At 36.8% G+C, this 109862-nt stretch overlaps 1 protein-coding gene across 1 annotated transcript; it reads right to left on the bottom strand.

Moving 5' to 3' along the window:
- Positions 1 to 11467: 11467 nt before the first annotated feature.
- Positions 11468 to 71586, bottom strand: Wasl (WASP like actin nucleation promoting factor). The gene is made up of 11 exons (XM_074064157.1): positions 71327 to 71586; positions 39371 to 39505; positions 37055 to 37141; positions 36588 to 36684; positions 33529 to 33552; positions 29499 to 29667; positions 28425 to 28467; positions 27280 to 27433; positions 21917 to 22437; positions 18663 to 18771; positions 11468 to 15186 (listed from the first exon to the last, which is right to left on the bottom strand). Exons 1-11 carry the CDS (start codon positions 71438 to 71440, stop codon positions 15125 to 15127), a joined length of 1515 nt encoding a protein of 504 aa, XP_073920258.1. The 5' UTR covers positions 71441 to 71586; the 3' UTR covers positions 11468 to 15124.
- Positions 71587 to 109862: the final 38276 nt, after the last annotated feature.

The following is a 109862-nucleotide window of genomic DNA, read 5'->3' as shown; positions in this document are numbered from 1 at the left end:
TTCAAAACCAGTATTTCCAAAGGGGATAGGAGGTTTTGTTTTGTTTTGTTTTTTACAATATATGTATGGCCTTTTGTTTTTTACAAACATAGCATTGATCATGAAGAAAAATCAGAATATCAGAGCAAAAGGACATAAAGAATCCTCATGATCCTACCACATAGACCAATTACTGAAAACCCCTTACTATATCTTAAAAATCCTTCTTAATGCACATTGGAACACATATATAATTTTTTGTACAGAAAGGGAAGATAACTATATACCATCACACAAGCCAAAACTTCTAAGAAATCTCAACTATTGTTGGATATTTAGATTTTGACTATTCCTTTGGTGTTGGGTATTTCATCCAATCCAGCTCATCCTTTACTATTTGAGTCTTCTAACCTTTAACCTGTCCAAAAGCCCTTAGTAAAAATTAATGGCTGAAATAAATCACAGCCAAAAAGTTGTCTCCCAGAAACACAAGGAGTTGTAAGGCATCATTGTGGTACACCAAAAATGGGAAATGGGTCTCAGTCAGTGGTCATGTTTACCCAGTTTCTCTGAAATTATATGCCTGTCTGAACCACAGATGTGTATTTCAAGAAGCTGGTAAAATTTTCTATGACTAAAAAAAAAAGGGTGGCATGGGCTAAGAATAAAGGAACTGGTCCTGAGAGTGTAAGGTAAAGAATGTAGACTCAACTACAAAAGCCAAGAGGAGCCTCAGAGGATTGTAAGAGGCATGATGTTTACATAGGTTTTAAAACTATTACTTGTGTGACCCAGAGAACGATGAATTTGATCTAGTGGGGCCCAGGCTGTTGGCAGGAAGGCCAGTTAGGAGCCCATTGTAATGATGTAGGAACGAAGTTATGCAGACTTGAACTGTGTAGGTGTATACAGGTCAGGACAGATAGAACAGAGACTAAGAAAACATAAACTCTACAGGGTTTAGGTACTAGTTACATGGAGAAGGCAGGGGGCAACAGAAGAGAAGAATCTACGTTGACTCCTGCATTCCCAGTTGTGCCATGTGGGTAGCCCAAAATACCACAAAATAGAATAGGGAACACAGCAAGGGCAGGCATTGCAGGAGGAAGATGGGTTCGGTTAAAAATACATTGTCTGAGGTGCCTGTCTATTTGAACATGTGGGACTAGAGTTGGGGGTTGGGTGGGATTTATGCTGGAAGTAATCATGGAGATCATGTGGTGTGGGTGGCATTTAAAGGTAGAGGTTTTGATGAAGTCACCCAGGGAGAGTATGGAGAACACAGAGACTGACCAGAGAGGATGGAAGAAATCAGAGAAAATCCATGATGCAAAGCAGAGAGCTGAACTAAATAAAGAAGGAGCAATCAGCTGCATAAAATGACTCAGGGAGTCCTACAGCTTTGAAGGGTTCCCTTGAACTGTTGACCTTGGTGAGAACTAGTTCATATGACAGTGGACATAGAAATCAGATTGTAGAGGTAGAGTGGGATTATAAATCAAGAAGAGGAGCAATGTGGGGAAAAATGAGTATGCTGCTCTGGTATAGTCAGAGGATCCTAAACTCTCAGGATAAAGAAGGCTCATTTTCCTGATATGTCATTTCTACTTGATATGAGAAAACAAATCACACACACACACAAACACACACACAGATTCATGGACTGCACGATGATGTTTTGGTCAATGAAAAGACATACATATGATGGTGATCTCATTAGATTGTATCTCCTAGTGATGTCATAGCTGTCATCATTACATAAGTACAAGCTACGATGTTCACACAAGAATGAAATTGCCCAACATCAAAGTTCATAGAACAAATTATTCCCCTTAAGATTTGCATGACCATATTTTATTTGCCTATTTATCTAAGATAGATAGTGTATACCCATAGTCCTCTGCAAGATTCCTGAAAATTCCTAGATGGAGGGGGTGGGGTCTGGAAGCTTCTCTGCTCATGGTTTTCTGTGACTATACTCTAAGCATGCATCTTGCAAAACTAGGATTCTTGCCTGAATTTCAAGCTACATTGACCCCATCAGACCTCTTTCTTGATTTCTTTAGACTTAATATTGCATGGAAATTTGGCCTCAAATTGAACATGGTATACCTGTTATTAAAAATCCTCTGGCTAACTCACTACTAGAGATTTTTTCTGAGTGGCTATCTTATCTCACACAACAGTCTGCATTTTCTGACTAGTTTGTCATTTCCTTCCTACTCTCTTCTCCTAATTCTGCTTCATTACCACCCTCTTAAAGTTTCCTTGGGAATTCTGATTCTTTTCATTCTGCTGTGCACAACAAATTTAGCTCTCTTCTATCCTCCTCCTAAAGGCAGCTCTGGCTCTATCTTTGCATATCCAAATTGGGCAATGTGGTCAGCAGATCAAAAGACCCTCTTATTTAGCAGGAGCTACCTAGAATTTTCTCCTCCTTGGAAAATGCTACATCTCCTCTTTAACCACATAAAAACCCTTGGTGAGTCACTCACAATTTGCTACCTTTTGCTTCCTAACTGACTTCATTGTGTTTGCCCTTGTCTTCAACATGCCAGAGTGGTGTTTTCTAAAATGCAATTCTAATCATGTCCTTCATCTGCTTAAAATTAATCAGTGGTCATCTTTGTTATTTCTCGATCTCATTTTCCATCACTGGTATTCATGTACCCCAAGCCTAAGCCATACCAAGCAGTTCGCAGTTCACTGAACAGAATGCTTGTTTTTGGCACACACCTTTTTGCATACTCTGTTCAGAAGCCTTTTCCTACTCTTTAGATCTGGTTAGCACCTACTCATATCTTTCATTCTTGACCCAAGGAGATGGGGGAAAAGCCATTCTTTAAAAAGTCTGTTTCTGAGAAACTAAAGCAGATACCTTAAAAGCAACTGAGGCCAACAGGAGAAGGGGACCAGGAACTAGAGGAAGGTTAGATCAAAAAGAATTAACCTAGAAGGTAACAAACATGCACAGGAAATTAATGTGAGTCAATTCCCTGTATAGCTATCCTTATCTCAACTAGCAAAAACCCATGTTCCTTCCTATTATTACTTATACTCTCTTCAACAAAATTAGAGATAAGAGCAAAATAGTTTCAGCTGGGTAGCGAGGGGGCGGGGGGGGGGAGAGGGAGGGGGTGAGGTGGGTGGTAAGGGAGGGGATGGGAGCAGGGGGGAGAAATGACCCAAGCATTGTATGCACATATGAATAATAAAAAAATAAATAATTAAAATTCAAAAGAAAAAATTGGAAAAAAAATAATAAAAAGTCTGTTTCTCTTTATAATTCCCACCCTGGACAAATTCACAAACTCTACCTGACTCTCCAATCCTAACTCCAGCACAAATCCCACTCCCAGGATTTCAGACCTATAAACACCTTCAAACGCACAGGCCCTTCAGACACAATAAATTTAACAATGAATTCATTTCCTTCTCTTAAAATCTGCTCCTGCTGTATTCCACAGTTTTGCATATAATCCATTGCACATTAATTCAATTCCTCCTTTTCTCACTGGGCAGTTTGCTGTCTTTTACACAAATTGAACATTGACAAGTTCTCACACAGCACTTGCCACATGAACATTTTAAGGTTATTAGCCATGTCTGATTTTGTTAGTGTCTCAAGGTCAAATACATTCAATAAATGCTTATTGAATAAATGAATGACTCCTAGGGAAAGATACTTTGTTCACATGTACTTCTCATATTATACAATGCTTGGTAGAAAATGCCTCTTGTTCATTCAAGAAGCATGACACTCAGGACTTGCTCCTCAAACACCATTCTGGCTTCTCACTTCCATTTTCCAGTTCATAATTACCTTTTCTCCATCTCCTTGTATCAACAAACTACTCATCTTATAAGGTTCATTTGTGTGGAATTTGTCCTATTTTCCCCTCTGATATTTTGTTATCCCTTATTCAAATTTCTCTTAGTATCATTTTGCTTTGCATTATACTATTTATATATGTCTTAATCTTCCTAGTACCCTATAGGATTGATATCCTGGAGAGCAGGTATTATATCTTTCTTATTTCTGTGCCCTTTTTTGGGTGGTACTGGAGTTTAAACTCAGGGCCTCATACTTGCTAGGCAGGTGCTCTACCACTTGAACCACTCTGCCAACCTATCTTTGTGCCTTATAAACAGTAAGGACTCAGTACACACATTTGAATAGATGGATATAATTAGCCATTCAACAACAATAAACAGACATCATAATAGAATCTTTCATCACTTCTTCCAGAGTGGCCAACAGTGGTATGGGATCCTTTTCCTTCTTCATATAATGACTAGATATTACATGACCAGTGTTACTCAGCTATGAAGAATGCTCCAATCAGTCACCCATTTTGGAAATGCATGAGAGAGAGATTATTTTGACAACCATATAATTAGATGACATGTTGACATATTAAAGTGTGTCCAAGCCTAGAGAAAGATGTTATGCATTTTTTATCCTTATATTCTTTAATGTGTAGTATCACTGGACTCTGTAGTAACATGTTAAGCTCCTCAACAAAGTGAACTAATCAGAATTGATGTATGTTGGAACTTCTAACTCCTGAAGAATACTGACATCTGTAGATCAATTCATGGATCTGTTGTGACTAAGCTTGACCAGAAATGCCCTGGAGTCAGAGACTAAACAGCCCATTTGGAGGGCCACTTATGGGGCAATATCCAGTCACCAAGAAAAATTCTTGTCTAGCCCAGGCAATCATTATCACCTGGCCATTGTCATAATGCCAGTGCTGGAAGTGGGTGGGTATGTGGGACATGTAGCCATGGAGTTCAGAGTTAAGAAGTGACCCAGACTTTAGCAATGGGGCTTAGGGACACTTGAGTGCCATCCCTAAAGGGGCAGGTCAAGGCAAGCCACACATAAGATCTGAGCTAGAAGGCAGGCAAAAAGCTAAGGGAGTAGTTTAGATGGGATGGGTGGAATCCAAGGACAAAACAAGAGGCCAGAACACTGGTCTCATTTGGGTAACTCAAGAGCAAACTGCCTAGAGCTCTTTATAGCGACATGGATCCTCACAGTGGAGGTTCATGATAGAGAATGATGCAATAGGAAAGACAAATATCAAAGTGTTGACATGGGCAACAAATGCTAGCTAGTTTTTTAGGTAACTAGCTAGCATTTGTTGCCCTTAACGCAGAGAAACTAAAGCAGATACCTTAAAAGCAACTGAGGCCAATAGGAAAAGGGGACCAGGTACTAGAGAAAAGGTTAGATCAAAAAGAATTAACCTAGAAGGTAACACCCACACACAGGAAATCAATGTGAGTCAATGCCCTGTATAGCTATCCTTATCTCAACCAGCAAAAACCCTTGTCCCTTCCTGTTATTGCTTATACTCTCTCTACAACAAAATTAGAAATAAGGGCAAAATAGTTTCTGCTGGGTACTGAGGGAGAGGGAGAGAGAGGGGGTGGAGTGGGTGGTAAGGGAGGGGGTGGGGGCAGGGGGGAGAAATGACCCAAGCCTTGTATGCACATATGAATAATAAAAGAAAAAATAAATTAAAAAAAAAGTGTTGACATGTATAAAAACTGAAAACAAATCAGTTGTGTCGAGTTTGGTTTTAATTAAATCACAAATATTTATTTTGAATTTAAAAAAAAACTAATGTAGGTCAAAAAGGATCATGGATGAGAAATGAGGTTATAGGATTGGTCCCAGAGCCCAGGACCTACATGTGGTAGCTAAGGGACTCCAGGGAGTGTGTGTCACTAGGGAGCAGCCAATGTGAGCATTTCACTGTTTGTACACGTTAGGGCCAAAGTTCTAAGAACATGTGCATCCTCACTATGACCCTCCTCTCTCAAAGACTCCACCTTTTGTGTGTGGTCCAGGGCAGTAGCCAGGCTACAGTCATGAGTAGCAGTGTAGGGGAGGTCAGAAAATGGAAGTGTTGTTCCCAATAGAAACCATCCTGAGGGAAAATTATCATCTTTAAAACCCCATCTCTCAAGTTCATTAGACAAATGTGCACCCCAAAGTAAGGTTTTATTTTGACATTTGCTATTTTGCACTAATTTTCAGACAAGTAATTATTTGTTCCAGACTGAAACACTATATAATTAACCATATAGTCTGCAGTTTGTAAGCAACATAACTTTTTGGAGTCATATTATTTAGATGTTTTTAAAAAATTAGGCATGTAATTGAAAAGTACACCAATATCCTCTCACTAAAGTACTGTGGTCAGTGTCACAAATGCTAAACTTCTCTTTTCCTGACAGAAACCTCAGATAATCTATTACTTGTTTTTCCATAAAAATAACAAAGACACTCCAGGTTACAATTTCTTAAGTTGTCTTTTGACAATTTATCATGGAACAATTTTCCTTCAAACTGGGATGGGTGACACTATGAACCCAGATTAAAATAACAATACATCCATGTGAACATATAACCAATAAACAGCAGCCCAAAAAGACCCTTACATGAAGGCAAAAATTGGAAAAAAGCCTTTATTTTTTAAAAATTACATTTAAGGGGAAAGAGAGGGAAAATGCATTTACTTATATCTGTCTATGACTGTCTTTCTAGGAGTTACACTTCACTCTTCTGCAGCTTTTGCTTATCTCTAGTTGGGAGCTGTACATAATATGCAGGAGACCTGAAGACTGCAGAAAATACTACATTCAAGAGAAGCAAGGTAAAACTCACCAACATTTTATTTATTTTTCTCTAAATGCTGCCAAGAATTTTTGGTGACTCTTTGCAGACACACTTAGAAAAAGGAACTACGACCAGCTAGAATTTGGGAAGGATTTTAATCCTTTCTTTACAGATGCTGTTACTAATATCAGTTGCCTTTAAGTAAATGCAAACTTTTAAAAAACAGAAGCACAAAAAAACCCAAAAGTAAACACAAATAAAACAAATTCAAGTAGTTTTTGACATCTATAAATTAAAAATCACTATTGCTTGAAACAAACAAATGAATCTAAACCTCTATATAAAAAGTGTCACAGAGTTGCTAAGGCATATGAAACAAATGGGAAATGCTTAAGAAGACATACTGGCAGAGATGACTTTAAATTCACAAAGATGACTCTGAGGTAATTCCAAATAAATTATGTAATCATTTTTTAAGCATTTATGATTACTCAAACATACCAGTTAACTAATCTATTATTTCAAATGGAAAAAAAATGTTTTAATGGTTGGTAACTCCATCAGTGGAGCTCAGAAGTGAGGCTTGGGGATGAGCAAACCACAGAGAAATTATTTTTGAAAAACATAAATGACAATTATCAACACATTCTATTTAAAAAATCTGGGCTGTCTGAATCTCAGAACTTGCCTTCGCTTGCCTTCATGGTTGCTTGTTTAGCTGCATGACCATAATGTATTTTTGCTTTGAAAACTGAGTATGACAGCATCTTCCTTTGGGTCTTTGTGCATAAGCGGAGATATCCCAAGCCTTTTTTACCTTTAATGAAAAGATATTGAAGTAACACACTTCTTTCTTACCCGGATCATCACTGATGTCTAATATTCACTTGGTAGATAAGAGTATCATAGTGGTTAAGGGTTTGTATTAATGCAGACTTGTTTGAGACTCACTTCTATCAAAATTTACTAGCTACTTAGCTTTGTGCAAATTATTTTTCTCTAAGTTTTAGTGGCCTTGGCTGAAAAACTGGGGTATCTCGCTAATATAAACATCTAATACTGTGCTCATATAAACATCAAAACTTACTGTTTCAATGATTTTCCTCAAAGTAAAACCTCTCAGTGATGAAATGAGTGGAAGTGGGTTGAGCAGTCATAGAACTTTTAGAAACTCTAGTAAACAGCTTCATCAGTGTTGTCAAAAAATAATCGGATCTGAAATGAGGTTGACAGCCACATTTCAGTACCTCTACAGAGAGGAGACAGGGTCAGGACATGCCACCCTGAGGCACCAAGCAGCAATCTACACTGGGAATTTAAAACTAAGAAACTGAGTGGGCCCCCCAGGAAGTGACTAGAAAAACTATGGACTGATAATTGTATTGCCACTAGAGAGCAGGACCAGAACACACCTTGTGATTCGACAGGTTTAGCAGCACCTCAGGCCTTGGTTCACATACTGGCTGCTGTGGATTGTCCTCTAACAATCCATGTATCTAAGGCCTGGTCCCCAGGGTGGTGCCATTGGGAGGAACTGGGGAGCTTTAGGGGGAGGAGCCCTGTGGGAGGTACTGAGGCCACAGGGCATGACTGCAGGGGACTGACTGTGGGACAGAATGTCATTCTCTGCTTCCTGGCCATACTTGCTCCACCACAGGCTCTCCATTATTACTATCCAGCTTTCCTACCACACATCCCAAACTAAAAGGTTTGCTTGATCATGGACTGGAACCTCCAAAACTGTGAGCCCAAATAAAGCTTTTCTAAGTTATCTCAGGTATTTTGATACAGTAACGTGAGACTAATACTCCAGTATATCCCTGTTTATTGTCACCAATGCATGCCTTTCTGCCATTTTTTTATAATTGGTAGTGAGCTACTTTCTATTCTAAACCTGACAGTATCAAGGTGTTTAATAAATTACAAAAACCTACTAAGATGATGGCAGGTTAAAAAAAAAATCAATATTCCTCAGTAGTATTATGTGGTCATATGAAGTTTCCCTTTGACCTGGATCTTAGAGATACATTACTGCATGGAATGAGAGGTTTATTCTGAGGTTAACATTTTGAATTTATAGAAAAAATAATCATCTTAAATGGCTTGCTTTATTGTAGGACATTAGAATAGCAACACTTGCATTCAAACATACTTATCTTTTGGTTTTGAAAATAGACATGGGAATTTTTTGAAGATTCAGGGATATGATAAAGGAGAACATTTCCTTACATTCTGGTTCCTTTTGCCTTTTTTCACCAGTTCCCATTAGTACGTAAGAAATTTATATACTTGAATGCTTTCTGGGCAAAACTCTCAAAAATATTCTTTTGCAGTTTTTACAAGGCCCATCCCAACCCTCAATTTTGTGGAAAATCCTATGAACATGAACATAGTTTTAAGAAGTTGAAAGAACTCCCAAACTTCATTATAATACTAAGCAGTTCATGTATGTGGTCACTACTTGCAAACTTAACTTACCATATATCACAAATCAAGGCCAAGACACAAACATAATGCTAAATTTAACACACCACAACCTTTGGCAAATATTCATAGCAAAGCTCAAAATTCTTTAAAAAGAAAAAAAGAAAAAGAGGGAAAAAAACCCCTTACATTAGAATGGTCTGGTATAGATTAAGCTTTAGCTGGTAATACAACCAAGAAAGTTGGCCTTTTTACATTCACATCTTTGCTCAACAGACAAGCAAAAAGGAGGTATTTATTATTTTGTTTCTATCTGATTTCCATCCCTCAAAACATAGAATCAAGTAAACTTCTCATTTTTCCTTGCTGAGCACTCTCTGTCACCAGTATTTAAAAAAAAAAAATGCTTACAAATACAAATTCTTCTCAGTTCTCTAAGGGAAATTCTAGATTCTCATCCTAGCTTAAAAACAAAACAAAAACACCAACAGGGTCTTGTAGGTCAGAAGCTGATTGATTCAGGAGCTTTTTAATTTACCTTATAGACAACTACAGATTGGGGACTTTATCGGCTTTTCTGCTACCCTATAGTCAAGTGGACATGGTAATAACGCCTTTTCCTTTCACCTAATTTCTTCAACACTTCATTGCAAACACTACAAATAGTAGATACACATTGTGTTTTCCTGCCCTTCCAATAAGGTTGGAGAACATGTAACCAAATTAGAATCCTTCCCTCTCACCAACAATGCAACTGCGAAGTTGGATTTAAGTGTTCACTTTGTCCTTGTCTCCTTGGAAGAACTCCCGGGCTTTAAATTGATGGCACAGCTGCTGATTAGAAATTATTAAGAAAGATTATTCTCAAAGTAGTTTTTGTCATATAAGTTGATTTTGTAAAGGCTTGCAAAAATATTTACCTCTTAGTGAAAATGCCTATTCACATCCAGAAAGAAACTAATGAAATAATTTGGTTGTACAATCAAAAATTCAACCTCATTTCAACCCAGTACAAAATGACAGAAGTATCGGGTGGTGACCAAATGCTTAGGCAATGTAGGATGACCTCCACTATCACATGCTTCAGTCAGACTCCTTAGAGCAAGCCAGCTTTTCTGGGCAGTTAGGCATAGGATGCTGGTAGCTTCTCTGAACACTCAGGTGGTATGTGAGAAAGGATGAGATCTGTAGCCATAAATCTTCCAGAAACAAACCAAATATGTGGTTTATTCTTTTCTTCTTTTATTGTTCTGCTTGGTGGGGGTACACTGTGGCATTTACAAAGGTTCTTACAATGTATCAAATATGTAATACTTGGTTTGTTCTTAAGAAAAACACAAAGAGAAAACAAGGATACACTTACAGTGCTTTGAAAGAACAACTGAACTAATAGATCAGGCTTCTATGAGACCCTAATAACTAAGCTCAGGCAAGCCCCACACCCACTTTAGATGTGGTACCTCATCTGTGAAGTGAGAAGAGAGCTTCATGGTGGCCACATGCCTATGTCTATTCTCATATAACCCAATGGTCTCCAAAATGTCTTTCAGTTGTGAAACATTTTAGTTCATATAATGTTAAGTGCAGGTGGGGCCTATTTGCACTGTATTTCTTAGTGTCTATGTATAATTAGTTAATAACAGTTGTTTAAATATGGTGATAGTCTTGCTTTAAAATTCCTTAGAATTAGGACAAGACGAAAGTACTTATACATCTAACACTTAACTAAGATACTAAGTTTAGGACAGGCTAACCAACTCATGGTCAGGCTTCATAATATAATTTGGTACTGTTTAAACGTACATCTTCTTAAATAGAAAATTAAAAGAAATCCTAAGACGAGCTGTTTTTGTTTTGTTCATATTGAGGGAATTGAACTCAGAGCCTAGTACTTGCAACTTGAGCCATGCCTCCCATTTTTTGCTTTGTTTTTCAGTTATGGTTCACACTATCTTAGTCCAGACTAGCCTCAAAACACGAGTTTCCCAAGTAGCTGGGACTATGTATGTGCCACCACACCTAGATTGTTTTTGAGATTAAAGGGAAGGGGGAGTGTTTGACTAATTTTTGCCCAAGCTGGCCTCAACAAGTGATCTTCTTATCTCTGCCTCCAGGAAACAGGGATTACATGTATGTACCACCACGCCATATTTTTGTGGCTGCTAAGAAATTTAGCTGCTAAGAATTTACTATAAATTCCCCAACACATAAATATCTGACTAAACTGAAAATCTATAAATTACTTGGCTTTTTTTTACTCAATTTGTCTATCTTGGTGGTGATATAGTTAGCCAGTTTATTAATTGTATGGAATAAAAATACTGCATCAATAGTGTAATTATTGATCAGGGAATAAAGAAATTTAGGGGCCACTTCAAATTTACTATAAATTCCCCAACACATAAATATCTGACTAAACTCAAAATCTCCTATAAATTACTTGGGTTTTTTTACTCAATTTGTCTATCTTGGTGGTGATAGTTAGCCAGTTTATTAATTGTATGGAATAAAATACTGCATCAACAGTGTAATTATTGATCAGTATATAATCATGGCAGTTGCATTTGGACGTAGGCTCCTCCTAGCAATATTACATACAGAAGTAAAGGGGCAGGAGTCTTAGCATTAGTTCCAAAGTATAATCTACATTATATTCATAACAGGTAGGTTAACACCTTTCCTCAGTGGTTTCCTTAAAAAGAAAAAAATAATTAAAAAGCTATGAATAAATGACCAAGAGATGTGAGTGGAGTGTCAGTAAAATGAATGTGCAAAGTAAAAACTCCCAACTTTCCACAAAGGGTTTTCTGTTGTACCATAAATAGGCCTTGTCCCTCCACTTGTCCTTCAGGAGCTCAGTTCTAAGGCTGAGTCATTTCAGGAATCTCTCTGTTGATTAGATAAATATGATGTGACAGGACAATTCTGAGGTATAATTCTCTTAAAAAGTTCTCTTAGAGGCTTAATATATTCTTAAGCGATCACATTTGTACAACAGCTTTTTAACAGAACATACTGTTTTTGAAATGTTTGTTAAATTTGGCTAACGCTCTTAAAGGCATTCTGTAGCATCCTACACTCTGGATTCCATAACTCAATTTAATCTCCAGACACCCACTTGTGCGAGGGTCAGTGGAACAAGAAATTCTATTATCAAAAATGGAGTTTCCTGTTTAAAATAAGCACCATCTTCCATACTGTTTTTAAAAGGGTATTTATGTCTCACACTGTGTGGCATTTAATGAAACTACCAGTAAACTTCAGTTATCATTCTAATCTGGAAAACTTTAACATTGTTTGCATGTGAAAGGGTTTCAAAGAGTTTGACTTTATAATGTGAGTGCTCTGTGTACCAGGCAGGAGAGGCTTCCAAGGGTGCTGCAGAGCAGCTGTCACGTTTCCCAACAGAACAGGGTGTGACATTCTTGTGCTCCCCGTGTTTATTTAGTGGTACATTCTAACTCTCAGAGCATGTAGTCTGTTGAAAACCTCAACCATTATCATTCACTGTTGTGTACTCTGTTATATTCTAGTTTAAACTTTTTAACTTATTTCAATCTTTCAATAAACAAAGAAAAGCACACTATTTTATACTATTTGGATCAAATTAATTTTATTATGCTCCATGATGAATTGCCACCAGTGCAACATCCTATTCACTATACAGTTCAAAAAAATTTCACATACTAAACAAAATTTCAGTTGATAAATGGAAATGAATGATTGAAAATCTTTATGAATCTCATACATACAATATGTGGCTAGCTGAAATTGTCTATCACATAGCATTTAGATATAAAAGGCCTCATGCTAGTTTGTTAAATGCAAAGGCTACCAGATAATCATTTAGCTGGGATATACATGGGAGGCTTTCAGACACTCACAGGTGTAGTGTCTGCCCACAGTGCAAGACGGTGGAGGACTGAAACATGCAACCTCACATCTTACTTAGTAAAGAGGATTTAGTCTTCATGCCTGGACTGAACCTCACAGCTATTGTATTCTAACCAATAGTAATTTAGACTTTGTGCAGTAACAACAGTCTTTTTATTTAAGAAAAAAAAAATTCAATTACCTTTGGCAAATTATGCACCCATCTTACATACTGTGTTTCCAACTGAAAGAAGAAATATCCTGTCCTCAGAGAAGTTCCTGGTAAATACCAAAGTCAGCTGGAAAATCCTAAACTTCTTGGCCAAAAGTTAAGTAAATTGGTATTACTTTATAAAGACATTTTAAGGAAATTTTAAATGTTTTTTAAAATGTCAAAAAGAGTCCAATATAACTTACTTAATTATTGCTTCCTACTTGCTATTTGCACAAATTTCTAATTTTATTGGTTAGTAGCTGTCCAGCCTCATCCATACCAGACTCACTGAGCAAAAGCCACAATAAAAATGACAGTAAGCAGAAAACAATTTCTAGCAGCAAAGAGCACTGTTTTTACAGGAAACAAAAAACCAGAATCTTTCCCATGTGCTTAAATTACTCTTGCAAGGAAGGTAACATTCTTTGAATAACTTAAGTATTTTACTGCACCATTTGCTGCTTTCAGCAACTAAACCTTTTAAATTATTTTTTATGATACCTAGATGCATGATCCCTAGAGATTATGTGATAAACTGGTTAAAATTCAAGCCACATCTTGCAGGACCAGCCTGTCAAGATCATGCCAACACTAGATTTTGGTTGGTACAATTCTAGATAGCATAATTTTTAGTTGGATATCATGACTGTAATAATGAAATACATTTGGAACTACATTCTGCATACGACTCAATGTGAGAAAAATACTTCTGTATTTAATCAGACAATTTTCTACCTAAAATCTAAAATAGGTAGGTATGATTAATTAGCACTAAATATGAAAGAACCACCTTTTGGCAGGTTAGTGTATTGCAGAAGGCAAGGAAACCCTAATTTTAACACACCATGTAGTATGCATAACAAATGTGCAGGTTGTAAGATTAAAAAAAAAAAATCTATCAAATCAGTTATGTATTCCATAACATGGGGACCACTGATCTTTCAAGAACCCTTAACCTGGTATTTGACAAGAAAATAAAAATTCACAAATTACCAAAATGAAAATATAGAGCATGTTAGGTTTAGCATTACAGTGCATAGCATTGCCAATGAATTTGCTTTTTATGGTTGGACTCTCTGAATACTTTAATTCACACAAATGGCAAAATAAAAGCACTTAATTCCACATCATTAAATAATATTCTGGTAGTATTTTTAATCAAATATTGGAGTAACCATAATGGTTCATAAAGCAATAAACTATCCTCCAACCCTTTAAAATTCCAACTTAAATAACTTTTCAGAATAATACCAAAAATAGTTTTGAAGCTTTTGCCAAAAAGAGCCTGCCACATTTGCTACAGCATAAAAATAACTTCATTCGGTTACAGGTATGTGAGGGCGCTTTTATGATTCCAGCCTGCAAACACCACTGCTATGCCAATGACAAGCATATCACTATAAATAAGTGTGTTACTGTTTTTCTCCATTAGGATCTCTGTAGTGATTTTATGCAGAGCATATTGCTAAAATTTTGAAAAATTGCATCAGTGTGTCTAGAGAACTGTGCAATGTATCAGCTTCAACATTCATCTGTAGCATTATATTCAAAACAAAGGGGCTAAAGAAACTAAGGTTTACATTACTTGAAAAAGAATGTAGTGCTATACTAGGTTTTAATAAGAAAATTTAGGTACAGAAAAAGTAGGGTATGAAAATAGTGTTTTCCTTCTGGCATTATAACTAAATTACAATAAGGTTTTTGTCAGTCTCACATATAATATTTTAACTCCCTTGTTGATGGAATGAAAAATATTCACAAATCAAGTGAGCATTCTGGTGTAAACTTGCACACAGTAACAGGGAGTAGCTTTGTAGAAGATTATGACAAACCTTTACAGATTAAATGAGGTATTGCACAGATTAATTAAAAAAAAGCAAAAAGGCAACAAAAATATACAGCAAATTGGTAGAACATTTACATGATAATTTTACAGAATCCATAGACAGAAAGTAGTGTTTAGTATTTCACCTTAAAAATATATATATATAATATATAGATCAGTCTTCCCATTCATCATCATCCTCAAAATCTTCATCATCATCCTCTTCATCATCTTCATCTAGAAGAAAATCACAACAAACAATTAAAAAACATTATCAGTTAGACAACACTACTTACTAATTCTTGGGTGACTTCTCCAATTATTTGACTCCTGAAACAAATCATTTAATTCTTAGAGAAATCTAATTACTAAAATAGCTTAAAATAAATCTAATCAAACACACCTAAAGAGAGATGGTGAGTGAAGATTAGAATGGGAGTTCCAAGATTTGGATTCTAGCTCCTTAGTATTTATGCAACAAATTTCAACTCACATGTTTCTTAACATGTAAAATTAAATTCGAGTTGACCTTTCTGAATTTCAGACTTGCATATTATAAATTTGCTACCTTCCTGTACTCTTCACATAAATTCTCAAACTGAAAACTTCTGAAGTTTTTTTCTCCTTTCCCAACCTTCCTTTCTACCTCCAATTACTGGTACCATCATTCTCTCAGGTAATTAGGCCAAAAATGTAGATATTATTGATTCCTCTTTTTATTTTTTCACTATCCAATCACGTCTGTTCCTTTCCACCACTTCCACTGCAATACTATTTTTTATACCACCATAGTATCTTGCTTTGATTATTGCAACTCTACAGTCCATTTTCCTCAGAGCAGATGGAGTGATATTATTTCTTAAATTTAAATGTATGGGTCAACCACTGCTTTCTGAATGAAACCTGATGTGACCTCACCCTCAAAGACCCTACATAATTTGCCCACCTACTATTCTCACCCTTCACCAAGCCTTTATCATAATGCCCTCTCCTTTGATTCACGGTTTCTAGAAAGGTAGAATCCTTTCTGTCCCTCAGCCATGTCAAGCTTATAAGCTTATCCTTGTTTTAGAGCTTCTGAAGTAGCACTTTCTTCTGTCTGGCTGAGTCTTCATTTAGGTCCTGCTCAAAATCCACCTCTACAGAAGTCTTTACTGACCATCCCATGTAACCCTTCTCCACAATCAGTAACTAACTATACCATTTTACTTTTTGCATAACTCTTTTATTGTCTACAGATGCATGGTCTTCACACTGGAATACAAGCTCCATGAAAGCAGGGACTCTGTCTGCCTTATTTGTCACTGGACCCTCAACACCAAAACAGTGCTGCCCAGAAATTGTTCAGTAAGTACTTGCTGAATGAATAAATGTTTCAGTGTCATCAAATTCTGTAAGCACGTTATACTCTATCAACTTTCTGTAGTTCCAACATATCTCATAAAATCCATGAAGGCCAACCTTGTAAAGTGAACCAATACCAAAGTACTTGTACTTGATAATAACAGGCAGTAAGAACTGAGTATATGACATCATACATGTGGACTAGGTGGACAGAACACAGAACAATGTTTTTCTTCTATTTTTCCCTCTATAAAACAAAATTTTTAAAAGCATTCTATAGAAAAGTACCTGAGATTCAGGATTAGAACTTGGAAATTAACAAAGTCAGAAGAGAGAAGCAAAGGTATCTATCTTCTCTTGGCTCAAACTAAATTATTTCTGGGGTTTGAACTCAGGGTCTTGAGCTTGCTGGGTAGGCACTCTATGACTTGAACTATTTCTCTAATCCTTGCTTTAGTAATTTTCGGATAGGATCTTTGCTCTTATGTATGGGCTGACCTGGACCACAGTGCTCATATTTAATAGGTTTCCTGCATAGCTGGGATGACTGCTATGCACCATCACACCCAGCTTTTTATTGGCAGAGATGGTATCTTACAAGTTGTCTGTCCAGGCTGGCTTTGAACCATGAACCTCCCCATCTCTTCAGCAGCTACACAGCAGGTGTGAGCCACTGCACCCAACTAATTATAATTTTTAAGAATTTAATTAAGTCTGATGGTCAGCTCTAAATGTTACAGAATTTATTTGGAAAGGAGTTGAACTGGCTTTATGTTACCTTCTGATTTACTTTTTTAGCAAGGAAAATAATTTACCACTCAAAACTTTTGTTGATGTGCTTCAAAATTTTACCTTACTGGCATTTACAGACTGATAAAAGATAGAAATTTACTAGCTAGCCACTCCTCTATAGTGGAAAGGAGGGAGCAGCTAAGAATCCTATCATCAGGTACTACCACAGAAATAATGGTTAGGTAAGTATGCTACACATTCATTATACCTGCCATGCTATATATGAGAACACATAATAGCCATATTATATGTCCTTATTTACAGCAAGACTATTATATAATTGTCTTTAAAAAAAAAAAAACACGTAATAGGAAACTATTTAGCAGAACAGAGTAAATGCTTTATTGTAGTCACGTATTTCATATAAACCTTCCATTTCCCTCATTTGGCCAGAATTTGGACCATTTATTTATCTCTTTGACACTGGCAGTTATCGAAATTCTTACATCATAAGTCCTTCACTCCTCTTTTTTTTTTTTTCCAGTGATGCCCACCTTCAAAATACAACTAACCATTTTCCCTGGCACATATGGTTCAAGCCTTTATTATCTCTTGCTTGGATCACTGACACTCCTCTACTAAACACCTCTGATGGCTTTCCGTCACATTCAGAATAAAAGCCAATCATTTTCGAGGCCTTAGTAATGGCCTCCTATTTCATTCCTTTCTCCAGCCATACTGACCTTTTTATTCCTCCGAGGTACTTTGCACTTGTTGTTCTTTCCAACATACTATTCCCAGTATTCTACATGTTTCCTACATGATTCCTTCTTGTTGTTTTTCAAATATAAATCAATGAGGCTTATCATTCCATTCCAAAATGAATCTCCCTCTCACAGCTTGTAACTACCTATTATCTCACTTTTTTACTGAAGTTTTGTCCTTATTACCTACCACCATTTAACATACTATTTTTTTCTAATTAATTTTATCACGTAATTAATTTTATCTCTCACTATAATGTAGAATGGTTATTACTCCATGAAGGCTGAGATCTTTAGTAAACCTCAATCACTTCAATCAGCCAGATTCATATTCTTGCTTGTTTAAAAGAACATTTAGCATTTACATAGTGGTGTGTATATTTAAAACAATCTCAGAATACAGACTGGTTTATTCAAATAAACCTCTTACAAAATGACAAAAAGTTTGAAGAATATTCTTTAGTAGGTTCCAGAACCAGTGGAAATTACCTAATTTCTCAGCTATAACCATTATAAATTAAGATAAACCTCCTGAATTTCTTGTGTCATCATAGTATCACATAAATAAGATCCAGAAATCTCAAGCTTTGTTTAGAGATGACTTGCTAGAGATTCTATTAGGATTTTCCAGTCTAGGAAACAAAAGTAATATTTTTCCAAAGGTGTTCTTCCAGTTTATGGTTATGGGTATAATGTCCCAGCATCCATTAAATTTCACATGGATTGGTCACAGGGAAAACCTTGTTAAATACACCCTACACCGCCATTAGTAAGTTACTGAGTAAGCAGGGAGAAAGGTAACAAAAACAGACATAAAAATAAAAAGAAAAATAGCACAATAAATAGCCGTTATTTTACACACATGGAAAATACCTGAAGAATGAATGGCTTTGCTCCTTTTCTGCATCACTTCCATCAATGCACCCACAATTCCTGAAGTGGGGGCAGGTGTGGGTGGTGTGGACTCTTGGCCATCAGACACCTTGGAGAAGAAAATTAGCAAATTTCTATTATAAATCCTTAGCAAAGAATCTTTGTCTCCAGAATGCCTTATTTTCTTAGAATCAGGTCTTAAACTGAAAAGGCAAACAAGGAAATATGTAACCTTCTACAAGATTAACCATATTAAAAAGAAACGCACTGCTGTCTTTAAAGAATTATTCAAGAAATATTTCCTTTCCTTTGTAATGAGAAAGCCATCAATACATTTACAAAACAATTTAGATGGCAAGCCTTCTCCTGAATAATAATTGCTCTTGCAGATGGGCTACTTATGTTCATTCCAGCACATAAAATCTTAGATGATAAAACTAACTACTCTAAGATGAAATACTTCCACCTCTTCCAAACTATCTTCAGCGAAAAAAAAAACCAAAACCCAAAGACTTTCATTAACATTTGTTCCAGAACAATAGTTCATACAAAATTATCCCTGCTTCCAACATTCAAATGTTCAGAAGCAAAAAATTCAATTTAGAAAGTTTGCCGCTAAGTACACTTTGACTAAAATGGCACTTGTTTTTACATATCCATTTAGTTAATTTTGTCTCTGGGTTAACATTACCCATATAAATATAAAGGTATAATATTGGTATAATTAAAGATGTGATACCATAGCTATAGGAAATAATCAAACAAGTTTTTAAATATATGTATTTTTTGAAATTCTAAACCATTTCCCAAATAAAAATTATGAAGACAAACTTTAAAGAAAATAGCTTCAGGGCTTTGTATTTTTGCATGAGGTTCTCAAAGAAATACAACAGTAGTCAGGATTATCTTCAAACAATCTGATCGCACAAAGCAGAGAGCACAAAGAAGGAGCACAGCACTGTCACCAAACATATTTGTTTTAGTACTTACTTGGACAAGGTGCTATTTGAGGGACATAGATATGGAATTTAAAGTATATGAAAGTGAGTACTTATAGACCTCCTGCTATCCCTTAGTTAAATCTGCAGCTTCATTTTAGTCATATTCATCTCTGAATAAGCTGATGATATACACAGAAAATTTAAAGTAAGAGTCAGAGAAATTTTCAGACCACATGTGTAACATGGCAATAATTTCCTGATTATGTACTCTATTGTAATACCCTGAATACAATAAAAAGGAAAACAACCTGGCACGCCTATAATCCTAGCTACTTAGGAGGCAGAGATCAGGAGGATCGCAGTTTGAAGCCAGCCTGGGCAAATAGTTCTTGAGACCTTATCTCGAAAAAACCCATCTCTCTCTAGAGACAACCAATAAGTTGCTTATTTTAAGGGAAGAGAGAGGGTTCTAATGGGAAGTGGTGAGTAGGACAGTAAACTAAACTGTGGGCTAAGGTCTAAACTGTTGTCTTTTTCAACAACTTGAAAGCTAACAATGATTTTTACATTTTTTTAAAGTGGCAGAAAGACAATTAAAAGAAGAATATTTTGTAATACGAATATTCTATTAAATTCAAATTTCAGTGTCCAAAAACAAAACTTCATACAACACCATAATGCCCATTAATTTACGTATTGTCTATGGCTGCATTTGTGGTACAACAGAGTTGAACAGCTGTAATAAGAGCCCAACATAAGCTTAAATATTTACTATGTGATCCTTTATGGAACAAGTTTGTCAACTTTTATGAAATTAAATGATCTAAAAGATTTAATTAATCACCTTGTCCAATTCAAAGAATCCAAAATTATCTTGCCATCACTGTCAAAATTCTATTAGAACTCTTCTCTAAAGTTTTCTCTGATGTTTTTACTACTTTAAATTTGGGGATATGGAAATTTTAGAGAATGACTTAGTTTTCATAAGGTTACTGGCTTGAACTTGGATTCAAGCGGGGCTATTTTTAATTTCCCATAGTTTAATAAGGATTTTTCTTTTACTTTTTTTTTTTTGACAGTAGTTGGCACACAGTGAATGATCAATAAATATTTGTTAAGGTAAGCAGTCAAACTGGATTCTTAATTGTAATGTTCTATGGCTGAAAGAAATCTGATTAATACTAGACTTCAGGAGTTTTATTAAGCCAATTTTGTTTTTCTTTCTTTTACCGTTTTTACATTTACTTACATGTGTATACATTGTTTGGGTCACTTCCACCTTCCTCCTGCCCTTCCCTAAGTAGACTTTATTTAAAAGTAAGATCTAGTCAAGCATTAGTGGCTCAAGCCTGTAATCCTAGTTACAGGGGAGGCTGAGATGGGGAAGATCATAGTTCAAGGTCAGCCCAGGCAAATAGTTTGCAAGATCCCATCTCCAAAATAACTACAGCAAAATGAATTGGAAGTGGAAGTGTGGCTCAAGTGGTAGAGCACCTACTTTGCAAGCAAGAAGCCCTGAGTTCAAATTACAGTCCCATTAAAAGGAAAAAAAAAAAAAGAAAAAAAGGTCTAGAGCAATTGTGAATGAACATACTATATAAAAATTTTTTCATATTAAGTTCTAGAAAAGGCAAACCTATGGCAATCAAATCAGTGATTACTTGAAGATGAACAAACTGGGAAGAGACATAAGGTAACTTTCTGGAGTGACAGAATGTTCTGTCTAGAATGTTCTAGATTTTGATATAAAAGTGAGTTACAGTTATAGGCATTTATCAAAACTGAACTAATGGCAAGGTGCAGTGTTCACATCTATAATCCCAGCTACTTGGGAGGTAGAGATAGTGGGATTGTAGTTCAAGGCTAGACCAGGCAAAAAAGTTAGCAAAACCCTAACTCGAAGAACAAGCTGGGCATGGTGGCTTATACTTTTAATTCCAACTAGTTGGGAAGTAAAGGTAGAAGGATTGTGGTCTGAGGCTGGTCTGGGTAAAAAAGCGAGGCCCTATCTGAAAACTAATTAAGGCAAAAAGGGCTGGGGGCATGGCTTAAGTGGTAGAATGCCTGCCTAGAAAGTGTGTGGCCCTGAGTTCAAAACACCAACATCACAAAAAAAGAAAGAAACCCAAAACAATGAACTAAAATCTTGTGCATGTCACTTTAAAGATACTGAAAAATCCATAGGAATAAAAAACTGAATATAAATAGTGTAAGGAAAGATAAAAGAATAAATTTAAAAGGTGTCTTTCATATAAATTACTTCAAAACTCCATTGTGATAAATGATCTAAGATGAAAAGGACACATTACTTACTGACTTTAGTTGAATACCCTGTCGTATCTGGTCTAAAAGTGCATCCCTTCCAGAGCAGGACGCCGGCCGGCTGTTCTGTTCCACTTTTTTGAGCTGAGCACCCTCTCTGATTTGATCTAAAAGAGCTGCTTTGTTTCCTGCAGGAGTTGGAACTTGATGGTCCCCATCAGAAGAGAGGCCAGGGGGAGGTGGTGGTCCAGGTGGAGGTGGAGGTGGGGGTGGTGGGGGTGGTGCCACTGACCCTGTCCCTGACAGAGGTGGAGGTGGTGGTGGAGGCCCTGAAGGTGCAGAAGAGGGAAGGGCTGGAGGTGGAGGAGGGTACATCCTATTTGGCGGAGGTGGGGGGGCACCCACACCTGGCCTGGAAGGAGGCGGTGGAGGTGGTGCAGCTGTGGGGGCTCTGGAGGGTGGTGGGGGAGGAGCACCTCTTCCTCTGGCAGGAGGAGGAGGAGGGCCTGAGCTGTGCGGAGGGGGAGGAGGTGGTGGAGGCCCTCCCCTAGATGGCGGTGGAGGTGGTGGTGCTGAAATAAGAGAGAAAAAAAAAGTATGTTTTTTTCTTTTCCTCCATAAACATACTAACAAGGCAATTCATTTTAAAATGTATGAAACCAAAATAACACCAAGAAAAAAAGGTTTCATGCTTGCATTTTATTTTACATCATATCTTAGCACAAAGGTTCTCTTATGAATTTATTCTGAAAGACTCAGCTGAAAGATCATCTTCAGGTTGTTTTCTGAAAAATATTCACTAAAACAGAATTTAAACTTACAGAAATTATTTCCAGTTTTGTAGGTAGACGGCATAGTTTCCTACATTTTATAAAACAAAAACAAAACAAAAAAAACCCACCTCACCTTAAAAGGAATAAAATGGTATCATCTGATTTCATTTGGGACTACCATGAGGATCATGGTACACAAATTTGCAATCATATATAATTATAAACATTGAATGAAGCATGCAGAAAGATCACAACTCACACAGATATTGTCTCCTGGTATATAAACTATTCAAGGAAAAAATGCATAGTTGAAAGCAGCAGAGTTACCCTACAGATATGATGCCTGCAGGGCATCACACTGGGGCATGTCTATGGTTTACACTCACGTATATTACAGGTCTGGCTGTTAAAGCTAAGGTTTACCCAGTTTTCTAACTGGACCCAAAGCAAGGATAAAATTAAACTTTGCTAAAAGCAGAGTCCTTTTCTAACACATTTTCAATTGATGGACAAATAAGGGACAAAATGGCATATATGTATTATGTACACTCCTGGAATAAGACAATACATCAAACCCTTCAGGCAGGTACAAAATTTCATTTTAATCAGTTTTAGATCTCTCTGGTGGTACTGGGCGTCACAGTTGCTAGGCGGTGCTTTACCACTTGAGCCATACTGCCAGCCCTTTCTGTTTTTGGGTTATTTTTGAGATGGGATCCACTTTACGCCTGTGCTGGCCTGGACCATGATCCTATTTATGGTTTCCATGTAGTTGGGATGACAGGTGCTTTTCTGAGATGGGGTCTTGTGAACTTTTTGTACAGCTGGACTCAAACCACTATCCTCATGATCTCTGCCTCCTGAGTAGCAAGGATTATAGGCTTGAGCCATCATGCCCAGCTTTAGGTTTATATTTCAAATAGCAATAATAGTTACACAGACTGCCATTTTTATGATTGCAAATCTGTTTTTCAAGAGGAAAAGGACCCAGACTTTCATTACATGAGATACTGAATAATCAATTATTTCTTCTGGTTTCACCAAGAACTTTGGAGTAAAGTGCTTTTGAATTTACAGTAAGTCCATTTACTGGGGTAATTCAGGTTCCTGCTAACACTCACTCAAGAAGACCCTAAAATCATTGCCCAGAGAGCCTTAACTTAAAATGAACAAATTACCAGCTGCACCCCAATCTAAGTGTAGCATAAATTCACTACTTCTATTTTCTTGAAAGTGACAACAAACTTCCCTAAATTTTCTTAAAAGAAAACATCCACTACCAACTTCCAATTTAGTCTATATTTTATCTACATAAAAAGCAAAATATGCAAAAAAAACCATGCTATGTTCCCAGGTAAAAATGTGAAAGAATGAAAACAGGATAGAAAAGATCAGATGTATACTGTTAATTAGATTTACATACATAAAAAATGCCAGTGACACCACTGACCGGTATGAGAAACTCTGATAAAATTTTCCAAACTCTCAAGAGTCACCACAGACACCAGAATCAGAATGGCGATAGTATTTTTTACAAAGCAAGCATGAAATAATATTTACAACAAATGAAAACTGTTACTGTCCAAAGTTTAATCTAGAAGATTAAATCTTACAGAAATAAAACCTTGGCACACTAGAAGGCTGACATACTTAAAAATAAGCATTATTTCAGATCAGTATTAAGAACACGAGTAGAGTGCTGGGCATAGTGGTAACATGTCTATAATCTCAGCACTCAGAACAATGCAAAGAATCATGAGCTTGAGGTCAGTCTGAACTACAAAGAAAGACCTTGTTTTGAAAAACCTAAAAGCACTAGTAGCTAACTCTCTAAACAGCTATAGGAATTATAAGCAGAAATTATAAAATAACGTAACTTAAAAAAATACAGTATTATAGGATTCAGAAAACATTAAAGAACTGATCTCATCCACTCTCATCAAGATAAAACAAACAGAAAAATTTTACCTAATACAAATTTAAACTTTCGGGAATACTGGCAAGACCCTGAGTGGGCTTTTATAAAATTTTGTGTTTTTGTTAGTGTTTCCTCCCTGACCCAAGTTTATATGAAAACGTAAATTTGTTTTGTACAGGTTATTGAAAAAAATGTAAGTATAAAAAGCAATCATAAAATAATAACTATAATTAGCAGTGATTAAAAAGTAGAAGTACTGTGAGCAAGAGAATTTCAATAAATTAAACTCTAGACAATTTATTAAGCACTGACTCATACAGAAAAAAAATTTTTTATTTTATTTTATTTTTTATTTACAGCATCTATATACCCAAACCATGAGTTTGAGTGCAGGACCAAAAACCTCATTGCATGTTATCTTTGGAGTCAGGACATATGAGTGCTAACTCTTCTAAAAAGTCAACCCAGCACTGCATGCATAATTTAGAGCACAGACTCGAAACAATATTCCGTATACATACCACTCCACTGTGATGGACCTATAGAACGATGATGAGTTAATGAACTTTAAACAATTTCACATGCACAAAAAGGTATGTGGGAAATCACAAGGCTATTTGTTTTTATAAATCTGATTATATGACTTTACAAAATAAATGTCAAGACGTGATTCAGTAGGTTTTATACAGCATATTTTCTAGATGCCTCCTTTTCTATTTTATTTTTTCCATACTTTTGAATACTTTTATTATGTGTTCTCTGCCTACAAAAGATTTTAATAAATTATTAGTCTGCTATTTTATTTTTCCTTTCAAAAAAATCTGTCTTACATAAAATCATTCTTTGTTGTCTTATCAGACTCACGCTGAAAGTTAGGTTTCTGAATGTAATACAATTTTTTTACCCTTATACTCTGTTCCCAAAGCAAGTTTTCCAATCAGAAAAAGTTATTTTTCTGATTTTGGAGTTATTCAATCATTGAAAGAGCTTGCCTAATTCAGTGCATTTAAAGCAAGGTAAAACAAAGTAATAATAAAGTTTAAAAAAAAAAAAACCTCAACCCACTTTTGGTTACAGATATTAAGGTAAAAAGGCAACAGTATGGATGGTGCAATAATGTCAACAGTAACTTGTAAATTCAAAGACCCTGAGTGTCACTAGTATTATGGTATAATGGGTGGTAAGAGCAGAGAAAAGGAGCATGGAGGAACACTGTTATTAAGGTTCTCCAGGACCTCCACATCTGCAGATTAAAGTGACTGTGACTGGTTCAAGAGCATTTAAAAACAGTGCTGTGCCAAGATGTGTTTTTAAAAATCCACGGAATTTTAAAAGGAATTTGTGTGCAAAATAAAATAAATTAGCATCATGCAACAGTAATATAACCTTATACTTGTTTATGTATCTGTTTCCATAGCAGACTGTTAGTCTTCAAGGGCACAAGCCATATCTAAATATTTTGAGATCAGTGCTGCAATAATAATGCTTACTGAATATATGAATGAATGAATCACAATCAATCAGCAGTAGTGAAAAAGACAAAGATAAGTCAAATATCTACTTTAAAATGACAATCAAATTAAGAATACTTTGTGTGGTGCTTTTGCTCTGCTATACTGTTATGAATATTTAAAAAATAAGAAGAACATCAGTCCCAAATGAATAATATGCAGAGATGACTAATGGACTGAAAAAAATTTTTGTCTGCTAATTTTATCTTTTTAAATAAATTTTTTATTAGGAAATATTCATTATGCAGGGGGATTCATAGTAACAATTCCAATTAGATTTATATTGTACACTATTTACATTACCCCCCCATCTCTTCCCCTCAGCCCCCTCCCACCCCACTTAAAACATTTGCAAAAGTTCACTTAGTTCTGTTTCATATAGGTATTTGAAGTCCATCAACCATATACCATCACTTTAATTCTCCTTCCTTCACCCTCCACCTTCCAACTAGTACCACTCCCAACACACACACTTTGCCTATTTTTCAATGCTGGAGGCATTACAGACTGAAAAATTTAGGAGTCACTTTATTGTCATAATTATGAAGACACAACTAAATCACAAGGTACTTTAAATGAAATATCAAATCTTAAAAGGCTGCAAATCATTTGTGCTTTCATCCCAAAGCAAATTTTATGCTTTATCCAAAAATAAGTTTGCATTTCAAAATTAATAAAAACTAGTAAAGGTGTACATTATTTATATTGTGAAAATGCTTATATTACCAATTATACAGTTGTTATATTTAAATTACTATTTCTGAGTTATAATGAAAATGACTTGGTTTCTAGGATTAAGTGGAATATGTAGGGAACTAAAACTTTTTGTTCTAAAACAGACTAGATGGAAGATTTAAAATGAATTTTCATGAATTTAATATAAAACTTTTTAAAACAATGAAAGCAATAAATAAAATCAAGTTTTTTAAGTTATACCAAAATAATTATAGACAGAGCATGCTGCACCAAGTGAGTTCTCCATATGTTCAAGCATTCTGCATAGGTTAGGAATTGAATGAATGCATGTAGGTGTCTGCCATGCAAATGATCTTAGGGATGGGTATAACTCAGTGGTAGAAGGCTTGCCTAGAATCCACAAGGTCCTCGGTTCTATCCCCAGTATCATGAAATAAATAAGTAAAAATAAACAATAAAGGAAAAATTTGAAAAAACCAAAACATAAGCAAAATGTCTGAACAGAATAAAAGTTACCTTGCCTTCGCAGTTCATTTTTAACAGCTTCAACACCTCCTGTTTTTTCAATAAAGTCATATATAACTTTTGATGTTTCTCTGTCTTTAAGTTGGGCCTCTGAGATTCCACACATATCAAAAAGATTCTTCAATTCTGGATCCAAATTATTTAGCTATAACAGATAAAATAACTAGTTATAAAAATCTGTTCCAATCATGATAGCATCTAATACTCATATGTGTTCTTATGAAATTAAGTTTCTAAACTTTTTAAATGGTTACATTATTTAAATGCAAGCACTAAATTTTCTTATAAAAAGCCTGAACAGACCAAAGAGAGATTTTCTATTTTATCTCATCTCTTCCTCCCATCTTCAAAGAGAGAACCTTATTTAGACTTCTATTAACCTATTCATATCTCAGGTATCTCCTATGTTTATTCTACTTTGCTTAAATAAGATTTAGTTGTAATCATGAATGAATGCACACACAAAAAAAAATCAATTCAAAAATTTGAGGGCAAGTCTATTACTCCAAGTGTCTTGTATATCAGCCAACAGAAAGATGTATACAATATGCTTTATTATAATATAACCAAAAGGATTGTTAATGCCAATCACAAATATATTTGTCCTCAAAATAATTATCCAAACCCTGGTTAAGTCAGCAGTTTCACTTACCTTACTCTCAGAGTATCCTAAAATAGTGAACAATTAAAGTACCAAAAAATAATAATAGGCAAGTATGATATATTTGGTGTACTGTAAGAACTCTGTAAATGCCACAATGTACCCCACACAGCACAACAATAGAAAAATAATAACAATAGGAAGAGAAACTCTAGATAATACTACACACCTAGATATTCAGAAATTGACTATACTACTTTTAATTAAATTATTACTTAGCAAAAATAATTTTCTTCTTTTGGCTTTCAAAGCATGAGAGATCATTGACTACATACAGTCAAAGAATACAAAACCTTGTCTTTAAAATGACAGAATAATACTATGGTCTTAAACTTCAAATATGCATAAATATAAGCACATTCATATACACTCTAGGATCCCCAAAATGAGTAATAAAAAAAAAAAATGTAAAGATAAGCCATTAAATTCCTCCATACTTTGGGTAATAATGAACATAACATGAAAATATACTTACATCAAAGCCTGTATTTGGATCCCAACCAACATGTCCAATGTGCCTAAAGTACAGAGTAGAAAATAATAGAATAATAATATCCATTTGGGGCATTTAAAAAAACATAGTATGCATAAAACCCAGTTTATCCTTTAAGATTTGGACCTGAATAGTTCTCGTAACACATTGTGAGAAAACATATATATAGATAAGGGGTAAGGAGACCAGAATTCTAGCACTAGACCTGCTACTAACTGAATCTCAACATTTTTTGCACAATCTCTCTAAACATCTAGCTCTTTTAACTGTCAAGTTAGGAGAAGAATACTAGGTGTTATTTTGAAGAGGACAGGAGCTTTACAATAAGATAATGAAATAATGCATATGAAAAAATTTAAAATATATGAATCCCACAGGCTTTTGTTTTTTGCCTCTAGACAATGCCTGTATACAATTTCCAAATATTATTTTTATATTCAAAAATTATTTTAATAAACAATTTTATCTAATTTTTCTTTTCTAATGGAAGGAAACCGTAAGATTTACAGAACAAGCTGGGCATGACTGCACACACTTATGATTCCAGCGGTAGGAAGCTGAGGAAGGAGGATCGAGAGTTTGGTGCTAGCCTCAGCTACACAGCAAGACCCTCTCTCAAAAAACCAAGATTTATAGAACATCCACTGAGCAACTGCCTTAAAAAACAAAACAAAAACTCCACCAAAATCTATAGCCTTTTAAAAAGTGATAAATGTATACATGCATTTCCAAAAAGAAAGTAAAATTTTCTAAAAAATCAAAAATCAAGGACAGCAATGAATAAATTAAAAGTGAAAATAAGGAGCTGGATGGAGGCATGTGGCTCAAGTGGTAGCGCTCCTACCTAGCAAGCACACAGCCCTGAGTTTAAATCTCAGTAACCCCAAAAAAAGATAAGGCCACATGCAAAGGCACATGCCTGAAATCCTACCTACTTGGGAGGATGAAGCAGGAAGATAGGAAGTTAAGAGGCCAACCTGGGTAATATAGCAAGACCAGTCTCCAAAAACAAAAACAAAACCAGGTAAAGACTTAAGTACAAGAGAACTGTCTTACTGGAAATTGCTTGGTGTTCCAATATCTGCCTTGGTTAATCTCTTCTTTTTAGCTTTTCCTTTCTTCTTTTCTTTGGTATGGGAGATATTATTGACTTGTGGACCATAAAATCTATTTGTTGTAATTTCTGGATTTTTTATGTCAACTGTAGCCATGGGTAGATTAGGACCTAAAAATAAGGCCAAAATGGTGTGAAAGGGATGAAAGGGATTATAATTTAAGAAAACAATTACTGACAATCATAACTTATGATTTAAATGCTGTCTTTTAAAAGTCACTTCATTATTATAAATTTTAATTTAAGCCTACAAATTCATGTTTTATAAAGTAGTATCTAAATTTCTAAAGACTACAATAAATTTTAAATACCTTAGTGCAGAGGCATTATTTCAAATCAAACTTTTATTTCTATAACATTAAATCTCATGAAGCATATAAATGTCTATACAATTAATTAATCTCATCCCTTGAATTTTGACTATAATAGCCTCTAACACAACACAGTGCTTATTGATAAAATGGTGCATTACAACACATAGCAACAAGGATAAAGAACTGTCTGCTTTGTTTTGACTTTAACAAAGCAATCTAGTCTTATCTCTTTGTTTCAACTTTATTAGTCCATGAATCAGAAAGTACTTACAAAAATATTACTACCATTTTTTCCAAAACTGCTAGATTTAAGTCCACTAATATATTCTTCATAAGTATATATACAGAGTTATACAATTAAAAAACTTAGTATGGAAAAATTCTTAAAATACTCTTCTGCAAGGATCAATGGTACAAATATCTTGGACACCTTCAAATATTATCAACAGCATTTTCAGGAGTGACATTAAATGATGTAGCATACAACTTGACTTATAATTTCCCCAAACATTCTTGATCTTAAAGGCATGAAAGTCTCAATGCAATATATTCAATTACAATTTTCTTAGAAATTGAACTAATGATCAATACATGTTTATTAAACATTCCATTTTAATATGTAATTCTCTGACAAAACCTCCTCCCAGACCAAGTTCCTCAGATTACATTAATGACAAGTTTCAAAATGTATATGAAATACAATCACCACTTATTTATAGGTAAGGAGTTTTAACACAGGAAGTTGAGACTGCCATCTAGAAAGGCTTGCTTGCCAAGGTGCTCCTTACTTGGCATCTGGCCCACTCTTCCTTAATAGGGTGGGTGTACTGTGCCTAAACTGTGAGCAGAATACCTGCTTTCTTTGTGGGAGTCTGGATCATGGTATGCTGGGCAGAAGATACCTATGCAAAAACCCTGGGCACTGAATCTCAAGAAGCAAAGGTTAGTTGAGCAGTATAGGATGACCTGAAAGTTTGATGGATAGCAGATAAAGATGCAGATTTTTAAAACTGTTCATGTATCAGATTTCAGCATTTGCTGTAATTCTACAAAATATAGAACTTATTCAGACCACCCAAAGTTTGAGGTTTAGAGGGGTGAAATGAGGACACACTTGTATCTAGGGACCTCTTTTTACTTTTCTTTCTTCTGTTTCTGCTCTTTCTCTTTTTACAGCTTTACCAATCATTATCAGCAACATTACAATAAGATGCTACAAATTATTATTTATTCTCTGACCATTATATTTAATAGAACTTAATAATTATCACAGTTCAGTGTTCTTTTTATTCATGTCATCTTTCATGAAATAGGTATTCAAAGAGCAACTAAAAGCAATGACCACTTGCCATTAAAAAATAAAAACAAAAAACTACTCATAGTTTTTAAGAAGAAACAACAAAAATATTTTATGCTGCTTTAGCTTATATAAAAGCAATCAACTATCCTACGAATGCCCAAAGTGGTAAAATTGGGCAAAATTAAGTTTAATAGTTAAAATTATTCAAATTAGTACAATCTTTTCTAAAAAATAAGTGAACATCCTCATAAGCTGATTCATAGCTCACTAGCAAAGGTAACTTGGCTGTCAAGAATGAAGAGAAACAAAATACAAGTGGTATGTGGAATGAACAATAATGTAAATCATACTGTAGTCAGACTGTGTCTCTTCCTCCAAAACTAAAAATGGATATATTCTTATGCATTTTCCAAGCAATTATAAAGGCCTTTCATGATCTCTGTAGTCTTTACAGATCAATTAACTTACTTAAATAGGTCACATATATATTATACATAGGTTATATAAGTTTAAAATAGTTCTAAAGCCTATTTATGTGTTCCAAAAGTGACACAGTAGGAAAAAGATAACTCATATAAGGCAGAGTCACCTTAAACTTTAGACAAGATCTGGTACTAGAGATATTCAAGTCATTTATAGCAAAGCTGCATTTAATTATTCCATTTATGAAATTAAACATTCTAAGATGATATTCTTAAATAATGGAGGGGACTTTCTTTTTAAAAACTATAGTCAAATGATAAATTAGGACAACAGTTATAGGAAAAGGTTTTAAAATACTCCTGTGAACAGCAGACATTTCTAGTTAATTTTATATATATTTTTAAATTTTACATTTACTTACATGTGTATATACTGTTTTGTCCCCCTCCCCTGCCAATACAGGCAGAACCTGTTCAACCCTCTTGTTCTTTGATTCTAGTTAATTTAAATCTAAAACAACAAATTCAAGTTTTGCTTTAATTACACTAAAAGCACAGAACTCTGAACAAGGTGAGTTGAGACCTCTGACCTCAAGTTGCCATAGAAGTGAGAACAAATCATTGAAAAACATGTAAGCTAAAATGTCAGACTGATCAATAAAGAAACTAGAATTAGTGAAGAAACAAAACTGCATTTTATGAATATATGTAACTTGTACATAAAGTGTCTTTTTAATAGTTCAATTTGAAAAGGTCTGGTAAACTGAAATCTAAATGAGGATCTGAGATAAGGTAACTGCATGGATACTGCAGACATGGGTACGGTGCCCACTGCCATCTAGTGGTGGTGACCCACATGCAGTAAAATAGTAAAGTCTCAAAAACAGTGGTCTCCACAGAGGTAGGGCAAGACTTGCTGGAGAGCAAGAGCAAGAAAAAAGTATTAAAACTTCTATTAATACTTATTTACTTCATTATTTATTATGTATGTAATACTGACTTTATATATTTTTATAAATAGGAAGTATAAAAATATTGGCCATTGTACTTTGCACTTTAATACTATCTAAAAAAAAAAAAAACTACTTATTTAAAGAAAAGTCTGGGACCACTACATCAAAGGATTAAAACTATAAAACTAAAGATTTGAAACCAAATGCAAAGGCTCTTGCATTAGAGCAGAGCAGACAGCAGGATGTAAGAGCCTGGTGACCTGTGGACTGTCTAATGCTCCAGGCTCCCCACGTCAAGATCCTTAGCAAGGATCAACATCATGAGCTGCAAAAACATTTCAAGATGGATGAGTACTCTGACTAAGAGGCTCGAGTGGGAGGAGCACTACATTCAGTGTGCTTCTGAATGACCAGGCCGCACATCCTCAGTTGGAACTTGAGGTGAGTCTCTAATGCTCTAATGCAGCAGGGAAGGTAAAGCATGAGACACCCAACCAATGTGTACCTTATAGTGAACATCTGAAAGTCATTCCACTGCTATGTGCAGCTACAATTAGTTCTAAACACACCTTCATTTTAAAGGGGGCGTCACATAACCTAACAGGTGTTAAGTATCTTCAAGTAAGAAAAAAAATAAATGTTCAAGGAAGAAATGAACAAATACACTAGATAAACCTTAATACCTATAGGAAAGATTTTTAAGACAAAGTGTATGGTTTCAAAACTTGACCAGTTTGTGAGTACAGAATTAAGTACTAGTCACCTTTACCCTATGTATTTTTCCTTCAAGTGAGGAAAATCAAAACAAGGAACAGTATGTTTCCTAAGTCTCACCTGTCATTCACTAATTTAAAATACGAACACAAGAAACCATAGTATTTGATCACAGCTACTAAATACCAGGTATTAATGTATGGTACACGCTTTTATAAGAATTAAACTGTAATTTAAAATCTGTTTAGTCAATAATTATAAAATCTTACCATTTGGGGGGTCTCGTCTTTTCTCTGTTAGAAAATAAATTAGAATATTATTAGACCTGTACAGAATACAGCATTAACATAAAAAATTAATTTACTTAAACTCTACCTTACTGCTAAGTTGGTATGCAGATGGTTAAGGAAGGTCTTTCTGAAGAACTGACATTTAAGCACATATCTACACATAAAGTGAGGAAGGGCCTGTTTCAAAGGCCTAGGTCAAGGATTACAGATTTTATTCTGTACATTACAGGAAGCTCTCAGGGCAAGTGACATGATCTACTCTATGTTTAAAAGTTTATTCTGATTACTGTGTGGAAAAGAGATAGCAGCAGGGAGACTATCTAAGGAACTAGGATGGTAGTCCAGATGACATGAATGTGACTTAGATTAGGCTAATAGCAGCAGAGTGGCTAGAAATGATCAGATGTAGAACATACTTAGGATTATGTGGGACCATGGTGAACCTAAGTGACAAGGTGGAGCAGATGCCTTTTACTGAGACAGCAAAGAGGAGCAGACCAGTAGGATCGGGTCTTCTGAGTAGAGGGGAGAGGGTTTGGGATTCCAATAAGGGACACAGATCATGCTCAGACACATTAAGTCTGAAGGCTATTCTCACATCTATCTTGAGATAGTCTGACGGTCAGAAGAGAGGTAAGTGTTAAAAGACAGAATTTTGGGAATCATTAGTGTATCAAGCTCTGCAACAGACTAGAAAAATACTGAAAAGCTACAGCCAATTAAGGAGGAGAAAAAAATCAGAATCAATTCTTTGCAGTAATACTTTTACATGGCAGGTTTACTCAGAGGAATACATTATTTTAACTTTAAAAAAGTTCAAAGGGCTGTGATGAGTGTGGCTCAAGTGTACAGCACCTGCCTAGCACGCACAAGGCCCTAAGTTCAAACCCCAGTACCACTCAAAAAGAAAAAGGAAAAAAAATGAAAGTGGTTGAAGAACTTTAAACAAATAAACTTACCAGATTTTCTAATAAAATTAGAAATTTTAAGAGAAAATTAGAAATTATAAGAGAAATACCCATAAATAACTAATGTAATAATTAGTTTCTAAATAACCAAAAATCAATAGGAGTTAATTGGTGGAAAATTTAAAAATCCTAGTAATGGGAAATATAAATTTATGGCTCCATCTAGTGATCTGAGGACTTTCTGAAACTAAGTAAACAAGTTCCTCCCTGTGTCAATACCCAATTTTTAAGGAGATGTTACATATATAGAGAAAATATTTCTTAAGTTGGTGGGTGACACAACATAGAAATAAACTGAGATAAATAAAAAAGTTCAGAGAGTAAACTCTAAGGAACAATTACTTATAGGACATAATGCTCTTTTAAGAGCCATTCATGTGAAAAAGAGGGAGATTTGTTTGAACAAAACATAACGTTAACTAATGTTGTGAAGCATCTGTGAGAAACATTAACAGAACAGTGTTTATTCAAAATTTAGGGATGCTTTAGTAGGAAAGGACTAAGCAGACTACATTTGAAGTATTAAGCTTCAATCTTAACACAGTATTTTGACAAACACTGATGGATGCAGAGCACAGTACTCAGAATGATTATAGTTTATAAACTATTATCAGAGGAATATTTCAAGACACTGTTAGACTAAAGAAGAGAAAGCATTTAAGAGACTGTAGTAGGGGGCTCCAAGCTATACCAAGGAAAAGAAAATAGACTCATCGCCACACAAATTGGAGCATGTGTGCCTAACATAAAAAAAGGTGAAGATGGAGTCTGACTCAGCATGAAGAGCTACCCAACAATGACTCCCTAATCACAATTTTTTTTTTTTTAAAGAATACACACCAGACAGCCCCTTGCCTAGCACCACAGAATGGTACTAAAAAATACACACTGAAATGTGATTTCTAAGTTGAGGTTTCTGTATCATAGCATTAAATACTTTCTGGCATCAACTGATACTGTTCTTGGCCCCCAAAAGCAGTAAAATGCATCAAGTCCCTAATAATTCTATTCATGCATCGCAAGTAGAATAAAATAAGATGGCAATAAAGTGAGGCAACAACCTGGTTCACTTTGTTTCCATTTTTACCTTACCTCCCTCTTGGAACCCGCTAAACAATAAAGATGTATGAGATGGAACCTGTGCTTTGCCACTGCTATTTACAGATCCAGTGTCTTCCTCTGTCTTGGTTTATTATCTCTTATCAGTAAAAAGACTGAATACAATGGTCTTCAAACTGGGGTAAAGTGTACCTCTGGAAGTACAGAAAATCTTTTCAAAAAGTTTAAGGGTAGGGCAAGTTTTGAGGGATACGTTGCCAGTCTCCCATGAGACCCTCCTAAAACTGACTGCTTAAGATGATGATCTTGGAGAGGTTCACCTTTCCTAATAATCTCTACTTTACAGAGCAAGATCAAGTACATTTGTCAAACTATAGCTCTATGCCAATAAACTTTCAAATTCTACACTATCCTGAATCATTTTCTAATTGTTTTATGTATGTGCAGTTATTTCATGTACTACAATAAGTTCCTTATAGTTTTACAATATACATGAGGGTCAAAAAAGAGATAAGGTCATGTTTATAGACATTGCTTGCATATGTGCCTATTTGTTTCTAAGCTTGCCTAAAGTATTTGTTTACAAAGGATAAAGTCATTTAAGAAATTTTAGTCACAAACAATGCCAATGATAAAGGAAATTTAAGAATCAGTATACACGCAATTTTATCAACAAAGATGGTTACTGGAATAAGTTCTTCAGTAAGCTGAAAAAATAGGTTCTCAATACAAATATTATTTCTTTTGAGGTAAGGATCACCAAACATTTTTTGGAAAGGACTAGATAGTAAATATTTTAGGCTTTGAGGGTCATATGGTCTCTGTTGTTAACTATTCAATCATGTTGTGGCAAAAAAGTAGCTACAGATAATATATAAATCAATGAAGAGAGCTGGGCTTCAAAAACATTTTATATACAATCACAGCCAATGAACCACATCTGTCCCATTAGCTGGAGTTTGCTGGCCTATTTTATGCACAAAAAGGAAAAAGGGAGGAGAGGGAGGTTACCAGACTTCCTTTGTCGCCGGCCCAACAGGTCTGTAACTGCTTTTCGGAATTTTTTTGCTTCCTCTTCATTGGCAAAATTAAGAGCAACTTGACAAGTCTGAAATATTTTCATCAAAAGAGAAACAACAAAATGCATGAATTTAGCAATGTGTAACAAAAATTATGATGACCAATACGAGTACATTTCTAAAGGAGAAAAGGCTGACTTTCCTAACAGACAAGAAAATATTTCATGATCTGAATAACTTAAGGAGGCAAAAAACATGGAGAAGGTAAAGCAGAAGATTACTATTAGAAAAGTTACCTAATAATAGAAACATGAATAATAAACCAAATACTTTATCTTCAGCCAAAAATCAAATAGTAAGCTGGGTTTGACCTTTCAATGTGGCTCTATAAATAAATTTGGAATAGAAAAGGTAATCAATGAAAAAGTAAACACAGCAATAAAGGAAAATATGACTTACATCTCCAGCAAATGTATGAAAATATCCTCTAGGACTATTATATACAAAGTTATTGTATAGCTCTTGTTCCCACAATAGTTTCCCATCCTAGAAGAAAAAAAATTCAAATAAGAGCTAATAAAAAATCTCAAGGAATAAAACAAAACAGATGACTCATATTAAGAGAACTGTTTATATTAACACAAATTATTATACCAGATATATTATATATATGTAATTATACAATATCACATAATTTAATCATGATTTAATAGCTAAACGGTAAACACTGGATAATGTTTCTTTCATAAAGCCTATGTAGCAAGTGAGCTTAATTCAGTAGACTAATGTAATTTCATTGGTTTAGCATCTCCAAGTACAGTTACTTGGCCAAATACATAACTGGGGTAATTACTAAATTATCAGTGTTACATAGGAGTAGGATATGCACTGATTATCAATGCATATATCCATCAGTAACATTCAGGCTATGTAGTATCAAACATTGAAGGAATATTTCATGCTTTTTTCCCACGGATGTGGGAGGACTGAGTATCTTCCCCTTACTGCTCATTAACAACTTTCAAATTCTTAATTTTTCCAGAGTGACCTCCTAATTAGATACTTGGTAAGTACTATCAGTCATGCTGCAGAAAGAGACTAATGACTAAAATGCCTCAAAAGGTTAAACTACAGAAAAGTCATATACATGAGTGCCATTATCTATAGCCATAGTATAAGAAATATATTTAATCTTTGTATTAAAGGTGGCTAATTATGAGTGGTCAGCAATGGTTATGTTCAACTGGAACTAAGTGGTTAGGGAAACATAATCATTGCCTTATCCTGAAATGCAAGATTTTACCTAAACCACAAATTTAAGCTATGCAAAATACACTATACGTACATTATGGCTATTACAATGTAATTCCTTTATTTCTAATGGAGCAGAGTGTTATTCTATTTCTAAATGGTGCTTCTCACATTAAGGAATTTAAAGGTTTCTTTCAAAATATGGATGTGTTCCCCATCTCCCAGAACTACTACCATAGTAAAGCCACTGTTAGTAATATAAGCATGCCACACCTCTCAGTTGTCTTAGGGTAGGCGGAAGGAAATTAAGAAGCACCAATTTAGAAAATAAAATAACTTAGATATCATTTAATCTCAATGAAACACTTTGTAACAGGCCCACAGTTATCCCATTTTACAAATAAAGAAGTTGCAACCCACGTAAAAATGGTTGACTATGACCTATCAGATCCCATTAGTGCCAAGTTCAATGCCAGTTTTCATTTTTTGTAATTAATTTCTGATTACACTTATTGCCACACATAAAATGTTAACCATGGAAGCCTACCTACAAAAAGATTTTAAAAGATATAATGGAGACTTCACATTAGCAAAATGATAATTACTTTTATGGCAACTATAAGAGATGAATATTTTACAAAGGGCATCCAATCTCTAACAAGGTGGATTTATAACTGAGCAAGGGACATGAAGCTATAAAAATCTAAAGAGCACAACAAAAAAATGGATAGAAAATACACTTTTGGGGGCAGGGGGGAGAAATAAACCAAGCCTTGTATGCACATATGAATAATAAAAGAAAAGTGAAAAAAAAAAAAAAAAAGAAAATATACTTTTATAGATAATCTACGTTTTAAACCTGGGCTAAAGTAAATAATGGTACAAAGTTAAAATATTCTTTTGCTGTTCCTTGAAAGGACTAATATATGCTACTCTATATAGGCAAGATGGATAGAAAAGTATTAGTAAGAAAAGAGAATGTGGGGAACATTTAAATCAAAAGGCATAATTAAATATATTTCTTTAGTGAATAATAGCAGAGAAGAGATAAGATACAGAACTACATTCTAAGACATTCTATGGATATTTAAAACCCAGGCTCATACTGAACTTGATATATATTGTCAAGCATACTCATGAAAAGTTTAATTTACAAGTTAAGTACAATAACTAACTGATAAAACAATAATTATAACACTATAGAAAAAGTTATCCAGAACTTATGAACAGTTTATTTCAGAAATTTTCTATTTAATATTTTGCAATCATGGCTGACCACAGATAACAAAAACCACAGAAAGCAAAACTGGAGTAGGTAAGAGGAGACTACAGTATTCTTGTTTGGGCGTAGTATATATTCTCATATGATACCAATATCCATACTTCAATATCCAAAACCAAGCTTCACTTTTCTGATACTCATTTTAAATATGACACACAGGATAAACACATATTAAATTATAAATGAGGTAGAAAACCTAACCACCTGTAGTTTAGAATGAAAGCACAAAAAAAAAAACTCACCTTAATGTCAAATATTCTTAAAAAATAAGATCTCTGTGGATTGTCCTTAACAAGACAAGCAACACCACTGCATTTCTTTGACCACATACAGTTCCGATCTGCTGCATATAACTGTACCACCGCAGAAGACATAGTCTGCAAAACACAGTTTATAACCATCAGCTTCAAAATAACTCTCAGATGTCCTTTGCCCATGCTAAATCTGAACTGCAATTTTTAGAGACACCAAACAGGACCACCCACCTAAGCTACTCCTGAACTACTGGATCCCAGAAACAGAAAATAATAATTTATTGGTATTTTAAGCCGCTACTTTTTGAAATAACAAATAACAATTATATAATAATAACTATTGAAAACATTCATTGATGCTTATAATGTGTCAGGAAATATGCTAAGCACCTATAAATATAACCCCATTTAATTGTTATTGCTATGACAACCTCACTTTATACTCGAGAAACAACTGGATAAATAATTTGCCCGATATCACACAGTAAGTGCTAGAGTTGAAATTCCAATCCAGGCAATTTGTGACTTTAGACCTTGTATTTTTATTCCTTACATTATACTGTACTCCTATAAAGTGAACATTTTAGCAATGCAGTAGTTGTATTAGTAAAAGATGACTTCTAGCTGGGTGCTAGTGGCTCATGCCTATAATCCTAGCTACTCAGGAGTCAGAAATCAGGAGAATCATGGTTTAAAGCCAGCCCAGGCAAACAGAGACCCTATCTCCAAAAAACCCATCACAAAAAAGAGCTGGTGGAGTGGTTCAAGGTGTAAAAAAAGTTAACTTCTATAAGTACTTTATAGAGTAGGAACTAAGTCAAACTTGAAAGCAAGGTTGGTGGATAGTAATGATTAGTGCTACATGCTTTAAACATTATCAAGATAGATTATATCTCCTTTTAAAAAGATGATAAAAATGTGGAAAAAAGATCTCGCTCAAGTGAATACATGGTTCAAAAACCATGTAAGGATATTACAAACAATTTGAGTGACTATGTCTTGATTTTCCCCAAATAATACCTAACAGAGCCCCTCTAGACATATGAGACAAAAGCTTACTCAATGCACAGACATTTGGGCTTAAAGGTCTTTCAGGGTATTTTTAGCTACCTTCTTTCATGAGTACCAGGAAATAACAGAAACTGTCATTTTATTCTGAATTAAGTTTCCTTTATATTATAATCTAAAATTCAACTATTCAATCTGCTTCTGTAAAAGTGATATGCACATACTGATATAGCACTTAAAAATCATCTGAACACAATAATCATAGTTTCTGGTCCAGTAATCTCATTCCCAATCTAAAATTTAAGGAAATAATTTAGAAAACAAATATTTATTTTTAAATACAAATATTCACTTGAATACATATTGTTTTTAAAATAAAAACAATTTAATAAAAAATGTGAGCTGATTAAGTAATTATGGTACTTTCGTTCAAAAAATTTGAGCATTGTGATAAAAATAGAATATATTAAGATTTGGAGACATACTTTTTTGGGTGTACTTAACTATGCCTGGGAACGGTCCTCTGTTCCATGTGGTAAGAAGATTCCTCTGAAATATTATATACATCTTTAATAATAGCCAAATCAGAAATGTACGATCAGTATACTGTTAGGAATCAAAAATTCATAAAGATTTCCAAGATAACAGTTCTCAATGCTATATTTTAATTCTTACAAACGTCATCCTTGAACTTTACATATGGTCATCAGAAGAACACAAAGCAGCAGAAAAACTGCCATAAGAAGAGTTACTAAAAATTATGACATCACTGGATACTAAAGAATGTGGGTAAACATTGGCCTGTTTACCTATGCTGTTTCGTAATTGTACAACTGCCAGATGATATCTCCATAGGCTTTCTGCCTCTAAACACTTACCACTGAAAATTTCAGGAAAAAAAGAAAAGGATATTATTCAAAGGCACCCAACACCAGACTCAATAATTCAAAAATCACATGAGAAATTTTGTATTATAATGAAAAATCCTATAAATCACAGCCCTTTTAGTATGTTGCCATCAAAATGAATTTATTCCTAAAAAGAAAAGCAATTAAGAAACTAGATACTAAGACAAAGACCTAAAAATTTCCCTACTTTTAATTTTTAACCAGAGATCAAGAAGTATCATCTTTCCAATTTTGCTATAGTCAAAAACTCCATTATCAAAATTCCCTTACCAACAGATCATATTATTTACACTCTAAAACGTCATCTGGATGTATATGTGAATGCAAAATAACAAAAATGAAAAACTAAAAATCAACATCTAACATTCATATAACTTAAAGCAAAAATTTTAAATATCTGCTCAAGAAATAAAGACTTACTTAACTGTTCTGTAATTTTCCACACAGACATGGTTTGGCATTACAAACCTTATTCTAATAAACTCAACTATGCACAAGCAATTTTCAGAAAAGGATTTTCAAAAAATTCCTACCATCTTTTTATTGTCTACTTCATTCCTTACCTTAAACTGGCAAAGTTTGAAAATGACATATCAAAGTACCTCCTTGTACAACCTTTCTTGATTATTTCAGAATAACTATGTAAGTGCAAAATCAGCTTCCACATACAACATTTAATATATAAATGCTAATAATGTAAGAGAGTAACTATTCCTTAAACTCTAGATTGACAGTGGCTTAATTAAGTTTTTATAAACATTCCTTCCATTCCTTTAAAGTAATTACAGCTAATGAATGCCATTACTTTTTGGCTTTCATAATCAAGAAGATATTAATGAAAAACAACCTAAGGACAAGTTCATCAAAAGGAAAACCAATTTGTAATTAATAGCCCAATAATGTTAAGCTTAAAATCTGTTAATTAGGTGAAAAAGTACTGCTGCAACTTTTATAGAACTAGAACCTGCCCTATCTTACGCATTCCAGAAATTTCAGTACTGAGGAACTGCAATAATATATTCATTCTCAGAATTTTCAGTGTCAATGGCAAAAAATAAGAGATGTATTCTGGGAAGTGAATATTCTTCCACTGTCCTTCTGCAGAGAACTTTCACCCATCTTGGGTTACTTTGCACCAACCAAGAAGTATTTCCCTGATTCTGTGGGCTAAAATGATTGCTTTTTCATGTTTCCCCAGTACTTTTTTGTGTATTTATGTTACTCTGTTATGCCACTGCTCTTATCGCAAAAATGCAGTGATATTCTGTATTGTTTTACTCATTAAAGAGACTATATAATTATCTTAAGCATCAGAAATAGCTTTGCAAGACTAAACTTTCCAACTACACTTTGTCCATAATAGAACAAATATTTGTTTAATTAAAAACTGTTCTGATTTTGATAATGATGTTATGATTGTGAATAAGAGAAAGACTTTGATTTTCAGATATACATCTTTAAGTATTTAAAGAGGTATTATGTTTGTAGCTTACTCTCAAGTTACTCAAAAAAAATCTAGTATATATATATCTATATGTAGGGAGAGAGGAAACCAAGGAAAAGTGTATTAACATTTGGGAAATCTGGATGAAGGATATATAGAAATTCTTTGCATTATATTTTAGCTTTTCTGTAAGTATGAAGTGACTCATAAAGATGTAGGCCTCTTAACCTTCTTTCACATGACAGTTTTGACTGATCCATTACTACTCTCTACATAGACCAGCCACTGATCAAATGACCTAAAACTAAGAAAACAAGTGTTCTCCTAGTTCTCCAATTCCTTCTATACATACATCAACTGTGTAAAAAGGAGTTCCATCTGAAGACTTAACCCTCAAATATTCAGCACATCTACGGTTTAAATTCCTTTCACATTTTCAGAACAACCATGTTAAATAACATGTCCAAAGGATTAGGAAGATAGGTGTTTCTTTGATTATACAATCAGCTAATAACCACTAATGGACTAGAAAATACAACTGCTTACAGCAAATATTGAGATAATATCACTCTGAATAATTACCTAATTACTATCTTAATTATAAAATATATAGTGTTGCTAAAGGAAAGACAGCAAATATTCAGTAAATATCCAAATAAACTGAGTGTGGAAAAAAAATCTTATGAATGAATAAAAATCAGTCTTTTCTATGCTTACATTGGCCTACGCCAATAGTCAATTTTTTTTTTTTTTTTTGGGTGCATGTATGTGGTCGCACTGGGGTTGAACTCGGCTTACACCCTGAGCCACTCCACCAGCCCTTATTTGTGATGGGATTTTTTGAGATAGGGTCTCTCAAAACTATTTGCCAGGGCTGGTTTCGATCCTCTTTATCTCTGCTTCCTGAGTAGCTAGGATTATAGGTGTGAAGCACTGGCACCCAGCTTACTCTAATTTTTTTATGTACCTATGTAGGTATCTGTCTATGAATGTTTAGCACCAAATGTTTAAAAACTAATCTGGGAAAAACCCTTCTTACAAGTTTTCTCATTATTTAGAGGCTGGGCTTAAAATATATTCCTAGCTCTGGTGACATATTCAAATGAAAAAACCTATGATTACCCAAATGTGAAATTTAAGTCTATACAGTGTTAAGAAGCAGCACAGAACTAAAGAAATATAAAGAATTGAATTATATTTTTATAATTACTTAATTATGCTATGATCTCAAAGAACAATTTCCAAATAAATAACAAAGGACTGGCTGTGAATAAGCAACTCCTGAGGAGTATCAGGAAAAGGAAGCACAAAATTTTATTCACTTAGGAAAGGACGAATCTCATTACCTGGTAATTTCTACAATGACAAAAACCAGAAAAGAGAAAACAAAACAAAACAAAACAAAAACCGGTAGAGATTAAAAATTAATACAGCAAAGAGAAGACTTCACAAGAAATAGCTAATTTTTAAAAAAGAAGAAAAGAAAAGCTAGCTAGAGGAATAGAGGAGGACAAAAGCAAAAAGTAACAAACAGAATCCAACAGTGAAGAAAATGGATCCAGATAAAACAGCTGCTGTTTTAGGTACCAGAAACAATGAGTCTTTTAGGTCTTAGCAGCTATTTATTGTGCCAGAAATATTTGTTCACCAGTGTTATTGAGTACACTATGTGTAAGGGATGGTGATAAAGAAGGATGAGGGCAAGACTTAAATGGGGTTGAGTACACAAATGAATTAGGCAGGCATGGTCTTTGTGAAACATGCAGTCTAATGGGACAGGCATTAACAACTTTTACAAAAGCTATAAAAGTCCAGTATGCAAGGAAAATGCAAAACCTAAATATCACAGAAAGGCTCTCCTAAAGTAGTATTTTACCAAAGGATGAAAAAGGATGAGTAGAGAAAAAAGTGTTAAGAGGGAAGTTTAAAGGAAACAGTGTTCTAAGTAGGCACATCAACAAAGACATTACCATAGGAAAACACTAAGGGAGTTCTGGGAACTTTGTGGGATTATAGATTAAAAAGAAAAATACTATAGATTTACCAGTAAAGTAATATCAAACACAGCTCAACTCTGTGATTTAGAGAAATAATCAGCCATATACAGCCTGGTAGCCTTAACTAGAGATATGAAACAGAGATAAAATCATTCCTGTAATGGTCCTTGATGCTTCTCAACATTCAAGTTCTTATACATCCTGACTCTGAATTTTCATGTGATTTGCTTTGATCAAAAGGACATAAGTAATTTAAGTAGACATTTGGAAAGTACTTAAACTCTGTGGCCTTTTAGAACTGCTGCCCTAAAAAACAGGATGCAAGGTCACATGAAGAGTAAGTTGCAGTCCATTCCACCTGTTCTTTCTCAGTCAGGCCCTCACTAGAACTGCCTCTAGTAGCACTAGCCACTAGAGTGAACTGCCAGCAGGCAGTTCACAGTCATTAGAAATAAGTGATACAGCTCTAGGTTACAAAGTTGTAAGGTAGTCTGTTTGCAACAACAGGTGACAGGGGATTGTCACCTAATGTACAAAAACCTAACACCTATAACAGACTGTTCCAGGTTTTTCCTTATTTCTGGTTATAATGGACATGTATTTAAATTTGGCAGTAAAGCTACCAACATTTCAAATTACAAATGACACAAGGTTTAGACTTCACTTTCATTTACCAGCACATAATTTTGGTGCGGGAAACCAGTCCCTTTATTGACAAGTTATACTAAACAGGTATATGGTAAGTAGTCTAGGTTCACTTACTAAGTCACTTGCAACCACACACCCATCTTATCTGGAACCTATGATTTAAATTCATACATCTTAAAAACTGTAAATTACTAGAGATAGCAGACTTTTAGGATTACCTGCAGACAATCAAAATCAGTGTGTTTTCCTGAATTTTCTACTTAAACTATAGTCATAACGGTGAGCTCACTACAGAGTATGTCGTATCTGCCCAAATGTGTGAGGACACTGCGTTATAAGGACAGATGTGTAGTTTGCTCTCTTCTGCCTCTCTCTTTCCTGAAGCTTAAGTGAAACTGCCTAAAAGGAATTTTTCTTGTTTCTCTTTGTCTCCTCTTCCCTGTTTCTCTTTCAAAGTCAGTTGTATTATAGTAAAACCTGAAGTTTGAGTTTGGATTTTCAGGGAATCGAGATGGAAAGAAGGTGCCCTATGATTTCCACTTCAGCTTGCCAAAGCTTAACTTTCCAGCTAAGACTCAAGTCCTGATAACAAGGAAAAGAAAGGTAAAAATAACACATCACTACTACCACTCTCTTGAGCATTTGCCCTGGGAACAATTTGGGATTAAAAGGTGGTGGGTGCTGTAATATTTGACTACTCCATAATTCTATAGCCAGAAAGCACATGATATAATTTCATCATAAAATCTTATCAGACATACAATCTAATCTCTTCATTTTACAGATGAGGTCAATTTATTTGTCAAATGATACATAGTGTATCGCTTTAGATTAATTTCCCCTATCAACTGATAATTTTATAGTTATTCAGTGATTTGCTAAACTTTCTAATTTGTTAACATTTTGGCCCTGCCTCATCTAAATGCTCTCTAAAAACCACATATCTTTAGTAACATTTTATTCTTTTTGGTGCCTTCATTTGGTTGTTTCTTACCTTATTCTGATGGGGAGGGGAAGAATGAAATGGGGCTGGGTGGTGCTAGTAGTAGAAAGCAGAGGATTGCTGGTGCTTTAGATAAAGGATCTTAACAAAAAGGAAAAAAAGTCCAAATAGACCTATGTTGTGTGCCACAGAAGTGGACTTATTAGGAAATCAATTAAGTTTCAGGGTCCCTTACTTGGAAAAGCCCCTTACAAGACTTGGCTTTTTCTCCTTTTGGACCACTGGAGGTAGCTACAACCAGAGCCTCAGACCTAGAAGCTCCTCTCCAGATATCCCTGAGGGTGGTCATAATACTTCCTTTCACCAAGGATGCCTATGCCTTACCTCTACATATGCCCAGCTCCTAGCTACTAACCTGTCCTGGACCACATGATGCATCCTAAAACCTAATTTTTAACCCCAAAAGGAGCATGAATGCTGCTCCTACAGGGTATGGCACACTCTGATTAAACTTCATGGGCACTCTGGGGTAGAGGCAGTGGTGTAACCAACACAGATCTAGAGTTATTCCAGGGCAAAAAGCACACTTAACCAAGTGAATTAAGTTATATATGTGCCATTACCAGTTAATGTTTTTTTTTTAATGCCCTTCATCTTTACAACTATTGATAAAAAAATAAATTTTGAACATGTATGTTAGGAGACTTTTTCTATGAAAGGTCAGAGAGTTAATACAGGTTTTGTGAGCCATATGGTCTCTCTCACCTTAGGCATTCTTCTAGTGCCTCAAAGCAGCCATAGATAATATAAAAATGCCTATGTTGCAATAAAATTTAATTTACAGTACTGAACAGGCTGGATTTGGCCTAGATAGTTATTTGCTATGTGTTGTACAAGAGGAAAGATTCTTCTTATACTAAATATAAACTTGTCAATAAGAAAGTAATCCATGAATATGTGGTCAAAAAAATAGGTAGGAAAAAAGTACCAAATAGGTATATCAGACAGTTAATAAGAACAGTAATAAATTGTAAAAATAAGCTACTTTTTCCTGAATTTTGTGATTTTACAATATTTATTTTACTTGTTACAATCTTTTCTTGTGCTAAATAAACATTCACTCTTCAATTTAATTTTGTATTCTTTTACTTATGGAGACACCCTCCAAATTATATAAGCTTCAGGCCACAAAAAACTTGGATCAGCTCTACTTAGAGTGAGAAAATGATACAATCAAAGCAACAGAATTTTATATCTGAAGAAATTAAACTATCCAATATATCCAATTTGCCAAAGCATACTTAATGAAATAAACTTTTACATATCAATTATTTACTTAAGAAAACTGAGGGCAAACAATTTCAAAAGATCAGGAAATAAGATAGACAACAAATACCAATGGGTATGTGTTCAGGGAGGAGATCCTTCTGTACTCTAAGGTAACATTCCTAACTGATGGTTATACAGCATTTGCTTAAATGCTTGCTCTTATTGGGGGGCTTACAACTTGAGGGGAAAAACTATCTTGTAGCAGTAAGATTTTTAGTATTTCATTTACGTATTTTAATTAGCACCTCAGCTAGAAAATTTTTTTTGGCAATACGGGGGCTTGACCTCAAGGTCTTGCATTTGCTAGGCAGGAACTCTGTATCATTTGGACCACACCGCCAGCTAGAAAATTCTTAATATTGAACCTAAATCTGTTGTTTTGCAAATTCTCACCCATAGGCAGTATTTTCTTTATTCACTTATCTGTTGAGCATTTGCAGTATGATAGGCACAGCTACTATAGCTACAAGGTAAAACTACAGGTATATATATTGCCTTCTTGAATTGCAGCATACCTCTTATTCCTATGCAGTGGCAGTAACATTTTCACTTCCACAAAGATGTATTTCCAACAGTCCTACTTCTCAGGTCATCTCTTTTCAGCTACAATTTATTTTGATCATTCCTCATCTACCTGGTTATCAGTCTAGTCATCCTTATTTTGTTTTGATTTGTTTTCTAAATAAAGCAGGAGGGTTTATTGAGATAGAAAAGTAGCAAGGAGTTCAGCTTCCAAGGGTCCCAAGAGAGGGTGCCAGAGAAGTCACCAGGTCTGAGGTTTTCCTCCAGGGCATTGCTCAATCTCTATGCTAACTAGGTGTGCTAGTCACCCTTATTAAAAGAAGTAGATTTTTACAAGTGGTCTGAGCAATGCAGAGTATTAGCAAAGTGATGTGGGAAAAAAAATTGTTTCCAGTCCTAAAAAGAAATGCATGTGCAACCTGTTCTCATCTATCACACTATATGCTAATGGCACAAGAGAGTATAGCAGAAGTCACTCCTTTCTCATATCCTGATCCTCCATACCAAAATATATGTTACGAAAAGTGAAACACCCTTCCCACCTGTAGTCTGGGATGGAGGTCCATTTATTGAGCTGCTGCAGTAACTTGGGTACCTTCATTACAGCAGATTATGTATCTGTTCACTTAAGTCTTCTCACCTCCTTGAACATGGGGTCCTATTTCATTTCTGTATTCACCTAGCACAATGCCAGACACATGGCATGCAAATATATGATGTGAAAAGAAAAAGAAAAGTGGGCTGGAGATGTAGCTTAGTCCATTATGAGGATAAGAAACATGTGTGTCTAAGAAGATACTTTAGACAGCTTCAATCATCAGAAATCAAGAAGCATAAGCACTTACTCTTCACTGAACCTTGCCAGGAAGATTTTCTTCAAAATAGTCAATAGACTGGTTAAGTACATCATTTAAACAATATAAATGGTTAAACATTTTTCTGTGAATAGAAAATACTAAGAAATGAGATATAGAATCAAAAAGTCAGTAAGAAGCAAACATGCTGAGAAAACTAAAATAATTTCATTTGGAATAAAACAGGAAAAATTATGGTTACTGATGTAGCCAGTACAAGAGTTTTCACACTAGGAGGCATAGATACCAGTAACAGTTATCCTGGAAGGAAGCCAAATTGACTGGTTCCTCAAGAGTAGATCTGTTATAAATCATCTGTAGACTTTCAAAAGATAGGCACAGGCAAGCATATTCAAATACTGCTCATGTGGAATAGCAAGAAATCTACAAAGCAATAAGTTTGTGATAATTAGAGATGAGAAATATCACATAATCAAAGATACTATAATATGAAATTATACAAAGTGAGCTCTAATAGGTCAGCAAAATAACCCTTAAAGTCAAGTCTTACCATGGTCAAAAAATTCAGAAGCTACAGCAGGATAAGACAATTTGTATCCAACAATAAAAATGATCTTTGGAGCATGAAAATATTATGTAGTAAAATATATACTATCCACATGTTTATATAGACAACCAAGTTTATTATGTAAGAGTTGAGTTCAGTAAAGCAATTTAATACAGAGTAAAGAGGCAACACATTTAAGAAAGACTTCTATCAAAATAATTAAGGATTTTAAATCTTACACTTACTAATTCAAGTCTTCCAAACCTTAAAATTATCCCAAATTACTCAGATAACTGGAATTTTCTAGATCATCAAGAAAAACACCCACTAAGCTCATTAAATAAGCCACAGTTTGGCCATACAATACAGCTGCTTAAAATAAATAAAGGAAAGGTTCCATAAAGAAGATAAAGATGCAAAGGATATATTAAGTGAAAAAAAAAACAAGTCCTAAAATGAAGGGTAGAGTATGCTAGAATTCATACACAAAAGCAGGAACCTCAACAATTTACTTGCATTTGCCTAAGCAAGCACAGAACTGTCTGAAAAGACAAAACTAATAACCATTGCTACCTAGTGGTTTTGTATGTGTACATGTGTTTTGTAAGGGAAGGAATGAACAGAAGAGAAGCTTTTTCCTTTTTTTATGTGTGTGTATATATCTTACTTTTACACCATGTGAATATCTTAGCTTTTCAAAAATTAAATATCTGAAAAAAATACACACAAAAGAAAGAAAAAGATCTATTCAAGACACATTATGATGTCAGTCTGGAAAAAGAAAAGATCATTTTTCTGACCTGGAAACTGTAACCTACAAAGAATTTGGAGTAGCTTTTAAGCCTTTTCCTTAAAAATTAAAAATGAACATTGTTCAGTAACATCCTAAGGTGCCTAAAAAGGATTAAAGTAATAAAAATCAAACTTTAGCTATTAAAGGGAGATAGCCTATGCATACAATGAAGGCCAAAGTTGGTGGTGATTTCACAAACTTTCTCTTTGAGCCTTTGAACTCTTGAACATGGTTAGTCATGATAAGCAAATAAACTGGCTCTGTATTTTATAGTTGTCATTCTATATTCTGCACCTCTATAATTATCCTAGTGTTTAAAGGTATTCACAGTGATGTATCTATATATTATATGTATATAAGCACATTTAATTTGCTTGACTTACGTATGTATAGTAAGATGGGAGAAGGACATACAAAGGGAAGGTTAATCTCAGAGCAAATAAACAAAATACAAGAATCTAAAAGCACAGGTTTAATATAAAGGCTTTTTTTCTTTCTTAAGTAACAGTTTAAACTGAACATTACATCTAACTAGACTTTAAGTACAACATTTGAGACTCTTCCATACATTATGCATAAGAATTAGCAAAAAAAGGGGCATGACCCCTTTTGAAGTTTTGTTTTTAAGGTTTACATTTTATTTACAATTTAAAAGGCTTAAAACTGAAGTGTAAAGCATTAATAATAAGCTAGTCATTAATTTGCATAATAAATTATTCAATAAACTAGGTTTCATGCTTCCTCAGAAAGCTTAATACTGCCAGTTTCAAAAGACAACCTTAATTCAAAATGCATGAATTAATATTTCTAACTCTGGTCATCATTACTGAAATTCAATGAACGTGAAAAATTAGGCTGCTCAGCTGCAATATGCATGAAGGAGGAAGAAAAGCACTACATCAGAATAAAAGGTGGATTGTGGGGTTCTTTTCTTATTTTAAAGAACCTTTACCAGTAACACATTAAGAATGTAGAGGAAAAGGGGAAGAATGTGAAGATTTTATGTACACCAGTCTATAAAATTACATTATATAGTGTAGAAGTAAAAACAGCAAGCTGATGATTTTCTATTTAAATTACCTGTATTTTTAAATGTGTAAGATATTTGAGATCTGTATCACTTTGAGTCAGACCTTTTACAAAGTTACTGTTGACTACTATATTGGACAGTATCATACACTTGTAATACAGCTACTTAACTTGGGAGGTGGGGGTAGAAGGCTACAGATCTGAGGCCAGCCTGGGCAAAAGTAAAAGACACTACCTGAAAAAGTGGTAGAAAGCACTTGCCTAGCAAGTCTGAGGCCCAGAGTTCAAACCGCAGTACCACCAAACAAACAACAAATTATGACATAAGCTCCAAAATAAAAGGAATAAAACGTCTCTTGGAGGAATGAAAATTGAGCCCTGAAAAAAGGACAAGCTGAGGGCAGAGAAGCACAGATATTCCCAGGGAAGAATAGTGTGATGCCTAAAAGCTCCAGACATATTCCATTAATTAAGCTATGTAAGCAATTAATTAACTACCCTATCCTTGTTTTCTCAACTATCAAATAGGAATAGTAATACAAATTTCATTTAGCCAATACATGTAAATGCTCAAACAGATCCTTTGTCACAGCTATCAGGATCAAATGAAATAATACAAATACATATCATGTGTTTAGAAAATTGGCAGCCCTGGAAGAGCTTCTCCTGGCCTACTCACAATTTCTACTCGGGTGAGCAAAAGGACCCCAAGCCAGCTGATTGTCACTCCTGTCTCATTCCCAATATTAAATGTTAAGAGACTCATTGCCTCTCTCAAGGTACATGCACCTGTGCTAAATATGATCAATTAGTCAGATCTTCTCCCAAAAATTTAGAATTCTAGTACCCATGGGTTGGAGGAAGAAAACTATAAAGTTGAGAGAGAAGTTCCATGGACTTCTGCAGTTTTTCTCAGAGCTTTCCAATCTCCTGCTTTTCCTGAAGTTTTATTGTTCAATTCTGTTTTGAACTCAGTAAGAACATTCATAGTCAATAAATTCCTCTTCTATTAAGCCAGCCAAAACTAGTTTCTTTTATTTGCACAAAAAGACCTTAACTACAATACACTTCTTAATATATTCTTATACCTTTGAACTCTTAATGGAAATCAACAAGAAATGACACACTTTTTATATCCAACTATATAAAGGAAATCTAAAATTTACACCTTGCTTTTGCATGAAGTATTTTAACAGCCCATAAGATGACACTTTGACTCTTATTTTATCTTCCTTTGTGAATTATCCTTACCTAACACCTTTTAATATATATAAATATATACACACACACACATATTCATGTTCAAAATGTAACAGGTTCTGATAAAATGTAACAGATTCTGATAAAGTAAAATTTAGCTGGGTATGGTGGCACACACTTGTAATCCCAACACTTGGGAGGTTGAAGCAGGAGGATGGTGAGTTTGAGGCCAGCCTAACCAACCTGAGAAAGCCTATCTCATAAAGTGAAATAAAGGAACAGAGGTTTCAACTTTTCATCAAGGATAAAAGCTCTTCGTTAGTCTGAGGCAATCAACACTCACTCATCTCTTGCTATTAAACCAATACATATCAGAGATAGCACGCAAATAATCTCCAGCCACCCCCACCCCGCCACATACCAAACTTCTTGTCTTAGCATATGGTTTTCACTCTGCAGGAATACTGTATTGGAAACTTCAAAAAACCAGATTTGTAGTTCAAATATCACACTCTTGACCAAGAAGCAATGCTTCTTCCCTTCTATATTCTTATAATTTATCCTTTGTATACAAAGGACTTGTCACTGATTCCCCTATGGAGTCATCTTCACCAGTATACTGATTCCCTTAGCCCCTAATATATTATTTTATATGCATTTTACATTCATTCAAAGGGGTGTCTTTCTTAAAATCATATTAATTATGGAGAAATCTGTGGCACTAAATTATTTTTAGCAAATGACAATTTTCTTCTTGGCACTTAATTTAAGTCAATATGACATGGTAAAAAACTTACATTAATGCATCTCCATTCCTAATATTTTAAATGCCACAAACCACAGGAATTTATTTCCACAGTTCCACTGTGGAACTGTGGAATTTTGTTCCACAGTTTGAGAACAAAAAAAGCAAACCAAAGTAAACATACATCTTAAAAAGAATAATGTACTTTCTACTAGTTTTCAAAGCACATTAAGTCCAATAAATCAAATAAATACAGAAACAGTAGATAAATTTCAGTACATTTGGTTAACTAAGCAATTTTGTGGTTTTCTAGTCAGTCTTAGCAATAAAGTGTTTCATTTTTTTTTCATATTGCTATGGTGTGTACACAGTATATAAATGCAATGTCCTCATGAACTGCTCAATAAATATTACATTCCCACCACTACTGTGCTAAGAAAACATTAAGGGCTTTAAAATTCAAGGTGCTAATCATTAAAGGAAGGGAATAATTTGAAAACTGTAACAATATACAAAGATAACTAAAATGTGTAATTTTACACAGAATTTACACCTACAAAATATTCCTATTTTAGTTCACATTAGAGTAGTATTTCTAAAAAGGAAAACTAAACCACTTTCTTGAAATATACCTTTTTTTCAACAGAATCTCAAATAAAAGTAGTAGTATCAGCTTTAAGAAGAATGCTATCGGGCACATCACTTGAAATTCCCTTACTTAAATATCAACTCTAGAAGGAACTAACATCATGAACAAGGAAATTAAAACAGACATAATTATCACAAGAAGTAGTACCTGATGGAATTGGGATTTAGACTCAAATATGCCTCACTGCAGAGTTCATGCTGCTCAGACAAGTTCTGTTTCAATGCAAAAAAAATTTAAATTTAATGTCTTACCAGCTTCTAAATGGGAGAGATGGGATTTCAATTCCTTCTCTAAACTATAATTTTTAACCGAACACTAAATATGTAACAATTTGTAATAGCTTATTTTGGTCACTGGAATGAAAGATAAACAGATGAGTGCATTAAAGTACCATAATTTCAGTTATGTATTATCTAGAAATCTGAAGATATTTTTAAAGGTCCTATAAAGCCAACATCAACCCTGTTAACAGAAATTGTTAACAAAAATATTACAAGAAAACAAAATTTCAGACCAATAGCCCTCATAAATATGGGTATAAAAAAACCAAAATATTAACAAGCAAAATACAACAATTCATAAAACAATAATAATAATCATGATCGTGGGGTTTAACTCAGGAATGCAAGGATGGCTTAACATTTTAAAAATCAGAATACTTCATCACATTAACAAGAGAAAATAACAAAGAATAAAATCATATCATTTCAATAAACACAGAAAAATCATGTGACAACTGACGAATGGATTAAGAAAATGTGGTATCTATACACAATGGAATTTTATGCAGCCATGAAGAAGAACGAAATGTTATCATTCGCTGGTAAATGGATGGAATTGGAGAACATCATTCTGAGTGAGGTTAGCCTGGCTCAAAAAACCAAAAATCGTATGTTCTCCCTCATATGTGGACATTAGATCAAGGGCAAACACAACAAGGGGATTGGACTATGAGCACATGATAAAAGCGAGAGCACACAAGGGAGGGATGAGGATAGGTAAGACACCTAAAAAACTAGCTAGCATTTGTTGCCCTTAACGCAGAGAAACTAAAGCAGATACCTTAAAGCAACTGAGGCCAATAGGAAAAGGGGAACAGGTACTAGAGAAAAGGTTAGATCAAAAAGAATTAACCTAGAAGGTAACACCCACGCACAGGAAATCAATGTGAGTCAATGCCCTGTACAGCTATCCTATCTCAACCAGCAAAAACCCTTGTTCCTTCCTATTATTGCTTATACTCTCTCTACAACAAAATTAGAAATAAGGGCAAAATAGTTTCTGCTGGGTATTGAGGGGGGGGGAGAGGGAGGGGGCGGAGTGGGTGGTAAGGGAGGGGGTGGGGGCAGGGGGGAGAAATGAACCAATCCTTGTATGCACATATGAATAATAAAAGAAAAATGAAAAAAAAAAATCATGTGACAAAATTCTATGCACATTCATGATTAAAGCTCTCAGCAAACTAGACACAGAAGAGAACTTCACTTCCTCAATACAATAAAGGACATTTTTGAAGAGCCTTGCCTTCTCCCTTAGTAACAAAATGAAAGATAGGATAGCTATTCCTACTAGTAGAATTCAATACTGTCTTAGAAGTCCAAGACAGGGAAACAAGGCAAGAACAATAAATTAAGTGCATAAACATAAGAAGCAAGGACAAATGCATTATTTACAGAAGGCATGGTGATATGCATAAAAATTCAGAATCCACAAAAAAACTATTAGAGAGAATTACTGAACTTAGCAAGGCTGCTTAACAATTAAAAATAAATGTTTAAAGTATCACAATCACAAAGAAAAATAAATACATATAAATAAGCAAATATTAAAACATTATGTTCATGGGTTGGAAAACTCAATATTGCTACAAAAGCTATTCTGCCCAAAATGATCCACAGATAAGCAAGATAACAATCAAACATCAGCAGGCTTTTGGGAAAAGCTTGAAAAACTCATTTTAAAATGTAGACAGAAATTAGATAGACATAGAATAGTCAAAGCAATCTTAAACAAAGTTAGATCACCATACCTAATTTTAAGATTTAGCTTAATTCTCCAACAATCAAATCAATAAAATCAATAATATGTTGGCATAAGGACTAAAACAATTAATGGGACAAGTCAGACTCTAGAAATAGATCCAAACTTACATGTTCAACTATCTAAAGAAAAGGCTCCAAGTCAATTCAATGATAAAAGTCTTTTTAAACAGATAGTGCTATATTAAACTGGTCACTGGGAAACAACGAACTTGCATAGAAAAAAAATATTATCCATTCTGCACTCCATATAAAATGATTTCAAACTGAATCATAAACCTAAACAGAGGTTCTAGAAGGAGAAGACTGTCACTGTGACTTTGGTGTAGGTCAAGATTTCTTAGAATTCAAACAGAATTTTCTATAAAAGTAAAAAAATAGCCCTTATCAAAATTAAAACTACCAGTCTATCACAGCATCATTAAAAAAAATAATTAGGCAGAGTCTTTACTCTCTTTCCTATGTGGGGAAGAAGAAATGTTTCTCCCTCAACCCCATTTTCCTCTACTTTATCCTGCTGTACTAAAACAAATCTTTGCTAAAACTTAAAAAAACTAGAAGGCCAGGACCCCAACCCCCGAAAAAAAAAGAGAGACTGAGTACACAGCTCAAATGGCAGAGAACTTGCATGAGGTCCTGGGTTCAATCCCCAGAACATTAAAAAAAATAGGCAAGAAAATATTAGAAGTACACATTGCCAATGATATTCTTATATTTAGAATCGCAAGGCATTCCTACTAATTATTAAATAGCAAGCAACTGATTAAATAAATGAGCAAAAGACCTAAAAAGCCCACATAAAATAAAAAATATACAAGTGATCAGTAAACACATAAAAGGACGTTCAATATCATTTGTCATCAAGGAAGTACAAACAAAAATCACACTGAGGAAGCATTCCACATCCTCTGGAAGACCAAAATCAAAAAGACTGACCATTCTAAATGTTGTAGAAAATACAGAGCAACTGGAACTTTTATATATTGTGGGTGGAAGTTCAAAAAAGGTACAGCCTCTTATTTTTTTTGTGGCAGTGGGGTTTGAACTCGGTCTCATGCTTGCTAGGCAGGTACTCTTACCATTTGAGTCATTCTGCCAGTCCTGGTATATAATATATATGTATGTATCCTTGAAAATGTAATTCTTTTTCTAGGTATTTACAGAAATTAAAATCACATGCCCCTACACAAACCTGTACATTTACAGAGGCCTATTCTTAACAGCCAAAAACTGTAAAAATCTCAACTTAAAACAAAACAGGTAGGCACAGAGGCACACACCTGCATTCCCAGTCCTCCAGAGGCTGAAGCAGGAGGATCCTGACTTTGAGGCTAGCCTACAATACATAGTGAAACCTTGTCTCTAGAACAAAAAAACTGGATACAACACAAATTATCAATAGGAGAATGAATAAACATATTGTGGTATATTCATCAAAGGAATACTACTGACCAAAAAATGAAAAAATCTACATAGTAGCAATGACAGAAATCAGAAAACAATTACCAAAAATGAGTGGAAGATAGGAAGAGACAAGCATTAGAAAGGAACTGACTAAGCTGGGTACGGTGAAATAGGTTTGTAGTTCTACCTACTTGGAAGATTGAATCAGAGGATCTCGAGTCCAGTAGTCAGGACCAGCCTGGACAACACAGTGAGACACCAAAAAATAAAACAAATGATTGGACAGGAAAACGAAAGTATTATTTAAGATGTGAGACATATTTACAATATATCACTTGTCAAACAACATTTAAGGTATGTGTATTAAATATCTCAATGTGAACCATCAAACACCAAATGACTTCACTTGTCTGACACAATCTTGTTTCAAGGTATCTAAATAAATAAGCAAGAAAGCTTCTATTAATAATAAATATTAACAAAACCTTGCTATTTCCTTTTTTATTAGAAAAAACATAATACCTCACTGTACAAGAAAAATACATAAACTTGATTGTAAAGTACATTGTTATATTCATTTTTGTTTGTTCATTTTAAATTTGAGATGTCTCTAAGAATACTCTGAAAAACCATCTCCAGCATTCAGAAAAATCACATCTTAAAAAATTTTTGAACTTCTTAATGGAATAAATATAAAAAAAATACTGCTACTTATATTTGCTTAATGTTAATTGGGATTTAGGCATTTTCAAGAACTACAAGGAAAGTGAGGTGTGGTGGTTCACACCTGTAATCTCAGTTACTTGGGGGGTGGACACCAGGAGAATCACAGTTTGATACCAACCAGGGCAAAAAGTTATCAAGACCCCATCTCAATAAGTAGGGCATGATAGCATGCACCTGTCATTGCAACCTCATACCCCAGCTATGTATGAGGCCATAGGTATGAGGATCACCACCCATGGTAAAAAGCAGACCCTATATGAAAATTAACTTAGGCAATAAAGGACTGGAGGTGTGGCTCAAGTGGTATAGCAACTGCCTAACAAGCAAGAGGCCAAAACTACAAAGATTATGTTAGATTATTGCTGTCTAAAAGGTACAAACTATTGAATAGTATAATTTGGCAATGCAAAACTCAAATTTAAAATGTGTTTGCCCTTTAACTGAGAAAACCTATGTTCTGGAAATTATCATTGTAAAATAACAGATCAAGTCTGCCAGTGGGTATAGTGGTACACAACCGTAATCCCAAAACTTGGGAGGCTGAGGCAAAAGAATCAGGAGTTGGAGGCCAGCATGGACTATATGGTGAGTTCCAGGCCAGCATGGGTCACATAGCAAGAATCTGACAAAAAAAGTCTGTGAAGATGGATTGGCTATGAGTGTGTGAACAACAAAAAACATATCCATCCCTAGGGAATGGTAAATCCCTATTATATGCATGCATTGGTAACAGTATACTGACATGAAATAATCCATAAAAAATTAATATCTGTGCCTTTATAATAATATCTCTGTGTATATGCTGAGAGTACACACGTGGGTGGTCATCATTTAACATATTATGCAAAACATAATCTGGAAAGATTTGGACAAAAATAAATGATTACTACTTTTATAATTATTTTACTCTGTGAACTTCAGAGTACATTATTTTGTAGAAATATAATAAAAGCCAATTAAGCAATTTTAAATTTTTTAGTATCACTCTGTAAATAGTGAGTGAAATGTATTTTAATAAATTTTAATTAAATGTATACACAAAAATACTATCATCTTAACATGCAATCCATCATCAAAATAATGAAATATTAATGCATTATTTTTTGTACCCAGTCTTCTTTAATAGCTTTATTTAATCCAAAAATACTGTCATTTAAAATGTGTGATCATTATAAACAGGTTATTTGGATTTAAAATTCTTTTGTTCTATACTAAGTACTTAAAATCCCATGCATAATTTTACATTTACAGCACATCTCAATTCAGATTAGCCACATCTTAAATGTTCAAAAGCCACAAGTGGCTAGTGGCTAATTCATGCTGGACAGTATAGCCTATAATAACCAATTTTTAAAAACAATACATATCATCTGTGGTTGATAAATCACAAGAAGAGACAGTCACTATATGCTTCCTAATAAAAGACTAGCACCTTATACAGTAAGCTACCCCGAGAAAAGAATGGGATCAAGCCTTTGATTCAATTACCAGTTTAGAGAAAATACAGAGGAAAAAGGAGTATGTTAAATGGCACATCAAGGATGCAATCAACAAAATTCAGGTCGCAAGAAAGTTTTAGAAAACAAGTAAACGAAGAGTAGTCTTAAAAATGAGATGGAGAAAGAATCCATGAAGTACAAAGTAAAATTTTAAGGATTTATCAATGAATTCCAAAGTTGTACTCTTTATTTAAATCTTGATTAGAGCTAGTTAACAATTTTTTACATTTATCAGATAACTGAAAACTTGAATTATTTGATAATAATTAAATTTTTTTATTAATTTTTGGGCATAATACTTTCGTAGTTTTTTTTTTTTAAGAGGTATTTTCACTAACAAGCATCTCAATTTGAATTAACCACATTTCTGTTGTTCAATAGCTCCACATGGCTAGTGGCTACAAAGTACTGTAATAAACAATGAAAGACTAAATCTTTAACAAAGATCACTAAGTTTTTAATGAGAAAGAAGTTATTTCATAAATAAGTCACTTTACTACTATCAGAGACTTTTCTGAAATCTCACAGCTGTGTATTACATAATTTTTTTGGATTACTTCAAACTGTTTCCTAGCATTCTGTGGAAGAGTCTTGTTTTTAGAAATGAACAGGTTGGTCTGAGCTTATGGAATAAAGAGATGTGACAAAACAAAAATCAGCTTTTTAAAACTGATTTTGTTTTTAAATGAGTTTTCTGGTATGTATGTGGCTGTATGAATGAAACCACTTTCAATTTCCACATATTCTAACAGTGGACTTCTAACAGTTAAATTCAGTAGTTCCTGATTAGGTATATACTATGAGCATTATTTTGGGCCCCCTTCATATGAGATTATTATCACAGAGTATATTTAATCAGAGAAAGCTCTGCAAATTTTCCTGGGCCTTTCTCAAAAACAGGAAAAATATCATAATCATTCAGTGTATAAGTACAGACTTCAAGAAATTAAGAATCATCTAATGTACTTCCAATAAGCCTAAGAATTCCCACAAAGTTTCTTCTCTCATGGAGGAAAAAGTGAGTATAATATAAGAAGTACATTGAACCTGTTTTCAGAAACAGGCAAACAAAAAAGTAAGAGTAAAATACTGAAAGTATTAAAAGAAAAAAAAACCATCAACTTATAACTCTATATCCAGCAAAATTATCTTTTAAAGGTAAAAAAGAAATAATTTCTCAAACACAAATTGAGGGAATTTGTTACCAGTAAACCTATCTTGCCAGAAATGTTAAAAGTTCTTCAGAGTAGGAAAATGATATAGGTCAAAAATTCAAATGTGCACAAAGGATGCTGTTAGACAAGGAACAAATGATGGTAAATATAATATTTTATTTTTCTTATTTTTTACTTGATCTAAAACAGGTAACAATTTGATTAATACAGCTTTTGAGTAAGTAAATTAATGACAGCAATATTACATGAGATGGTAAGAGGAAATTGGCAATACTCTAAGGTACCTCTGCTACCCATGAAGCAGGTATTTATTGAAACTGGACTGAAATTAGTTGTACATGTACTGCAACTATATGTAGCTTGCAGTAGGTTCTTTTTGAGAAAAGACTCAGGAAGGTGTCAGAAGCTTTTAATCACTTTGATGAAATATACCCTGAATGATCACAATCTCATATTAATTAATTAATTCTCACAGTATGTACCAATCAGTAACCACTGAGTTTAACCATCAGAAATCAGCTATCGGTATACATAGAAATCAGAGAATTGATTTCTATGCATATACCCACACATCCACCAGAAAACTCATTGTAGTGCTACATTTTAAGTTGATTATATATAGGGCAACCATGAAGAAATTTTTAAATATAATTACTAGGCTAAGAGAATACAGACAATAGAATCATATAAAATGCTCAATTGAAATTAAAGAAAGCAGAAAGAGGAAAAAAACAGAAAAAGGATAATTAACAGAAAAGTCGCAACTACAGCTAACATTAATCCAACTATATCAATAATCAACTTACATGTAAATAGTCTTAATATACTAAGTAAAAGGGACTGGAAGAACTGATTTTTTTTAAAAAAAGACCTAATATAAATTATCTACAAGATACCCATTTTGATACACAGATAAACTAAATGCAAAGAAACAGTAACATTAATTCAAAGTAGAGTAGCTATATTAATATCAAGCAAAGCATGCTTCAAAACAAGAAAAACAAAGAATCTGAATAGCCCTGTAACTGGCTTCACTGATGAATTCTACTTAACATTTAAGAAATAAATGACAGAAATGCTGTACAATCACTTCCAGAAACATAAACAGAAGAAAAGCATCAAAACTAATCTATGAGGACAGCATGTTAACCCTCAAACCAAAGACCTAACGAGAGAAAATTACACACTAATTTCTCATAACACAGATGCAGAAACTCTCTACAAAGTATAAGCAAATTAAATTGAGCAATATAAAAAAAAGTATATAGTACTACCAACTGGAATTTACTCCAGGTATGCAAGGCTGGTTCAACCATCAAAACCAATCAATGCAATCCATCAAGGGCAAAAGAAAAATGATCATATGGATACATGCAGAAAAAGCATTTGAAAATATGCAACACTCATCAGGGTTTTAGCTCAATGTTAAGAATAGCTACCTAGCATGCATGATGCCCTAGGTTTGATCTGCAACTCCAACCCCCAAACAAAAAACCCTATTACTAATACCATATTGAATGGGGAAAAGCTAGGTGTTTTCTCCCCTGATACTGGGAACAAAGCAAGAATGTTCCCTCTCCCCACTAACCTTTAACATCACTCTTTAAGTCCTAGACAATGCAAATAAATAGAAAAATGTAAGGTACAGATTAGGAAGGAATGAAAATGTCTTTGGTCACAGATAACATAACCTTCAATGAAGACAGTTCTAAATAATCAAAGAAAAAATAATTTCCAGGAGCTAATAAGCAATTACAGCAATGCTATAAGACACAAAGTTAATAGAAAGTAAGTCAAATTATCTTCCTAAGTACTAGCAATGAACTGGAATTTCAAATTAAGAAAGAAGGTAGTGAGGGGGAGAGAGAGGGAAGAAGGGAGATCTAGGGATAAATCTGACAAATATGTGTAAGATCTCTGTGGCTAAAATGTTTCAGTGAAAGAAATCAAGAGATGTACATACAGAAATACTTTATGTTCATGAATGAGACAACTCAATACTGTTAAGATGTCGATTTTTTTTCTCAAATGGATCTACAGATTCAAAATCCTTGTTAAGTAGCTGGGCAGGGTGGCAAGTGCCTGCCTACCAAGCATGAGGTCCTGAGTTCAAACCCTAATACCAAAAAAAAAAATCCTAGTAACTTATTAAGTTAGCATCATCAAATTGATTCTAAAGTTTATACAGAAAAAAAAAATCCAGAATCTGTAAGGCAATACTAAAGAACAAGGACAATGTCAGAAGACTGGTACTTCCTTACCTCAAGATTTACAATAAAACCACAGTTTTAAAGACAGTGTCATCCACTCTTGGGGATATACCCAAAAGACTGTTACTCCAGAGGCACCTGCACATCCATGTTTATTGCGGCACTATTCACAATAGCCAAGTTATGGAAACAGCCAAGATATCCCACCACTGACGAATGGATTAAGAAAATGTGGTTATCTATACACAATGGAATTTTATGCAGCCATGAAGAAGAACGAAATGTTATCATTCGCTGGTAAATGGATGGAATTGGAGAACATCATTCTGAGTGAGGTTAGCCTGGCTCAAAAAACCAAAAATCGTATGTTCTCCCTCATATGTGGACATTAGATCAAGGGCAAACACAACAAGGGGATTGGACTATGAGCACATGATAAAAGCGAGAGCACACAAGGGAGGGATGAGGATAGGTAAGACACCTAAAAAACTAGCTAGCATTTGTTGCCCTTAACGCAGAGAAACTAAAGCAGACACCTCAAAGCAACTGAGGCCAATAGGAAAAGGGGAACAGGTACTAGAGAAAAGGTTACATCAAAAAGAATTAACCTAGAAGGTAACACGCACGCACAGGAAATCAATGTGAGTCAATGCCCTGTATAGCTATCCTTATCTCAACCAGCAAAAACTCTTGTTCCTTCCTATTATTGCTTATACTCTCTCTACAACAAGATTAGAAATAAGGGCAAAATAGTTTCTGCTGGGTATTGGGGGGGGGAGGGGGCGGAGTGGGTGGTAAGGGAGGGGGTGGGGGCAGTGGGGAGAAATGAACCAATCCTTGTATGCACGTATGAATAATAAAAGAAAAATGAAAAAAAAAAAGTGTCATACTGTCAAGAGAACAAATAAAAAGACCAATGGAAAAAAACAGAAAGCCCAGGAGAAAACTGATCCAAATAGTCAACTGATTACTAAGGAGCAAAGACAAAACAGACAAAAGACAATCTTATCAACATATGGTGAAAAACTATACATCCTGTTGGACCTACCACTCACTAGGCAGACACTCTGCCAACTTGAACCATGCCCCCAACTGTTTTGTGCTTTAGTTATTTTTAAATCTGAGGCAGGCCTCAAATTGTGATCCTCTCCCTTACAAGCCTCCAGCATTACTGGGATTACAACTCTGTACCACCACATCTAGACTGTTGGTTGACATGGGGGTCTTGTTAACTTTCTGTATGGGTTGGCCTCAATCCTCCTGATCACCACCTCCCAAGTAGCTGGGATTAAAACTTGAGCTACCATACCCAGCCTTGACAATTCTTGAATCAAGAATCTGAGAGAATCATTAATACCTATTAAGTAAACTCAATCCTTAGACTAGAAGTTCAAAGTCTTACAAAATCCGGAATCAACTTACCCTGCAAATGTATGGCCCATTATCTCCTCAAGAAAATGCTATTCTCAATTCTAGCCAAGGTAGTCTTTTCAATATTTCCTAACACTCCATGCACATTTTCTACTTCTAAGCTTTTGCTTCAATGTTTTTCCTATACCTGAATTAAGTTGCTTCATTGCTTCTGACCTAAATTCTAGACTACTGGTCTAATACTCAAGTCCCAAATGATGTATCAAAACTCACAATAGCATATCTATCTGCCCTCTATTATTCAAATTTCTAACATACATTGGCTTACAGTATGCATCTTTTCTTGCTCATGTTTTTTTGTCCTTCCTAGTGCACAATAATCAACAGAGGGGCCTGGATCATGCATACCACTTATTGTACTCCACAAATCTGAGGAAGTGTTTTGTACTTAATAGGTACTCAATACTTGATGGCATTTCATTGATAATGATAAGTCATTTAGCTTCCTTACCAGTTTTATGAACTGCATAGGAATCAGCCAGCTCCTTTACTAACATGAAAATTTCTTACGTATTTATGTATCCTCTGATACATTCACAACAACAAAAGGAATTCACCATTACTTTTGTTACTGAGAACATAGCATTGGCAATTTTTAAGATTCTGAAGCAGATCTGATAACCAATTTCATTTCTAAATAGTCTTAGCTTCTTAAAATCTAAGATAAAAGATTAACTTTTTAATAAAACTTGAAAAACAGTTCATTGTTCTAATGTTACAATGTGGGTAATTTTGAATGTCTTAGCCAAACCTGCTTTGTATTTCCAATGAGACTTTATTTCCAGACTTGACTGTTTGACATTATCCACAGGTACCATTTTTACATTAAGTAAAAGATAAGCTCTTTTTTAAAAGCATAGTTTAAACAAAATCCCTAACACTGATCACAGTAGAAAGAAAAACAGATGCTCATCAAAACGTAGCAGACCTATGGGTGGGGATACAGTTCAGAGGTTCAAAACTCCTCAAACAGACTTACTTAAACTGCTCCTTAACACTTTAATTTGTACTATTAATTTATAATTTTTATTGTATTAATACTATACTTGACTGACTTCTAACAAAGATGTTAGAATTGATTTACCTAACTGAAGGCAATTATAATGAAGAGTTCTAATTTACTCTAAAATCTCCTTGTACTGACTAGTACTAATACTGACTTTTACAAACTCCGAGAATACTTTATAGGTGTCAAGCACTCTTAAATGCTTTACATAATTATTGCACTATTCTTTGAAATTGTTTCCTCAGCCCATTTTACAAAAACAGATACTAAAGCTCACACTGTAAGCCTTAGAAATATGCCTTATTACAAAGCTAAGAATGATCAGAAACAGCATTTATAACCCAGCCCCGAGGGGTTCTTTTGAATTTCTTCCAGTGCTTATAGACCATACACCCATTTGTGTACACCTATTTCCTCTATACTAGACAAAGGTGTCTTTCATTTTTGTACATTCCATTTCAGTAAATTTTAGCCTTTTTTTCCTCCTTATCACTCAAGCCCTAATTTCATTCACACTATCATCAAAAAAATGATCTCTCTAAGCACTTCTTTCCCTCTACACCTACTTAATAATTACTACCCAAATATCTGATTAAAAACAAAGTAATTGTTAGACAGCTACTACAACCATCTATATTAGCTCAGTAGCAGAATTAAACCACTTTATTCTCCTAACAAATGAAGTCTGAATTCTAGATACATTTGCGTTAGAAACTGAAGGTTTTTACAATTTCATCAAGCAATGAGAAATGCAGAAGAGGTTCCTAAGGAATAAAAAAAATTGTTCAACTAATAAGTATTCACTCATCTGTGATTTTTACAAAATCAAATGAAATTATCAAGGCATAAGACCCATCTCCCAGAACTGTATATAAAGTGAAGTAGCAAACAAAATTTAACTAAAGAATAACAAGTGGTGAGGAATTAAAGAAATGGAGGTTAAAGTTGGTTAATAAAAATGGCCTCTGATGTATCGCTAAATCTTGAAAAAAACAAAATCAGGTAAATATGGCAGGGAAAACTAATGTGCAGTGACATTATCAATGTCACTTATGAATTATGCATGCATTCAGATTAGATAGCTGTAGAGGACTAGGTGTTAACTTATTCAGGACCACACATACGAAAACTCCACTTGGCAAAATTGCACATACTCTTTACATAAAATAAGTGTCATACTACCTGAAAGTCAACAGAACTAACTATAAACCAAGACTTATGAATCTTGTTTGTGAACTTTAATTACTCTCATATAAGAAAATACTACAATAAATGCATCAGAGCTACTAACTATATGTAAAAATTCATAACATATTTCTATGTTACATATAGCTTTAAAGGAAACCCCAATTTCCACAAAATCTGCTTTTTAAGAGACTGTACCAAAACAATATTTACTTAATACTCACCACCTCCAATCCAGAGTCATTAACATCCAGGCATATTTCTAGCAAATGAGATATGTATGTTTCTGTATACTCTTCTGCTGGTGTTTGTAATGCCTGGCTTCACTGCAATTCTTTTATCTCACCTTCTATGTCTAAGTGGGACTAAGTTCTGTCCTAAGTCTTTTTATTTATACTTGAACTTCTACCAAAACTGCTTTAATTCAGGCCCTCATCATATTTCACATGGACTTCTATAAACACCTAGATCTGCTCTGTCTCCACTCTCACAATTCTCAACTCACCTCCTATACTAACTCAACTAATTCACTGAAATACATTATAAACTGGGAACTGGTGGCTCACAACTGTAATCCTAGCTACTGAAGAGGCTGGGATTGGGAGGATCACAGTTTTAAGTCATTTCAACAAACAGCTAGTCACAACAATGAACCACCTGTCATCCCAAGCTATGGGAGGCTAAGATTTGGAGGATCATGGTTCCAGTTCAGCCTGGAAAGAAGTTTTCAAGACCCCCCCACCATTTCAATGGAAAAAAACTGGATGTGGAGGCAGTGCATGCCTGTTATCCCAGTTATGGTGGGAGGAATAAAACAGGAAGATCTTGGTCAAGGCCCACCTGGGCAAAAAGCGAGACCCCATAGCAAAAAGGGCTGGAGGCCTTGTTGAAGTTGCAGAGTGCCTGCCTTGTAAGTGTGAAGCCTTGAGTTCAAACCCCAGTACCACCCAAAACAAGAACAAAATCATTCTGAAGATCAAATCGGATCTGCGATTTCCCAGTTAACTAGTGAAATACTTTCTCAACTGTATCTCCTCACAGTTTTAAAATGCACCAAGGTATCTTAAAAGGTAAGAGAAATGCTGCATTAAAATAACATGGGGGGTTTTTTGTTGCCATTTTGGCAATGGTGAGATTTGAACTCAGGACCTTGTTCGTGCTAAGCAGGTACCCTGTCACTTAAGCCATGCTCCCCCTGCACCCCATAACCCCTTTTATTCCTTTAGTTCTTTTTCACATAGGGTCTCACACTTTTTTTTTGACTGGAGTGGGTCTTGAACCCAGATCCTGTTACCTATGCTCCTGGGTTGCTGGACTGCACCACCACACCCAGTGTATGTGTTGAGATGGGGTCTTGCTCACTCCATCCTCCCAATCTCTGCCTCCTGAGTAGCTGGGATTACAAGCACATACCACTGTGCCCAGCTCCAAAATAACTTGTTTCACTTAACTTTAACAAAATATAGATCAAAGATTAAGGGAAAATCTATTATTTCCAATGTAACATCCAATGTGCCCAAGGTGCATTTCCAGGGTTATTCTATCAGAAAACAGTGCACTTCAAGCTTGGTAAAAACACAAATGATCAAGCTCCATCTAGACCCAATAAATCTGAACTTTTTCTAGGAACTGAACCTAGTCCTAGGCATTTCTAATAATCTCCACAATGATTCCAATACACTAAATGCTGAAATCCAAGCAGAATTTCTCTTGTTCCACAGCAAACCAACGGTTAGGTCCCCTAATTTTCCAACCTGTTTCATACCACTGATCAACCTAGGAAGTACCTATAAATCTTAAATATTGTCCATTCTAAAAAGCTTTTACTCATCCCTCTCCCATTACTCTTTCCTTTGATCCTCCAAACCTTTAAATAATAGCTTTCATATATTTACGTAGTCCTCCTAACCCACACAACCACTCATGAAATAGTAACCTTATTTTACAGATGAGAAAACCAAATCTAGCGCAACAAGGTTAAGAGACTTGTCCAAAGTGACCCCTTTTTCACCTACGCTTGGTAACTACAAAGCATGCTTTTACCATTGTGACATGCAATCTCTTACCTATCACTCTGAAGTATTGGCTTACTCATCAGTTTACAAGTTTGTTTCCCTCTTCAGACATACTATGCTCCCTGAGGGCAGGCATCAACCCTGATTTTGACCTCAAGATTTAGTTTTCTCAATGAAAGAAGGAATGCAGCTCCTGGAGAGCTGGTAAACCATACTACTTGTTTTGTTTCTTGATTTCTTAGATAGGCTCTGAATGTACTTCTTGCCTAAAATTTTGGTCTGACCTGTAAATTTATTGATGGACTTAAAATGAGACATTGTGTTTCACTATTGTTTTAAACTACAAAAAAAAAAAAACTGTATAGACAACAAAGTGAAAAAAAGGTTAATTCCAAAAAAAGTAAACATATCATTTTTATATTACCCCCTGTCAAACTGAGGACTTCAAATTTTAAATTTTCACAATTTTATTCCACAAGAGTAGGCAACTGTAAGTGTGGTTTTAAATGACTGAAATTCAAAAGCTAATGCTGATTAATAATAGATGACATCAAGAAATTGAGCACTGAATACTCAAAGCTTACTTAGCAACCCACTTAGACAAACCAGTGAGCAATGCTGCCTTTCACAACACTCTCCCACACTGTCATTTTTTGAAACCACTGGTAAATGCTACAGGTAAATTCAGAGCAATCAGTCAGTATACCTGTGTATAAATATAATGTCCTTCCTGCCAAGTTCATGTTTCTGGTATGTAAGACATAGCAAATTACTTCCTCTTGGATAGATTACATAGCAAATGTAATATATTAGCAAATGTAAATATATCAGCAAAACTGGCTTTTTCCTTTTTTCCATTTGCAGGTAACTAACATTCAACATGCTGGAAAAATTCTTAAATTGAAAATATGAAAAAAAGTGTTGATTTAAGAACCTTACCATTTTAATTTTATGTTTTTAGTGTAAAAAAATGAAGTGGTTACTCCTTTAACACCACTTTCAGAAATACTAAGAAAAAAGCCCTTCTGAAACAACATGATGTACTGTAAAGTACAGAGGGCCTAGGCATCAGGAGTGCTGGTTTTCTAATTCCAGTTACATTTACTAAGTTGCTGTGTGTCTTGGGGCTCACTGGCTCCGTTTTCTCATTTTTTAAAAAATTGTATGTGAGGAAGGAACGTGATGACCTTTAAAGTTATTTCTCAGCTTCTGATTTTGAGCCACTACCCTGTTTCAGTCTTCTAACTGGTAAACTCCAATGATCTCTGAAGTCTAAATTCTTAAATAAAAAACACATCTGAAATTGAATAGAACGATTCATTTTCCCACAGGATGACATAAATTATGAACGGAACAGTTAACAATTAATCTCGGGGGAGGGGGGGAAGGGAGGGGGCGGGTGGAGGAGGAAGGGGGGAGAAATGACCCAAACATTGTATGCACATATGAATAAAAGAAATTAAAAATAAATAAATAAATAAAACCAAGCAGCAGAGTTGCAAATCAAGACCAGTTGTCTAGATGAATTTGCTAACAACAACAAAAAAATTAATCTGATAACTTTGCAGAAAATGTCTCATTTTAACTTCTTGAACAAGCAAGTGTAGTCTGCTTTGCCATACACAACATTGTAGAGCTCTGGTGGAACTTCTCTGGGCCTCCCTAGGTTCCAGAGGCACACACTCGGCAGGTGCTAGCACGTAAAGAGAGAAAGGGAGCCAGCCAGCATTTGAACAAACCACATTTCAACTCAATCAGCTTAGTAAGACTCCCAGCCAGGCCTACACCCGGAGCAGAACCTCCCCACCCCCAGAAGTGCCTGCAGCCAATGTAATGAGTGCTTCCGTCAACACCACCCATTCCTCTTCCCACAGCAGAACTGCTTGCTCTGAACCTGCCATCTGGGATTGGAATCGGCGGCACAGCACTAACCTAAGAATCATTCTTTCCCCCAAAGGCCAAAAACTCTGCTAGAGATTGCGGTTTTCCTGAGTATGGCTGCGGGGAGAGCGGCACCCCCTCCCATTAATGCAAAAAAAAAAAAAAAACCTCAGTGGGGAGGCGAGTAGAAACCAGGCCTAGGCGTGACTGCTGGAGAAATAAACCCTTGTTTCTTTGCAAAGGGGAGCAGTGGGACCGCCTGCCCTCGCTGAGATTCAACATCCAAGAACCTGCACTCCACTTCATTCTCTCCTGAACACTAGAGAGGAGATTAAAAATACAGTGCGCTTCTTAACCCCGCTCCATCTGTCCGCTCCTTACACCTCTGGCATTGTTCAGCAAGATGCCCAGATCAAGCAGGCAGAGGTGAAGCGGAGGCCAGCGCCGGGGTCCGGTTCTGAGATTAAGCGGCTCGTGCCAGGAAAGAAAAAAAAAAAAAATCCCCTGTTGTCCAAGAGTAAAGTTTGACCCAGCAGCCCGGGCGCAGACCCAGGCCAAGTCCGGCCGGGCCGGCTGCAGCGCAGGCCTGAGAAGTGACACTCCCTTGTTCTCCGGCCGGCCCGGCCCGCACCCTAGGAACAGGGCCAGGGCGACGCCGCGGGACCGGGCCGGCAAGAGGCCTGGGGGGCGGCGAGACTTCCCGCGCCGGCCCTGCCTTCTTCTCACTTCCACCCCCAGCCCCGACCCAGGCCCGTGAGGTGACGTCGGGGCGGCGACGGGGGTCTCGGCCACTGACCACACATTTCTTGCCGAGGAAGCTGAAGAGGGACTCGTTCTCCTGCGGGGTGAGCAGCAGGGAGCCCACGTTGGTGACCCTCCGCGGAGGCGGCGGCTGCACGCCGGAGCTCATGGTGTCGCCGGCAGGGTCGGACGTCCAGGGTCGTGTCCTCGGGCTAGTGGGCGAGCGCTCGTTCCCCCTTTCGATGACAGGGGCGGGGAGCAGGGACTCAGAAGCGCAGCATCTCGCAGTTCCTCCGGCGCCGGGAGGAGGAGGTCAAGGGAGGGAGGAGTTGACGGCGGGCCGCGCTCCGTAAGGGAAGCTCCCAGCTCCCGCCTAGCTAGGCTTGGGCCAGATGGTCGTTGTCCTGGCACTCGGGCGACTGCGCTAAACTCCCAACTCCTCCTCCGGTGGCGGCGGCGGCGGCGGCGGCGGCAGCGGCCGCACAATCCAACATGGCAGCGGGGGCGGACGAGACCACAGGACGCTGACTGCGGGGGAGCGCGCCGGAAACGCGCGGCGGCCTCGGTCTGACAGGAACCCCCTCCACTCGCTGCCAGCCTCGACGCGCCAGGCAGAGGCCCCGCCCACTTCCGGCCGCGGCGCGCGCCGCGCCGGGCGCCGGGTGGCTGAGGCTCCGGTGCTGACTTGGCTCTCAGGCACCTCGGGTTGTCGGTCGGGTGCGGGGCCCAGCGACTGCCGCCCGAGGGCAGGATGAAAGTGCGTGTCCGTCCGCCCCCCTTCTGCGGGCACACACTTTTGCGGTGCGCGGGTGAAGACCGGGTCCTCCTCCCCAGTAGCCCTGTTTTCTCAGGCGCGGAAGTGGGGCGCCTCTCTGCGGGTCGGAAAGGTGCGGGGAGCCCCGAGAGGAGACGCGGCGCGGTGCGGGGCCGAGCCGCAGGTGCCGGGGTTTCTTGCTTTGTCCTGACTGTCACGTGGGAGTGAGGAACGCGCAGGCAGTTTCCAGGGTGGAGGGAGCTGTTGGTAGATGTCACAGAAAACAGACTCCACTGCCCGCCCGGGATCAGTGGGATCCACGCATTTGAAGCATGTAAAGTCAAAAACGTTTCGGGGCTCTGAACCTTTTTCTTGTCTTTTAAATTGAAAAATATGAGACCCTTCCCCCAATCTTTCTCTCTTCAATTCCAAAGGCCTTGTTTTCGTTTTATAGAATGTCACGCAAGAAAATACTTTATCTGCTTTCAGCATTAGAAAAAAACTCCAAGATTTCCTGGAAATGTGTATATATCATAATTTTAAAACTTAATCTAAATCCCTCTTTGTTAAGTGAACACTAAACTATTAGGAAATTTTGGAATAAAGAAATAAAATAGGCTCTAGTGAATTATAAAATATGTGTCTGTTCACATTACATATGTTAAAATTTATTGCATAACCTTTACCATGATGTTACTTGATTTCACTAAACAAAAAGTGTAAAACATTAAGACATAACCTATGACAATTAAATTTTTGTGAAACTGATGTCAACATTTCTGATAGCTCCCAATAGGAATCTCTGATCTATTGAACATTGATAAACGTGTATCAATGCACTTTGAAAATATTATAAAAATTAAAACTTTCCTTAATGAAATTGGATGAGCGAGAATAAATCGACAAAGTAAAATAAGAACATACAGTCTGAGAGTCATCACAAGATACACAGATGCTTCCACATTTAACTTGGTTGATAATGTTAGGGGAGAAGTGAATTTAAAAAAGCAACGAGATTATTTATAAAATAAATTGGTTTACAAAGGCAGTAGTAGAAATGTAAACTTGGAATGTACCTGATACATTGGTAGTTACTCAAGTTCTATTTGTCGTTTACCATACTTTCCTATTGTCTGTTCTGCTTTTCTTTAGCTAAAGGACCAATAGCTGAATTGAAATACATATTTTTACCTTAGTTATATCTAAGTCTGATTAAACACTGTCCTTCAAATTCACAATTCTACATAATTCTCAAATATATGTTGGTGGATTTGGGTGATGATGTCTGTGGACAGAATTTCTGATTAGGCTATATACCAGATAGATAGATAGATAAATAGATAGATATATTCCAGTATGTCAAAATAAAAAAACTTATTAACACCATCATTTAGAGAGGGACTCCTATTAACTTATAGTTAAATAAAACTGAGGAGGTAGGGGCATAGCTCTGGCAGAGTACTTGCTTAGCATGTGGGAGGCCCTGGATTCAATTTCCATCATTGAAAAGCAAAGCAGCCATTTTCTACTAGCTTGTCTCTTTAGGGCTGGTTTCATGGCTCAAGGGACAGCCTAGCAAGCACAAGTTCCCACTTCCACTAAAAAAAAAAAAAAAAAGAAAGAAAGAAACCGAAATATAGTGATGCTTGTACTAAAAGTACAAACCGGCTAAGAAACTGTAGACTACCAAACTATTTTGAAGATGAGAAAGCTGTTGGAAAAAAGAGGCTGTGGAATAAGTGAGTGGAGAGTATTGTTGAAGATACATGTTGAATAATTGATCCTATGCTGAGAACTATGAATTATAACACCTTCACAACCTTTTACTAGCCTAGATTATTTATTGTTGGAATTGCTTTTTATTCATCTCAAGAAATTTAAGTCTTCTTCAAGTGCCATTTTTGATTCACCCTTGTTCTATTTTCTTTAAACTTGAAGGTTGAAAATTACGACCATCATAAATTTTTTCCACAAGCCCAAACTATTTAATTTTTCCCTCGAATTTTAAGTATGTTACTTTGTCCACAAAATTGCAATTTAAGTTCTTATTTTCCATCCTTTTTTTCTTCACCTGGGCTTTTTCCAACTCCAAGATATTCTTAAAATGTAGAAAATGTAAACATGAACATTTCACTGGAGATAGTTTCTTCACTGGTTTGAGCATGAGAACAGGCAATATTTGGAGTTTTTCCTTTTACCATGCACAGATGATACAGTTTTTCCACATTCATCCTGAAATCATAAGTATTGGCTGTATTTGTTTCAAAAAGTTTAACAAGTCCTTGTACTTGTACTTTTGATAGCATAATTTCTCTTTAACAGAACACAAGACATTCCTCTGTTTTTTTTGGCAAGTTATTTTCTTATCTCAAATTCTTTTTGCCCAGTTTGAGAGATTGGATTTGATCCAGGAAATGGCATTCTATTTCCTTTTGTCTGGATATCTTGAAGGCTGTAAGCTAGACTAAAAAGACTAAGGGGTTTATCTTTCAATATACATATAAAACACATATGCTATATTAAAATGCATAAACATAACTAAGAAAAATGTATTTCTTCAATTTTCTTTCATTCGACTTTCCTTCAACCACAATCTTCTTTCTTTCTTTGCTATGATCCTTTAAGGTGAAGCCCTCAATTTGGCAGAAAACATTGGGGTAGCATATTTTTGGAACTGAGCACATATTTTCAGATGCCTTCCCTGCTGTTATAACTCCATTTTACAAATTTCTCTTGTCCTAATCCTCACTTACCCATTTTTCTTCCTTTCAAATGTCATTGTGTACTGTTGTAAGTCCTATGAAACACCCTATTGCCTTGGCTAATGTTAGTAATTTGAAATTCAGTGACACCCTTCACTGTGGGGGAAAGTGGAAGGAATAGCACATAGGGATCTCTGGCATTCAGCAGCCATTGTGACCATAATTGTTGGTACTGACATGCTGCCTGTTTATGGCAGAACCTATTTATAAAGACAGAACAGCAAACCTGGACACTGCAGGGAAGATAAATGCCACTTTGTTCATGTAACCTCTGTGTCAAAGTTTTAAAATGTTCACATTGAGGGATATGGTTGATGGACTACCTATATGAAATAGAACAAAGAAACTTCTTGCAATTGTTTTAAGTGGGGCAGGGAGAGGGTATGGGTGGTAGATGATGGGGGCATCGAAACTAATGTACAGTATAAGCCTAATTGGAATTGTTCTTATGAGTCCCTTCCTGTATAATGAATATATTGTAATAAAATGTTCACATTGTAAAATATCTCTGTAATGTTGCATACAGTAGTGCTTAAGAGAATTTGTCCAGTACATGTTCTCCCACGTTAAATGTTGAACGTTTTATTTTTTATCAACAAAATTCTTGAAAAGTAAGCTAGCAAACTTTTTTCTCTCTTTTCATATTAAGTACAAGTTGCTTTGTAGCTTACTTTTTAAAGGATAGGAGCTTAATTACAACTCATTTGATTTCTTATTGATGTTAGTGGAGAATTGAATTCTTATTCCTGTAAGCATACAACTATATGGGTGGTCTCCAGACACCTAGTCTCCAGACACCTAATACATACTTTTATTCAGGAAGTAGTGAAGCACTAAAGATGTTACAGTTCCCAGGATGCTGCTTACTGGTGGTGCTCCAGCTGCTGCTCTTTAACGTTAATGAATATTCAATGGTTGTTAGCTTAATTACTCCAAATGAGAGACGAGAAACACTGGCTTCTTTATTATAATGTGCTCAAAGGTCAGTTGATAGGTGAGTTGGCAACTTGGGATAATTTGAAGATGCCATTACCTCACTGATAGTATTGGGGTAAAGGATATGGTCTACCATACAACTTCTAAAAAATCAATTTGCATTTTTATGAAAAGTGATAGGTGCACATAATTTGAAAAATTGCATAGTACCATAAAACTTACAACAACATAAGACATGTCCGATGTACCCTTGACAATCCTTTGCCCTCCTCAGAGATACCTACTCTGAACTCTTTGAACTTTTTCTTTTGGTATGTGTGGATGTATTTTTAAATAATATGCCAACTTGCTGTTTATTGATTGATCAGTTTAAAGCATTATCTATTGACTTTCTGTTGTAAAAGATAGGATTCATCTCTTAAACTACCACTTCCCTCATTTCTCCTTCCTCAATATGGTTATACCACAATTTGAACTTAAGTCATTATCACAGAGTATAATACGTGTTATTCTGTAATGAGTATTGTACTATGATTGTTTTACATTCTTATAAACTCTTTTGGTGGTAAGTCTGCCACTTATGTTGGGACTGGAAATTAGACTGTCTCCTGAGCTTCTAAAAGTTGAATGTTTATGCTGCCACCCTTGCAGCATGGATACACTGGGCCACCTGCTTCTTCACTTTATGGGCTTTCAAATCTCAGTTGCCCATAGGTGTGTCTGATTGAGGAAATACCACAGACCTGTGCCCTGGCTGCAAGAGAGCCTGAGATTTGAGGTACAGCTTTAGGGATCCACAGTTTTACAAGTCATAAGTTCCCTGAATATAAGTAGGATGGATATTCAAAAGGTACCCAGCAGCTAGTTAATTCAGTGGGGAATAGCTAAAACTTCAGGTAATTGGATTACTTGGGAGGAAGTCTTTTAAAAGACAAAACAGTAATAGGATATCAAACAATATTTGCTTTCCAATTTTATCAAGGTAAAGACATTTTATGTACATTATAGACATACTACCTTCATAGTAAAATTGTAAAATTATCGCTAAGAAATAACTGGTCTTATTTTACTTTGTTCTCTTAGAGTGTCTTTAATAAGAACTAGCTATGACTTTTCCTCCCACATTAACTATGTTACTTGTCCTTGGAAAATTAGTAATGTTTCAGTGGATGAACACTAAATTCATACATTTTATATCATTTATCTGTGAATAGCTTTTTCAGTTAATCTATGAAAAAAAACTCAAATCATTTTATTATAGTGTGCTGTCAAAGCCAATGATACACATTTTCCCACTTGCAAGTTACAAGTTTTTTAAGATACTTTTGAAAAATAATTTTTTAGTATATAATAATTATACAGTGTTTCTTTGTGACATTTCCATATATACATATATTGTACCCCATTTGATTCATTCCCTCCATTGTTCTCCCTCTTCCCCTACTTCTCTTCATAAAATGACTTTGACAGGTTTCAATGTTTAATATTCATACATGTATAGAAAGTACCTCAGCCATATTCACCCTCCTACCATCCCCCTCCTGCTGTATTTGTCTCTCATTAGTCTAAAGGCTCTCAGGAGAACTGTATCATGCCTTACTCATCTTTATATCTTCTTATTCTTGACATGGAGTGTATAAAATAGTGAACATATATTTGTAGATCAAAAGACTACTTCTGATTCAAAAAAAATACGTGAATATTTTTTCATCAGGTACAAAATTAGTTACACAGTCTCTGAAATCAAGTCAAGAGATCCTACAGTCTTGTCCACACACTTCCATACAGTACTATGCAGGTAGGTTTACGAGAGCATCTGGAGAGAAAATAACATACACACAAGCTAGGAGCAGAGGCAGGAGTTGTGACCAACATTAATGAGAATGACTGATCTGCACTTGATATGGCCCAGCAAACTAATCGAAATCCAGAGGATGAAGTGATTTGTTTTTTATCCTAAGCAAGTTCAGGATACCAGTCTGAGAGGAGAAATATAGTCATATTGCTAGAATTCTCTGGGAATATTAGTTTTTAGCATGATGTGCTTGTCATAATAGTAAATTGACACTTAGGATTGGGAAAAAACTCTGGAAGTAAGTTCAACACCCAGGAGTGTTGGAAAAACTGGAGTAAAAAAAGAACCAGGGCAAAAAGTCAGTAGACTGGCATCACAACAACTAGAGGAGATAGACCAGAAAGCATGGTTCCCCCAGCATCATGAGTATCACCTATGAATTTGTTATAAAAGCAAATTCTCAGGCCCACTCTCAATCTGAACCAGAAACTCTAGGAACAGGATTCGTCAATCTAGGTTTCAACAAGTCCCTTCTGGGGATTTTGATGAACTATCAAAAGATACCAGGGCATTAAATTTGCCGCCGCGACAACCACCTTCCTCCCCCTCCTAAAGCACATGTAGTAGGATTACTTTAACTCTATCTGAATCACATTCCTTTTGGGGAAAAGAACTAGTAGTGAACCATTGGGATTCTTGTGAGTTTAAGATTTAGATTGGGACGAATCTGCAGGTGAACTGTCTTAATTGTTCACATGTGGTCAAACACCCTCAAGAGTAAACAGGGATTAGCATTCTAATCTGAATTCAAATAGTAATTAGCCATGTAATCTTAGTAAAGTGACTCTGTGTGTTTCTGTTTACTCATTTGTGAAATGAAAGGATTGAATTAATTTTTAAATTCACTTTTGGCTCAAAATCATATAATCCTATATTTTTGGGTTTAAAAAACATTCAATTTTTAAAAAAATGGGTAAAATGGAAGCACATAAGAGAATATAAAAATGTTACACTATTATAAAAATGTTTTTGACTTTAAAAATGAATATATCATAAGCTTGACTATTGGAGGAGGGAATAGTAAAAATTATAATGCACTGAACATAAAATATTTATTTTTAATGACTGCAGACCAGGACAAAATGGCTAATGGGACACTGTGATTTCATGGAATTATTGATCTGCTATGTCATTTACATTCAAAACTAGATTGTATAATATTTGATAATTACTAAATCAGTGATGACTCATTCCTCATGCCTGGAAGTTAACGTTATTAGTTGGGTTTTTTGTTTTTATTTTATTAAAAAATATATAAGAAAAACATTGAACATTCAAATAATTTTAGCTAGAGTAAGTGCTCTTGTTAGAGTAAGTTCCTTATTTCTTGTTCAGCAGTCATTCAGCTCAATATCTTTATTTAGAAACAATGCATTAGAGCTGGCAAGGGACCTTAGCAATTATGTAGTTCAAACTCCTCATCCACCTATGCCTAAAAATGGAAAAGACAGAAAAGTATAAAGGAATATGTGGATATGTTTGGTTTGTTACATAGCAACAGTTATTGATTAAATAGCTCTAAAATTTTCGTGGAAAGGCAGTATAATGTAAAGAAAATAATGTAGACATTATAGTCAGACAGATCTGTGTTGAAGAACAAGTTTGAAAACTCATTTCCTTGCTGTTTTCTTCTTGAAATTCTGATAACCCAATCTTACTCTCATTAATAGTTACAGATTTGAATACTAAGATCAGATCCTTAAATTTTAAATGCTAGGTTACCAAGTATAACTCTTTGTTTAAATTATTACTGCCTTTGTCCAGAATCTGTTTGTCTTTCACTAGGATTTGAAAAACAGTAATAATTAAGTCTCAAATTAGGTTCCTAAAAAGCCGCGGCTGAGACAGAATTTCAGGCACATGGTGATTTTTGAGGGGATTGTTATTCAGGAAGCAGTTGAAAGGAAATGAGAGAAGCTGGTTAGGGAAGAGGAAATTGACATGCAAATGACAAGGTCTCAGGTAAATACTTGTCTTAGCCTGATTCACAGAGGAGATGAGGCCCCGGAGCAAAAATCACAGCTTAGAAATGTCATCTTGAGACAACAGGATCAACCTTTTGTGTGCCTGTGCCACTGACTCCATGGGGAAGGGAAGGATAGTTTTGGTGGTGGCTCCCCTTAGGCCAAGGCAATATCAAATCTATGGAGAAAGAAGCAACTGTGAGGCATTGGAGGGAAACACTCCAGGCAGTTGGGAAATGGGTTCATGGACTGGTCAAGGGTAATGAGGACACAGTGTAACTTTTTTAACTGGAAAGTTTCTAAACTCATTTTTGTTTGCATTTGCAGCATGACAAATGATTCTTTCTAGAATTGTGTAAGGGGAAATACAGTTCACATTCTGTTAGCCAACTGATCCTGGCACCCAGAGGGGATGACTTTTGCTAATTCCTACAAAAACCATTGACTAATGACAGCCCGGAAGCTTCAGGTTCTAGTCCAGTCCTAACAACTTCTATTAGGCAGTGTAAAGAAGGCAATACCAACAAATGTTTAAGGAAAAATAATATGTGAATACAAATTGTACTTCCATCAAAGTACAATGATTGTCTCTGCTTGATCATCACTGAATCATAATTTCACTTAGTACAAGGAATAAATTTTTTTTTAAAGTGTATTTTTAAATCCCTGAAACACTGGAGGCTTCTATTTAGGTTTAACTCCTTGCCTTCTAATCAGCTTCCAATGGAAACTTGGGCATCAAATGGGGGTTGTGTGTGATTGTGCGTGCCTGCAATCCCAGCTACTTGGGAGGCAGAGATAAGATGATCATAGTCTGAGGCTGGCCTGGACAAAAAGTGTGAGACCCTGTCTAAAAAATAAACTAAAGCAAAAAAGGGCTGGGAATATGGTTCAAGTGGTAAAGCCACTTGCCTAGAAAGAAAATCCCAGTACCACCACAACCTCCACCCCCCAAAAAAACCCCCACAAAACAACAAAAACCCCTCAAGGTTTGTGTTTTTTAGGGTACTGTTTAAGTATTTAAAACAGAATGAATTTAATCCAGAACTTTGTTTTCATGGGTAATAGGAATGCTAAACAAACAAATAGAGACCATGAAGAAACTCAGAAGTTAGCAACAGGAAAAAGTCACTGAAAACTTGAGGCTGGAGAAACAAAGGCAAAGGGTGGAACCAGTCATCCAGCAGAAGCTAGAAGCACAGCTGTTCTACTCAGTGGGAGCATGAAGAGCAAATGCACTCAGGAAAGACAGAAGGGGAGAAAATTCCGAATTTATTATTTCACTATTCCATTTTCCCTCCAGAGCCTGTCAGTGCCTCTCATTGGCTTAACCCAGCTGGAAATCAGCTGGGAATTGTGTGCTGTAGGGGTTAGGTCCCCTACAATACATATCAGAGTAGAGGAAAGGTGAGAAATTGGTTTGACAGCAGAGTCAAGGACAGGTACAATAATATTTTCTAAAATAATCTTAGAAGGCTGTGTTTGGTCTTCTAAGTTCCCAATGGCTATATGTCATTCAGAGGTAGCAGCATGTGTCCTATTTCCAAATTCATTTCTTCATGACAGTACTTTTAATATTCAGTTTCTGTTCGTTACTAGCTCCCATATCATTTGGTGATAATAGGATTCCATACATGATCTTTACTGTTTTGTATTTCCCTGTCATAGACAACTACTTTCCCTCAAATCACATGTCCATGATCCCAAGTTGTGGTAGCCATATTTATATTTTGTAATCTGACCCTCTGGCCATAGAAAATTAGACCAAAGGTGAAGACCTAATCTCAGCTAGGCCATTTGAATCTGTCTTCTCAATTTGAGAATCACCCTAGACGACATGTTAGTATATACTAACTGAATTAATTTAGCATATGTAAACACAGGATGTTGGGTGACCATTTTCTATGCACAGAGAAGAAAGCAATTTGATGTCAGAAAGCCGAATGAAGTAAATTTACCAAAAGAAGCAGAGATTAGAGATCTTGTGCCCTCCTACTCCACACCCCTGGCTGCCTGCTGCAGGTAAGAAGATTCAAGGTAAAGCACCCTGTGGTCCTGATATGTGCCGGTTTGAAGTGTTGCCAGTTTGAAGTGTTGTGGACTGGGCTGGTGTTGAGGGTCCTTGCCTTCACAGGCCAGAGAACTGGCTCATGAAGCAGATGATTGATGAGCCAAAGCCAGTATATGAAGTATGATTTATTAGAGAGGAAGGAAAGGCTACAGCTAGAGCTGTGCAGCAGAGCCTGGAAACTGCTAGCTCCCTGCTCAGGTAAAGGTTGAGGTTTTTATGGACATTTTAACTTTGGGTTGGGTGGGTTCTTTTCATTGGCTTAGGATTCATGGGCTTTCTTAGGTGAACTGGTCTGTTTGCCCCTTATTGGGGGAGGGAAAACAATCTTCAGAGCATTGTGCTCTTCAGCCCTGTGCAGATCTATCAAACCCTGTATCTCTCTTCAGGATGCAGTAATGCAGATTTACAACTCCTTCTCAGGATGCAGGAATCATACTGCTCTCCATGGCAGGGATGAAATACTCATCTGCCTTAGGTCTGCAGACCCAACAAGTCCACCCTCTGAGACAAGTACCCAACTGCTGTTGGAAAGAGGGATGATGACTCATCTAGCTGCTTCATGCTCACCCCTCCGGGGTGACTGGAGCGTGTGGGGGGGCTGTGGGGGGATAAGGATGGTGGTACTTGTCTCAGGGGTTGACCCATGTAGTCTACAGGGGCCCCCAGTGGAACAGGATGGAGGGCTCAGGCATAGGCAGAGGTAAGTATTCCTTGACTAAGAGCTGGAGTGTGATCTGTTGGACCTGTTGAGGTATGAATCTGGAGAGAGCATTCACTACACAAGGCCCAAATAGGAGTATTAGAAGGAGCATAAAAAGGGGTCTGGCAAGGACTGCATATCTAGGGATCCAGATCCCGCAAAATCCTATAACTCCCAAGAAAGCACCAAGCTGCTTTATGGTCTGAGGGAGTGGGAAATGGAGGATTGGGTCAATCTGCTCATGACACAGGGAGTGGGTCTGTCCCTTTAAGACCACTCCTAGGTAGGTAACCTGAGGGAGGCATAATTGAGCCTCTTCCTTAGAGACTTTGTATCCCTGGGAGGCCAGAAAGATGAGGGGATTTCCATCAGGGTTTTGTTGTACTATAATCACCAGGGAATAGTGTAGAGGTTTGACTTTGGCCCTTTTTAGCCCTTCCACTATAAGATGGATGAAGTGGTATTGACACCATTCATCCTCCTCACAACTTTAATCCCAATGTGGATCTGCCAAGGGGACTGCCTGTGTATAATGGGTATAGGCACATTCTTTCCCTCATTTCCAGGTGTCACGGGTATTGGGGCTTGTTGTAGATGGAAATCGTCCCCAACCTAAGTGACTTGGGCCAGGACCCGTTGCTTTTCTAATGAGGAAAGAATCTGGTCTTAGTAGAAGCATAATATCCTTCCATGCCAGTTCAAACGTTTGGATCACAGAGATAAAAGCTTGGATGTATTGGTCTGGGGCATCAGTATAGCCATCCAGATCTTTTTTAATCTCCCTTAGATCTGATAACCGGAAGGGACATAGACTCGCCCTCTTCCTACCACTGCCTGTTGAAGGGGGAAACATCCATTAGGAGGTTCTGAATATTGGGGTGGCTTAGAAGGTAGAGCAGAGGGTGGAGCAGTAGGGACAGGGGGCCTTGTCATTGGTAAGGGGCTTTTCTGGTCCTCCTTCCCCATGTTTATCCTGTGGCTTTCAAAGAATGTCCAGTGTTTGAGTATCTAGATAGCAATTATGGAGCCATTCTGGGTGGTGTCAGAGATAAAAGAAAAGCTGTATATAGGGGACCTCAGTCCACTTTTCCTCCTTTTTACAGAAAAGATCTAATTGTAGAATGGTATTATAATTTAAGGAACCCTCCGAAGGCCACTTCTCTTGTCACCCAAGGGATACTGAGGCCAGACCTCAGTACAAAGAAAGATGAGGGTTTTTTTCTTGAGATTAATAGGGTCAAGGTCCTTCCAACATTTCAATAGGCAGACCAGCAGAGACTGAATGGGTACCAAGGTCAGAAGACTGGAAGGGGCAGGTCCCATCTACATGAACTTGTCAGACTCCACTTTTGTCAGTGTCCTGACTGGGGATCAGACCTAACTAATGAGAGCAGGCATCCCTGTCTCATGATGTCCTTCCACCATCTGTAACCAGGACCAAAGGAAGTGACTGGTTGGATTAGGCCACCTGACCAACTCCATGAGAAAAAAACTCTAGGATCCTGACTTTTAGTCAAAAGCAGGCAGCCTCTTTAATAAAGGGTACTTCTTTAACAAAGGGATGCATCACCACAGAGGTGCCTGTAAGGTTAAAGATGGGTATTCGGAGGGGGTCCTGGGGCAATCACAGAACCACAAAGGACAACTAATATTTGGAGGAAAAAAAATTTTTTATGCTGAGGCCAAAAGTATAGGACATTTTAAATAAGTTTAGAGACCATAGTAACGCCCATTTTTTGCTTTTCCTGGAAGGTTACATTAGTGCTTTTTGGGACCATAACCTTGAGATAAGAATTGGCTCCAAGGTCTCAGTCCATCAGGCCCAAGGCATGAGATGGGGCTGGGAATAGAGCCTGCATAAAGCACCATTACCCTCCCACATGCTTGGGACAAGCGACCCTGTTGGCCTAGGCCCTACCCTACAGCCCAGTGTGTATGACTGGTGGCTTTGGCTGCCTGCGGAGCCCTCTCTATGGATTACCTTAGCTATGGCAGGTGTTACCACTGCACCCAGGGGCCGGCATCCATGAGCATGTGCATGCCTGTTTGTTTTCCCTCCCCGCCTTGTGGGGGTGGAGTTAGGGTGTGTGTGTGGCATGGCTGTAGTTTTCTGTAGGTGCCTTTGCCTCCACCAGTGCCCAGAAGCTGATTTAAAGTTGCTGTGGACCAAGGGGCATGGCAAATTAGGTGTGGGAGTAACTTAAGAAAGTCATAAGGTACCATGGTACGAGTTTTCCACGGGAGGCCAGAGTCCCAGTAAGCCATGGAGGGGAAGGCAGACAGAAGTGAAGGACAAGGTTGTTGGACTGGGACTGGGGAGAGAGCAGACGGGGTGTCCTGACATCTTAGGTAAATTTGGGGAAGGCAGAGCCTAGAGGCAGGATGCATGCCTGAGGGATTAACAATTAAGTGTGCTTCCAGGTTGCTACCATTAAGTGTTACTGGAACACTGTCAGTCACACAAAATCGCTACTCTTGTGTCACTGTTTCTGGCAGAAGGGGTATTTGACAGGGAGGAAAAGACAAAATGTTGCCAGGTGCCATGACCAATCAGGTCTCCTCCAACATAGCATAAGGCATGCCCCAATAAACCCTGGGCTTGGTCTCAACCTGAAGGAAAGCAAAAGCACCCCCAGAGCCAGAATCACCATGAGACTGAAGTTGGCTAGGAGCTGTTCGTTTGATTACATGATGGGAAAGTCCCTCAGGAAGATAGGAAGAGACAGACAGTGCAAGCAGCGCAAGGAAGTCTACTTTTGGCTAGTCCTAAGCAGGGGGTTTCCCCCAAGAGGAGCATCCAGCAGGGTGCCAGACACTCATGGTCACACCTTAGGCATGCTCTTGCTGGCTTGGCACTCAAGTCATACCGACCTTGGTCCAGGAGAAATGTCCCTTTGTGCAGTTGCCAAAATGTTATGTGTTAGTTTGAATTGTTACGGGCTGGTTTTGAGTGTCCTTGCCTTCACAGGCTAGAGAACTGGCTCGTGGGGCAGTTGATTGACTTATAAGCCAAAGCTGGTATATGAAGTAGGATTTATTAAAGAGAAAGGAAAGGCTACAGCTAGAGCGTGCAGCAGAGCCTGGGAACTGGTAGCTCCCTGCTACCAGGGACCTAGTGGGATTTTTATGGACATTTTAACTCTGGGTTGGATGGGTTCTTTTCACTGGCCATGGAGTCACAAGCTTTCTTAGGTGAACTGGTCTGTTTGCCCCTTATTGGGGGAGAGGAAACAATCTTGAGAGCATTTTGCTCATCAGCCCTGTGCAGATCTATCAGACCCTGTATCTCCTCTTCAGGGTGCAGGAATGCAGATTTACAACTCCTTCTCAGGATGCAGGAATCATAGTGCTCTCCGTGGCAGGGATGAAATACTCACTCATCTACCTTAGGTCTCCAGACCCAACAATAGTTTTCCAGCTCCAAGTTTTTCTCCTTTGGGAAACCCAGTTTCACTTTCTACTCTTGGATTCTAAGAAATACTGCATAAATACTACAAATCTTACTAAATTCCTTTTTTTTTTTTTGCCTTTTCCAGAAGTTTCTATCCCTTAACAAGTAAAAGCATCCCTGCTGAGATAACATTTTAACTAATTTGAACAAGCAGTTTTAAAATTACATTATAATCACTCTTGCATTTTCATTTTTCTTCTTTTAAGATAGTTAGGAAGATGGAGTCAGAATATTGGCACTTTTTCCACCTTGATACTCTTGATACTCTTGTGTGTCTATGGTATGTTTTTTTAGGATGTGATTTGAGCTGATGAAAGAGGCAAGATAGTACCAGTGTCAGAACTGACTTGACATGTTGACCCAGTTCCTATGCAATGATGATATCTGCATATGTGCACATTATACTGTTCTGACACACATGGGAAGAATGTCACCATGTCACAATTTCCTATTTTAATGTGAGTCTATGCAATGTCCTAATCTTCCTCAGGCTCCCCAAGCACCAGTGGATTTACTTTGCCATAAGGGACTATGGACAGACCATGCCACAATATGGCCTTCTTTTGCTCTTGGCTCCACTCCTAGATAACAGTTTTGTGACCATTGGATAAATAGGTTGAAGCAAGGCACTTAACTGGGTCTATTGCTGCAGCCATCCAAAGAGGCCCACCAAGCCTCATTTTCACTGGAAAGGCATGAAAGGAATACTAACATGTCCTTCATTTTGAAGGAGATATTTTTATATACCTCAGAACTCTAGACTCCCCCCCAGAAATGTTCCCAAGGTATCAAACTCCTATATTTGATGCTATTTATATCCTATAAAACCCTGGCAAACATTTGTCTGATAAGAACCTAATATATTTACAACTTTTTATTCTATAGGCCATTTCATATTCTAAGATGAAAGACTAGTATCAGACAACAGAGAATTACATTATTCCCTGTAGTTATTAGGATCTAGAATCTACTAAGATTCCAGAAAATTTGATAGCAGGGATCAGCAAAGAGCAGAGCTGAGTTACAACAAAAACCTTTTGGCCCACAGAACTGTGAGCTAGCATTGGATAAATTTACCTGTAAGAATGACAAACTCTGTACACTCTTGCCTCAGAAAACAGTCTATGATTTTAAAAGAATCTACAGTGCATAGTTGTAGAAATGATTTGATTCAGAGTTGCCAAACTAATGATTTATCAATTATAATATTTAAAATACTTGTTAATGAGATAGAGGATGATCGTGAAAATAATAACACAAATACACGGGTTATTTTAGTGTAGATTTCTTAAAGAAGTCATTGAACTTAGTATATTATTTATTTACTTAGGATGTTGTTTATTTACTTATTTATTTTACAAAACAGATTAACTGTTCAACTGTGCAGGTTTTCAGGTGACAAACAGCTCTTGGATATTTATGAAGAAAGAAAAAGGAGACTTCAAAGTCTTTAAATGTGAGAGAGGAAAAAACTACATTTTTAAGAAACTTAGATTATTCAAGGAATACCTTGAAAATAGTCCTTTGGAATTTTGTCCATCATCATGTGACTTTTTTTTAAGTTCAAAATGGTAAAGTCTGATATCTGTAGAAACATTTATAAACTTAAATACTTTGAAATAGTCTTCTAACTTGTTTAAAATTTTTCCAAGTAGTAAGTTCTAATGTGCTTTAGATTGGGTTAAAAATATAGATATATTTCTCAGTCAATTCTCAACAAATTTACTGTCAAAATGTCAACAGATTCTTTACAGGTGATACAATTGGAAAACATAAATATGCTTGACTAAGCAATATTGATGGTGCATTTATTCTAGGGTATCTCCACATTTTTTATAAAGTGTTCTTTCCAGCTATGGCTACTAAAATAAAATACAATATAAACAAAAGCTCACCTTCTAACTAACCTTTTCATCATATGTAAAAATATTAAGTCAAGTTTTCAAAAATTATGGAACATTATCAATCACATTGCATGCATTAAAAGTATTTTCTTAATATTTTAGGGAAAGCAAAATAATTTGTTTTACTATTAATTCATTGAGTTTTAAAAAGAACCATCTTTTGGTATCACTAATATTCTTTATAGTTTATTTTTTTTAAGTTTTGATCATTAATTATGGTGCTGCATGCTATTTATCATGATGAAAGGAGTAAAGTTTTCATCTAACCCCATTCCTCAGAAATGGATGATGAATTTTGTCAAATACTCTTTCTATAAGATACAGAGTTTATTTTTTATTCTGTTGATATAGTAAATCCCACCAACTGATTTTAAATGTTGAACCAGTCTTATATTTCTGGAATAAAACTCACTTTTAAAGATGCATTGTCTTTTTACATTCTATATTGCTTAATTTTGTTTTTTAATATTCTGTTAAGCATTTTTCCGTCTATTGCATATTAGTTTAAGAGGACAGATCTCTTCTACCAGTGCTACCAGTTAAAAGATTTTTTCCATGTTGATTTCCTAGATTTCTTATTCCAGTTCCTCCTTGTCTTCACATCCTGTTATTCTATGTTGAACTCCCTTATACTGACCACTGCTTTGAATGGCCATTTCTTTCAGTATTGGATCAGCCTTCTAAACAAGAAACTTCCTTTATTTTATATCATTGTTCTTCATTGTCTCTTTCTGATCAATGTATAAATATGCTCAAACACCTCTCAAATTGAAATAAAACTAAATTCATTAAACAATTTTGCAATTTAAATAAACTACATTGACTGTTCAGTTATCTTTGCTCTTCACAGCCATGTTTCTAAAATGAGTAATCTACTCTCATTGCCTCCTTTTTCCTTTTCTTTCATTAATCAAGCCATGTGAGCTTGTTTCTACTCCCAACATTTCAATGACTAAGAACACCAATGGATTAATAACTAAGATCCCTGAAAACATTTGAAACTTTAGTTATGTGACATACTGGTAAAATTTAACATTTTCTCTTCCGTGTAGGTAGTTTACCATCCATCAAAATGGTTTCCCTCTCTGCTACTTATGTGATCACTCAATTTGTTTTCTTTATGGCTCTGCATCTTAAATTTTGAGTCCAACAGAGTTCTATCATCTTGCCTCTTTTCATCATTGACTATGGTAAGGATCCCAACAAGTGAGTGGATTAATTGTTAATCCAATTTCATTAGAACAGTATACACTAACATTACTGAGCACTTATTGCATGCTGCACAGTTTATTGAATGCTTTAGATACATTCTCATTTAATTCTTCCAATGCTTAACACTTTTCAGATATCAACAACTTGTGTAAGGTCAGTGAGAGAGCTGATCCTTTGACAACAGAGCTTATACCCTTAACCAGTGACACTATAGTGTCTATGACTTTTATTGCTATCTTTGTGATTGCCAAATCTCTCTCCAGACCTCTCTCCCAAGATCTAGAACTATATTTTCAAGTAATAAACTCCTCAAAGTCATTATCTACAAATCTGAATTCACGATCATTATTTCAAATCTTTCCTCTTCCAGTCTTCCCTATCCTAGTGAGTAACAATACCAATATTCTTTTATAATTAGAAATGTTAAAACTATCCTGTCCTCCCATCCTTCACTAATTTTCAGGCACCACATCCTGCCAGTTTTACCTCTGATTAGCTCTCTACCATCACCAGTTTTTCATCTCTCTTTGTGACCTAAATCAAACATTGTTGACTACCTAACTAGACTCACTGTTTTCAGTCTCCTTACTCTGCCCCTTATGTATCCTGAACTAATTTTGTCAGCATGCAAGTGACAATCTGATTGTTACCATTCTAACAAAGATTCTTCAGAAGATCCCATTGATTGCAAGATAAGACTTAATTTCCTTACTATGACATATAAGGACCTTTAGTATCTGTACCTCCTAATGACTTCAGACTCATTCACTGGTAATTCCTCTTCCTACCCCAATTCTTCTGTCTTTACCCAACATCAGTATTGGCCGTTGCCTGAACTAGGCACATTTTCTCATACCTTGTTCTTTCTGCATGGAATGTCCTTTCTTCTGTCTCCCCAAATTTTCTTTCAGGCAAGCTTTCCTTCAACAATTAGATCAAGTGTTTACTACTTTTGTGAACCATCTGTGAATTTTCCAGGGAAGTTGCTCCTTTTTCCTCTCTGCCTACATTTCAACTTGTTTGTAATTCCATTATAGCTTAAAATACATTGAACTTATTTGTATTTATTTATTTTGTCACTTGAGTCTAAGGAAACAGATCCTGTAGTTTTACAAATATATTTCCTCATGTATGTGTATTTTTCATGAATAGGATTCTTCATTGCCCAGCACAGATTCTCAATAAGAATTTTGACTAGTGATTTAAGAAGCATGCAAGAGAAGAGAGGAAAGAAAGAAAGAGAGGGTGAGACAAAGGGAAAACTAGTCAGCATTCTAAGAATTACTCCAGACTTCTGGTAGCTCTATATTTCTTTTTCTGCTAAATTATCTTCACTCTGAATGCTAAATATTTGGACCATGACTGAGACTCTGCTCTCATGCATTTGGATATAAATGTCAATTATCCTCTGCAGCCAGATAAATACCTTTGAAATTCTCTGTTCTTCAATGGTGGATTTTTTTTTCCAGCTACTACCTACCTTCCTCTCCAATCTTTTTTTTTCTTTATATAGATTTATTTGTTAGAGTAGTTTCAAATTTCCAGAAAAAAATGAGGAGAGGGATCCAGAAAATTCCTGTATATTTCATTGACACTCCTGATATGTAACAATCTCATAAACAAAATTTTCTCTTAAAAGTGACAATGACTTGTGATGATAAGAATACATTCGGTAATAGGGAATAACAAATTATTCTTAAGTAGTCTTTTTAAATACATTTCTATCGAAAGAAGCTCAACATTAAATACTTAAATATTTAATTTACCAGAATCTAAGAGTCAAACAACAGTTGCTTTAATAATCTACAGTTCTGTACTCAGCATTTCTTTAACCAGTTCACTATCCAAACAGTGCAGGTCTTTATCTTAGTCTTCATATTGACTTAAATCAAGGCTTTAATTGGATTGACATTATACCTAAAAATAGCTGACAATATGCTGTTCATGTTCCTTTGTTCGCCAAATACTGTCCCAAGGACATTTATTCTTTGGATATGTTCTATCATTCTTGTTAGGAAAAATGACACTCACAAAGAAAGCTCACAAGGAAATCTCACATCCAAGGGTAGGGCTTAATGACAGGCATGAGTCATCTGGCTGACCTGGGAAAGATGGCACAGGAAGAGAGTGAGTCCGGACCAGGCATGACTTTTATAGAAGAGGAGGGTAAGAGATTGGCGCATGTGCAGGGGTCCCTGATAGGGATGGAGCTTGGGTGGAGCTTGTCTTGGAGTGTGGGAAGTTTTGCTAAAGGGTGGGGCTGTTATTGGGAATGGCTCCATTTTCCAAGAGGTGAAGACTGAGGATAAAATGGCTGCTGATTTATAAAATGGTGGCATTATTGTTCTATCATTCCCCCATTTTTTTTTAATAATGATGAAGGTAGGGGCTGAGGATCAGGAATTGGGGCAAAGCATTGGTGTCCTTAGCTGCGTCCTGCTGGCAGGGGGCATTGTATGGGGCAGCATCCTCAGGCTCCTATGGCATCTTGGATGGGGCATTTACAGCAGTTTTTCTGGGCAGTTTTGGAGAGGTTGATATTCATGGAGGTACAACTGATTAAATTTTTGATTAGCAATAGCAGACATGTGGTCTAAAAGAAATCTTTGTACCATTCTTATGATACAAGGGAGGAAGCTTAAGAATAAGAGAGCAAGAAACATAGGCATCAGGATGGGCATCACCCAGGAGAACCACTGTGCAATGTTGTTCCCTAGAGGGTTCCAAGAGTCCTCCAACTCCCTTCTCCATTTTTCTAATTGATCCTGGAGTTGTCTAATTTTATTTTTTACTACCCCCAACTGGTTAACATAGAAGCAGCACTCTTCTTGTAAAAATAAGCAGAGACTACCTTTCTCTGCAGTGAGCAGATCAAGGCCTTGTCGTTTTTGGAGTACAACTGAGGCAAGGGAGTCAAGTTGTTTTTTTTTGTAAGGTTAGGATAGACTCAGCCACTGTTTGAAGATCACTTATCAACTGATTAGAGAGTTTTGTGTAGTAATGGACAGATGTTCCTATTCCTACTGCCCCTGTTCCCATGGCAGCTGTTATTCCCAGGGTAGCTAACAAGGGAATAGCCTGGATTGCCCTTTTAGAGGGAAGGCGCGTGGTGAGGGGGATGCGTAGGTCCTGATCTTCTGTAATTATATCCATGTCAGGAACCAAAAATACCAGAGTGCAAATACCTTTCCAGGCTTGGGTAAACAGGGGTACACACACTGACCACATAGAAAGAGAGTCCCGGGAATGGGGGGGCAGCAGATATTGTTTCCAGTTTTGTTGGCCACCCTAGTGGTGTGACATTTTTTGGCCACCAGGGAGCCCACCTCAACTATCCCTGAGGAACTCTGAAGGCAAAGAGGGGCTTGCTGGGAGAGGGGAACTGGGGTAAGAGTGGAGGCAGTGGGCCTTTCGGTGAAGGAACAGTTTAAGGTAAAGGTTGTGGAAATGTTTATGGGGCTGGTGATGACCTGAGAAGGGCCAGTCTGCTGACACATCCAACAACCATGGGCTAGAGTAGGATTGGTGTGGTTGAGTAGTTGATGAGTGGTATTTATTACTTGGAGGAGAAGGGTTTCAGAAAGGGACAGCATGTGTAAAGGAATTTTAAGAGGCTTTCTGGTGGGAAAGAATAAGTCATTTAGTCTTTGAAGTACCTGGGTGTGGAGGACCTTCCGGAGGGCCTCATCCTGGACTCCACCTCCATCAGATATACCAAACTGTGAGAGGTAAGTCCAGCATACCTGTTGCCCCCTCCTGCCATGGCAGCAGTAGCTGGCATGGTCGCCTTTGCTGATTCCCTTCCAATATTTTTGATTAAGATGTTGGCATAAAGTGGTGGTGCTATAGTATGCCTTTTGCATGATGGTATATGCTGTAAATGGCCAGCATGGGCGGGGCGGGGGAGGCCCCCGCTTGCAAAGGTCCAAGTCATAAGAAAGAAGAGAGCACAATGAGTAAGGCACACAGGGCAAGTTTCCAAAACAGAGAGCTGTGCCATGGGCCCATCTCCACTCAGGGGGAGAAGTTGCCCACAGTTCAATACTTAGGAGAGAAGGGACAAGGACAAGAATTTCTCACAGAAAAGGATGGAGTGAAAGCATAGGTGGCACAGTTTGCAATAAGGCAAAGAGAATGTTGGAAGATGAATAGATTTATTCAGGAGTAAAGTCTGAGAGAGTACCTTGGAGGTGAAGGTCAGCTATCCAATCTATGAAGCAGAGGTAAAGAAGGTATGAGAAGGGAGGGAGGCTGATTGTGTTGGGAGGTGGGAAGAGTAAAATCTCAGAGTAGAGGGCATATAGGAAAGAGTAAAAGTGTGGGCAGGAACTGACAGGAAAGAATGGGAGGGGAGAAGTATAGAGTGAGTAGGCGAGATGCCAGGTCCCTAAGCATAGGGCTCCTGCCTATGCCCCGGGAGTCTCCGTGGGTGTGTCTCTGTCTTCTAGGATCTTGGGAGGCAGGAGAGCTTTATTTTTGTTGGTTGTGTAAGAAGAGATTGGTAGGTCTTTTGTGGGGCTGCCACTTTTAGATTTTGAACATGTACCCAGGAGGGAAATCTTGCTAGTTAACAGCTGTGGGGGTGGTGAGGATAACCTTAAATGGACCTCTCCACTTTTCTTGTAGGTGGCCAGGTGTGGCTGTACTTTTTAGATAAACCAAATCTCCCATTTGGAGCAGGGGAGTTATTTTGGTGGTGTCAGAGGGCTGTGGTAACTAATGAGCATGAGACCAAAGGAGAGAGTGAAGATAAGTGAGGAGAGGATTGAGGAGAGTGAGAGAAATGTTAGAGGGTTCTGGTTGAAGGGTAATAGGGAGGAGTGGATGGCCAGAGAGGAGCTCAAAGGGGCTGAGCATGAGTGGTCTTTTTGGAAGGGCCCGGAGGCAGAGAAGGACAGGGAGTAGGAGCTTTGTCCAATCTGGGTGGAGCTCAAGGGAGAGTTTGGTGAGAGTATCCTTTAGTGTGTGAATGGCACCCTCAACTTTACCTGAAGATTGAGAGTGATAGGGAATGTGAAATCTCCAGTGAATATTTAAGGCTTGTGACAATGTTTTGGAAATAGAGGAAACAAACTCAGGCCCATTGTGTGACTGGATGGAGGCTGGGAGACCAAACTGTGGGATGATATCTGAGACCAAAATCATTGTCACTGTGGAGGCCTTTTTATTGGTCATAGGGAAGGCCTCCACCCATACTGTGAAGGTGTCTACCAAAACCAGGAGGTACTTAATCCTCTTTACTGGAGGCATATGTGTGAAGTCCACTTGACAATCTATGGCAGGGAGGCATCTCCTGGCTTGATGGGTAGGAAAGGGAGGGGGTCTAATATTGGAGCTGGGGTTTGTGTGCTGGCAAATTGAGCAGGATTGGTTAATCTGTTTAAGTTATTGTATGTCTCATGGAGATAGGGAAAGGGATTGGTGGAGAAAGGTGTAAAGAACATGAAGATTAGGATGAAAAAGTGTATGTAAATAGGAGGAAGAGTTTTAACTTCAGAAGGAGGAAGAGAGAGTTTAGTGAGGGGGGAGGAAGCTGAAGTAAGGGGGTACATGGTCAATTGAGGTGCAGTTTGGAGGGCTGCTCACTTGGCCTCTGTATCTGCTCAGTTATTTCCTCTGGTAATTATGGAAGAGTCAGTTTGGTGGGCTTTGCAATGACTAATGCCCACCTGGGAAGGAAGGCATGAAGCCTCTAAAACATGGGCTATTATAGCAGCATTGATAATGGGAGTTCCTCTTGTAGTTAGGAATCCCCTTTCCTTCCAGATAGCAGAGTGGGACAATAAAGTGTGAAATGCATATTTAGAGTCAGTGTAAATGACAGTTTTGTCTTTTGCCAGGGTTAGAGCTCTGGCCAGGGCAGTTAATTCTGCCCTTTGGGAAGTAGTACCCAAAGGGAGAGGGCATGCCTCAATGATGGCAGAATCAGACATGATAGCGTATCCAGCCCTTCACTGTCCATTGTGAATGAAGGAGCTACCATCAATGAACCAAGTGTAATCAGCCTGAGAAAGGGTGCCCTCCTGAATGTGGTCTGGGCAGGGGAGTAGCTTCTCAAGCATTTTGAGGCAAGAATGAACAAGGGGTGTTGAAGAGAAAGGAAGAAAAGTGGCTGGGTTAAGTGGGGGACACGAGATGAAAGTTAGAGTGGAATCTTCAACCAAGGCTATCTGGAGGGATAGGATATGGGAAGGGGGCATAAAGTCCCTTATACATGAGGAGTTCTGAGAGGATATGGAGAGAGTAAACAGTAAGGGGGGACCCAAAGTTAAGCTTTTTGCTTTCCTGGATCAAGAGAGAGGCGGCTGCCAGGGCCCTGAGGCATGGGGCCCATCCCCTGGTTGTGGGGTCTAACTGTTTGGAGAGGTATGCTACTGGAGCAAAGGAGGGCCCTATGTTGTGTCCCAGAACACCTAGGGAAAACCCTTGCCTCTCAGAAACATAAAGGAAAAAGGGGCGGGTGAAGTCCTGCAGGCGAAGCGCTGGGGCTTGTAACAGGGCTTGTAAGAGGGTTTTGAAATGACCTGACAAAGGCTGAGAGGGGTCTAGGGGCTCTTGGATGGGACCCCTGGATGCCTCATATAGAGGCTTGGCCATTAGACTGAAGTTGGGCCTCTGAGATAGCCAGTCAGGCCAAGGAAGGAGAGAATTTCACCTTGGTGGTGGGGGCAGGGAGAGAGGCTAACAAGGCCTTGTGATCAGGGTGATAGCCTTATGAGTAGGGGAGATAGATAGGTTCAGGTAAGTCACCTGGGTGAGAGACAGTTGAGCCTTGTTAGAGGACACCTGGTATCCCTTTTTTCCCAGAAAATTAAGCAGAAGGGCAGTGTGTTGTTGGCTGTCCTTGAGTGAAGGGCTGCAGAGCAGGAGATCATCTACATACTGGAGGAGTTCACTCAGGGAGAGATGGAGGATGAGGAGGTCCCTAGCCAGAACTTGGCCAAAGAGGTGGGGACTGTCCCGGAACCCTTGAGGCAGGACAGTCCACGTCAATTGTTGGGAAGTATGAGTATCTGGGTCAGTCCAGGTGAAGGCAAAGAGGTTTTGGGACCATGGGTGGACAGGGATAGTGAAGAAAGAATCTTGTAGCTCCAGGACTGTGAAATGGGTGGTGGTACTGGGGATGAGAGACAGGAGAGTGTAGGGGTTGGGCACCACCAGGTGTATAGGAGTCACTGCCACATTGACTAAGCGGAGGTCCTGTACCAACTGGTAAAACCCATTGGGCTTCTTTACAGGCAGAATAGGAGTGTTATAGGGGGAGTGTGTTGGGCAAAGCAGGCCCTTAGCGAGAAGCTCTGGGATTACAGGCTTTAATCCCTGTAAGTGGATTACAGAAATGTGATATTGAGGTTGGTTTGGGAAAACAGAGGGATCCTTGAGAGTAATAACAATTAGCTCATGATGTGTAGCGACTGCAGGGTTCTGGAAGTCCCACGCAATGGGGTCCACTAGTGTAGCAGGTAAGGGCGAGAGGTCAGGAGGGGCTTGTGGAAGCAGGGCACCCAAAACGGCAAGGAGGGGCTGTGAGGATGGAGATGAGAGGTTAATGGGTTGCAGCTTAAGAGTGGGTGGGTGTAAGGTGAGAGTGGCCTGGAATCTTGACAAAATGTCCCTTCCCAAGAGTGGGGTGGGTCAATTAGGGAGGACCAGGAAGGAGTGATTAAAAAGTGTATCTCTCAGTATGGAGGTTAAAGGAAAAGTCATTAAGGGCTGGGTAGGAGTTCTCTCCACCCCGACTATGGAGGTTAAAGAAGGCGTGGTAAGTCCCCAGACTCTGGCAAGGCAGAAAAAGTGGCGCCAGTGTCTATGAGGAGAGAGATATGCTTACCTTCAATGAGGGCAGTTACCCCAGGTTCCCGTGAAGTTATGGTTGTTGGGCCTGGGAGTCCTGGTCTCCATCAGTCATCAGTCACAGTCGCCAGTCCTAAAAGATCAATTAGAGAGGAAGAACAGTGAAGGGGTTTAGACCCTCCACCTTGAGGGGTGGAGGGGCAGTTTATTGCCCAGTGGCCCTCTTGTTTACACTTAGGACATGGCCCCAACAGGTGGCATGGTTCAGGACATGCACAGGCCCAGTGTCCCTCAAGGCCACACCAAAATCATGGGCCGGGAGGTGTTCAGGATTTTTCTTGGCCTCAGGAGTTAGAAGTTGGAGGCCTTTGTTGGAGGGTTTGTGTCCTATCTCTCCTCTCCTTATCAGCCCTTTGTTGTTCTTCTTCTCAGTAATTATAGACCTTGAAGGCCACGTTTAAGATTTCAGCCTGTGGAGTCTGAGGGCCATTTTCTAGCCTTTTAATTTTTTTTCTTATATCTGGAACTGACTGAGGGATAAAGTGGGTCATAAGAATGATTGTCCTGGCCTGAGTTTCAGGGTCAACTTTTGTATAGCGTCGTAGCACCTCTGTGAGTTGGGACAAGAAACTAGCTGGATTTTCCTCTTTTTCTTGTTGAATTTCTCTGAGTTTATCAAAATTAACAACCTTTTGGGCCACCTTTTTTAATTCTGCCACTAAACAAGTAACCATCTGATCCCTAAGCATTCTACAGCTCTTCAGTAGGAATTGCTATAGCCCTTACAGGATGGGCGGGGGTAGTGCGATGGATCTCATCTGCATGTGCCCTAGCCATGTCTCATACCCTGTGTCTCTCCTCTGGAAGGAGGGTGGAGGAAAGAATGAGATAGCTGTCATGCCAAGTAAGGTCATAGGATTGAGCCAAGTATTGGAACTCTTTAACATAAGAATCTGGGTTAGTGGTGAAAGAGCCAAGGCACTTTTCTATCTGAGAGAGGTCAAAGAGGGAAAAGGGGACATGGACCCTCACAATGCCTTCTGCTTCAGCCACTTCCTGGAGAGGGTAGATGGAAAGTAGTTGACTGGGGGGATCTGTGAGAGCGAGTGTGTGTGGGGCTTATGGGATCCTGTGGTTCTGGGTGGGCAGAAGGATGGGTGGAAGGAGGGTTGGAAGGAGGGGTGGGGGCAAGGGCGGAAGGAGGGGAGGGGGCAAGGGCAGAAGGAGGGGCGGGGGCCAGGGTGGAAGGAGAGGCAGGGGGTGACAGTTGAACAATGGGAGCCCATCTCTGATAAGGTGGAGGCTCATTAACAGGGTCGAAAGAAGGGGAAGTTTCAGAGTCAGGAGGGGGTTCGGAAGAGGATTTGGCTAGTTTTCAAACTGGTTTAGAGGCTAATAGAACCTGCACAGGGGAACAGGAAGTTCAGAGGGAGGGTTTGGTGTGGAGATAGGAAAAGGATTGGGCATAGGGAAGTTCCTTCCATTTACCAGTGCACTCACAGAAGTTGTATAAATCCCTTAAAATATTGGGATCAAAAGTGCCATTAAGTGGCCATTTGGAGGCATTGTCTAATGGATATCAGGGCCAGGCCTGATTATAGAGAAAAATGAGCTTTTGGGGCTTAAGATCAGTTGTGAGGTGTAGGGGCCCAAGATTGGCCAGGAGACATCCCAATGGGGAGTCTGAGGGAATTTGGGACGGTCCAACTCCCATGGTGAAGCCTGACCTGAGGAGAGATATGGCAGGTGTCCCCGAAATATCAGGTCTTCAGGAGAGAGAGAGAGATGTGGAACACCCAGAGGGAATGTCTTCACCAAGGAGGTCTACAGTCCCTAGTGGGGAACCTGGTTCCCAGGAATGAGAGCCAGCCGAGACCTAGCGCTAGGATCTTGAGGAAATGAGAAAGTGATCACAGCTCTGCATGCAAGGAGGACTCACTGAGAGAGAGGACCTTAGGGAAAGATTGGCCAGTGGTGGATGGCAGTTGGAGGTGCACTGGGGCGGAGGAATTTCCCTGTGAGCTAATGAGGGAGCGGCGCTTTCTAGGATTGGGGGTTCCAGCAAAGCAGCTCTGGTCCCAGAGGAAGGGAATGGGAGGAGAGAGAGAGAGAGAGAGAGAGCACAGGATGGGGTGAGGGAGGCCAGGAGAGCAAGGTCAGTGCCGGGAGTGAGGGGTGGGGGAGGCTGGGAGAGCAAAGTTAGTGCTGGGAGCACACCCCATCCGAGTCATGGCACCAAATGTTAGGAAAAATGCTGCTCACAAAGAAAGCTCACAAGCAAATCTCACGTCCAAGGACAGGGTTTAATGACAGGCATGAGCCATCTGTATGACCTGGGAAAAATGGCGCAGGAAGAGAGCAAGTCTGGGCCAGGCATGACTTTTATAGAAGAGGGAGGGTAAGAGGTTGGCACATGTGCAGGGGTCCCTGATGGGGGTGGAGCTTGGGTGGAGTGTGTCTTGGAGCACAGGAAATTTTGCTAAAGGGTGGGGCTATTATTGGGAATGGCTCCATTTTCCAAGAGGTGAGGCCTGAGGGTAAAATGGCTGCTGATTTATAAAATGGTGGCATTGTTGTTTTATCAATTCTCTCCTGTTATTTAGGTTTCATTTGTTATCATTGTATTCTTCCTTATTTTAATTTCTTTCCCAAGATTTGCCTTTTGAAACTAACTCCTGTTTTTTTTTCTCACTTGTTTCTGGCTATGTTTTTCCAATATATTACTTGTTTTTGTGACAACTAGGTTGTTGTTGGTATTTTACCTAATATGGAAAGCCCAACTGTAACTGCTGCAGAGCTCTTTGAGTTACAAAAAAGCTTTTTTCTTTTTACCATCAATAATAGTAGTCTTTTGTTTTCTTGATTTTCAAAGTATTTGAATCTGTCCTTAATCATCAATATAGAACACCAGTATTCCAAGACCACCTCACACAGCATAAAGCCTAATTATTTTGGCTATTCAACTGCTTTGGAAAGCCAGTAAGAGGTGAAGGAATTATAAAAGTTTTCAATGGAAATGCACCCCATCGAAACCCCTAGGTAACCTAAGTTTATTGCTTGATTAAATTAGGTCCCTGGAAAGATGCAGAGCTGTACTTTATTAATTTAAGCCTCATATAGAACAAAATGCACTAAGTGATATCTTAAATATTATAAATTCTTACTTTAATGGAAGATTGTTATTAGAAAAAACCACTAGGAATTCACTTTTATACTGGTTGCTTTATTTAATTATAAATCTATTGCTTAGGGTATTTGTTAAATAAAAATGCTAAATGAGACACTTCTTTTGTAATTTAATTGCAGAGAATAAGTAGGCTTTCCAGAAGCACCAGCATGATTTTTCTTTCTGATAATAGTTGTAAAATACTGCATTTCTCCAAAGATACTCAGGGCAAAATCTGATCCCAATCATGCCAACTATGTCAGTGCTTTTAAAATCTTGGACATTTTTATAATATCTTAAAATGTTTCACATTGATTCATATTTCCAAGAGAATAATTTATATTCTAATTTTAATAAAATCACTTTTAAAAATGCATGGGTTTGATGTGTCAACTACATTTTTAACTTATGTTAAAATAATATTAACCTATTACAACATAAAAAGTATTTGTCTTCTGTTTGAAAACATTTCTCACCTATCAGTGGAATACAAACCAAACAATGGAAAACAGTTAACTGTATTAACTTTTAGGATTTGCTTATTTTGTCCTCCTATATTTGGTTCTGATTTTCTACTTAATAACTTTATTATATTTGCCTTTTGTTGCCACCAAATTTCATTGCCAAAGGGATTCATGACTGTAGTTGGCAGAAAATATACTTATAGCTAGCTTATGTTAAAAAAAAAAGTGAACTAAGTATATTGGTTCTAATAACTGAAAAGTCCCAAATAGACTTCTTCAGATTTAGCTGGCTCAATGACATCAGGAGGTCTCTGCTGTTCATCTTCACCTGCCAGCATTTTTATATGTAGCTCAAATTCTTGGGGAGGCTCTCTTCTTGAATTTCCAGGCTTTCTCAATAAATAATTTCATTAAAAAAGGAAAAAATTCATTCTCCTTTCAACAAGTAGGCAAGAGTCTGAAGTCAATGCTCTGAATACAGTCATGTGACAATTACTGACTCATTCACTATGGTGATCTTCTGAATGATAACGCTTGGGTCATGCACATTGGGAAGTGGGTTAACTCCACCCATACCATGTATACCTAGTTTTCTAAAGGAGAAGAAAGCTATGGTTATCAGCAGTGGTAAAATGAATGTCAGACAAGCAAAAATATCAGGTGTGCATTACAAAGTATGGTTGCCAGAGTTAGGAAAAAGGAAAAGAGTAGGATACCGAAATACATTTGAATTTCAAATATCAATGAATAATTTTTGTATAAGTATGTCCCATGCAATATTTGGGACAACTTACACTAAAAATTTACTTGATGTTTATTTGGAATTCATATTTAATTGAGTATTCTGTATTTTATCTGGCAATCCTACCACAAAGGTATATAAATAAATTCAATTAAAAAAACTGAAACGTGTAAGATTAAGGTTAACTTTAGTGTAATAGAAAAATAAGTAATCTCACACTAGGCAGTCACTTACTCCAATGGTAATCACAGGTGATGAAAATATTACATAACTAGAGTAAAAATTAGAAAAACATGCTTATGATCATATTTCTTTTATTAAAAACAAGTTTGATTAAGCAATAATTTAATTTCCATAGGTTTGATTGATATAATTTAAATATTGATGTTTTCTAATTTTTAGTTTATTTAGTAAAAAGACCTACTTTATTAAGATATTTCTATTTACTTAGTGCTCTTGAAGATACAGTTATGTGGGCATTTTGGTTACATTTACTGGTCAATGGCTGCTACAGTAGATCCTTGATTCCACCAAGAGTCTCAGGATGTTCTTTGCTTATGTCATCTGGTAACTTGTGTAAGGCAGGGAGACTCAGCTGTGGTACTGTACATCTGCACCACGCTAAGCTTAGTAATAGCACTTCAGTTGGCATTTGAGGCCCTAGTTATTCTGTTTCATGTTGTGTTAGTAGGAAAGTCAATCCATCTTCGGACACATGGGCATGTGAGCCAAGTTCACCAGAAAACAATTCCTTCTTGAAATCTGAGTTTCAAGAAGAACCAAAAAAGGATCTGGTCCATTCTGATGGAGGCCAGTCAAGGAAAGTGTTCCTGAGTTAGTTCCTTTTGATATGCTCCAAAACAAATGAGGTTGTCCTCATTTCTATCTTAATATTTGTATCAGCCTCCCTACCCTTCCAGTAGTTCCTAGAATATTTTTTTCTTTTTTTGAAACTCATAAGCCTTTCTAGGTAGATGTTGTATCATTTTGACATTTTAAATTGTATTTCTCATGGTGGCATCAAGTACCCACTGCATTTGAGGTACAGTGTAAGGGTCTTGGGAGGATCTAATGATTAAGAATACAGTTTTGTATTTTAGAGAGTTGATATAGTGGGTTGGGTACCACAGAAAGTCAACTCTGAGATACTATTTTGTGGTGAGACCATGTGTGGGAATCCATGGAAGAGAAGGGAAGGAAGCAGAGTAGAGTAAAGAAAAAGAGGAATTGTTGAATTGTTTCCAAAAGCAGCAATAGTTTAGTGTATCCAGGAAAATGTCTGGAGCTCAAATGGCCCTTCAGAGTATTCCCAAGATGGTGGCAATTAGTTTCTGAGTCCAGCTGCCAAGGCATGACCTTGACTGGATGGCTCTGTGGACTTGGAGGAATACTACAGTTATCTGATAACAGCCCTTCAAGCAGCTGGGGTAATAGTTCTCCCGGAAGGAGGATCTGAGTGACACATCACAAAATCTACCACAGTTACCCTTCTAGTACATGGCTTTATGAAGTGCAAACATCTTTCACCTTATAATTTACATAGTTCTTTTGAATAATTTCAGAGAGTAATAATAGCTGCCTCAAATCCATATGAGAAAGAGGGCTGAAAACAATGCCTGCAATCTCAGCTACTCAGGAGGTGGAGATTGGGAGGTAGGTGGTTTGAGGTTCAAAGTCTGCCCTGGTAAAAAGTGAGACTCCATCTCACCATCGAGCTGTGTGTGGTAGTATACATCTATAATCCCAGCCTCACAGGAGGTGGAGGTAGGAGGATCATTGTCTGAAGTGAACCCTGGACAAAAAGTGAGACACTACCTGAAAAAATGATCTAAATCAGAAAGGGCTAGAGGTGTGGGGTAAGTGGAAGAGTGCTTGCCTAGCAAGTGCAAGACCATGCACTGATACCCCAGTACCACCTCTGGACCTCAAAAAGACAAAAAACAAAACTTGGCCACTTATCAATATAAGGTAAAATGTGATATGATGACTAGGGCGTTTTTACTTTCGTGAACAACTTAGTCATTAAAGGGACAGGGTTTTTTAATTCTAGAACTCAGGTTGGACATGATATAAAAGGACAACTGTTTAAACTGCATAAATATACCTTTATAAAAATTCCCCACATTATTTACTTCATTTCATCATGTGGTTGATGGCAATCACAGCAGTATCTTTGAACAAAGCCACCGTGGAAGTTCCAGAGAAGACTTCACAGAAAAGGTGATGCTAAAGGTGAACAGCTCTGGAAAGACAGGTGGAGGGTGAGTCAGGGAAGAGGTTTCTGGCTGAGTGTAGAGTGTGGGCTAAGAGGGGGATTGGGATGAGCAGATGGAGTCACACAATGAAGGATAGCAACCATGCTGAGGAGGACATAAGTCATGTAGAGACTAATTGAAAATTAAAACTAGAGTTCAGTAGGTTCAGATTATTCAGTCTACAATGGGGAATCAGGAGATGTTTTTGTGCAAAAGATTTTACACGATCGGAATTGTGCTTTAATAAAAGTAATTTATCAGCAAAGAGGTTTCATAATGTGCTTTAAGTGGGTCATGAGGTAAAGATTCTGTCTTCATATGAAGCTACTGTGAGAGGCAAAAGGAAGACATGATTAGGGACATGGTGTTGAGAATATGAAGGAGGAGACAGAGGTGGTAAATATGTTAGGAACAGAATCACCAGGACTTAGCAATTTATTGGGCTGGTGTGTGTGAGGGGGAATAGATTTTGGAAAGAAGGAGGAAGAGTCCAGTTGCAGGCATCATGAATTTAAATGTATTGCCTATGGAAGAGTAAGATAAAGGGAAGTCTGAGTAAGATAAAGGGAAGTCTATTTATAAAAATGCCTTATCTTTCTTGCTATTCTATCATGGATAGTTAGTTCAGCTTCAACTGATAACTAAGTAAGGCATGGTACAGTGGGACCACTTTTGATCCTTAAGATGCAGATTTGGGATAAACTGGGAGACACAGCTTTTGTCAGTGATGATGCATCCCTTCAAGGCTGATGAAAGGATTGGTGGTGAACACACATAGGCAAGACACCCTGGAGACTATGAAAAAAACTGTGATGAGTGGGAATTCTGCAACAGATTATTATCCCATGAAACATAAAAGAAAAGAACAAGTTCATCAAATTTGAGTAATTACTATTCACAAAAGATCGTTTATGTCCCCAAGATGATGACAACAAGGGAATTTTGGATTAAATTTATAAAAGGTCTCTATGAATGTAGTTTTTAAGCCATCCACTGCCTTCGTGCCATATTTATGGAAGAAATTCTTCCATCAGAATTTAAATTTGCTTTGTGCAAAATAGTAGTCACTGGTCACACTTGTCTGTTGAATTACTTGGAATGAGGTTGGTCTAAACTAAGATAATGCTATGATTATATGCCAGATTTCTGAGACTTAGTATTAAAAAGAGTGCAAAATGTTAATAATTTTTACATTGATTAAACTTTGAAATGATATTTTGGAAATATTGGGTTAAATAAAACATAAAATTAACTTCATATGTCTCTTTTGCTTATTTTAATATGGTTTGTAGAAAAATAAAAATTACACATGCGGTCTGTATTATACTTCCACTGGACAGACCTGATCGATACTTGACACTTGAGTACTACATCATATGCACCTAGTTTACTTTTTAACTCATAAATGCAAAAATTTTTAGGACAGTAAAATGGTAAATTCTTTAAGATAGTTGCTGTGTTTCTATTTTTCATTTTTTTTTCAGGTGCTTAAGACACTATTAGCATTTGATAGAGTTCAGATAAACTTGTTGATTTGAATTAATTTAAAAAGACTTTATAAAACTGTGAGCCTCTTTTAAAAATTGTGTCCTAGATGCACATGTTTTGATTATGATTAGAGCTTATATTGTTATAAAAAGTATTCAGTATGGAAAATGTGCAAATGAATAACAGAATTATTTTAATTCTATTGTGACCTCATTTTTCCATTTTTTTTGTTTTATATTTCTGAAATAAGAAACTTAAAGGCAACAGGACTAATTTCTTCATTAATGCTTATTTTTATAGGCCTTTTTGATTAGTAATTAGAAGAAATATTAGCTGAATTTCCATAATTCCAAATCATTATTTTAAGTACTTATTTTAAAATAAGCTTTCCTACTGAAGATTTGCAAGAATGGCATGAGAATTGCAAGAATAGCATTTCAGGGAGATTATAAGTTATTTTCTTTTGGCCCACATATGCTTCATCACATCATTTATTTATACTTCCTTTCTTTAATCTTACTTTCATATTAATTTTTTCACAAACCATTTGAGAGATGGTTGCAGACATGCTATTTCTTTTATCCCAAAATGCATCAGCACCTCCTGAGGATAAGGATGTTTTGTTATAAGGTCCTAATACAATGTTCAAGTTCATTAACTTAAGCACTAAGTCAATGCAACTCTCTACAGCATAGTGCAAACTTAAATTTACCAATTGTCCAATTCCAGAGCATGCTTGCCATTTAATTACCATGTCTTTTTTAGTTTCCTTTATTTTATTTTTTTTCATTTTTCTTTTATTATACATATGTGCATACAAGGCTTGGTTCATTTCTCCCCCCTGCCCCCACCCCCTCCCTTTTTAGTTTCCTTTAATCTAGAATGGTTTCAAGACTTTTCTTTTTCCTTTTGTCTTTTATGACAGTGATATTTTTGAGCGTCCAGGCCAATCATTTTGCAAAATATCTTTTGATGTGAGTTTCCTAGTGACAAGATACAGTCCATGAACTTTTCAGAGGTTCATGAACCTCTGAACCTTTGGGAACTCAAGTAGTGCTGTGACCTCAGGCACTGCGTCAGGACCACATGGTGTTAGATGGATATTCTGGTGAGGTTTTTGCATTGTAAAATTATGTTTTTCCTCTTAATACATAGTCTGTAGAGAGGTCTTTTTTCTTTTCAAATTTTCACTCATATTTTTGGCTTACATTGATGATATTTCCTGAATTAATTATACTTCACTATATTTTTTAACAGAATAATATATTTAAAAAGATTAATTGTAGTAGATATGAAAATCCAAATGGATTCTGCTAAGCAGAGCTTGATAAATTTGAAAAAAATGTGAAACAATTCTACTCTTCTCAATATCTCATTTTTATCTTGGAAAATAAAGTTATTTACATGCAAATATTTGTGTTAACATGAATTTAGCCGGCTTACATAAGGTTCCAAATTCTACATTTTTAACTAAGCTTTATTGTTATTTCAAATGAATTAATATTTTTAAATATTAACTAGGTCTGATTATTAGATTCAATTTAGTTACAATTCAATAAACATTCATTCTATCCCTCCTATATATCCAACCAGGTGCTAGTACTGATCATACGAAAATTGATTAGACATGATACTTATCCTCAAGTTGTACTTAAATATGTGCATTGGTTTACCTTCTCCATCCAGGGACATTTTTCTGGTTTTGGTTGAGTATTGATTTTCATGGTTGTGTTTCTAGTCCTTTTCACATTACCAACATTGTATAAATGTCAGTGAGTCAATGTAGTGTACAGCACACAGAACCAGGACACAGGTATAAATGAAGTGCTGTTAGGACACTGAGAAGCCTTTCACAGCTGTGTTTGAAACAATAGTGCTCAGGATTCAGAAGAGGCTTGTCTTCAGGATCCTCTGGGTGGCACAAAGCAAAAACAAACAAAACAACCAACCAAAAAAATCAGTCTGGTTGAATCCAATGGGACCAATGAAATCATCAGAGCCAACTTCCATCAACAGATCTAGAAGCTGATCAAGGATGAGGTGACCATCTACGTACCTGCAAATGTCCAGTCCTGGCTTTCCACCTCTGGGTTTTGCACATGAAAAACAACTTGGCCTCAGAAGGAGAGGCATGTAGGCTTAGGTAAATGAAAGGGTACAGCCAATGCTGAAGGCAGGAAAAGGTAACCTGGCTGTGGCAGACATGACTGAACAGGTTGCTCAGACATGGCAAGCCTGCGAAGACTGACCTCCATAGAGGGTGAAGGGGAACATGTTTGAAAACAAGGAGATTCTAATAGAACACATCCACAGGCTGAAGGCAGACAAGACCTGCAAGAAAATCCTGGCTGAGTTGGGCATGGTGGTTCATATCTATAATCCCAGCACTTGAGAGACTAAGGCAGGCAGATTGAAAGTTTAAGGCCAGCCTAGGCTATACCTAATGAGTTCAAGTTCATGGTGAAACTGTCTCAAAAAAACTGAGGGGAGAAGAAAAATAATATACCTTTTTGTCGCTGTGACAATGCCTGTGAGAAATCATCTTAAAGGAGGAAAGGTTTAGTTTGACTCATGGTTTCAGAAGTTTCAGTTCATAGTTGACTGGCAGAACATCATAGCAGGAAGCATGTGATGAGTAAAGCTGACCTGCCTTATGGTGCACAGGAAGCAAAGAGAGGTACAGAGAAAGAAAGGGGCCAAGGACAAGGAAAGGACCCTTCAGGGGTATGCCACGTGACCTACTTCCTCCAAGTAAGGGCCACCTCCTGATAACCCCTTCATTTATGAACACATCAATTGATTAATCCACTGATGAGGAAATGGCCTCAGGTCCAATTATCATTCAATACCACCATCATGTCAAGACCAAACCCTCAACATGTGACCCTTTGGGGACAATTCAGATCCAAACCATAATATAGAGTCCCTCCAGGCTGAGAAGAAGGAGAACATCAAAACTGTCCAAGGAGGAAGGGAGCAAGAAATAAAGCACCACCTCTTGGTTCTGTACACAGTGGCCTTGGTGATTACATGGATTAGTCATTGAAATGAAATGAGCCTCTTTCTGTTCAAAAACAAAACCAGAAAAGCCATGGAGAAGAAGTTGTTTAACTCTCCCCATGGTCATTGAAAAACTTCCCTGTGGAGGTGCTGGGTGAATACAGTCTTTAAGAAAATTAAAATGCGGACAGAACTGTGGCATAAGTATTTCCAGGCAGAGAACTGTTTGTACAAAGAAGTAATAACAGGCAAGTCCATGTAAGCCACATTCTGTGCATGCAGGGCACAGTTTAACGTGATAGGGGAAAAATAAAAGTTTAAAAAGACAGTTGGGAGTAAAATATAAAGGCTCTTTAAAGTTTAAGGAAATTGAAAAAAATGACCTATGATTTTCAACTACTATGACTTTATGACATGGGTAAATACATTTCAATTCTGGACAGCCAACTCTTTAACAGCCTGAAGAGAAACTTTCATAGGTGTATTAAACCTGTACCAAAGAAATAAAGTACGCTGAGTCACCAACATGTGCAATAGCTTTTGGACACTCCCTTTTAATAAAACGATTGTCACAAACTATTTTAGAGAGAACTTCCGCCAGGAACCACTTGGCTACTGTATGTGTGAGTCCTTTTAATAGTAATATTGTTCCAGGAGGGAGTTTAATTCTGTAGCTTGAGTATCACTTAGTTTTTTATCAGTACGTAAATAATTTTCTTAGTATTTGATAGTATTTCCAATTTTGTTTTTTAAAACTTTTAAATTGTTGGCTATTTATAAATATAAGATGTATGATGAATGACTTCAAGCTACATTTAATCTACAGATTAGTCAGAATTTCAATGCAGACTATTTGTGTACAACATAATATTATCTTAATCAGTTTTTTAAAAAAAGTTTTGAGATATTGCTAATTTAGAACCTTATATTTTTGTGTCAGTTGGGAAGTTGCTCAATTCAACTAGAAAATGTGACATAAGTCCCACACTGACCTCACTCAATGGCTAGCTGAAGGAAAACAGAGGTTTGGAGGTTTCACAGCTTCTGACAGAGAATCCTTGGGAAGAATTATTTTTGGACTATTCTTACTGTTGTTAAAGAAGGGAATAAGACAGGTCAGAAATAGGAAACCAGAAAGAAAACAAGCCTGTCAGCATTTGAAACTGATTACTAGAGAATTACTTTGTGGTTAAAAATCCATAGTGTTTCAGCAACTTTAGTTAGTAATGTTTTCCCAAAGGACTTTAGTTGGGTGTATTTTGCTACAAATAAATTTGCTTACCTTAACCCTCTAAAGTGTTTCACAAACCACATGTGCCTTGATTTGCATTTGCTAGTTTTCATGATGGCAGCCAACTCCATTGAAAACAAGGAGCTTTCCAGGATGTGGGAAGCTGTGGCAGTCCCAGGGTTGGAGTCTGTGGCTGTTGCTCTTAGAATAAGTCAGATTCTGGGCTCTGACCTTCTAGCACCTAGAAGCCTGTTACTTTGGCAGAGCCCCTTGTATTGAATACTACAAAGAAAAAGTATGGTGTATTTCTAACCTAAGCCAGTTGGATAGTTTGCTTTTATTCTTTCATATGCTTTATTTATTAGCATATACTAGTTGTGCAGTGGAGATACATTGTGACATTCACATATGTGCTTACAATATATCTTAATTAGATTCACCCCCCCCCATCATTCTCCCTTATCCTCTCTCCTCTTCCTTCTTAGAACAATTTTAACAGTTCTCATTGTTCTATTTTCATACATGTATATAAAGTACATGGACCATATTTGCCTTTCTTTACCCTCTGTGTTTACTCTCCCTTCTATACCCTCCCCTAGTTTGTACCTGTTTTACTATCCTCTCCTTCATTTTTTTAAAGTGTATGTTGATTGTTCAAGGAAGTTCCACCTTGAAATTTTAGACATGTATAGATCACACTTAATTAGATCTCCTCTATCACTTACTCTTTCTCTATCGCTCTGCTCCCCTATTATTCAACGGTTTGTATTATACTATCTTTATTCACAAATTTGCTTTAATACTTGTGCCATAAACAACGATTTAAAATTAAATAAGATGAT

The sequence above is a fragment of the Castor canadensis genome, chromosome 2 (genome assembly GCF_047511655.1).
Source record: "Castor canadensis chromosome 2, mCasCan1.hap1v2, whole genome shotgun sequence".
Classification (NCBI taxonomy): Eukaryota; Metazoa; Chordata; class Mammalia; order Rodentia; family Castoridae; genus Castor; species Castor canadensis.
This window is presented reverse-complemented; position numbering and strand designations above follow the sequence as displayed.

Bases quoted from the DNA above. Each gene is read 5' to 3' on its own strand.
- Wasl (XM_074064157.1), bottom strand. From the start codon at position 71,440: ATGAGCTCCGGCGTGCAGCCGCCGCCTCCGCGGAGGGTCACCAACGTG. The intron at 29,668-33,528 runs GTAAGATTTTAT...CCTTATTTTTAG, and splicing joins AAGACGAGACCCCCCAAATG to GTCCTAATCTACCCATGGCT. The intron at 22,438-27,279 runs GTAACTTTTATT...CTCTTATTTCAG, and splicing joins AAATGAACTGCGAAGGCAAG to CACCACCACCTCCACCGCCA.